The sequence below is a fragment of the Coenobita brevimanus genome, chromosome 89, assembly GCF_032717465.1.
Source record: "Coenobita brevimanus isolate Jiangsu-jjx chromosome 89, ASM3271746v2, whole genome shotgun sequence".
Lineage (NCBI taxonomy): Eukaryota > Metazoa > Arthropoda > Malacostraca > Decapoda > Coenobitidae > Coenobita > Coenobita brevimanus.
Window position 1 is genome coordinate 31816415 of NC_137042.1, and position 144179 is coordinate 31960593.

The following is a 144179-nucleotide window of genomic DNA, read 5'->3' on the forward strand; positions in this document are numbered from 1 at the left end:
CCATTAATTCCGTGAGTAAAACCTACCGCTGCTCTACCTGTACTGCCTGAAAGTTTAATTAAAAGGCAAATCATTAATCCTTTCAATATGACCTGCTGCTCTGCCTGGAATTGCTCATTAGTATGATTTTAGAGCCACTCCTTAATTCCTTGAATAAGACCTATTGCTGCCTTGCCTGGAGAGATATAACCCCTGAAAATGAAGTTTCCAAACCTGAAAACGTCATCTCGGTGAAGGAGTTAATATGACCCAACTTCTTCAGCGAGTGTGTCGACGACTGGGGTAAACACCATACCCTGGGGGAGATATGGCCAGACATGCTGGATCCCTGCATCACCCTGACTTGCACCTCGGCCGGCATTGAAAAATTAACTACGACTTGTCTGCCAGTCACTCCGCCACCAAGACACTTCTGCACGCTTAAGAAAATAAACTGCTGTGATGTTTGGGAGTGTCCGTGAGTAATTTTCAGTGCATTTTATTGCATAACTGAGATGAAAATTTCAGGCTGTTAAAAAAAAAAATATATAGTAACTGAAAATCCTATCGGGTCATTTTCAATACAAGATACTGAATATTACCCAGTCATTGATACATTAGCATAGTAAACAACGAAACAGTTTGAATATCCTGTAACCGCGAGGAGACCAATAAGCACAGTTGCTTAGACTTTCCTTACTGCTTGTAAGGCAGTAATAGTATTATAAACTGCTCATGAACTATGTATATTCTTAGGGGTCGTTTTAACGTCCATCCGGCGACTAATACTACTTCTTACTGAGTTATAATTTTCTTGGACTTTGTGCTAAGGCTGCTAGAATAAAATAACCTTATTTGTATGAATGTCTTCTGAAATTTATCGAACTGTTAACCTCCCTGTCCAGACAGTCTGCTTTAATAGAGGCAAATATTAATTATACAATGAAAAACTATTCAGGAATACGAGTATGTCTTACGGAGCTTAATATTCCCTTACTTTGTGGGTGTGTAGATACTAAACCTGGCATACTACTCTTTCAGTGGTTGTGCTGATGATAAAGGAGAGTCTCGTGACCTGGGAGAAACTTGGCCAGACCCCTTCAACCCCTGCTTGGTGTGGATATGCACGGAGGACGGGCCCAAACAGCTGCCTAACAGACTGTGCCCACCACCGTCGCGGCCTCCTCATCCAGACTGCCGCCTGGATCAGGTTGACTGCTGTCCCATCTGGAACTGCTCGTAAGTGCTAAACATATAAGCTCTGAAAATCTACCACATACACCAGACTCCCTTGAATCTTCCTCTTGGCTGCTGTTGCATCTGTATCTGTTATGGCTTCTTCGTTGGCAGCTGTTCTTCTGAACTGTCTTTCATCTCTTCTCCATTATGGTTGGCGCTTAGTACCCGCCTGGCAGCAAAGTCAATCCTTTTCTGTCAACTCTTAGCGCAAGAGTTAACGGATTCACCCAGTTCTTCGTGTATGCAATAGGTCAACTCTGAAACTGTCCTCCTCTGTCTTTATATTCTTCTACCTATAACCTTCAGTATTTAAAAGAGCAGTATGTCCAAACACTCCTAAATGAACGGATCTTGAATGTCTCTTTTATTTTTCTTGACAATTTTACAGGCTTCTAGTCTTGGGTAATCCTGCTTCACTGCATAAGAAACATCTTTCATTCTATGCTTCTCCTTGGAAAATTTTGGACATGCAGGTTGGGAAAACTGAAGCATTTAATTTTCAGTGAATGTATACCATGGTTGTGATTTTTTTTTTTCCTTACAGTAAAGGCTGTCCGCCAGTAGACCCAGACATTAGGTGTTTTGTCTTCTTCAACCATTGCCTGATGGATAAGGACTGTGAGGCTGGTCGCTGCTGCCCTGGTCCCTGCGGCAATGTGTGCTTCAGGTGAGGCTCTTGTAGCTTATACTTAGTGAAAAATGCCCTAAAGTCCTCTAATATGGTGATTTGTTTTACTCCTGTAGACGCTAAGCTTTTGTTTCTAACTAAGGAAGGACCGTGTAGCGATGGGGTTATCAATTGGTTTCAACTCGCTGACTTTAGTAGCGTATTTCAGTGTTATTACAGTTACTAGCATTCAAGAACGTCATTCAGCTTCACGAAGCTTTTGGGGCAAAGTGGCATTCTTCACTCTTATAAAGTTCGGTCGTTTTCGCACAAACATCACCTCACCAGACGATTATATTAAACTTTTTTTTTTTTTTTTATCATTAACCTCGTGAATAAATGTTTTTTCAAAAGCTGGATTACAGTACCTGGAGGTGGCATTGAATTCTTTTATAATTCTTAATTTATCTTATTTATTCATATCTATTAAAATAAAAAAATTACTTAATCTGCAAAAGTCTGTCGCAGGGCCATATGGCCTCGAGTCCTTGGGGAAATTGTAATGCACATCTGAAATTCGTACTCTCCTGGATATTCAGCTGACAAATTATATAGGTTATTTATGTTCTTACTTTTTCACTGATTTTACGTCCTACTACACTGCCTTTCAGCCATAAGTTAATTCCCGAGTCTGTGAATCCTGGCAATGCATTAAGATGTAAAAAGTAACTTGTTTTTCATCCCAGGGGCTGCATAGACGAAAGCGGTGTGGTGCGGCAAGAGGGGGAGAAGTGGACGAACCCTGATGATCCCTGCCTCGCCTTCACCTGCAATCAACAGAAAATTGAGGAAAACAGGATATTTTGTGACGTCCCTCTCGCCCCCAGCAATCTGTGCACATTGATTCAGGACAAGGGAGAATGCTGCCCCTACTGGAAGTGTCCGTGAGTGCAGAATGGTCGATATTTCCAACAATGTGAATGTGAATGTTCAAGGACAAGTAAAGCTTTACATTTGCCTAGGTATTGTCACAAGTCAGGAGTTAGAGAAGATGGTGAAAGTTTGCACAGCAGCTGTGAGTGCAGAATGGTCGATATTTCCAACAATGTGAATATGTGAATGTTCAAGGACAAGTAAAGCTTCACATTTGCCTAGGTATTGTCACAAGTCAGGAGTTAGAGAGGATGGTGAAAGTTTGCACAGCAGCTGTGAGAATAGTTGGCACATAAACACATGTAAATAAGTCTTAAGTAGTATTAAATTTTATTGTTCACATTTTAATGGATTTGTCGAGAGAGTCTCCCACTTACGAATGCGTTTGATAAGCGATTCCAACATGAACCCCACGGTAAGTGGTAGTGATTCTAACTGCTCTGCGTTCAAACACTGTTGCCAGACCTTATGGTAAGGAGTGCATAACGGACTTTAAAATCAAATCAAATGCATGTGTACGAACTGTGTACATCACTGTTACAACATTTGCGATTATTGCAAAATCTCAATATCGGCAAGCTCTAAACCGTTCTTGATAACCTCCTAGGCTATGCAGTGTCTGGCACATCACTGACCAGTTCTCAGAGCATTTATTTATTCATTTATTTACTTTTTGACAGTGATGGCTGTCCACCAGTGGACCCAGACGTCAGGTGTGTTCGCTTCTTCAACCACTGCCTGAAGGACGAGGACTGTGAATATGGTCGTTGCTGCCCTGGCCCCTGCGGCAATGTGTGCTTCGGGTGAAGAGCTTGTATATTCGCATTAAACTTGCCTGGGGAAAACTTTAATATCAGATGTTAAAAGAAATAAAATATAATATAAGTACTTGTATTCAAGGAATTAAAATACTTTAATCATTTTGTTCATATTCTGTTCACAATTATACCCTAACTCCTACAAAGCAATGATACCTTTGTTTTATTCCTTACAGCCAAACCATGTTAATCGGCTCACTCCAAGCGACTTTATTTTAGTTTAGGAGAGTCTTATAGAGGTCGAAAATTAGATATTGGCTTAAATCAATGTCTACCAGAGATTCTTCCTAAACTGGATACTCATTTGGTGGTGGCAAGAATAAAATTAAAAACCCGCCATCGGATAAGACTCTTATTAAACCAGATATTTTAACCCTTCAGATCGAGGACGCATTTTTTCAGTTACGGCTGCCAACGGATGATTTTATTCATCTTAACTCCCTAACAGCCAATAAGTTTACGAAAGCTATATCCAATCACTGGAGGCGGAATAGTTTCTCCAGGGTTAAATAAATTGTCTGGAGATAGCAATAACGAATGAAACAAGAGCTGTGTAGTGAGAGGAGCTAACCGGCTCACTATACCAGACGAGTAAGCTACGCAAAATAAAACGGTGTTGACAGGAATAAGGATAAACAACGTATTGAACGGATTAAAAACACCTTTGTATGAACCCCTTCAGGACAAGAAATCTCGTACACCGTGACTTAAATCGTATGCATATAACTGGAATTAACTTAAGTCCAACGACGTACTCTGATTTTATTCAGCTTCAAGGAGACTTCGGAAATGAAGTCTGATACAGCCTTCATTTACCACGTAATAAGAGACCTTCCCCAAGTTGAATAAAAACCAGTTAAAGATCGCAAAAAAAAAAAAAAAAATCAATAAAATGTGTCTCCAGACAGAAGCAGAAAAAGGTGTTACTAACGCATGTATTCTCGTCGGCCATGGAGGGTCCACAGCATCTCTTGCATTGACTTGTTCCTTATGATTATAAGAAACTTTAATATTCCTTTGCTAGTTTTAATGCGGTCTGTCGATGTTACCACGACTGATATCTTGAAGGGAATATTTAAGCAGTAATCTAAACAGACTACTAAAACAGTGGTGCAACAAATTCCTAAACCCTCTAAAATATGACCTTATGTCAGAGCTATATCAACAACTTGACCCCTTCAGCCCGATAAAGTTACTTCTTGCTATCTCCAAGCGATTATTCAAGTTCGGAGACATCTCATACTCGAGGAGATACTAGTGGCTATATTTCTAATCCAGATTTAAATTTCTCCTAAAACGAATTAAATCATATGTTAGTAACGAGACTACAGTAAATGTACGAAATATCGGTACCTCATTGGAATGGGGGAACAGAGTAGGACAGTCCTTCACTAAGATGAATAGTGCAGAGTTTTGCTGATGTTTGTGAGCGTCATGCCTTCAGAGTAAATGTAGAAAAGAGTAAAGTGATGGTTATTGAGAGAGTGTGCGGCCCAGTCCCTAGCTCCAACACTAATGTGACCTGTGCAAGAAACTTATCTGACTACAAACATGCTGCTGCGCTGTTTTCAAAATTATCTAATAAAAATAATGAATAATACATTTGACACTTTTGAAAGCACCAGATAACATTATATTTTAATGTCATTCTGTAGTATACTGCAAGTGGGAATTTTCACATTGTAGGACCTTGTGGCTAATGATGAATGAAACTTTTAATCTGAACAAAGTTGTGCAAAAAGAAATACTTTGATAAAGCACTACAGACGCAGTTTCAGTACATAAAGGGACTTAACACTTGGCAATTTATTGATGTTGGAACAATTTCAAAACTGCAGGGAAGGGGAGGAGGAAGATAAACTGCAGCACGAGAGGCTTGAATTAACTTAGATGATTAAATGACCCCCCTCCCACCAGCTTAAATCTAGGTTCTGTTGGAGAGAAAAGTTGATCTTATAGGTTTACCCAGTCGCCAGGGCGTCCCAGAGATCCTCTGCTATGCTGGGGTGCATCAGTATGGTCCTGGCTCAGTGGGATGATCATTCTTACTGGCCTGCAGTGAATATCTCTGGTGTCAATACATGTCTTAGATCTGTATTATGAGTGATGCAAGACTTTGTAGCTCACATCATCCTTAGGAATTTATATCTCACATAATGCCACTCAAGAATGAATGAGGCTGGCCACTCTCATCTTAAATGTCAGGACCAACTTATCTAGCCCCCGAGTCCTACGTTCCTCGTGGGGCAAGAGAAGATTGGATGATGATGATGATGATGACACCCTGACAGTCTCTTGTAAGTAATTCATATAGTTTTAATATAGATTTAATAGAGTCAGTTTGCATGAACAGCATTTAAGATGTTGAGTGATATGATGTGTAAATCGCTAAGGAAGAGGTGCTATGAAATCTCCAAAGCCACTTAGAATATGACCCTTACTTTAGTGTCTGTTCAGTGGGGATAAGAGAGAAACTAGATTTCTTGTGTCTCGGCCACAGCATAACCATTTTGCCTTCTGCTCGGCTTCTGAATGGACTCCATTCTCTTATCACACCTGGCCCAAGAAGGTGCAAAGAAGCAGTCATAGGACTGTCAAATGCTGACCTCCCAAAATAAAGTTTTAATCCAATTTCAACCAAACTTTGGGAAATGATTCAAAGTAAGGTAAAAGTGAAGGCCGTGCATGCAGGAAGGTTGCGCATAATGTGAATTTTCAGGCATGATAAAAAATACTCCATAAATGTCTGACGAGAAAAACATGGCAACAGTGTCGGTCATATGGTGATCATTTTGGACAAAAGGATGAGACACTGACAACTTCAGAGGGGGGTCATCATGACTTGTGAGGCATTGTATACCAGATACAAGAAATGATAGTCCATCCCTTCATCTCTCTCCCATCATCAGATCAAATGCCCAAGTGTTGATGAAGTACCTACATAGGGAAACCATTGAGAGGAGAATGACAAAAAAGGGTTTCTGATAGAGTTAACTTTTTTTTTTTTTTCACTGGAAAAATTGCATTTCACTGCAAACAATATTTCTGTGGGGATGCCAATATTCAAGATTCACTGACAGTACTGAATTCCTCAGCTATAACTGAAGAGGAAACATTTTTCATTAGTTTTCTTGCAAAACAAATTTTTTAATAGAAATATGCTTATGGCACTTTTCCTTTTGCAACTGTTATTGTGTAACTAAATATATACTGTATTCAACAAATAAATGTTTTGAACCAACCTTAAGGAAGATTTTAACAAATGAAATAAATCACTATTTCTGAATCCAATTAAAGAAGACAAATAAAATGCCATTTTACCCAACTTTTAATTTATTACACTTTTAGTATAATATACTAACTAACTGTTAAAAATTGACACTGAACAACAAGTAATCATTTTTAGTCTCCACTCGAAATGCAAACATACAACCTGTTTCAATGATTCAAATGTCAAGGATGACAAACCTTAACTGTATTTTTTCATATCTTGAGCTTAGTGCATTTCTCTCTAATACCTCCCATGATCTGATTCAAAATAAGTCTGGCAATTTTGTGTCTACCACCCTATGAAAATGAAGCATGGTGTTAGGCACAAAACACTTACAGAAAAATACCACCTGTACAGACTAATACCGCAAACTGGGAGTACTAAATTTAACCAGTTCAAATTATCAACTTAAAGAATTATTCACCTGGACTGTACAAATATCAAAATATATATCATCACTTTAAACATATAAAAAATAAAAAGTAAAATATAATGCATATGTATTTTGGCAAACAACTGATCCAATATTCTACATTTTGCAGCCCAAAATGAGGGTTTCATGGAAATTTCTTGCAAGTCATAATAATTACAGTTTTATGAATAATTCTAAATATACAGTAGTGTAACATCCAAAAACAGCTTTAGATGGTTTTAAAGTGACATTTTTTTCTCATTTCAACTAATAACACAGAACTATGCATACAAAACTCTCTTTAAAACATACTTCAACAGGTCAAAAAACACATCTCAAACCCTAAATAAACATGCATTTCACCTGAAATATACCACATATAATTATATACTGTTTAAACATATATACAGTATACATATATATACATACAGTCACCGCTTGTACAATCTGCGATCATAGTATGCGAACCTTGCATAACATGGAAGGTGCCATTCTGTGTCCAAAACATGTCACAACGCGAAAAAAATATGATATAACGTGCTTGGAGGAAGCTGCTCATTTTTCACAGTGCCTGACTACGTGGTGATGATGGACTTAATGCAGCAGGAGGCCCCAATTTATGTTTCAAAGTCATACTACATGGCCAGTGATAGACAGAACGCAACACGGGACACAAAATTATGGTTGGAAATCATACAAAGCAACAGGTGATAGATACTGTAGAGTGTGGATTGCATTAGCCTATGACGTAATGCTATCACGTGTCCGTGTAGGGTGTCGTCACAGTCCACTGAGCATTCCTGCCCCAACTGAACCTACCATCTCCCTGCACTCTGGCTGCACAGGTGCTCTGCGTGATCTTTGCTCTTTTTTCTTTGGCCACCTGACCCACCCCAACCATGAGGGAGAAAGTGGTGAGAGCATGCCGAGTTGTGCCTGTTTGTGAAGTGGTGCAAAAACAAGATTTGGTAGAGGTAGTCATGGATAATACCACACCAGAGGAAGCCATGCAATGAATCAACAAGTTAGACCGGGAATATCATGAGGCAGAGGACCAGATCAGGCAGAGGAACCAACCATTGCACCAATTAGGTTGATGGCTCATGTCAATAACATCTTGGCTGGTGCAGAAGTGCTCAAGGAAGCCATCCTGGCATATGAAGTTGATGAGGTAGGCAAGGCTCTAGACTCTGGACACTTGCATGCAATGCAAGCCTATGAACACCTCCAGGAAGAGAAAATTCGTCAACACCACCAAGCTCTCCTCACCTGCTCTTTTCCTCGTCGAGAGATTCAAGAGCAACAACAACCAGAGGAAGATGCTATGCCTGAGGTTTCTATTGGTTTTGAAGGGTTTGTGCAAGAAGCAGAGGAGTGGAAACAGAGGAATCAGGACATACAGGACTCATCTTCTTCCTCAGAAGAGGACTTTATGGAACCGGCATAGTAGGATGACCGTGCTGGGGACCAGTAGAAGTCCTGCCCTGCCTTGGAACCCCACTCCACCTCCCCCCAGCAGGCCCACAACCTCTTCCATTCAAGGTGAGGAATCCTCCAGTGTTTGTATGTAATGAACTCTTTATTATAGTAGGTAGGTAAATGTCTTGGGAAAAAAAAATGAAAATTGCCCCAAAAGGTGAACGTGGGGCTGGCTTAGATAACAAGAAACCCTTTAACATGTGAACACATGGCCCTATAATACGGAAATCTTATAAGCAGGTCTTGGGTGTCTGTCCTTTCCTCTCCTCCATCCTTCGTTCCTTCCATCCTCTTCTGTCTTTCTTTCCTTCCTTCTTTCCTCGTCCTTCTGCCTACGGGTGACTTTACACTCCCTCTTCTGTCTTTCTTTCCTTCATTCTTTCCTCTTACTTCTGCCTGTGGGTGACAACACTGAGTGACAAGCCAAATGGTTTCCCGTACACCAGGAAACCATTTACTATGCTGAGTGGTAACCATACGACCAAATTTGGGCACCTGGTGGTTTAGTGGGTAATTACAGCACTCCAATCAGATTCAGCCAGTGAAGGTTTATATCCAAGGGGTGGTTTGGGTATATTGCTCACGTAATGCTACTCAGGGATAAGTGAGGCTGGTCACTCTCATCTTAAATGTCAGGATCAACTTGCCTAGGCCCGGGCTCCTACGCTCCTCATGGGGCAATGTAGGATTGGATGATGGATGGATGGATGGATATATATATATATATAATGTATACATATACATACTGTACTGTACATATATATATATATATATATATATATATATATATACACACACACACACACGAGTATGTATGTATCCCTTGAGCATCCTAATTTTGCTTATTGAACCCCCCCTAAATGACCCACTACTTAGTGCATCAATTCCTATTGGCTGCTACCCACCTGACTGGCAGACAGAGAAGGTGGAAGGGTTGCATGTGGTTGAAGGGTTGTCCGTAAGTCCTACATCTCAACAAAGTTCATAACCACCTAAAACAGAACATTCTGCCATGAAAAACCATCATCATCATCATCATCATCATCGAATCCTATGTCGCCCCACAGAGGAGCGTAGGAACCCGGGGCTAGGCAAGTTGGTCCTGACATTTAAGATGAGAGTGACCAGCCTCATTCATCCTCACATAAAAAGAAAGATATTTACATGATCGAGAGAATACAGAGAACAGCAACCAAGATGGTCCCTAGCCTGGCAGATATGTCATACAGGGAATGGCTGGAAAAACTAGACCTGCCTTCCAGAGACGGGTGACATGGCTGCAGTGTTCAGGGCCAGGAAGGGTGTAGAAAAAATTTACAGAGAAGATCTGCTTGTATGGGATGGGAGAGTAATAAGAGAACACGGAGTGAAACTAAAAAACCCAAGATGCTTGGGGGATATCAAGAAATACAGTTTTCCATACAGATGAACAGACCTGTGGAATAGCCTGGACAAAGAGATCGTCCGGTCTAACAACTCATAAGTTCAGAGCAAAATTCAACTTATCGAGAAACAGAGAAGGGACTCCAGAAGCGTAGCTCATTTTCTGTATATCACAACTAAGTAAATACACACACACACACACAAACTGGAAACAGTCAAACCCATATTACCTCCATTAAGGCATGGGAGTCCAAGGCTTTGCTACCACAGACCAGATCATCAACAGGAAGGAGACCAATCTACATCCCTAACATGAGTGAATTATCTCCAACCATTCTGGAGCTGTATAAAGTACAACCATAAATAACATTCTGTTTAAAGCATTACAATCATCATCAATCCACGAACACAAAACTTTTCACATCTCTGAATTTATGATATAGCTGTCTATACATAATATGACTCACTGTTGTCAGAATATGATAATGTAATGCAATCAATGAGGTTCACTTTTATTGATGCATTTCTTAAACAGTTTCAGGTACATATATAAGCTCAGTTTTACTGGATAGCCACCTCAGTTCATATTTAGAATGAAACTGTGTATCAAAGCCCACCATAAATTACTAAACAAAGATGGTATAAACATTTAACGTATAAAAAATAACCTATAATGAACATCATACTCTTAATAAAAACAGCTGCACTGTACATAACTGACATACTGCACAGTATTTATTGTAAAATATATAAATGCTATCTTGTACTTTAATAATGGCAAGAACTGTACCGTACCTTACTTTGAAACTTTGAAAGCAAAATGCTTGAATGCCACTCATTAAATGCTTTGAACTTGCTTACTTGAGTACTGTGTCTATAATAGTGAGTATAAGTATACCTTACATAAAATATTATTTTTCTACAATAATGTTGATTATAAAGATTAGTAAGAGTAAATGAACACTTCAATGGCATGAATACTTTATATGATATAATGGCACTTTTAGATACTACATAATTAAAACTAATTATTGAAACCAGCCTCATCACTTTACACATAAACCTCACTTTAGTATTTTAAAACATTCATAAACACACAATGATCTGTCATAGCTTCTATTTTCATTCACCACTAGGAAGGTAATGCTGGGTGCCTAAAGAGATTATAGTATATTCTGGTGAGACAGGAGAGCAATGTGTATCATATATGTCTTCACAATACAGCAGACCCTCATTGTATGACGAACTAGTATGCGATAAACTGCTTATATGATGACTAAAAATTTAGGACCTTTTTTCAGTATACAATCGCATTTTTGCTTATACAATCATTATGATCCATTATGAAGCCTCACTGGTCAATGTACAATCGCTATTTTCACTACACAATCCCTGAAATGCAGGCATACAGTCATTTGTTTGTTCCAATATGGTTCTGAACTCAGTCACTCTTGGGTGCATTTGTGTCAGTAACAGAACAATAGTGTGGTGTCTGGGTTCAAGCAGCAAGTATAGTATGATGACATGAAATAATAACCTATTTCAGTGGGTTGGAAACTAATTTTTACACATATTTGGTGGTACGCAGCAAGTTAGGAGCACTAAAGTAAAATAACGCCCAGTTTAATTTGCGTTACATGAAAACTTGTTCTTAAACTTTGTTGGGTAGGTGACCCTTGATTGAAAACATATCGCCACTGAACCCATGTTATACTGAATTTGATACATAATACATCATTATGTGATGGATTTTATCAAATGCACCCTCATCATTGGATGAGGGCATGCTGTATATAGCTAACTGTATTCTAAGAAGCACTGTGGCTACATAAAGCTATGACAATAATGATTACAATGTACTTTGGAGTACAGAAATGGAATATATCCATGACAGGAGGGGCAATGAAACTGGACATATTTAAAAAAAGGGCTGAGATGAGACTAGGTAACACACACACTCACATACTATAGTGCTTCATTATACAGTGCTTACTAATGCTTCTAAAGGTTACTGTTGTTCTTCCTTTATTAAACTGATGCCTTAATTACTGATAGTTTTCCCTTACTAAAATGAGGCTTAGTGTAGTACATACCTTCTCTTAATGAACAACACAAAGAAAATTCAAGCATTTTTAACAAAGAAGTACATAAAACATCTTACTACATGTATTACAATCAAAGCTGTAACAAATGAATGAGGTAGAACATATAGCTCATAGCTAACGTAACATAACAATGGCACAAAACTAGAGACCTTTAGTAATTTACTTTGAATTCTCAACATGAACATGAAACATACTGGGTACTTGTTTTTTAGAAATTTATAATAAAAATCAAGATTGCAGCTCGGAGCTTAGGCACATTCTGTTCTGGGTTGGGCAATTTTAATTTTTTCCCCCAACACTCAAGTACAAGTACAAAATGTGAAGACATCATCATCATCATCATCACCATCACCCAGACCACCTTTCCCATCCCAAAGTGGAGTGAGAAGTGTGAATACCATCCACACAAAGGCACATGAAAGGACACTTCATAAATATGATCCTATCATAACTGGTGCAGGTATATGGTATTTCACCACCACTGCTGCAACAATCAATAAGTATAGCTTTTAACAACTTCTATAAAGAGGATACATAATGACTAATGAACATATACGAAGACCAACTCATCACCCAAGTTCATGTTTATGAATGCAGATGACATTTTGAAAAGACAGCCATCATGAATAAATATCTTAATCAAAATACCACCTTACGTATCTTAAAAGTGCAGCTAATTTTTGGCATGGTAAATGCATTTAAGTGCATTCATTATAGAGATTATTTGTCTGGATAAGTTGCATTCTTCATGGAAGAACAACAAATCTTACCTTCAAAGATAAACTTGCGCGTATCAAACAGAAACGACGGTGATTACGATGAAAAACAGTCACTGATGAGGCACTGCCTTTCTTACTTTGTATTCACCTCTGCCACAACCTTCACCCTGTAAATAAAATGCATTTAATTATACATTTACTGAAATTATACAAATCTGGCAACCATCATCCACTCACGATGTAGTACTGCCTACTTCTTCCTTCACCTTTATCATTCTTTTTCCGTGCCTGCTCTCCTCTCTTCCTATTTCTCCCATCTTTCCTGTCACTTTTTATTACTCTTCTTTCCATTCAGGAGGCTTAATATTGACAAGTCTAATGGTTTCTTGAAGGCCAGGAAACCATTTACAACGTTGGGTGGTAACCAACCAATATGTGTTCCCTATGTGTCAACAAGTGGGTTGGTGGAGGGTTAGTGCCAAACCACATTAAACGGTCATCCCATACAGAATTATGGCATCTGGGTATAGTTAGATAGATACAAAGTTGGTGACATCAAGCAGATGAAAACTATGACATCTTATTTCAGAATCCTCCAGAATGCCTCCAAACAGGCTACAATCTATCAATAACTGCAGGACTAAAGCCGTCTTTCTAAACTAGTCCTATAAAGCAGTGTGCACCTTTCTGCTTCTTTTTCTCTAAAGCCAGATACCTTAAACCTGGAGGGGGTGATCAAGAACAAATTCCCTCAATGTCATGCTGTTCTCTGCCATCAGGCTGCCCACCCTGCAACTCATGCCACCCTCATGCATATACTGGTACCTATCCACCTTGTCTTTCCAGCTCATCCTTGGTTTTTCCATCCTCCTCTCCCCATCCACCTCTCTCACATACAATCTCTTGGTCCATCTCTCATTCCCCATTCTCTCTTTATTTTGTCAAACACCAAGAGTATTTTTAAAACTTTCCAGCACATTCATATCAACACCACAACACTCCTCAACTTTCACATTTGTGTCAGTTTCTCCACTGAGCACCACATCCTCCCCAAAGATATACACCAGTAATTTATTTCCACTCTTCTAACTCATGTCCTTCCAGCATAGCCCAACTTCACATCCATACATGAAGATAAGGGATCACATTACTATCACACAATGACTTCTCTGCTTCCATGCTCATCTCCCTCTTCCTTATCATCCCTCTTAATGTACCCACCTTTCTTTCTTTGCTGTGCTCTCTCTCACACTTCATCCTGAAAACTCCTTTCCTGGCTCATCACATTAAATACAGCATACCTCTCTCCCACTATTCGACAGGGATGCGTTCCATAAAAAGTGGTTGAACAATGAACTGGTCAAATAATGAACCCATTTTTCCCATGTGATTGTTAAGAAATACGGAGGTTAGGCTCCTGACCATTTTCGTCATTCAAAAAATATTCAATAAAGATGGAAAAAATACCGATAAATATGATCGACACTGGGATTTGGACTGTTTTCTTACAGACCTACGTTCTCACGGAAAATTATTATAGTACTACGTACATCTCAGATGACTGATATTTGATTTCTGGTCAAAAAAATATTGGAGAACAAACAAAACATACCTACTTAGCAATACTACAGAAAGCCCCCTGAAAGCCTCTTAAAAATGTGTTTATAGCTGATCCCGCCGACTGGACATGACGTCACCACTCCAAACTCAAATCTATACAATTTAAAACTATAAATAACAGTGGAAGCCTAACTGGAAGCGCTCAAACCTAACTGGGGAGCTTTGCCCCCAAGACCCCACAATGATAACTAAGATGAGTATTATGTACAAATGGTGCAAAATCAGTATCGTGCGTTAAGAGCATTCATTAATCAATGGCGCAATCATCACCTGACCATGTGATGGCAAAACACTCACTCACATTGGTGAGCACGTGACTACGATTGACAGGGGTGGGAGTAGGGGTCTTGGGTGGAGCCACAGTGGTGCTCTACTGTAGTATTCCATGTGATCAAACAGAAATGCAGACGGATGAAGCGGCAACTAATCAGCAGGGCAGAGCATGGGAAACTGAGGCAGATCAGCCAATTCGTCTGGCAGTGCATGGTTTGAATTGTCAAACTGGCAGGGGTAACCATGTTGAACAATGAAAAAAGGGTATAGATTTAAAAATGTCAAAACAACGAATTGTTGAATAATGATCTGTCGAAAAACAAGGGCTTGGTGTATTTGAAAGGACTCGCATTGTCTATTCAGCCTCAGCATGCACTCCATGACTTAACCCCTCTCAAAATATTTCTTGATTCTTTGCTGCATTAACATTCAACATTCACCTTTTCATCTTGCTACACTCACCTTTCTAAGGTGTATTGCTGTATTTCCCAACAGAGCACTATTTGTAGCAGCCACACCAGACATCATTACATGACATCACAAAATCAGTGTGAGGACACCCAATGCATGAAATATGGGTATTACACACAGTTCATATATTAAACTGTGAGAAACAGTAAAACAGCAATATTAAAGTGTCATGAAATGGTGACTGGCAAAAAATGATATGCAAGAAGTGCAATGTTAAAGAAAAATTTCCTCAATCTAACTGCTCCTGTACTGGGCATGCAGGTAAGTCTAGCATCATTTCCTAAGGTGCTGTAATGACTTAGAATGAAATTCAAAATTATGTACAATAAATATTCTCTCTCTCTCTCTCTCTCTCTCTCTCTCTCTCTCTCTCTCTCTCTCTCTCTCTCTCTCTCAAATAAACAGTTTTTACTTTCATTTACAGTTACTGTATCTTTACATACTTCCCCCCCTTCCTCAAAAGTGGCTACTGAATATAAGGCGTGACTCACGGGCTGATATCAGATGGTGGTGTGGAGTAAGGTGGATACGGGATTGAGTGTGCATCCAGGAGTTGCTGCAGATCCCTAATGTAGCGATCCTGGTTTGCAGCGTAGGCCCGATATCGCTCCACTTCGTGCTCCACTACCTGTCGAGTCCGTCGCTCCTCTGCCAACCGCTTGTCACTGGCACGCCGTACTTGCATTACCATTGCTACATAACATATAAAATGTTTTCGAGTTAAACAGAGTAATATGTAATGGAATTATCATCATCAAGCTATCTCCCACTATTATCTGAAGTAGGAGGGATTTAGAAGACACAAGAAGCCCAAAAGTAGGAAAACTATCTATCTATCTATTGCCAGATGCCTGAATCCCGTAAGGGGTGGCCACAAACAAATCTCCATGCCACCACCTCGGTATGTTTCTCATAACACTTTCTAACACATCCACACCACAACGCTCCTTCACTTCCTCATTTGTCAGTCTGTCTCTCCATGTAACTCCACATACTCCTCTCAAACACCGGTACCGTAACTCATTTCCACTGCTCTCACTCTCGTCTTGTGTCCCTCCATCAAGGTCCAAGCTTTACCTCCAAATGTTAGAGTTAGTATCATAATACTGTACTGTACTATCATGCAGTGACTTTTTTACTTCCATGCTCACTTCCCTGTTTCTTATCACTAATTTCAAAGAACCAGCAACCTTTCTTCCTTGTTGTGCCCTTTCAAGCACTTCATCATCCAAACTTCAATCCTTACTCATCACACTATTTAAGTACAGTGGAAGACCGATATAACGGAACTCAAAATAATGGAGGCCCGAAAAAGCAGAGGCATTTTTTCCTGGTATTTATTTGCCCTCTTTAAGGGAAAATTTCAGTTAACACTAGTAAAATTCCGCTAAGGAAATTCCGTTTCCAAAACCACCAACTTACAGAAAAAGTCTAGTGAAGCAAGTGCACCTGAGAGCCAATACTGGAAACGCTCATCTCACCAGCAAGCATAATCATTCCTGTACGGTGTTGCAACACGTTCCCGCCACGTCGCCTGGGTTGCGTTGCTTGTGCAACCTAGGCTCCACGTGCTCTTGGATCTATTAACATCTACTCCGTGCGTGTGTGCATCGTCCTGAACTCAGCATGACAGCTGCCTTCAAAGATCTGGCAGAATGTACCTCCAGCTACCGGAAAAGTCTCCCTTGTGTTGAGCCTTGGTTACAGAACTCGATTTAGCGGAAAATTCTAGATAATGGAGGTTGGCTGATTTAATTCATTAAATCAGACTTCTACTGTACTTAAATGCATTCACATTTTCCATTTCCTCATCATCCAACCTCACTGTACACTCAGTGACTTCATTTCACTCAAAGACCATACCCAGGACCGGATTACCAGGTACAGGCAAAATGGGCAACTGCCTACAAAGCCACGGCCCATCACAGGCATTCCAGACTTCCAGAGCAGATTACATATACATTTTGGGCATCCAAGTAATGGCCATAACCCATCATGCCATCAAAAATGGCCATTATAGGTCATGCAAAAATTTCATTAGAAAAATGAGATTATATGTTGCAGGCTAACCGTCTGCATGCCTACCAGGCCACAGCAGGGTTAATCTGGCCCTGACCATAACTATACTCTTCCCTACATTCACCTTTAGATTCTGTTTCTTACACACTTTCCCAAACTTATTCATCAAGCCGTGCATTTCCTCTTCAGCTTCACTTAACAATACAGCATCATCTGCAAACAACAGTACAGGAAATTTCCAAATGCTGCCCTCTCTCATTTGGGTCACTCTGACATCCACTGCCATACCTTATATCTCTTTTATAACCCTATCCATAGATAGACTGAACAACCATGGAGACATGACCTATCACTGTTTCAGTCCAACATTCACAGAGAAAAATTGACTCAGTCCACTATCCACATGCACCGTAGCTTTAGCACCCTCATACATACTCTTCACAGCATTTAACAACTTCCCATTTACTCCATTTATTATTATTATTTTCCACATTCCTTGTCTATCCACTCTGTCATATGCTTTCTCCAAATCCATGTAGGCCACATACAACTTCTTTCCCTTCTCTAGAAACTTTTCCACTAAAGATCTAAGGATGAATATCTGATCTATACAACCTTTTCCATTCCTAAAGCCTCACTGTTCTTTAACTAATTCCTCTGTTATTTCCCAAACTCTGTCAATAAATATCCTACCATATACTTTTCCTATTACATTAAGAAGACAAATGCCCCTATGATTACCACAAACTTCTTTTTCTCCTCCACTGTACAGTAAAATAATCATACCAGACTTCCAATCCTCTGGGACTCTTCCTTCCTCCCTGGCCAATCTGCAAATCTTCCAGATCCATTCTATTAATATCTCTCCCCCATGCTTCATCATTTCACCACACACTCCATCAATTCGTGGGACTTTCTCCATTTTTTCAAAGGAAAACTATGAGTGCCAAATAAAACGGCCATACATCCATTCACCCATTGCTCAAGCTTTCAAAATTCTCAGCTCCACCTCACAGGCCAAATGATCCACATAGATGTGCTTCATAATGCTTGCAGGTCAGATAACATTCTGCTGACTGCCAGAATATGGGCACCAAACCTTGTCTTGTGTATTATGACATATACATACCCAATTCTATCCTTCATCCATCCTCCTGCTTCCTCAAGTTCTACACCTTGATTATTCAAACATTTACTTATTATTTCCATCCACCTTCTTCTTGGTCTTCCACATCTCCTTCTACACTCAACTCATTCATATATCATCTTTTCTTCACCTGATTCACATCTAACGTTCTATGTGACCAACCCACCTGGCACAAACTCTTCTACCACAATCAATATAATTTTGTAAGCACCTTTCATAGATTTCTGAGAAAGAAACCAATGTTTCATTATTATCAACATCTACAGGAATGTTACATACAGTAGGAACTACGGATGAATCTGGCTGTCCGCCCTGTATGAGCATGTGGAGACGATTAGTGCTGCTCAGACACAGTAAAGGTTCTTTACTGTTACTGGCAGGTTTAATACTTTGAAAACATTCAATTTCCAAGTGGTACTGAATACATGCGAGTTTCAGAAACATCTGAGGAAAAGTCAAACATTCAAATTGTGTCCAATCTTGCCAGTATCCATGCTGAAAGGGACATGCTCATAAACTGATGTTGAAAACATCTTTCCCTTCCAGAATCTTGCAGTCCCTATTAACAGCCTTAGAAACAATCTGCTACTTACCTGAACTTACATCAAACCAATTAGAGACATAACCGTCATCATTATTATCAACATCATCATCATCATCCCGACCTCTTTTCTCATCTCTGGATGGGGGGAGGTAGAGCCACAAAGCAAGAAATAACCTGACAGGGGGAAAACTATAAAAAATCTGTCCAAATAAATGAGCTACACTACTAACAAAAACCACCATACATCCATCAGACTCAAGGCTACTCACCATTCTGTATACGAACAACACGCCACAGCCGGAAGACAATAATCAGCCCAACACCTGAGTGGGCATCATGGGTGTGAAGGTAGACAGCATCCAGGCACACTGACACCACCACAACGATAGCATCAAACACATCACCCTACACACACACACAAAAAAAAAAAATCATAATCTGTAATCATCATAATTCAATTTACCTCTCTCATAAAAGTAGTAGATAGGTTCTGGTACAGTACAGGCAAGTCCCGGTTAACAAGCAACCGCTTAATGAGAATTCGCAAACACAAGGTCTTGAAATTTGCACCACCGCCTGTTTAACAAGCAAGTAAAATCCCCCAAAATCCCAACTTACAAGAATCGATATGAGGGTCGTGCCACAGCTGCCCGCCACATTTACCTAGTGCACTAGGTAAACACAGCGGACAGCTGTGGCGCCACTAGCTAAGGAACGAGTCACACACTAGCTCTGCGAGCCTCTTTCCGCCTTATCTTCGTAAACATTCTTCCAGCCAAGCTTGCCCAGTCAAGGTTGGTCTTGCAGCGTGCTTTTTTTTCTGTGCCCAGGATTACTGTATCACCATGTCTTCTAAGCATTCCATTGTGACCCCTAATGCTCCCTAGCCCTGTTTTTCCCGTAAGTTCTCCACTTCATTTAACAAAAATTCGGCTAATGAGCAAAATCCTTGCTCCCAATTAGCTCGTAAGTTCGGGACCCGCCTGTACTAGAAAAAAGAAAACACACAGTTAGAGAAATAACATTACAGTGCACACTAATACTGTATTTGCCATACATTCATTCAGTTATTTATTCAGGTCTTCAAAATTTTCATCTCCAACTCCCAGACAAACCTATCCATCCTGACATGCTTCACCTACTTAAGTTGTTCTCACAGCAACAGAATCTATGGGATACAGACATTCAATACGGTACATTACAGCATGAGGTTCTCTCATGCAGGACATCAGGTACATGAAAACAACACAAGCTTTCTTCTTTTTGTTTTCACGGGCCCTCTCCACCCTTCACCACACTTCAGGCTCATCCCATCCATTTCTTTGTACCCCAAACTCATTCCTTTACCTCAAAACTTTAATTCATTGAGGATGCTTTACAATTAACCTTCACTACATTAAAATCACTATTCTTACAATACTGTTTTTCACTGGGTATATTTTTCTTGCCCAGCACCACAACCCACCATACTTCCAGTCCATCCCACCCATTCCTTGGCTTACCATGCCTATTTCTTTAAAATCTCAGTGAAAGTTTCAGGACATGACACATGGCATACAATCAACAAGTGCGCTTGTTCTGTTTAGGAGAGATTTTTCAAACAACTGCACACCACTTAGACATGACTTTTCATTAACTGTTTAACTACTAAAGATCTGTCATGAGTTTAATTCAGTGCACAAATGCAATAAGGTAGAAACCACTCACAGCATAAAGCATATTCTTGTACTCTCCTGATTATCTGACGATGCATTATCCGACATACAGTACATCACTATCCGAAAAAGCAAAAAATCTGGCAGAATCAAAGAAATACCCATTTTTTATTGCATTAGTTATCAGCATGCATGGGAAACAAACTTCTCAACCCACGCACTGCCCCCCACAAACCCCATGCTACCGACAATACGGTTGCAATGCACTTGCTCCAAAACTAAAGGCCACTGCCTGCTCCACCTCAGCCGTCTGGTGTCAGCGCACATTCCGCTCATCATCATGTTTGTGGCCTTTGTCGCTGTACCTGAGTTTTTACAGGGGCTTAATAATGATGGATAAAATGGGAGATTACTATAATACCGTACTGTACTTAACCAATCAGATTCTAGCAAGAAGAGAAAATATATCATCCACATACATTCTTGTAATATTAATACTTAATAGCTATCAGTGGTAGGTGGGGGCACTCACCATCCACTCACTCAGTGTAATGCTGCTCTCGGGTGACTGCCCTTTCCTCTTCCTCACTTCTTTCCTTCATTGTTTCCTCTTCTGTTTGCGGTGACTCTACACTGGGTGACAAGCCAGATGGTTTCCTGTACACCAGGAACCCATTTATTATGCTGGGTGGTAACCATATAACCAAATTATGGTGCCTGTGGTTTAGTGGGAAATTAAGGTGCTCCAGTCAGACTGAGCCCGGACAGGTTTATATCCAAGGGATGGTTGGAGTTTGTTGCTCATGTAATGCCACTCAGGGATGAGTGAGGCTGGTCAATCTCATCTTAAATGTCAGGACCAACTTGTCTAGCCCCTGGCTCCTATGCTCCTCAAGGAGCAACACTGGATTGGATGGTGAATGAAAATGAATGGTTAACAAGTAAAGGCAGTTTCTAGTTGCAGGGGAAGTCATCATATAAATTACAAATATATAAGTACTGTATCTAAGAGGAAGCACTACAGTACCATTAAAATGCTAATACAATCACTCCAGACATATCAGATTTAAATATTCTTAAATACTATAATAACAAACTCACATTACCTTGTGTGTAAAGAAGTCAAAGTGGTAGGCGTAGATCTTGAGAGCAATCTCAACAAGGAAGAGGGTGAGCAGACTTAATGAGAGTGTGTGAAGAACAAATGGTGCAGAGGAGGGCTGGCCACCTAGCTCCAGGTCCAAAAGAAGTTCTGTGATGACCAGCAGTGTATCAACCACAACCAGCACCACCACCACCACCTGGCACATAATGTATTGCTTTATAAAGCATATACAATACCTCCTACCTAGCTAATTATTAAAGTAAAACCTGTAACTGCAACATACATGCCAAAATGTCTGCAAGAGACTGTGACATACATTTCAGAATAGGAGCAAAATCTAATACTTGTACCATAAGCTTCCTCTTTTGAAAGCAACCTTAGAAGGAGATATCAGGCCACTTACATCATCACCATAAAATAAATATATGGTGACAGAAGGACTCATTCCAGACTGAGAGCCAAGGAAATGCTGTAAGACAGGGTAGGATGTGAAAATTCCCTGAACCACTGCTTACTGATGATACTGTACTGCTGGGTTAAGTGAAGTAAATGGGAGCTGCTTGGCTTGATGAATGACTTTGAAAATATGTGTAGGAAATTAATTCTGAAAGTAAATCCATCAACAAGGAAAAGTCATGGAGCACACAGTGAGGCTGAAAGATCAAGAAACAGAGAACATGAGTTCCATTAAGTCCTCACTGTGTTATGAGCACCAGTATATAGCTTATAGTTTTCTGTATTAACTGAACAACCATGACAATGAAGGATCTACTGAACCATGGAATCGCAGTACTAACAGGTACAAAAGTGAAAGATGCAATGTTTTCTTTCTGTACGGTACTCTGTAATGACATAATTACAGAAGACAGGAAGTGCCAAATGCTTTATTCTCTTTCTAACATTTTAAACCCTGCACAGCAATGAATTTTGATAACATTCACAGCATGACAGGAAAAACACGTACCTGGCATCGTGTGGAGCGTAGGAACTGCTGCAGCTGTTGTCTGACAGAAGTACGTGACCTCAGTGCCAAACCATCCGAAGAGGAGGATTCTAGACTTAGGGTGTCTTGGTCCCTCCCAAACTCCACTCTGTGGCAACCCTCACCTTCCATCACCTCACCCTTACTGCCCTCCATTAAACTGGCTGCAAAGAACACACAGAACAGTAGGTAGGGAAGGATGGTTAAAGGGAAATCTCAAGCACTAATACTTGTAGGTACTTATCTAATGAATAATGGTATCAGTAGCACTGATTTTTAAGCATTTTTAATTGTTATTGTTTTTGCTCAGCCCAGTCATACCTGATCCAGTAGATCCATCAACTACACATAGGCTAAATAATTGCCCCTACTGGCCCATTCCCTTGGTTCCTTGCACCATTTATGTTGTGACAGGCCTTAATATCTATATAGCTTTGAAAAGTAAGTTCTATATTGTATTCTACTTAAATGATAAGGATTAACAATTTTCAAAGCAACAGGCACTCAGACTTTATTCTTATCACCACCAACCAACGAGCTAGTGGCTAATGTACAATACTGTACTCAGAAAGATGACAGAATGCATACAAGTGTACCTGGGTAGTAATGCTAAAGATGAGCAATGTGACACATGGATGTCAGTAAATTAGACAGGAACAGTGTGGTTAAAAAAACAAAAAACAAAAAAAAAAGTGTACAACAAACAGGAGTGTGTAGGATGCATGCAAGATGAAGGTAGGGAGTTGAGGGACATTTGTATACCCAGGTAGCAGAGCTGCTGCAATATATTGGTGCCGCCTCTTGAAGGCAACCCTCTCCAGCAAGCAACATAATGTAGTAGTATGATACCTAACTCTAAGGTAAGCATTCCACTGCAGCAGGTTCGCTTAGGTTAGGTTAGGCTAGGTCCAGAAAAATATACTGCACAACCTGGGGGATGTATTGGAAACTTGTAAAAATTTACCGAATCTTTACCCTTTAATTGTAGTAGCACTCTCCCTCAACTGGTTTTCATCAGTGATATCAACTATGCATCTGGACTTCTCAAAAAAGAGTTGTTTTGCTTTTTGTTCCTCATGGACTCCAAGCGTAAGGGGGCGGATCTATGGGAAGTATGGAAAATATTCAGGCTCCATGATCTGTCATAAGTTTCAAATAAAAGATTGTAGCCCTTGAATTTAACGTGCTGTTAGCTCCACACACACGTGCGACCAATAACAATAAATAAAGCTATCCCAGCAAAGTCTGCATTGTTACCTGCGTTGTATGTTTTTACGCAGCCCTACGCTCTCAGCTGTTGGGGATTTGATGGGATTAACTATTTAAATATTTTTGCTTAGAATTCCAAAACCATATCGCTACGATTTTTTCCACAATATAAATATTTATTAATGAATTAAATTGGACAAAACTTATATAAGACCAAGCAGATAATTTGGTGTAAGGACGTAAACAAACAGACGACAGAGATGGCGGCGGTCTCGGCCAAGCCCATTCTGTTTTTGGAGGAGAACCAGTGTAATACACTTATCAGTTTACATTACTGTTGCATGCAGGTGTTGCTCTCGGAACTCAAAGTTAACTCTGGGTTTTTTAAGTTCCAGTTACCTGTAAGGACCCTTTATTAGACCTGAATGGATAGCTCATAGATAGTCGAGATAAATTTTACTTTCATATAACAGTATAATCGCAGGTTCCCAGCATATTATTCTAATGGTTATCATGGGAAAGTCAGTTCTGGCTACTATGTAACGACGAAAAGAAAATGTTTTTTGGTTTTGCAAAAGCCAGTTTTTAACTCAGCAGCGATAATATTTTTTTTTCTTTTCATAGGTGGAATGTAATATATAAAACTCACTGTGCAGCATGTTTGACTTGCGTGGAACAGACAATTCCAGTGACTTGTATACGGTAATAAAGAGTTTGTGAATGTATGAAACTTTTCAGTGGGCACTGTTGTTAGTTCTCTTACATCATCCCCAGCCGTTCCTACCCACCCAGTTGATTACCGTAGTGTTAGTATTAGGATGTTGATTATGGTGATGATGGTATGATGATACACTGAACAGTTTTCCTTATGTAATAAATGTAATGTTTCAGATTCCAACTTTGAGTGGATTGGAGAGAGTGAGGATGGCTCACTTCTGTGCCGGTGGGAGGAGGAAGTCTTGGTGCGTGGCCCCCTTGAGAGCAATGGAGGTGATACTGGGTCTGAGGGTGCCACCAGCTCACTAGCTTTTGCTACACAGGTTGCCATAGCTTCTTCAGACTTGCACAGTGCCCAGGTTTGTACAGGCATGATGTTGGTTAATGAATTTTCCACCTGTTGTTGAGAAATAATACCACCCTATAAGCTTTTTTCCTCATTGAGCTTATGACTACCTCCTAACTCAATAGGGTTGAGGGAACCATTTCAACTGAGTCACCAGTTGAAGAGAGAGGTAAAACAATAGTGACACTACTCAGTCATGCAAGGCAATGACACATCACAAGTTTTCATGAGACTGCTTCATTAAGAAAATTTGAAAAAAAGGGGTTGTACTGTACAGAATTGAAAATGCACACACACACACACACACACACACAGTGAAGCATTGATGTATGTACTGTATTGGAGTGGTGCTATAAGAGCATAGTTTTGACACTAAGCAAAGGGCTAGTACCTTACTGAGTAAGCTATTCACTGTGGTTATCTGCCTCTCTTCACTCTCACTGCTGATGATACTTTTGTCTCTGGATTAAGCTGATGATACTTCTGTCTCTGGATTAAGTGTAAATTTAGAGTCATTTTTATTTTCATTCAAGTGGAATTTGACTCTCTCTCTCTCTCTCTCTCTCTATTCAACTGATGGCTGGTAGAAATTGATCTTAGACTGCCATACAACCGGTGTGTGATGGTAGGTCAACTGTAGATGCTCTTCCTTAGTTATTGGAGTGATTAAATGTAAAAGTAATTGGTAGAGTACACCGGAACCTCCTCTTAATCAAATTTTGCCAACTCATATCATAATCTTACATAATTTCGTAAATGCCTCCTCTTTTTTCCTCTCACATGACTATGATCTAGCCTTACCTTATTTACATTTTGGAAAATCAGTACAATTCATGAGATGCAGCTCAAAAAAAATCCTTATTTGTGATGTATACACAATCATTGGTTTCATACCATATATTTACTAATCATTTATCTTTTTACATCTTATACAGCACAGTACTGGGTGTTCAGGAATAGCAATAATTCATTGTATGTGTGCCAATCCTAAGGTTTCCTTAAAGGGTCAGAGGTGTTTCTTGATTTTTTTAAATCTTTCAGTGCTTTTAATGCATTTTCCTTTTAGGTTATTTATAGCTTGCTTGATTAATCCATGCATTCATCCATAATCTAATCCTGTGTTGCCCCATGAGGAGCATAGGAGCCCGGGGCTAGGCATTACATGAGCAATAAACCACAACCATCCCTTGGATACCTGCACAGGCTTAATCTGATTGGAGTGCCTTAACTACCCATTAAACCACCAGGTGCCATAATTTAGTAATATGGTTATCACCCACAGTAGTAAATGGTTTCCTGGTGTACAGGAAACAATTTGGCTTGTCACTCAGTGTAGAGTCACCCATAAGCAGAAAGAATAATCCATTAGTAAAACATATAAAAGTTGGGCAGAAGTTGAGTTTTGAAGGGGTAAGAGGGTCCAGTTCTAGAAGGATTTGATTCCAAATTAATATTAGTCATGAGAAGTTAATTTGTCTCATAGTAATTCTGCCAACTTGTGTTTTTTTCCACGATGACCAAAATCACATGAGCCTCAAACGTTCAATATATTGTTTTGGTGGTGGATTTCGGCCAAAAGATTCTGTAATGATAATATTCTAAGAAAATTACTGTGGGTGACATGTTATCTCTTCAGAATATATGAAAGCATCTTTTGGCATGAGTACCTTATTCATGCTACAAGTGTTGCTACAGTATGTGCAATAACTGGCATTACTTCTGTGTTGTCAGTCTTAAAGGTTTGTAAGTATCCAGTTGCCAGTGTGGCAATTTTTTAATGTTCTATTTGCAGAATTTCTCATGGATTTTGGGAACTAGAGATATAGTATTTTAAATATAAAAACTAGGAATGGAGTTGCTTTTGGCTGTGGATTTACTGAAGCAGTTTATACAGGGGTGGTCTGAGGTTTTGGTAGATGGTTATCATTTACAGCTCTTTTCTAACTACAAGCATGCTGTTGCTCTTATCCTCTCTGCCGCAGGTCTTGTACACATTTGATAAGGTTGTGCCTGTTGTGCAAGCCTCAGTCAATGCCTCAAGGACACTTCTAGGTAAAGTCTGTGTGTAAATTATATCTGTTGTCCTTGTTCGTATTATGTCTGTGTTGTTCATTTCTCATCTGCACCATCAGAAGTTGAAGTTATTGACTTTTGAGTTCATGCATAAAGGAAACAATCATTTCAGGCTTGTACAAGAAGCTCACTTTATTCTAATTATCATTATGGTAATGTGATCTTCAAGACTTAGATGGTTGTTTCTGATGATTGCTTGTTTTTTATAGCCATGTATGTAGTGCTAATACAGTATTAGATTTGTGTCATAATACTCTGCTTTTAATTACAGTACAGTATATGTGAAAATGAGGTGGTAATGTGTTGTATAATTTCTGTAATGTTTGTAGATTGATGTATATAGCACTCCGTAATGATTTTCTAAGCTGTTGTTCTGCAGTAGGGCGTGTTTTTGTATATCGGCAGGAGTTTTCCCTTTAGTGTTTTAAAACATATATAAGATACACCACAGTAAAACCTCTTTATGATAAACCCTCATTCCCCATCTAACATACTTTCACATACTGCATTTTTCAGGATAAATATGTTAATCATCATGGGAATACTTTTCACATACCTTGTTGTTATTCACAACTAAGCATTCTAGATCTGCAGTGAATGGTCTGGGTTGATACAATTTACACTGCACAAATTGCAGTACAGTTTTCCTATGGTTTTTGGGTATAGTCGGTACAGAACATAGCATGTAATAAGGGAATTGTACGATAACAAAAGCACAGAACCTATGGAATTTGTTCTAATTAGTACCAGGCACCCGAAGTGCTAGCCCAAATTTTCCCTTTACTACAATTTAAACCCACTAAATACCACCTAGTTTTCATCTTTGAATCCCTTAAAGGCATCAGAAATCACAGACACGGCACCATCATTGTTGGCAGAAACCAGCTCAGGAGCTCAGTAATGATGTTTGAGCAGAATAATGCACTATAACACCAGGAGTGCAGATTTTTATCTCAGTGAAAACAAAAATCACTATAATAAAGGGATTGCTTATCAGTGTTTCCTTAACAAGCTTATAGACTTTAATATTTATTACATACTGCACTGGTACACCCAGTCACAACATAAAACCATTTTAATATTTGGAGCCTTGCATATGAGTTTATATTATCAGACTATAATCTCTCTTTCTGGCTGGAACACAGTTGTCACTTAACATAATCTTCACTTATCACAGTTGTTTATTGGAAACATCTGTTGTGTTTAGTGAGAAATTTTTTATCTGAATAAAGCTCAGTTTGTCCTGCAGATGCAGCCAACAAACTGATCTTTGACATCAGCCTAGCTCTGCTCAGCATTGTCCAAGCAATTCCACTGCTGCTCTGTCACATACCTAGTAATTTTTTCTCACTCCCTATATTTATATTTATTTTTTATTGAAATTTGTTGTGATTTATAGAATATAACAGTGTGTACAATATTTAGTTGTACAATACCATAAGGTTTAAAACAAACCTGGATTTGTACACTAAGGTGGCTATTGTTAATTGGATTTGACAGTTTTCTTATTTAATAGCACACATATCCCCCCCATTTAGTTTTGCTATGTAGGGAGCTTACAGTATTACTGTATTTATTTTTGTTAGTTCTTTAGTCTTGTATACTTCTCTGAATGTACTCTTGTTCAGCTTTGGTGCTGGTTTACATTATTGTAAACTGAACTGTTGGGTAGCTTTGTCCTGGGTCCTGTACTTGATGTGAGGTGTGAATGAAAGAGAAAAGAGGATAAAAACAGTGAAAGTATTAACTCAAGGATGGTATGGTGATTGTGTGATGTTATGTGCAAAGCATAGATGATACAGGATGAATAATAAATGAGGAAGAAGAATGAGTGATTACCTGGTATGTATTTTTGAACTCAAGTTGTGTGTGTGTGTGTGTGTGTGTGTGTGTGTGTGTGTGTGTGTGAAGTTTATACCTGAGATGAGGAAAGTGTTCACAAGAAATGACTGTCAGCCTGACAAAAAATATTCAGAATTCTTACTCTAAGAAGACAGATGGTCCTTCAGCAGAGGTAGGAGACACAGAGGACAAAGAAAAAAATACTGTCAAATTCCTTTAATAGGAAGCTGGTGGTTCGGAATTTTTTACTCCAAGCTAACAAGGGGGGGAAAAATGATGGTTCATTAAGCAACGTTGGGTCTGGTTAGTACTTGGATGGGTGACCGCCTGGGAACACCAGATGCTGTTGGCATCCCTACATGTCAAGTGGGGTTGGTGGAGGATTAGTGCCCCTCCCTGTAAAACAATTAACTCTAAGCCATTGGCCACCCCATCTGGGATACATGGCGTCTGGCAATCAATGAAATGAAATGATTTGTAAAAAAAAAGTAAGTGAATAAAGTAAGTCCAGATAAAATAATAAGTTATGTGCAAGTGAAATATTGTTTGCTGCTGTACTGTACTGTATACAGAAGTGGAGTATAGTACAATACTGTGCCTATGGCCCCTAGGATTAACTTGGATTACTACACCACTGATGCCTTGGATTTACCTGTAACACACCTGCAACACACCTTACAACAGCACTACAGTAAGTTGATAATCCGGAACTCCCAGTGTCCCCTGCATTCTGGATTAAAAGACTTTGACTGTATTGAGATTGTGGAGGTAAGTAAAAGTAGCTGAGATTAATTCAAACAAAGAGAAGTCTTGTGGTGCAGAGGTCCTTGGTACAACCTGTAGACAAAAAGTGCAGGAAACTAGCTTTAGTTACCATTTTTCAAAGAGAGATGAGCCACTGGGGGAAGACCATCATGTCTTGTGAAGCACTGTAATTAAGGACAAGTAGTAATACACCCAGTCCTAAGCTCTGTGGATTTAGAATGATTCACATCACTGCTGTAATGCCAGAATAGTGTAATGAATGGGTGGGTGTCATTTTTTGTGTTGTCTTCAAAAGGAGAGGGCAAATTGTGAAAAAGACAGTGAATGTTAGAGATTGAATGTGCTGTACGGTATGTTTATTGTGTGCTTACTGTCAGGTATGGACAACAGACAGTGCATACATGGTTTGCATGGCTGGAAGAGATTCGTAGTTATTTAGTAGTATTTTTATGTTCTGGCACTGCCTGTGGCTGACATATTAACCCTTTGACTGCTGATGTCACACATGAGTATTGTACTGGATGATTTGATTTAGCTTTTTTTTTTTTTTTTTTTTTTTTTTTTTTTAATAATCCTTTCTGCTCTTCATTCTGTATATGACTGTGTTGTAAGCTAGTAAAGTTACTACTAGTATTGTACTTGATTACCATTACTTTGTATCACTAGTCAAGATCTTCAATCCCAGTCATAATTACATCATGGGAATCCTCTTTCGGGAGATGGTGGTGGACTAGATAGACCAGTTGGCTTGAAATTTTATAGTTGTGAATTTGTTCCCAGCTGTTGCAGGAAAGAGTTTTGGAATTTGAGTTTAATATTATCTCATGCACCTCTCATCCTTGTGGTCCCACCAGATGTCATGAAAACACCTCCATCATTATCATGACACCAAATCTGAACACCAGAGACAGTGAGTGTTAGTGCCCAAATGATAAGTTATGTGTTGGGGCAGCACAGATCAGCCCTCTTTTGATGTGTCAGTGGTGGACTGTTAACCCTCAAAAAATGTGCTTTCTAGCCTGGATCCAGAGTCAGGTGTATTAAAAGAAAAAAGTCTGTTGGCTTGTGTTTAGAGATTAAAATAATCTAGATATACATGCCTCCTATGTTGTTTATGCATTAGTACCTTTAGTTGTGTTTTAAACTTTCTTCTAATATTGGCTTTTCAGTTTACAATACCATGAATTTATGAACATTTTTACTTACATTCAGCTTCTGTTATTATTCCTTGATTAGACAAAAAGTACCTGGAAACTGGAAGTAACATTGGTTTATACTGTAATTGTTGCAGGCTTTGTAACACGTCGAAACTCTGGTGAAGGCAACAAGTATGCAGCATATGTGACAGAAATTGCTCCACAGGGAGGAGTATTCTCCCTCAATCTTGACTGTTCCAGGCAGATACTTGTGAGTTATTCTGTATTAGAAGTTGTTTTGTAGATTGAGTGTTTACTCATCCTCATTAATCTGGTTTGTAGATTGTTTTTGGTCGTCCCATTTTGTATAGAGATTACCGATGTGTTCTGCTGTATAATAGTGTAGTTGGTATGTAAAAATTAGTTGGCTTAGTGGTATTGCCTGTGCTTTTACAGTACAGTAATTCATTGTTTAGCATGCTTTCACTTACCATTTTTCACTATAAATTTGTTAATCAGGACAGAAACACTTTTCACTTGACATATTCACAACAAAGCAAGAGTTAACATTTACTTCCAGTCCTTCATTTATGCAGCAGGTCACGTCTGGAATTGTCTCCCTCTGTTTGTATTTCCTACATCCTATGATCTCCAGTCTTTCAAATGCAGTGTGTCCAGACATCTCGAAATGAACAGATTTTGAATTTGGTTCTCTTTTTTTTTTTTTTTTTTTTTTTAAGGGGTGGTTTGCAGGCCCCTGGCTTTTGGTTCTCTCTTCCTTGCATTAAAAAAAAAAAAAAAAAATCACACTAGTAGAGATGTCAATATACCACTGTTCCTATAACATACTAAAGGATTTAAACACTTAGTACACTCTCATATACCCACTTAAAACGTAATATCCATTTTGATAATTATTTGTATACTCTCATTTACCCACTTAAAATATAAAGTCCATATTGATAACTTTTTGCAGCCTTGAATATGATCTGTTATTTTCTGAGAATATAATCTTTCTTGCTGGAACACAATCTTCACTCAACATGATTTTCACTTAACCCCTAGGCTGCGACAGTCCTTAACATTCCCTGTGTCTGTGGTGTGAGAAAACTGGTTGAAAAAATTGTCTCATCATGTATTTTGACCCACTTATACCTAACCAAATATGATAACATTTTAGTTAGACAAAGTTTACACTCCGCACTGACAATTCACGACCCACTTATCAAACATAAGCATCCAGTAGGTGCAAATAAAGACCAAAAAGTTCGCTATTTCACATGGCTCTTCTGGAATGTTGACGCAGTCAACCAATCAGCATTTCCAGATTGCTATATGCAGCTGAGGGGTTAACACTGTAATTTTCAGGAGTACATGTATTGTGTTAAGTGTGGAATTATTATACCCTGTTACGGTAAAGGTTCAAATGCTGTTATTGTACTGAAATCTGTACCGTGACAAGAATAAGCCTTTTTAAGCAGCAAAGCTGTTTTGCTTTATACATTAGAAGCATTTACCTATGTATTGTATTGATGCATAGTTCATTCACTCATAAATTCCGCAGCTAGTATTCTTCACCTTTAATTACGATACACTTTAATTGTATGCAGCAGAACACAGTATTGTGTAACACAAGTGGGTAGGTGGGGACACTCACCATCCACTCATTGGATGCAGTGCTGCTTTGGGTGTCTGCCCTTTCCTCTCATCCTTCTTTCCTCTTCCATTTTCTTTCCTTCATTCTTTCCACTTCGTTCTGCCTACAGGTGACTTTAGACTCCCTCTTCTGTCTTTTTTTCCTTCATTCTTACCCCTTCCTGCTGCCTCTGGGTGACTCTACACTGAGTGACAAGCCAGATGGTTTCCTCTACACCAGGAAACCATTTACTATGCTGAGTGGTAACCATATAACCAAATTGTGGTGCTTGGTGGTTTAGTAGGCAATTAAGACACTCCAATCGGATTGAGCCTATGTAGGTTTATATCCAAGGGGTGGTTGGGGTTTTTTTGCTCATGTAATGCCACTCAGGGATGAGTGAGGCTGGTCACTCTCATCTTAAATGTCAGGACCAACTTGCCTAATTGTGGGCTCCTCCGCATCTCATGGGGCAACATAGGATTGGATAATGGATGGATGGGTAGATGTAATACTATCATCATCATCATCATCATCATCATTATCCAATCCAGTGTTGCCCCATGAGGAGTGTTTGAGCCTGGGGCTAGGCAAGTTGGTCCTGACATTTAAGATGAGAGTGACCAGCCTCACTCATTCCTGAGTGGCATTACGTGAGCAATAAACTCCAACCACCCCTTGGATATGAACCTACACAGGCTCAATCAGGCTGGAGCTCCTTAATTACCCACTAAACCACCAGGCGCTATAGTTTGGTTATATGGTTACCACCAAGCGTAGTAAATGGTTTCCTGTTGTAGAGGAAACCACTTGGCTTGTCACTCAATGTAGAGTCACCTGTAGACAGAAGGAAGAGGAAAGAATGAAGGAAAGAAAGACAGAAGAGGAAGGAAGAGAGGAAAGGGCAGTCATCCGAGAGTAGCACTACATTGAGTTGATGGTATAATGCAAGTTCTTTCATTCCATGTTAACTCAGTATTTCCTGTAAGTTATTTCATTCAATATTAACTCAGTATTTCCTGTGTACATTATATTTTTAAAATATTGATATGGTATTCTTTTCATATTTCAGCTTGAATTTCTTCACACTGAGGAGAATGGAAAGCCTTTGGGAGACAGTTGGATTGCAAAGCTTCTGGTTTTTGTACACAGAGAATGTAAGAATGCAAAATCATAGTAAAGAAAAATGGTTACATAATCAGTTCATTAGTCTTTTTGAATAAGGTGAAAGTATTTACCAGTAACTAAAGAGGTGCTGTTTACCTGCTGTAAAGGAAGAGGAATGCAAACAGAAAGCTTGGATGAGCAGTGACAAGAATAATTACAACAGGATAAAAGAGAGAGCAGAGGGAGGGAGGGAGATGAAATAATCATCCATCCATCCATCATCCAATCCTACATTGCCCCACGAGGAGCATAGGAGCCCAGGGCTAGGCAGTTGGTCTCGACATTTAAGATGAGAGTGACCAGCCTCACTCATCCCTGAGTTGAAATAATACTGTAAAATATTAAGCAGCTATCTAGTAAAATACATTAGCTTTTGTAATGCACTGTAGTCTTTATATTGTTCTAAGTGAAGTGAGACATTTCATATTTGGTCATTCATGGTAATAGTTTATTACCAGTAATATGCAGTACAGTATCACTCAAGCTTGATCCTGGTTGTTCTTAGTTATCATATCACAGACAGTTAAACTAATCTGCCTCAAATTTTACAGCCATTGCCATCTACTCATTCCCTCTGAGTCTGCGTGAAAGTGGAGCATGGGTTGTGGAGGACCAGCCACTGACAGAGAGTGTAGTAAGAGCATTTGTGTGGGCGCAGTGGGAGCCACGCCATAACCATCTCTACTATCTTCATTATCGACCACCCCCGGATGCTGGACTCACCATAGGCACTGGTAGGGACCATTTGGTGCAGCTGTAATTGTTACAAGGTCTAGTGCATACATAAATTCCCAACTCCACGAAAGGTGTGTATCCATCACGTGAGATTTTTTCGCTTGATTCATAATTTAGTCAGGACCAGTTTTGTTGGGATATAGCAGAGACAAAGGAAGAGAACAAGTTAAATGCTTATAATATTACAGCACTGTATAACCAACTGTCCCTAGACTATAACTAATACATTGTATTAGAAGATAGCAATACCAGTATACGTAGTGCTCATATACATTATATATCATTTTGCATTTACGTACTTGCAGTATGTATATTTAATTATATACATGACAATTATTCAGGTGAAATGGAGGAGGATGCCATGCGGCCACGTCCAATGCTGACAGCACTGCAGTTTCATCCAAGCAAACCTCATGAGACAGTGGTATGTCAGGAAGATGAGGCATGAAATGGAATAGATATAAGAGTACTGCAAAGTTTCAAGTTTGAATGATTTGATATTCATAATTTGGGGAGGGTTAATATATGATATGTACTTCAGTAGTTATTACAGATGGGCTATACCGGGTACCCATTTATATTTGTTAATTCTTGTCTGTCTTATTGTAATACATAAAGCTTTTATTCATTATTATTCATTATTAAGTTATATAGAAGTTTTTATTTCACTGATCACCATTCTCTTGTTGTCTCAGACTCATCTGGATGTGCTGGGCATGCCTAGAGATCTCTTCTATAGGTTATGTTGAAGATGTGTCTGTGTTGTGGGAGTAAGGTGCATGCAATGAGCAAGTGTTGTGATGAGGAGCTGTATTATAATCCGAGCTCCTGTTTGTCCTAACCTAGTGTAAGAGAAAAAAGTTTAAAGAGATACCGATGACAAAGAACAAGAACAGACGAAAGCAAAAAAAACTGCTAGATGTTAAGCAGCACCCTCCCCATTGGTTTTACTTGCACAGACTTTGTGTGTACTAAGGGTGTGAACCACATGAAGATGGCAATGGGCCACCATACCTCTTGCAAATAAGGGTAGGATAGTTTGACTAGGTAAACTCCTTTCTCTAAGTGACTTTAGAATGTATATGAGATTCATGTCTGGAGTGAAGAGAGTGATGATTAATTTTAGTGGTGAAGCCATCATTTTGTTGTGTCAATATTCCATAATTTTCATTTAAGACTGTCCCTGCACATTTTTCATTTTGCGGGTTTTTTGTTAGATGCTGTACTTCATCTGGCTTGTCATTTTCCTAGACTTGATCGGGCTTCTCAGTTTTCTCTTATTTTCCAGCATTTTCTTTTTATTTTCTGTGTTTCTCACTCTTGCTTTCCTCTCAGATCACTCTTTAGTTTACATTGTCACTTCACTGAACACTACCACACTTCTCCTGTCATGTTGTACCCCTTCAGCCCTGTAACTTTTGCCCTTACCAATTTCTCCTCACCATGGTCCATTGCATTATGTGTTCCACTCTAAGCCATCCCCCATTGTATCATTCCATTTCATGCCTTACAATTTGTACCCCTCAAGACCCCCATATTATTCTTTACCTTTTCATTTGTTTACCATCTCATTCCACCCATTGGAAAATACTTCCCATCCTGATGTGACCTTATTTTATGACCCTAATACTATGTTCTCTGCTTGTGCCATAGCTGAATGTTCCACTGGAACTGTCAGGACTGGAACACTCTGGGCTAGAGCTTGGAGGTGACTACCGAGACCAGGGACTGCTTCATTGCTCTGGGGATCCATGGCTTGACCTACGGGTTATAACGTCTCCTACAGGCGCTGTTTGTATCTGCCATCACTATATTTACAAGGTATGTTTGCAAGATTTTTGAACATAGGTTATCATGAAGCTCTTTACATATGCTGCTTGGCCTGTATGAGGCAGTTCTTGATAAGAGTACTAGTAGGTTGAGTATCAGAAGAGGTAAATTCATCCACCCTGATGGCCACAATATAGGACACAATGCTGCTTGCAGAGTACTTTGCTTGAAGAGCAAAACCTCTTTTTATTCATCTCAACCATATATCAGTAAAAATATGTATAACATTCCTTGAATTTGTTTGGAGTTGCTCATACCAAGACACAATGCTCACAGACATTTTCAAAACTCTGCACCAGTCTACCAAGTTCTTGTCCGGTATTTGCAAGTATTACCGCATCATCAGCATACAACAAATTTTAGATGATGATGATGATGGTGATGTTCATACCAGCTAAATTTGAGTTGTCTTATCATTAAAGGCAATGTCTTCAATCTATTTGTAATAATTTCATTATTGATTTGTCTTGATTCACCCAGATTGACATGACTTGGCTTGAATCATCTTGACCTCTACCTCCTACATGCAAAATTTCAAAATGATAGGTCAGCTCTGAGGATATGTTTTTTTGTAAATTGGTGCAAAAGTAGGGATGCTATGTGGTCTCTACACCGAGTAACAAGCCAAATGGTTTCCTGTACCCAGGAAATCCTTTACTACACTGGGTGGTAACCATATAACCGGGGGTTTTGGCCGAGTTAAGTGTCCCCTAGATTCCCCTATCTAAAATCACTTCATCATCATCATCATCTGGACCTCCTTTCCCACCCAAGGGCAGGGTGAGGAGTAGCAATGTCCAGATAGCCCTAACTTGCCCTGTCCAATGGGCCATGCTTCCATTCACTCATCATTCAAGCCCCCAGAATCCTGGCTCTATCTGATACACCAAAAACATTCACCACATTCTGTAGCATCACATAAACGTATCTGATAGAGTCAATCCAGACACTGTCTTGTTAAAAAGGGATGCCAGATCTCTGATCATGCACTTCTTCTCACAACATTCATCCAGCTAGTTCGATCGCTTGTTTGTCCCTTAGCCTAACCGACTTCCATACCTCTCTTCCTCATGCACTTCTCCACCACATCTTTCCACCTTTTCCATGGCCTACTTTGCCTCCTTCCTCCTTCAGATTTGCTCAGATACACCTTTTTCACCACTCTGTTGTTATCCATTCTCTCCACATGGCCATACCATCTCGATACACTTTCCACAATTCTGATGTCCACAGACTTCCTCACTCCACATCTCTCATGGATCATTACCTTTGATATAATTTTGTGTTTTGAGACTGTGACCTAAGGATAGACTTCTTATTTTTGGGAGGACAATACTGTATAGTGATCTATCAGTGTTTTATTCTGCTATACATCTCTCAGCCTATTTCATCATTTCAGTGATTAGTATTGTGCCTTTGGAATATTACTTATGCAAACCACATCTTAACCAGACACTTTCTTTATACTTTCTCACAGTCACGACTGGCAGAAACTCCAGCTGACCCTGAGAGTTGTGCAGTGTACTTGGCCTACTCTGTGACACTGTTACATCATGGGTGTGTCCTGCATGCAGTGGTTCCAGGTGTTCCATGGGGCCACGCACATGCTGCTCTCCCTACCTATGCTCTCTTTTCAGGTGACATACACACTTGTTTTAACCTCTCCACATACAATACACTACTATTCTGTGCTTTCAAATGTTGCATACATTATATCCTTATAGTCATTGTAAGATATTGTATTAGTGCAAATAATATACCATATGGTACATTACCAAAGCTACAACCTGTCATTTTAATTGCTCAGGTATCTATTTGAATTATCTGTAAACATTTATTTAGTTATTATTTTTTCTTAATTTGCCTGTTTAGGTCACTCTGCATCATCTTTTTGTATTCTCTTGATATATAAAACAGGTACTGCTCAAAGTTTTAAGTAAAGGACATGTAGTAAAAGTGTTTTTATCCTCTCGCCAGATCACTACCTTCTAGTGGTGGTTCCTGGTGTGTGCCTACACCTGCTGGATGTAGGTTTACATCACACCCCTAACAACCATATTGTCACCACACCACCACCACAGCTTTTGCCGAATGCTCAACTTTTCCAGGTCAGAACACAAGATTTTTTTTTCACCTTTTGCTCCACTGTTCCTTTGTTCAGGTGGGTAGCTGGTTTATGGACATGAAATTATAACAGTAAGTTTTACGTGATCCATGAGTTACCATACTCACGGTGCATGAGTCTGAAAGTTTCATTATTGTGCCCTGTTAACCTACTGGTCAACAGTTTGTCCGATTTCGTGTATAATATGGTACGCATATCATATTCTACACCTATCATATACATGTATGTATCATATACAGTACATACAGACACACAAGTACAGTATCATGTTATGCACGAAATCTGATGCACTGTTGACTGGTAGGTTGCCAGGTCATGAAAATGAAACCTTCAGACTCATGTGCCGTGACTATACTGTAGTTGTATGAGATGTGCCTTTGTTCTTGTTGTTCTGCTCTTGCTTTGGGAAAACTTTGATTGAAACCATTACTATGCTCATACCTTCTAACCTACAGTGCCTATCTGCATAAGATGTACCAATCGCCCACTGTTATTACAACCCATCTTACCCACTCCATCCTTTTCTCTCCTCCACCTCGTGACATTGAAATTTTAAAAGAAATCTGTGATTTAAATTTTCCCACCACCAATGCTTCCTCATCAATAATATCCATCTTCATAGGGCATGTTCTTTCTCCCATCCCCGCCACTCACCACCAGTGCCCATGTTCATAGGATATGCAGTACTTTTTTTTTTTTTTTCCGCCACCATCTTACCTCATCCAACCCATGTGTTTCCACCCAACTCACATATTTTTAAGCCATTATATGCTTGATTGGCACCTTACTGACCTACTTAAGAGTACCAGTTTTAACAGGGTATACATGCCCCAGCATACCCCACCACTCATCACTATCCACCCTTCTGAATCCTACCTCCCTCGTGAGGACCGAGTCCAGCTGGCCAAACTGAGGTGTGGCCATCAACCAGCCCTCTTGAGTTATCAGAAGAGGCAGGATGACTCAGTCGCTGATGCCTGTCCAAGATGCAACACAGCACCCCGTACTATTAAGCACATTATGGAAAACTGCAGTGCACACAATCACCTGCACCAACAACACAACATATACTCCAGAGCTGTGTGGGAAAGCCCGGTCTCTGCCATGGCCTTCCTTAGGGACTAGGGGCTGTTCAGTCAGACTGCTTAGGGAACTACCACTGCTACTATTACTCATCACTATCCTAACCCATCCTGCCCACTCGTCTCTATACACTCCACCCATTTCACCTAGGTTTGGCTCCTCCGTTTTTGGATTGTATCTTACCAGTGCATCAACATCAACCTTCTCCATAGGGTATGCTATGCCCACCATGCCCCATCACCTACAGCCATCCCAGTGCATTCCACCCATGCCTTTCCACCCATCTCACCTGTTTATACTTTGATGTTGTGAATATCATGAAACTTGCTGTCCTATCTCTCTCATTGTCACTGGCCACCGTTCACCATCCCAGATCATCCCATATCTTTTCTGACCCCCACCTAGTGCTGAAAGATCTTGTTCCATAAACTGTTTTCGTAACCCTCCACCCACACCCTTGTAACAAGTACAGTAGATGTGTTTACTACACCCCACACACTTGAAATAAGGTTGGGATGATGATGATGATGATGATGAAGTAAGTGTGCTGATGTATGACTTCATATTACTCTTCATGCTAACAGACAAGTGGGACAAAGGTAGCATCAGGCCGTATGGTGAGCTTTGTGGATGGTGTGAATCAGATGATTGTGGAGGTACGGGTGACAAAGGAATCCCTCTTCAATCTCTTCAAGACCAGCCCTGCTCTGGCCACCCGTCTGGCTGTGTTGCACCTGGCTGCTGTCCATGACCGTGACCATGACCTAACACGCAAAGTAAGGCCCTCCAGTTGTATTGCTTGTCTAATTCATCATGTACATTTTTATGGCTTGTTTTTCTTCCTTTCTACTTGCCCCTTATATTTTGCTGCAATTTAGTAAATCAGTCCTACTTCTTTCTTCCTTACTTTACTGGCTTTAAGGCAATGCAACATCTGCCTGCATACATCCCTAAATATTCATTGTTGCTTCCAGAACAGTTCCTGCATGTTATCTCTTGTGTGATTTTCCGTAATAAATGCTGTCCTACTTTATAAAGTGCATTTATTACCTTGAGTGTGGTTATATGGTACAGTTAAATTTATCCAGTCATAATCCTTGTGGTCAAGCATTGCATGTAGAAATTGCCCCCTTGCCAAAAAATATAGAAGCCTTGGAAATGTCTTATGCCTACTCAGGGCCATGTAAAGGTAGGTAGGCTCATATGGCTGTATGGAATGTGAGAGATATGAATGATATATGTGATTTTATTATATTGATGGAAAATTCTTTTAGTTTTAATACAGTATTCAGGTAGGATAAATACTGTATTTTGAAATTATCTCTATTTCAGAGTGAGAAAGCATGTAAAAATTTATTGCATGATACCTTTCCATTTACTTAGTTTGTTGATGTTACCGGTACTTTTGTGTGCCGCATGGAACCCCAGAAGACAAAGGATGATGCTGAAGACTCTGACAGCCTTACTTCTCCTATATCCCTGCTTGAGTTCTTGGTGGGATGTTTGTGGATTCCTTTGTGTTATCCTTTATTTTTGTATTAGTCTGTTTTGCTGTAAGTTACAGTCTCTTATCCTGTATTTTCATGTCATTCTGTTTTCCTGTAAGTTATAACTCTTTCTGTTTTGGTACGTTTATGCTTATGTGATTTTATAATTACAGTATTATGTACAGGCATGGACAAAAGAAACAGAGACACTGCCTTAGCTCAGGCACACAAGAACTGGGTCATTTCTGGTAAATGAGTTACAGTGAGGAGAGTGGGAGAAATTGTATCAGGTGGGGGTTTGTGAGGTAAGGTGCAGCCACTTTCCTGCCCACTGCATTATAGTTCATCAGCCAGAATTGTGTGTCCAGAGTAAGGAAGTGTCTGTATTTCTTTTGTCTGCACCTGTACCTTTGTGGCACCAAGTTATTGGCTTTTATGTTACTCAGATATAGTTCGTTTTCACTTTATAATAATGACAGCTAATAATTCCCTTTAATCTTATTTTCCAGTAGATTCTTACACTCTTTTGCTTATTTTTATTGCATTTATATCTCTTTCTTCCATTTCTTTTTCTACCAGTCTAATTGCTAATTTGTGTAAATGTATTAAAAGTCCTGTGTTTCATAACACAGTACAGTACATAATTACTTCTTGATGATCTGTTCATTTTGTGTTGTTGTAGACACCATTTTTTTTTTTTTCCTCCTGTATAATACACAGCATGATGGCCCCACATTCGATCTCCCTGCAAGCATCAGACAACTGTCCCATAAAGAAGAAAGTACTCAAGCATTGGCAGTGGTAGTAGTAGCTAATAGTATTGGTATTGTTGATGTCACTGTTATTGTTATCATCATCATCATCATCATCATCCAATCCTATGTTGCCCCATGAGGAGCATAGGAGCCCAGGGCTGGGCAAGTTGGTCCTGACATTTAAGATAAGAGTGGCCTGCCTCACTCATCCCTGAGTGGCATTATGTGAGCAATACCTCCAACCATCTCTTGGATATAAACCTTCGCCAGCTCAATCCGAGTGGAGTGCTGCAGTTACCCACTAAACCACCAGGCGCCATAATTTGGTTATATGGTTACCACCCAGTGTAGTAAATGGTTTCCGGGTGTACAGGAAACCATTCGGCTTGTCACTCAGTGTCGAGTCACCCATTGGCAGAAGGAAGAGGAAAGAATGAAGGAAAGACAGACAAAAGAGGGAGTGTAAAGTAACCCATAGGGACAAGGAAAGAATGAAGTAAAGAAACACAAAAGAGGAATGCCTTTTGATTATTGTGGTGAAGGTATAATACAGTACAGCATTGCAGTGGTAGTGAAAACAGTTTTAAAGCCATTGGTGCGATTCAGACTAATGTCTGATATATCGGAAAAAGTTCTGGTTAGTAGGGGGAAGGCCAGATGTCGCTTTTATTGGAATTTCGCCTTTTTCGGAATGGCTTTGGCCCCAATTAGTTCGTTATAATGAGGTCTTACTGTATATGTATTCTTCCTTGTGTTTTCTACTAGTTAATAGTCCAGGGAAGTTTGAATATGGTAAGCTGTTGAAATTATTTCTCTGAACAATCTGATTATCATGGTCAGTTGTAAATGTTGTGATGGAAGATTGCACAGATCAGTCTCTAAAATCCATTCAGTAGTTTACTGTCTGAGCTGAGAATATGGTTTTGTGTCTTTAATTAGCTGATGTGGAGTGTGTGTGAGGACCCATTCAGCTTGGATGCTCCAGCCCTTCTTCAGGAGTACCTGGTGGGAGAAACTTATGCAGCTGTCCACAAGCACATTGATTCTGATGCTGCCCACCTCCTCTCTCTTCTTCCCATCACCACCGCACCCTTCACAACTGACACTGAATACGTTGTGAGTATTTCCTTAACAATGCAAAGTTTGTCCTAGAGTGCGTGTGTGTCTTTATCTGTATCATGAAATGACAGGTACAGTACTTTTTACATGTATAAGATGGTGCATGCTTATTTCCACGTTAATGTTGGTGTTGTTCTGCTTGGAGAACAATATGAAATAAAATCATGCCATGTCCATCTCCATAGGATGATTTACTTCTGCCCTTCCCAGCCATCCACCACCATCCCCACACACTCCACCCTTCCTATTTTCTACCCCATCATTGAACTTTTAATCAGAGAAATTTTTCCTGTCTCCAAAGCACCCCCCACATATCCATTTATATGCATCCAACTTTGGGTGCAGACCTAACAACCTGTTCCCTGAAGCCAAGTAGTCCTCTTACATACCACACACTTCCACATGTCATCACTTCAGCGAGGACTAATGCCCGTTGTCCATATTGAATACATGCTAGGGTTGTCTCATCCTACACACTAACATCCCAGTCCATCCTACCCACTTCCTCCTATCCGCTTCATCATTCTTTTTTTCATCCTTATATTTAACCTGCACTTCACCACCCTACTTACAATAAACATCTTTACAGGATAGCCAGTACTTTTCCCTGCATGCCCTACTACTCACCAACATCTCAGTCCATGTGGCCTACTTCTGTCCACTCTCCCTACCCATTGATACTTTGATGTGGTAACTGTCTTCAGAATGACTGTTTCTAATACCAAGTGACCACAATGCTCAGTTGCCTGTATTCACCATGTGTACCCGGTACTTCCACCATCATGCCTCATCACCTTCCATCATTCCATCCCCAAGTGTGTTGACAGAGAATAATGGAAGTGAAAATGTAATGTAAAAGAAGGTACTGAGGTGGTTCGGATAGACATAACCAATGGAGAGTTAGTGGTTGACGTAGAAAATGTATGGCTGAAAGCAAGCTGATGGGAGAAAAAAAGAGGAAGAACCCCCCCCCCAAAAAAAAAGTGGAAAGTAGCTTGGAAAAACAAGGCTTGATTGGCAGGAGAGAATACTAATTTGAGAAGGCATATCTGGATTGGCAGGAGATTACTATCTCCTGTATTTTTACCAGTTTGTTAGTCTCACAGTGATGTGTAGTTTGATCATTATTTTTAATATGAAACAAAGTCACTCTTGTTTCGTACTGTTCTTTATTTCTTGAAGATGGCTAGAAGATACCTTCACTCACATGCTCACTCTCTAGCACCCATTCTCTGAGATAGGCTGATGCTCAGCACTTCTCAATTTACATCTTCACCCTTCTGATGACATCAGACAACCTGCCTAGGGTATTCACCTCTCAGCAAATATCTCACCGACTCATATCCTGTACGCAGTGGAAAAACAGGATGAAACAGTGAACTCACACTTGTACAGCCTTTTACATATTGTACAGGTATATTCCTAATGTTAATATGTCACTTAATCAAACTCATTACTGTATTTGACAAAGAAAACTACATCTAATTCAGTAATGATCTGATGCTGACTAAATGTTTAGTGGCAGTCACTGTTGATGAACATGGGAATAGGCTGTTGGGCAATAGACAGATAAATAATGTGCTGTCCTTTGTCATTTGTCATATTTTTGTAATTTAGTTTACTTTATAATAGTACAGTAGTCAGTAAAACAGTATGTGAGTCAGATGATAATGATGAATGGAATGCAGCAAATATAATTAACTTCATCATTTTGTTATTTTCGCTGAAGCATGAGGGATTATGATTTTCATATTGTGTATTGTAGAACTATCTATCTGTCTGTCTATAGCCAAATGCTTTAATCCTTTAAGAGGTTGCCACAAAGAGATCACCTCCATGTTACCGAGTCCTCTGCCATCAGGTTGTCCTCCCTCCAGTTCACACACCCTTCTCTTGTACGTCTCTCCACTCCATCCCTTCATTTCATCCTTGATCTCCCCCTCCCCCTCCTGTCTCCACCTCACTCATGTACACTCTTTTAGTCAGTATTTCACTCTCCCACAAGCGTTAATATAATTCTGCATATGAATTTTGGCGATGAAATATCTATCTGTCTATCTGTTGTGAGACACCGTAATCCCGTAAGGGGTGGCCACAAACAATTCGCCACCATGTCACCCGGTTCCCCGCCATTTCACTGCCCTGCTCCCAGATCACACCTCCCTCTCATATACCTCTCCACTCCATTCCTCCATCTCATCCTTGGCCTTCCCCTCCACCTCACTCACATACACTCTCCTCATTATTATCTTGCTCTCCATCCTCTCCACATGGCCAAACTACCTCAGTGTATTTCTCCTAACTTTTTCTATTATCCTTCATCCACACAACAACGCTCCTTCACGAGGCTTACATGGCAGAGTGTTAGTTCCAGCTTTAACATATGGATGTGGGACTATGTAGCATAATGAAAATGAAAAGTCAAGAGTGAGAGCAGTGGAGATGGGACTGCTGAAGAATGTATGAGGAGTACAGAGGGTGGAAAGGATACGAAATAATGTGATTCATGAAAGATGCATGGTGAGGAAGTCTGTGGACACCAGAATCAGAGAGAGTATACTGAGATGGTATAGTCATGTGGAGGGAATGGATAACACTAGAGTGGTGAAAAAGGTATATCTGAGGGAATTTGAATGAGGGGGGAGGCACGGTAGGCCAAGGAGAAGGTGGAGGGATATGTTGGTTGAGTGTGTGAGGAAGGGAGGTACGGAAGTCTTCGGTGAGGCTAGGGGACTGATAGGAGATCGAGCTGGCTGGATGAATATTATGAGAAGACGTGCATGATCAGGGATTTGGCATCACTTTTTAACGTGACAGCGTCCGGATTGGCTCCATCGGATATGTTCATGTGAAGCTACGGAGTGTGGTGAATGTTTTTGGAGTATTAGATAGAGCCAGGATTCCAGGGGCTTGAATGCTGAGCGAATGGAAGCGTGGCCCATTGGATTGGGCAAACTTAGGCTATCTGGACGTTGCTACTCTTCACCCTGCCCTATGGTGGGAAAGGAGGTCCGGATGATGATGAAGATTGTTGGTTTTGATGACAGTGGACTGTTACTCTTCAGACAATGTCTGCTATAAGTGGGTTGTATTTGGGTTTGCAGAGTGGTATCATTTTCTTTCTTTCTGTCTATTCAAGTTTCAGTATTAGCACTGTACAATAGTTCTGTATAGTTATTGTAACCCTCACAGGAATCTGCAAGGGACGAAAATGTGGTGATCTCATACTGCCTGCTTGAAAATGCGTGTATTATGCTCCTTTCACCACGGGAGAGAGTAGTACGTTCCTTGTCTGACACCTGGACTCGTCTGTGGGAGCATACCACCTCCCGACACCATCATCGCTTCCCACTGGCTCAGGTGGTGGACAAGCTTATGGTTTCCCTCGATACCTATAAAGTAAGATATGGCTAAAAGTTTGATGTTTATAAAGCTGTGAGTTAGATAACACCTTTGTCTCACATCATACATTTTTTTCCTCTCTCTTCTCATTCAGTGGATACACCCACCAAGGAGAATGATGCCTCTTATACAACCACCTCCAGGCATATAGAGGTGGTCAGGAAGAACACATCTCAATCAGAGGAAGATGAGGGAAGGGGTGTGAACACATTCATTAAATCATATACCAGTATCTACTGTATTTATATGTCATCCAGCCCTTTAGGACACTCTGACTACACAAAAATCTGTTTATTTGTTGCCTTTCATGCATTTCATCATATGTGGGCTGTGTAATATTTGAAATATGGCCAATTTAATATGATTGGCACAGAATATAGTTTAATACAGTAATCACTAATTACTCATTTTCTTGCACAAAATGCAATTTATTATTTACTGATAACTCACTCTCTGGCACAAAATATGGTTTAATATTTAGTGATAACTCACTTTCCCCTCAGCCTGAAGCTCTGTCTCAAGGCAGTACCCCAGTGTCGCCTGCCAGCCCTCTAGTGGGTGGTCTCACTATCACGTCACTGGGCCTTACTCTTGCCCACCTCATGTTTGACCCACTTCCCTTCAACGAGGCTGAGAACACCACCTCCTCCAAACTTGAGCATCTCCTCTCTGTTGTTAGTACCATGTTCTTTTGTACTTATCATACAAGCCTTATCGTATGTGTATGTTTCCATTATATAATTTTTTCTTTCCAAGGACATTCAAATGTATTTTCCAGTGAATTCATGGTAAATATTTCATTGAAAAGTGCATCTTCATTAACAGTACGTTTTTTGTTAGTAAATAAGTATGGTTGTAACAATGTAGGTTCAAGATCTGTTAAATTAGTACACCAATTGTACCTTACTTTTTTGTATTAACATTTCTGACCTATCTCATACTAGTGTATAAAATTGTAGTGATATTTCAGAACCTGCGAGAACTGAGCATGTATTGCCTGAAGCACTTCCCACATGAGTCTCCTATGAGAGTCCATGCTGTAGCCAGCAAGTATGTCTGCACTCAGCTCCAGGTACAGTATATAATCTGTTACCACGAAACTTCAAGTGTAGTGGTTAAGTTTTCATTTGTGCTGCATCCTTTGTTCATCTTAATCATTATATGTGTGCTGCAGTGTCATAATTCCTAAGTTGAAGTTATGAAGTGTTACTGGAAACTTCTGTGTTAAGAAAAACAGAATATCATAGAGAATTATGCTCCAATAAAAAAAAGATTTTCTTCATGCAGAAGGGAAAAAAATATCACTCTGCTCTTAGCTTTTGGAAACACCTTAGGAACTGACATCACATGGTGTACGACACAACACACGCATTAGAGATAGTGGCTGGAGATATTACCCCATACCCAGAGAACTTGTGAATGCATTACTACTGTTCAGGTATTCATCCATCCATCCATCCATCATCCAATCCCGTGCCACCTCATAAGGAACATAGGAGCCTGGGGCTAGGCAAGTTGGTCCTGACATTTAAGATGAGAGTGACAAGCCTTACTCATCCCCAAGTGGCATTACATGAGCAGTAAACCCCAACCATCCCTTGGATATAAACCTGCACAGGCTTAACCCGATTGGAGCGCCTTAGTTACCCATTAAACCACCAGGTGCCATAATTTGGTTATATGGTTACCAACCAGTGTGGTAGGTAAATGGTTCCTGGTGTACAGGAAACCATTTGGCTTATAACTCAGTGTAGAGTCACCCATAGGCAGATGGAAGAGGAAAGAGAGACAGAAGAGGAAGTGTCAGGTCACCCGTAGGCAGAAGGATGGGGATACAATAAAGGAAGGAAAGACAGAAGAGGACAGAACGAAGAGAGGAAAGGGCAGACACCTAAAGCAGCTCTACATCGAGTGAATGGATGGTGAGCACCCCCAACTACCACTATTTGTCTTCATTTATAAAATCTCACAAGTCATTGTGGCCTTGCTCCAAAGTTATCAGTTACTCATCCTTTTATTTATTTCAAGCCAGTTCACACATGGGACGCCCACTTTTACCAAGGTAGCCAAAATGTATAAAATGCACTTCTGGCCAGCTAAGAAATCATAATTAACAATATGGAATAGCCTGTCCTTTGGTCCCTATTCTCCTGATGGGCAGTATATGATTGGAAGGTAGATTGAAAAGATGTATAACTCCAAGGGAAAGCTAAAAGAGCTACACGTGGAAACAGGTCTGTCATGCACCTTATGGTCATCCGGTTTCCTTGTCTGGGTTCCAAAATTGTGTATAATTAATGATGAATATGGCAAAATATAGCACAAAATATCCCGGACACATATTCACAGAACTGAATAGTTGAGCTATAAATATGGATGCCTCAGGAGCACTTACTCTACAAAAAGAACTAGAGCAGAAGAGTAGATACTGATATCAGAAAAAACACCAAAAAGTGGAGTTCTCAACATTCCTGCAATGGAAATGTGGGACGTGCATCATATTATGTTCACTCTGAATGAGTGGACAAGATGTCAGTGACCGTGGAAAGGATGCCATGCCTTGTTAGGCATTTCAGTTTGGCAGCAGGAAGCAGTATACCCTGTTCTTAGTTCACTGAGTTTGGGATGGTTCGTAGAAGGATACCTTCAGAGTGGGAGCATGGAGTGAGTGAAATACAGATAATTATTGAGTAGAGGCTTTGCCTGTGGGTTGGAACCAAGAAATTTTAATGCTTGAATGATGAGTAACTAGATATGCGGCACATTCCACTGGATGCTCTTTTGATACCTTTGCATTTATGCTTTCTACTGCTTTTGCTGGTTCCTGTCCTTTGTGTCGATTAAGTTGATGGTAGTTGCTTTTACACGAGTCATCATCATCTACAGTATATCCCTTTGATCTCTTCTACAATGTACAATATATCAGAAGAGTAAACGAAGTCCTTTGCACTCTCTCCCCTTTCCCTTCCATGCCATATGAGATACAGTCCTGTCATCAGCAAAACTATATCAGCAGTCCCTTGCCAGCATTTTTTTTCTTAGCTTCCACATTTCTCATTCCCTTCTGAATGTCAAAGAGCATTGCTTCTTTTCATGTTCTTTAGTTATGGACTTCAAATTGCTACCACATAAAAGTCCATCATGCAAGTACTGTAGTAGGGAAGTGCTGACATACTTTTGATTTTGATATGATGAGGCTACTTCCAGCGCAGATACTTGGTAGCTGTATTACCAGATGTGGAGGAAGTTTTCCATTCCACCATCAACTGATTCTTCTCATCATCGTTTAGAATATCTTACAACACACAGACAACATGTAGCTAGGTGGAGGATGTACAGAAATCATAGATTGATTTAATAAAAATAAATCATTAGGAAATTAATTAGTGTTAAATACAGTGCACATCTTAATGAATGTGAAAGTGGTAGAGGGGGAGAGGGAGACTGAGGATGAGGTGAAGGGATTGGGCAGAGAAGTAAATGAGTGAGGGTCATATGAATTGGAGAGAGGGGAGCCTGATGGCATAGGACAGTATGACATAGAGGTAGTTTGTTTGTGGCCCTCCCCTTCCAGGATTAAGGCATATGGCTGTAAACGATAGAAATTTCATAATGATTTCATAGTGGTTTATTATATTTTCAGGTTTCCCGCCGCTTGTGTTCTATCTTGTGCTCCTCTCAGACACTCATCCCTACAGAAAAAAGTGAAAAGGGATTTACTTTCATGTGAGTAAAGTAGTAAAATAGAAATAGATTATTAAGCATTTTTAATTTATTATTATTGGGCCATTGTCATATTGTTGCTGCCATACTTCTTATCTCTTTTTCTATTTTCATAATACTTCTTGCTCGTTGTAGGCTGTTGTTTTCATTTACACTTAAAGCTTTATCTGCTTTCCCTCCTCTTGAGTAACCTGTCCTTTTTCTTCAAACTATGATGGTTGCCGTACCCAAGTGAGCATTACTGTTCTTAAAACCACCAAAAAACATAGAAGGATTAAGTATATAACCAACATCCCAAACAGATATCAGCAGTTAGTTAAATCAGATGGGGAGCAGGAGGTCCAATGTTTATAGATGAGAAGAAAATTTTGTTAAGAGTTTTGTAACATTGAGAGTTTTCATCATATCTTCTGGTGATAGACCATTGTCAGCATATAATACTGTATGTAGAGACAGTATTCTTTCTTTACCCAAGATGCCTGCATACTTTTCAGTTTTCTTCAGCTGTTCATCATTCTTCATATCTTCTGTTCCACATTCTTATTGTCCCAAACATCACTGTCACTTACTGTAAGTAGCCTAATCATATTCTCAACCCCCAGAGAACAACTGGAGGAAGGTGTTGCACACCGACTGTTCACCCTCCTGGAACGGTACCACTCAGCAACAGAGGCAGTGGCATACCCTCTGCCACAGGGTTACAACTCCTTCCTGGCATACTTGGCCCACCGCTGCCTCCCACACCATATCTTCATGCAATACCTCAAACGAGGGGTCCTGCAGCTGAATGTGGATGTGCTGAGAGAGATTGTTTATGGTATGAGTACTGGAGTTTAGGTAGGGCTGTATGGCTTGGGTATAATACTACGTTTGTGGCTTGGTTGTTTGGTTTTGGCTGGAGTACTGAGCTCTGGCATAAGCTGTATGAATTATTATTACAGTATTATGTTGGTTGAGTATGACAGTGATAATGGAGGTTGATAGATAACTAGCATATTTTATCCAACTATACTGAATCTCAGAATGAATAACTATTTTTTTTTTATTTTTTTTTTTTTTAGTGCTCGACTCTGGGCATAGGCTTCTCAGCCTGCTCCCATGGCCCAGTAGTCCTCCTACATATCGTACACCTCTACATGTCACCACTTCGGTCTAACACCCACCGTCCATATTGAATACATGCTAGGGCTGTCTCATACAGGACTGGTGTATTGGTATTAGGGGGGGTATTTTTGCAACATGTCGGCGGGTCTTCTGGTAGATCGGTAAAGTCTGCCGTAATGAAATTCAAATCCTTAAACTGTTCCCTGCCCCAGCGGGGATTTGAACCTGGGTCCGGTAGGACCGCAAGCCACCTCTCTACCAATTGAGCCACCGCCTCCCCCAGTCTATTCATATTAGAAGACATACACAGTCTGACTATACAGTGAACAAAAGGGGATCTTTTTTTTTCAGGCCAGTTTTACAGGCCTGCCTGCAAAATGGCCATACTAGCTGGCCTTGTACCTCCAAGTAGCAGGTGATGACATCATGAATTTTTTCCATAAGGTGAATAATACATTAGCAACTTAGGAGAAAGGTCATTATGCCTTGTGAGGCATTATAATTGGGCTGAGCAGCATAGGGAGCAACCATTAGGTGACCAAGGTTGACGCATGCAAACATGATGGTGCCTTTATAAACGAGATGAATGAAACGAGAAGTATTTCACCCACTCCTCAGCTCTATCAGTATGAGATGATTGGACCCATCACAACTACTGATGACTGCATGTTATGGTAAGCAGCTCAAAGCCACTTCCTGGAGTGCCTCTGAGAGGGGGGAGCATAGAGTGAAAATTTGTATTTGTACTGGAGTTAGATGAAGGTAAATTGCAGATTTAAGTTGATGGTGGTATCACTCTGACTTTTAAGACCTGTAATATTAGTCAGGTAAATACAGTACTTTACAGTATAATGTACTGTATGTGTATGAATTAAATATTATATAAATATTTTTTGTTTTTTCAAAGGTAAATTTGTTTTTCATATCTCTCTCTCTCTGAAGACTTGGATGATACCCCTGAAAATGTTGAGAGGAAGCTGGAAGTGATCTCATCAGTGCCACTGGTAAGAGGGGTACGGACACTACAGTTTTGGCACCACCCCATGTCACTCATCCTCCGCTCTCGCCTGCATGCCGCCTCCATCCTGGCTGGTGAGGGGCCTGGTCAGCCTCGCACTCCCACACAGTCAGCAAGAGTGAATGCTAACCACCTCAACAACAAAGGTGGGTAGTGCTGATGTTTGATGTCTTTACTGTATAAGATGGCATCAATACATCTAGATGGATAATCTGTATGGATATACATGCCTTTCAACTCCCTCCACATTCTCCAGTGGAAAAATGGGAGCAAGGAAATTACTTGCAAATTTCTGTCTTTCAGTTCCTGAATATGTTGTTGTTTATTCATATCTGGTTTATAGTAGAATTATGTAGTGAATGTGGAAGCAGACCTTAGTGATGCAGATACATATAAGATGCTTGAATGTTTCCTGATATTGACAAACTTTATTGGTAACACTTTACCATATGGGCATGGCGATTCCACCAATATTATAACAGTCTCACGATCTCAGGGTAAGTAATTTTGGTACATAAGCAACACAGATAGGCACTGTTCCATTGTGGGTGATTGGAAAAAGACAAAAAATACATTTAGGGATATTTAAGGAAGTGGCCAGGTCGCTGGGGGCAACGTTTACCGATGATCTCTCTGACTGGCCGTGTTTTTTACCAACCATCGCTGCAACTGGATGTGCTAGTGTATCCTGTGTCAAAGCAGTGGGAAACTTGATTTAACCAAACAAAATATAATCCAACCTAACCTCACTTGCGTTTGACAGCCAGCATTCAGATTAAAAAATGCCCAATAAGAATGTTAAATATGGCTGGTTACTGGCAGTGGTTGGCAGAATATTTACGCATTCAGAATCCTCATTCATAGCTTTCAGAGGTAAGTCTATAAAAATCCCCAGTAGCTGTGGTAATCCAGGAATAATAAGTAACCTGTGAAAGACTCATTTCAATAGAAAACATGGAAAGGCTGCACTGGTTTGGTATACAGGCCTGTGGATTATAGTAATTATGTCAGTACATGAAGCATTATTGATGCAGATTTGCATAAAAAGAGAACTTTCTGTATTAAGAGTTAGAGGAATGTTAAAGTAGAAAGAGTATCTCTTTACTGTCGTCAGCAGCATCAGTTTCTCACTTATAACATGATTTCAGCTTTCCTTCATTTCCATTATTTTCTCAGACAAACAGCCTAGTTAGGCACAGGTAATGAAGTACAGTATTATTGTATATACAGTACACACACAGGTAGACTGACTAATAGATAGATAGATTGATAGCTTATATTTGATTGTCATATATATATACTTCATTCTGTCCCCAGGAGCTTCAGCCTTTCCTACAGCTGACCGCCTGTCTCCCTATGACACCTTCCTCGACCTCCTCACCGCCAAAGGTCGGTCTGAGTGCTAAATTGTTGAAGGGTTTATCCTGGTGTAATACATTCCATAGCGTATCTTGATGGGAGTAAGGGGGAAACCCACTTGATTTGTATAACGAAGTGGATGTGATGACCCCACCAGACTGGAACATTTGTTTGTGGGGAGTGGCAGTAGTGAGAATGAAATAAAAATATTACCATACTGAAGGAGGACATTTTAGGGATATTTGTAGCATTTTTATGTTAAATTATATAACAGCTACAGTATAGTACTATAGTTTAATATCTGCTTTTTCAAAATAACTAATATTCAGCATTAACTCATTAATTTTTACATACTAATTCATTTTTGTGCTTGATGCTCTCTACAGCAAACCTGACAGACCTTGACTTGGGGCTGTTGTATGAAGGAACAATGGCCTCCTGCGAGTACATCAAGCCTAACACGTGCACTGATGCCCTTGGAGCCTGAATCTATGTTTGTAACTTGAAGCTGAGTAGAGTTGAGGCTAAATGTTCCCTTTTGTTATAAGGAAATATGTTTATGCTAATTCAGGGGGAGTATTTTTGAAATTGATGGAAAACAGAAGTATGATATGTTTCTCTTACACTGAATTAGAGTGGTTTGATAATACTGTGTACTGTTTATCTACATGCTGTGAAAATTTTATACAGTAGCTGAGAGAATGGATAACGATAGAGTGGTGCAAAAGGTATACCTGAGCGAATTTGAAGGAGGGAGGAGGCGAGGTAGGCCAAGGAGAAAGTGGATGAGTGTGTGAGGAAGAGAGGTTCGCTAGTTGGTGAGGCTAGGGAACTGACAAGAGATCGAGCTTGCTGGATGAATGTTGTGAGGAGAAGTGCATGATCAGGGATTTGGCTCCCTTTTTTAACATTGTAGCGTCTGGATTGACTCAGTCGGATACGTTTATGTGACGCTACAGAATGTAGTAAATGTTTATGGCGTATCCGATAAAGCCAGGATTCTGGGGGCTTGAATGATGAGTGAATGGAAGCGTGGCCCATTGGATTGGGCAAATTTGGGCTGTCTGGACAGTGCTACTCCTCACCCTGTCCTAGGGTTGGAAAGAAGGTCTGGATGATGATGATGATGATATATTGTATGCTGGTTTATATGAAGAAAAGACTTTTTGAGCTAAGTAAAATGAAAATGAAAACCATAGTAGTAGTATTTGATCATATATTGTATTCTGGTTTATATGAAAACAAGTCATTCTGAAAGTTTAAGGTTGTGTAACTGGTTGTGATTCTTGTATAGGTAACATTTTCATTTTTTAGCCTTTGCTCTATAGTTATTGACTAATCATGAGATGGCATGTATTTTAAAAATAATTTACATTTGCCTTCTTAAGGTAGTTACATCTACAAAAACTACAATTCATTTATACTTTCTCACCATAAATGACCAAAGGTTGAGGATATACTGTAAATGCTGACTACTGCCACTTGACAGAGTTTCTGCTGAACGTCAGCATGAAGTATCATACAGTACTGTAAAAGACGTACCTCTTGATAGTCATAGCCGATAAAAGAAGGTGGCTAGTGGAGATGATTCCATGTGAATATTATAGGAGCATGGCATACATACATTTTCCATAATCTGCTACTGAACTTAATAGAATCTTGTCTTGTCAACAGGTTCAGTTGAGCTATCACTGTGGTACCAATAAGTTAGATAATATAGCTGTGTTACAATGGTGCCAAAACGAATGAGAATTCTAAACTGCATAAGATGTGCTGAATTATGTGTTAGATTTTTAAGCACCCTCATTGAATTGTGTTAGATTTTTAAGTACCCTCCTTGAATTCCTGTATACTAAAACTATTTTTAAGTTTAACTAAAGTCTGGTTACTTGAAATAAATGAACAGTTTGAAACATGACAGTAATCTGAATATCACTGTATGTACAGTATGATAAAGCCTCATTTTTTTTTTAATGTTCCTCTATCGGAAACCTTAAGCCAAAGACTTTTCTTAGTCATATATAAATGTTTTTAGTTTCATTAATAGTCATGCATATTTTTCTGCATTATACAGTGTACTATAAGTAATGGTATTTTCACTAGATGTACAATATTCTTTATGCAGTATTATTGTGTCTAGCATTGCTTTGCTGTACTTTGTGGTGTCTCAGACCCTTGCGGTTGCGTAGGACTACAGTATATGGTATCCCTCAGTATTGAAAAGCTGTCTTATATCAGACTTTTTATTTTCATACTGCCTTTCCCAATCAGATATAGAGAGGGTAGTTGTATTAGAGACAGACTTCATAACAGTTGAACAGTGAATCTCATTGGTGAAAATTCATGACACTACACTGTATGAAGGTCAGTAGGTCAGATATTGATAACAGAAAAGTAGATATATAGATTAGGTATGCCTACCTCCCTAGCTGGGGGGGGGAGGGGGGAAAGTATGTATGAGTGGGAGAGAGAGAGTGAGTTTGGAAAACAGAAAGCGTGAGAGTGAGATTCTAAGATAAAGAAAGTGTAAATTTGGAGGGGGAGGGTGAAGGTGATGGAGTGACATTTGACAAAATAGACAAGAGAAAGTGGGGGTGTGCACTGGGAAGTAAGTGAATATAACTGTGTGTGAGAGTGTGGCTAAGTAAGTGTGAGAGAAATTTGGAGACTACGAGCGTGAGTGAGTGAGTGAGCACGTGGGAATAAATGAGTAAATTTGAGAATGAATGTCAGCAAGAGGATGCATGCATGGGAAATTGTGAAAGAGTAAATAAGTGTGACAGAATGAAGTACTGAGAGAGTGAGTGAAAGTCAGATGAAGTGTGAGTGACTGACTGTGGAAGTGAGTAAGAGTGAGTGCTGGTATGAAAGTAGGGATTTAATTTGAAGGAATAGGAATGCACGAGTAGGTGAGTATGAGAAATTTTGTGAGTGACAGCATGAGAGTGGGGGATGGCAGGTTCAAGGGGGCATATGTATTTTTGACTTGACATTTGGGTTTTCCTATTATATTTGCATGCCAGCTGTCATTGTAATATGCCCATGTGTTAAAAGCCGATGACAGACAGACAAACATTACAAAAATTCATGTATGTGATATGGAAGTGTATCTGAAATTTAAATCTCCAATCTCATTTCATTTATAGGACTGATAAAAAGCCTGTGAATCAGCTATAGAAAATGAAATATACAACTCGGAGATAGGTTCATATTACAAGTTATTATATCATGCATATGCCAGAGTGTACTATACATGACACTGGTTTGCTGTAATTTACATATTATAGTTACTATCATGCCCATAGACTTTACAGGTCAAAGTCCTTGAAGCGTCAAGCTTGAGTATTTGTGTATACAGGCACCTTAGATAATTTGCTTAATGGTAACTTATTATTGGCCATTTATTGTATACATATAATAGTATCCAATGTAAAACTAAGGATACATGTATGTGTGTTTCATAATGCAGCAGACCGTAGACCTTGTGTTGCTTACTTTATTTCATTAAATACATGTCGCTTGATATTTTGTTTATTGTACTGAAGCTCTTAATGTGACCATAGTACTGGGTGTGTATTTAGCCCTTAAAGTATGCAATTCTCTCAGCAGGTCTGTCCCTCCAGCTGCAAAACAGGGTCAATTTTTCAACTTTCACCAAGGTAAAAATTTTTCTTCCACATTTCAAGAGACTGAATTTACACACCTGAAAATGTATGTTTCAGCCAGATTGACCAAATAGTTATTGCACAATCGCTCATCAAAGATGCAAAAAAGTTACCGATCCCCCAGGGACGAAAATAGAAAATGTACAGAAAATGCATTATTTACGGTAAATAATTATATACGGATTGCTTAGTTAGGAATGCTAAAGCAGTGTGTGATGTGAGAAGAATAACAACAAAGAAGAAAGGTATGGCATGCTGGGATGAGGAGGTAAAGAAAGTGATGGAGGAAAAGAGGAAGAATTTGCTAAAGTTGTTACAGAATAGGGGTTCAGTTGAAATAAGAACTGAATATGCTGGAGCAAGAAGCACGTAAAGAGACTAGTGAAGAGGAAAAAGAAGGAGGTAAATGAGGATCTAGGAAGAAAAATGAATGCGAACTACTCTGAAAATAGAGAGTTATTCTGGAAAGAGGTGTGGAAATGTAGAAGTGAAAGTGGAAAGAAATGTGATGGTGTGAAGGATGTAGGTGGTAGATTATTAACCCATGGAGATGAAGTAAGGACCAGATGGAGAGAATATTTTGAAAGCCTGATAAATGGGAATAGAGACAGCAGAGCGGCTGTAAGCATGATTGGTTTTGGTAGTGTGCACTCTTACTGCATTCCTGAAGGAATGCAGTAAGAGTGCTGTGATGTTGCTGAAAAATAGGAAAGCAGCTGGGGTTGATGAGGTGTATGCAGAGATGCTTAAGTGCAGAGGAAAGAGTGGAATGAAGTGCTTGCTGGAGATATGTAAGAAGGAATAGATAAGTGAAACTGTGCCTGCAGAGTGGAAGAAGGCTGTGATTGTACCCCTGTACAAAAATAAAGGTAAGCGAAGTGAGTGCAAGAATTATCGTGGCATAAGTTTACTGTGTGGTAGGCAAGGTATATGGAAGAATTATTATAGAGAAAGTAAGAGAGATACCAGAAGTCCTAGAGAGTGATGAACAGGGTGGCTTTAGGAGTGGCAGAGGATGTGTGGCCCAAATATTTGCAGTGAGACAGATAGCAGAGAAGGCTTCTGAGAAGGACCATAAGGTGTTCATGGCATTCATGGATCTGGAAAAAGCATACAACAAAGTGGACAGAGAAGGATTGTGGAAACTTTTGCACATGTACAGTGTAGATGGTAAGCTGCTAGGTGCCATCAAGAATTTTTATGATGGTAGTGAAGTATGTGAAAGGGTTAATGGGCACCTAAGTGAATGGTTCACGATCGGTGTGGTCGTGCGACAAGGTTGTGTGATGTCCCCATGGTTGTTCAACATATACAGTATATGGATGGGGTGATGAGAGAAGTAAAAATACGAGTAATGGAGAGAAGGATGGCGTTAGCAATGAATGGTGATGGATGGAATATCTCAAATTTGTTGTATGCTGATGATGCAGTACTGCTTGCAAGTACCAGACAAGAACTTGGTAGGCTAGTGCAGAGTTTTGCTGATGTCTGTAAGCGTCATGCCTTGAGAGTAAATGTTGAAAAAAGTAAAGTGATGGTTATTGAGAGAGAAGGTGACTCCCAGTGTGATGTAACAGTGAATGGAGAGAGACTGGAACTGGTGAGTGTTCAGTTACCTGTGTACAATGATAGAAAAGAGAGGAAAATGTGCAAGAGAAGTTGAAAGTAGAGTGACACAAGGAAGAAAAGTAGCTGGTGCAATGAAGGCCTTGATAAGAAACAGAGGGATGAGTGCTGCAGCTGCACAAGGCTTACATGAAGGAGTGTTAGTGCCAACTTTAACATATGGATGTAAGACTATGGTGTGGCATGAAAACGAAAAGTCAAGAGTAAGAGCAGTAGAGATGGGACTGCTGAGGGAATGTATGTGGAGTACAGAGGATGGATAGAATGGGAAATAATGTGATTCGTGAAAGATTCGGAGTGAGGAAGTAGGTGGACACCAGAATCAAAGACAGTGTACTGAGATGGTATGGTCATGTGGAGAGAATGGATAACAGAGTGGTGAAAAAGGTATATCTGAGTGAATTCGAAGAAGGAAGGAGGTGAGGTAGGCCAAGGAGAAGGTGGAGAGATATCATGGATGAATGTGTGAGGAAGAGAGGCTTGGAAGTTGGAGATATGGTGGATGAATGTGTGAGGAAGAGAGGTTTGGAAGTCGGTGAGGCTAGGGAACTGACAGGAGATCGAGCTGGCTTGATGAATGTTGTGAGAAGTGCATGATCAGGGATTTTGGCACCCCTTTTTAACATGGCAGCGTCTGGACTGACTCTCGGATACGATTATGTGAAGCTACAGAACGTGGTGAATGTCTTTTGGCGTATCCAATAGAACCAGGATTCCGGGGGCTTGAATGATGAGTGAATGGAAGCGTGGCCCATTGGATTGGGCTAATGTAGGCTATCTGGATGTTGCTACTCCTCACCCTCCCCTAGGGTGGGAAAGAAGGTCCGGATGATGATGACTTTACTATATACAATACTCAAGCACCTCCTACTCTGTAATGAATATTTTGTGAGGTCCATAAGCAACAGAGTGTCGCTTACGGTGACCCCTGAGGGTGACTGCACAGGGAAGGACAGAAGGCTGCCTCAGATGACAACCCCGGCCTCCAGGTGTCCATCCCCGCAACTCCACCACCATCTCCTGGTTACTTACACCAGTCACTGACACCCATCCTACAGGAAATATAATCAAGAATAAGAAATCTATGCCAAAGAAAGAGAACTGTGGTAAAAACAGTATTCAGAATGCAGGCAGACCCCGAGATAGGCTATATCCCTAGATGTGATACCCCGACATTGCGACGAGTGTAGAAGTAACACCCTACCCCGCTGAATGATGGCCAAAGCCCACTATAACGATGGGTTTTGTCTTTTTTAAAACTGATTTTGATGGTATTTAAGACAAATTTTGTGTTTAGGTTGATTTATAAACTTAGATTAATGTGTTTTAGTCACAGGTGAGGTGAACATTGTCATTCTGGGGTACAGAGTGCTAAGTATGATTTTTTTCCAGACTTATTTCTGATGATTTTTAGATTTTATTTTTGGGTATCAGTGAGTTATAACTGCTTTTAGGCTTAGTTAAGCTTGTTTTAAAGCTATTTGGGGGTTTGGGTTAGCTAGAAACTAGTTTTTAGACACATTTGGGTGGGTTTCAGACTTGGTTGAGGGGAAAACCCAAGGCTCAAAAATGCATCCCTATACTTTACATGTTAAACCTACCCCAAGATATGATACCCTGCCTTGCGATGGGTTTTTACTTAACCAACTGCATCGTTAAACCAGGGCTTGCCTGTACAAGGAACTTCTAGATAATGAGACTCTTAATTCCAGTGATACTAGCAGCAGATTATTTTGAATAATTTTTTGGTATTTTTTTCTTGAAAAGTTAAACTGATACAGTGGGCCCAAGATGATCACTCTCACTAGCTACAACAGAAATACACCAATGAAGATTTTTGTGGTTACATTAAATATTAGTGTCAGTTAATCACAATACTTTTAAATGTACAAAGATTATCTAGAGAATATGAATCATTACCCATCTATCCATATCTCTACCTAGTGCTAAACTAGTCATCTTTTCATCCAGAACAGCCATGACAAACACTTGTAAGTCTTCCTATTTCATTATCTTTACCCTTCCCTAATGACAATTCAGACTCCTTCCTAAATGTCTTGCATCCTATGACTCTCTCCTAAGCTGAATAAAACTGCCTGGTTGCAGTATGATTAAGATAAAATAAGGGTAATGTTTCTAAGATGGTCCATGTTGTTTCAAAAAAGGATCCATCTACTATTATTGGCTTCTCTCAAGAAAAATAAAATCATCTGGCAATAACAATAAAACAAAGACATCAACATACAGTACTAAATGGGTTAATCTCTTCAATATGATGGCCACTTAGTTCTTGCTACTACCAGACAATTTATTCAGAGCAGCTCTATAACACTGAAGGGATTAGTGAAAGTCATGTCTAACCCTCTAGTTTCAAAAGTCTATCCTAAGCTGAATAAAACTGTGTGGAGGCTGCTAGAAGTTACTATAAAAATGTCACTGGATTCAAGACATTCAGTAACTCTTTAGTTTACCATATTCTCCCACTCCATTCTTCATTCTACCTACCTGCAGAGGACAACACCACATCAGCACAGCTTGTATTATTTCTGGCACTGTATATTCTGAAGTCTGCAGGTTTAAGAACTGGCCAACTCTGCATTCTTTCCTCATTCCCTGCAGGAACACCGAGCAGCTCCGACCCTAAATATGTGCGATAAAATGCAGCAGCATCAACTGTCCTGACTACGCTCACTGGAACATGCGGGGATCTGAACACTGTAAATCTGAAAATTAAACTTTACATGAATCAAGAGAAAGATGGTTATTGTCCCAATATTCCACTGAAAAATGCAATTTTTCAAAACTAGTACAACTACTATTATAACAACAAACATCAATGCCAACACTAAGCCTACTACAGTATTACCTCCTGTGTGATGTAAGGTCATGATGTTGGGCTGCTGTAGTCCAGATCATTATAGGATAAGTGACACGCCTACTTTTTTGGTGACATTACATGACTCAAAAAACTTACAACAGCCTCCTGGAGATCTAAACTGCTGAACACAAGGCACCAGTCTTTTATGTCAACAGGTGCTTCACATCACTAGATCACCAGGCAAATTACCTTTATGATCTGGAAATGCCACTGACCTGACAGAGAATGGGCTGTAAAGGAGGTCAAGACGTGCTAGACCACCAACGAAGAGAGTATGTCCAGACTGGAGACAGAAGGTGTACGGAAGAATACAGTGGCGGGGTAGCACTTTCATCAGTTCCTCATGGGTCAGAAGATTGATGATCTGTTGCAAGTATATGCCAGTACCAGTGATAGTTCATTCATTCATCATCTAATCCATTGTTGCCCAATGAGAAGCATAGGAGACCAGTATTTTTTACTTCAGTATTTTTTACTTCAATCATTCACAAGTTTATACTCTAATGCTATCTTATCTCTTGACAGAATATGGTACTCTATACATGTATGGCAGTTTTATGGTAATCAGCACATATCAACTGCTTGTAGTATTCTACAAATTTTAATTCTGAGAGAAATTTAAATTCTGATACACAGCAACATCACTGAGCTAAATTATCACCCATAACATCACATACAGTAAAATAATCACTATAAAACTGATTCACATTATGGCACAGCACTAAATGCATAATAAAAACAACCACGGATGCATTTACTGATATTTGTAATGCTAATGTACAGTGTGCAGATCAATACAAAATACAATAATAGTTACAATCTGTTTATCATGGCCAGTTTAACAAAAGCTTTGGAATATATGAATGAAGAGCTGCAGAAATGAGGAGTGTGGTATCACCTGATCCGGCTGAACAGTGCCTGGGGTGTCATAACACCACTTGCTCAGTGCATAATCTGGACTTGATGGGTTAATGCCAACAATCTGCTGGGGAGCATTTGGTTTGCCCTTCATACTCAGTGAGAAGGGATCTGAAGCTTCATTAGGCTCTTTCTTCACAGAAAATGTTCTTCCAATCTGACCTAAAGAGACAAGAAATGTAGCTAAATAATATTACTTAAAAAGTGTTAGTATGTACTCTACAGTGATCCCTGGGGGTGTTAGAAAATACAACAGTAGAGAAAGGGAGAGAAAAAAAATCTTAAAGTCTTTAGAGAAAGCATTGCACAAATTTCTGCATATTTCAGATTCTTTGATGGCATACAGTACTTAAAAATAAAATGATTGGAGATATCCATCCATCCATCCATCATCCAATCCTACGTTGCACCATGAGAAGCGTAGAAGCCAGGGGCTAGGCAAGTTGGTCCCGACATTCAAGATGAGTGACCAGCCTCATTCATCCCTGAGTAGCATTACATGAGCAATAAACGCCAACCACCCCTTGGATAAAAACCTGCACCGGCTCAATCTGACTGGAGCGCCTTAATTACTCACTAAACCACCAGGTGCCATAATTTGGTTATATGATTACCACCAAGTGTAGTAAAGGTTTCCTGGTGTACAAGAAATCATTTGGCTTGTCACTCAGTGCCAAGTCACCCATAGGCAGAAGGAAGGGGAAAGAATGAAGGAAAGACAGACAGAAGTGGGAGTGTAAAGTCACCCACAGGCAGAAGGAAGAGGAGAGAAAGAAGGAATGAAAGACAGAAAAGGAAGGAGGGAAGAGAGGAAAGGGCAGACACCCAAAGCAGCACTACATTGAGTGAGTGGATTAATTGTTTAAAGAACTGCATTCATTCAGCATTTTTTCTTATTCATTTGCTTCTTTTTGTGATTTTTCTAATAATTTTCTATCTTGCTAGAGGTAAAGTCTGAAAGGGAAAAAATGGGGGGACCCTGCAGATGGACCTGAAACTTAAGGTACATTCCTTTTATGAGCAAGAAGTCCAACTCTTTGTGATTCATGAGTTTCGTGAACACTGTCCAGAACCAAACCACTAAAAAACTCAGGAAACCATGACTTTACAAGGGAAAAGTTACATTTGTACAGGGATAAAATGAGCTCCAGACACAGAAATACAAGTTTTGATATGCAATAGTGTGAAACTATAAGCTACACATATTTTTTATTCATCCATCCTTCCATCTTCCAAACCCATACCTCCCCAACACGAGTGTAGAGGCCTAGGAGTAGGACACCTAATCTAGAAAGGTGAATGGACAAGTAATTCACTCCTGAGCAGTATGATGTCAGAAATAAATTACACTGTAGGTACCGTAAATCAAGAATTTTATTCTGAAGCATCTCACCTGACAGTGTTGCAACCACAGGATTTTTTGTGAACACTTGCTGATCAGCCTTAGACTTTTCTCTCTGCTCTTCAATCAGCCTTTTGACACGAAGATACTGTCTGTAGCCTGATGGACGGAGAACTGGAAACTAAACAGAATGAACAGAAATGCATTTTTTAACAGTATGGAGAACTGTCAAAACACTTTATCCTAAGGTTCACTCTTATGAACTTATCCCACATAATTCCTTGGTGTGCCAGCAAAGCCCAGCTTAACCATTTTCAGGCCTATCCAGTGTTTCATCCAGTTACTCTCATACATTCCTTTCAAATGTCTACCCCATCTCAACCTAACTGTGTACATCATCTCATTAGTACTAGAAATGCCCATGCACCCTCTTAAATCTATACTTACTGCTCTCTCCTTCAGTGTGGCAAATATATATTTATGTAGCTAACCATCCTCATTTCACTGGGCTCACACATACAGAGTGGTTTGTACACTGCATTATTCAATTGTATATGTATTGAGAACAGCTCAGTCTGCTGGTGTGAGGACCAGACATTTGGGCTGATTTATAAAGTTTCCAATCAACCATGCAATAAATGGATGTATAAGAGTAGATACATTAATAAACCATGAGAGGCAATGGGAAGCAGACAATGATGTAGGGTTGACACTGGTATTGCTGCCTAAGCCATCCTCATAACACACAAGAATAGGGATGTACAGTACTGTATATGGACCACATTGTATTTGTGCACTCACTGTCATCAAGAAAGAATTCATAAATTTTGACTAGGACAACAGATATACACAGAAATAATACTGAAAATATATACCATATTAAACATATTTATGTATATACACTCCTCTCTGTATGTGTATTACATATCTATCTATCTATCTATATATATATAGGTGGTAGATGGGAGTGCTCACCATTGACTCATTAGATGTAGAACTGCTTTGGGAGTCTGCCCTTTCCTCTCATATATATATATATATATATATATATATATATATATATATTTACCTTGAGCATGTTGAGTGTGGTACCAGGCCAAGGGGAAACAGTAGCACTAGGGATGAGAGAGGAAGCTCGAGTCTTACACAAATCTGACATCAGTAATGCATTGAACAAGCTTGACTTGCCAGTGTTGGTGCATCCAAGTAGGTAAATGTCACCTAGGGAAGAAAAGAGGTGGCAGCCCTTACTGATATAAACATAATTCAATCTTATTTCCACTAATATACTGATGAATAGCATCCAGAAATGGGAACAGCATATCACTAAAAGTAGAACTATCTACAATGCCCAAATTAATGGGCAATACATCAATATACTGTACTGAACATTCTAGCCTTCAAAATTCTCTGCATCATCTCATATTCATGGACTTCGCAGATTAACACTTTTATTCATGCCATCTCCAAATAAATCTATTCTGCCCAGACGACTAATGAAATTGGAGGGGTTAAATGTAGCCTTCATTATTCTCTTTGATGGCAAGCAGTATTAAAGGTTTTTCAATGGCGCAGTCTGGAGGTAGTGAGAATAAATACAAATGAAATGTAGTGAAGACATTAAGTTTCTCCTGCACTGCTTCTTAAATAAATCCATTCCATCAACTGTCAAGTCTAAAACGTTGGCTTCAGTGACTCTCTATGAACTATATAAACTGCTCCGTTGCATGCTAGAATAATATGGGAAGTTTCTTACTTGGAACAAAAGAGTTGACAATGATAATAACAAATGTTTAGTACCCTAGTTTTCTCGTGAATATACAAAAACTACCTAACAGTTGTCAAAATAAAGTGCAAAACTAGTAAGTAGTGACCAGATTATATATATCCTACAGAAAAAAAAGAAAAAAAAAAAAAGGTGCAACCTTCATCATATGCATCAAAATGCACATATCAGTATCAGTTTCTGTTATTCAACAATTCTTTTACGTCAACTCCTACACCTCACTTCATCAAACAATCACTTGTCGTATCAAGCAATTATCTTCACCTTTTTTCCATCCTCCCACACTCAATGTCTTAAACACACACACACACACACACACACACACACACACACACACACACTGCATGCAAGCAAGCACATTTTTCTTATTCACAACCTTACTTATATAAATTTTTTATGCATGACCATTCCTACAGGCTATACTCTATCTTCTGATCAGTAGCCTTCTTACATCTCACCTCAGAGGAAGGTGGCCACAAATATACTGCCTCCATGTCATCTTGCTCTCCGTCACCAGGCTGTTTCTCCTCCAACACATACCATCTTCATTCATGTACAGGCAACCCTCCATATGCACAATGAAAATATTAACCTAAGCCTCCATTCATACAGAATCCACATAGGTTATTTGCCCCTTAAACTTACCACAATAACTCTAATGTATAAACCAAATCTCCTGCCTGATTGCTATTTGCCTGATGAAAGCCCTATATGATCCCTAATTAAACAACAGAATCAAATGAACCATACCAAATATTCCATTCAAAACATCCTCCATCGAAATATAGGTACAGTATACAAAATAATTACCTTTAACAGCCCATGAATGCTGAATTTTTGTAATCAGACTTTCAATTCCAAAGCCAGTGTAAGCAGAAATAAGTGCAACATGTTTAATATTTGCTCTTCCTAGTGAGGTTTTCTTTATAACTGCCATGAGAGAATCTCTGACTCTCTGAAGATGATTTTTGCCATCAGGAGGAAGAAGATCAACTTTATTCCCCACGATTACCACTGGTCTCTGAGTTCCTGAAAATGAAATGGATGCAAATTTTTAATGTCTTCTCATTTCTCCTTTACCATGACTCATTTATTGTATTTTTAAGAAACAGGCAATTCATACTGATAATTTAAGGATATTTATACATAGCGGACTGGTTTTGTGTTCTGTGAATATCTGTGAGCAAAACAATAACCTCTTATTACAATGGATTCTCACTTACAATGTTGCATTTATCATGCTTTTAAGAAATGGGCAATTAATACTGATAATTTAAGGACAATTGCCCTGTCTCACTGTAGGCTACGATATGAGTAAATTGTGTGTGTGTGTGTGTGTGTGTGTGTGTGTGTGTGTGTGTGTGTGTGTGTGTGACTAAAGTGGAAGTGTGTCGTCCCATCTCAGCTACCCCTCTTTTCTGGGGAGGAAGCAGCCTAGGTATATAGACAGATAGAATTCATGGACATTTATACATAGCAGATTGGTACTGTGTTCTGTGAATGTCTGTGAGCAAGAAAATAAGCTCTTCATACAATGGAATGCTTTTCCACAATATTCTACAGGGACAAAAATCTTTCACCGAGAAGATACAGGGACTTAAAGCCTACTCTCACAGGAAAAGACATGTTTTGAACTTCCTTAGTTTACACAGTGCATTTTCATTACAGACAAAGCTCAGGATAACTCAACTTCAGAGTTAAAAGACTTCAAGCACTGGGGATCTCATCCTTAATACAGTATTACGATATGTGAGTATCTGAAAGTGAATTAAAGTAGGGGCTGCTTCCAGAATATACCTACTACACTTTCCTTCAAGTGCCATTATTTTTGAAAATCTGGCAAATTTGGCAGTTGCCAGTTTATCACAGAGTAAAAAAAAATCTCATCAGATCACCAATCACCTGCTGCTTAGTGTCCATAAATCATTACTGGTACGTTCACTGGCTACATGTCATCATACTGACCCCCCTTTTTTTTTTCCTAATTGCCATTCATGAATATCACCGAGTAATACTTTGAATACTGCAACCTAACCAGATAATCCAGAGCAGATTCAAACAATTACCTATATCCACCTGGGTAGGAAGATTGTGAATCTGGTGCACCCCTAAATATGATAGTTAAAACATGAAGTAATTGATTATTATTATTTTTATACATCTCTCTTAAAGCACTTTTCAGTTTCTGTGGAAGTTTCTAAGAATTTACACATAATATTATGTAAAGAATTACTACAGCATATGGGTACTACGGGCACAGAGGAACACAAATACAGCCCACATATTCCATGGGTGCTGTGAAAGGACACTGAAAAAGGGCAAGAGTTAGGGATGGGGCTAACCCTTCACTTACTGGTAGATATAGGCAAGCAGGAACCCTAGCATATGCACAGTCTAAAACTGTCCAATAGCAGCCAAGAATAAAACAAGGACATCACCCAGATTCAAGAGGTTAAGCAGTCAAAAAATAATAATCATTCATCATCCAATCCTACGTAGCCCCATGATGAGCGTAGGAGCCCGGGGCTAGGCAAGTTGGTCCTGACATTTAACATGAGAGTAACCAGCCTCACTCATCCCTGAGTGGCATTATGTGAGCAATAAACCCCAACCAACCCTTGGACATAAACCTTCACCGGCTCAATCTGACTGGAGCTCCGTAATTACCCACTAAACCACTAGACGCCAAAATTTGGTTATATGGTTACCACTCAGCATAGTAAATGGTTTCCTGGTGTACAGGAAACCATTTGGCTTGTCACTGAGTGTAGAGTCACCTACAGGCAGAAGGAAGTGGAAAGAATGAAGGAAAGAAAGACAGAAGAGGGAGTACATCGAGTGAGTGGATGGTGGGCACCCCCACCTACCACACACAAAAAAAAAAAAAATTTATTAAAAAAAAAAAAAAAAAATTAAAACAATGTTTTTAAAAGGGACATACAATGCATAGCTGTTTAATGCAGATTTCTTTTTAATCTTATTACAGTATTTAACTGATTATGTTACATGGGTACTCACCTAGTATGTCAATTAGGTTTGGCCATATTGAGCATGGCATATCCATGAGGTCAATAACAACAAGTGCCAATGCTTTCTGATCCTTAATAGGTTCAAGGAGTTTGGGGTACATTTCAGGTGAAACTCGGACATGAAGAGCAGTGTTGCAGTGCTTGAGAAAATAACATCGCTGGCAGAGAACCCCCCGCAGTTCACTTGCACGACAATCAATAAACTGTTCTTTGGAAACAAAGCCTGCAAGAAATCATATATAATAACAGTCATTATGCATATAAAAGTGGTCAAAGCAACCCCTGTCTAGAAATTACACTTTGTAACACTGAACATAGCATAATATTAGATTTTAAAAAAGGAAGATATTTTCTACATGAGCAACATGGCTACATGCTGTTTAATGTATTGGAGAAGATTTGCAGTACTGACACCTGTTATGTTAATACAATACTGTAAAACAATAATAAAACTAAGCAATTTGCTGAAGACATAAAAGGCAATTATAACCAACTTGATCTTTGGCATTCTGTAATAATGGCTTTATTACTTTACTGTAATGTACACCTGAAGAGCGGCTTAAATGTTTTATTATTCACTGCTGTAGAGAAACAATAATAAATCTTAATGACAACCTTATACTGTACCATGATTGACACAAACTGAACTGTCATATTAACCAACCTCATTTTCTATGCAACTAATGTACTATCAATGTACACAAGTCAAGAGTGAGAGCAGTGGAAATGAGTTATTTGAGAGGAACATGTGGAGTTACATGGAGAGACAAACTGACAAATGAGAAAGTGAAGGAGAGTTCCTCAGCTCATTCATAAAAATGTCCCTCAATTCCCTCCCTATTCCCAAAAGGCAAATGGTGGATTGCAGAAGAGAGATAACTTCAGCCTGCAATCAACTGGGTTCATGTCCAGATGAATCTGGGGCTACAAATGCAACACCAATATAGTGGGATATGTGTAAAGCAAAAACATTTTATATGAACATTGTAATGTACTATAACTATACTGCTATATCCTTGACAGACTGCAAGTACTAACTGTACCACTATATCCTTGACAGACTGAGAGTATGTAATTACTGATATGCTAATGGCAATAAAACAATTACCGGGTAAGTGTTACTAATAACACACAGCCTACAAGTAATAAATACTGAATAAGTAGTGTAAATAACTGAATCAAACATTATGAGTGTAAGTCAGTCCATCTAATTACAAGCTGTCACTGTTCAGAACTTCTATGGAGTTAAGACCACATAAATATTAACTGACCAGGAAGTGCAGGCTCCTGGCAGTGAAGGTGAGCACCACAGCCTCCACATGGCACCTTGCTCACAGGAATGTTTGGGTCTGCTGTGCCATACCCCTTCAAAATTGTTTCCATCTCATCTTCCTCTTTGTCAGCATTCCTGAAGTCATAATATTCCTGAGTTGTGGAGTCTAGGTTACTCTCAAGAGAAATCTCCTCTTGAAGTATTCCTTTTTCATATGCTTTCAATCTAAGCTTGATTTCCTCTTTAATTTGATCCTCAGAATTAGCTGAATGCAGCTTCATTTCATCCTCTGTGGATTTAGGGAGGGCATGCTTTATCTCACTATCTTCAGTTTGAGAATATGGATAGTTTGTCACAGTACCATGATCTTCCAATGCACCATTAGCATTTTTTTGTACACTATTTTCTTTCTCAGATGATAACACAAATTTTTCAATAATGAGTGGAACTGATTTCTCATATATTTTTTCCCTTTCCACTCGCTGTATTTTCTCTGCAAGTTTTCGTCTGTGATTATAACTCAAGTTCACCGTATGATCATTGACATAAGTGCTAAAAATAATCCGGAAATCACTGACACCACGATATATATCATGAAATGGTTCTTCATTCTTTGACTGTTCATCAGGACATGACTGTGTCACAATTACAGTTTTTTCCAATTTATTCTTGTGATACTGTCTTAACTGCTGTGGAATCTGCTTCCTCTGTACTTTTAATAACTTGTACCAAAGGAAAGCATTTGTTCTTGAAGTCATATAACTTTTATGGGTAAACATTGTCCTCATGATACTGTTTCTGCCACAATTTATATCTTACTTGCGATGTGGAGAGGATGGAGGGTGAAAGACTGACGAGGAGAGTGTATGTGAGTGAGGTGGAGGGTGGAAGAGGGAGGGGGAGGCCGAGGATGAGATGGAGGGATGGGGTGGAGAGGTATATGAGGGAGGGGGGTGTGAGTTGGGAGCAGGGCAGTGAAATGGCGGGGGACAGGGCGACTTGGAGGCGATTTGTTTGTGGCCACCCCAAACGGGATTGAGGCGTCTGGCAATAGATAGATAGATAGACTTGCGATGTTCTTTAATCACTCCAACCTCACAGCAAACTTGGCTCTTCTCCTTCTTCTTTTTGGTGTTGATGAATGATGAGCTGATTCGGGGGACGAGAGGGTTTACTGTAGTTCAACGGGGTTACAAGACCGTGTCACACTTTCTACAGAATTATTTGTTCTCAGCATATCATTTGTTTTATTGATCCTAAAAGTATACACAGTTGTGTGAAGTAAAGTTAGTGATAACTGGATTCTAACTTACATTTTTTTCCCCCCCATAGCAAATAATACATTGTCTATACATGTTAGCATTCTCTTGCATGTAATTTATATACTTTTAATATCGACAAAGTTTGCATCAGTAACACACAAGAGGATGCTGTGTTGTAACAGTACAAAATAGACTTTCGGAAGAGAGGTTAAGAAATTTGAAAGCACAAAATCTCCCGCCCCACTTCCGGCCGAATCTCCCCAGTTTGACATTACCTCACGGCGGCTTTATGTGAATGTAAGGGCACTTGGTTGTGAAGAGATAAAAGATGAAAATACGGGTATCCTGAGGGAGCGAAGAATAAAATAATCTCAAACTGAATTATATAGTTTGTTATTCAGCAAAGTATATGTTTGCAGTTTTAGTTTCCTATAATTATTCACAAAAAGTAATTAATTTATTATCTTCAGCACTGATGTGTACAAAACGTATGGAGAACTTTATTCTTTTCAGGGTGGTGGGGTTATTACAGTTTGAGGAACAGCTCTGATGTAAACAATCGGTTGGACGGTGAGGGCTTGTTTATAGTTTTATACAGGCTTTTCTTCCCCCTCCCCTCCCTCTTCTTATTAGCTACTATCCATTAACAGTAGTGCGCAGGTGTTACAGTATGTAATGCTAGCGCAGTTACGCATTGCCTGGTAGATATGTATAATGGTGAATTGACATCATCATCATCATCCGGACCTCCTTTCCCACTCAAGGGCAGGGTGAGGAGTAGCAATGTCCAGACAGCCCAAAATTGCCCAATCCAATGGGCCACGCTTCCATTCACTCATCATTCAAGCCCCCGGAATCCTGGCTGTCAGGGTCACCAGATTAAATATCATTTAGGTTATACTTCTTTAATTCTTTTATGTAATAGGATGGTAAGTCATTTTGACATCAGTAGTTTAAGCACAGCAGTTTCCATTGTGAAAACCACACAATAGATTCATCAGTGTTTTGCATGGTGGGGGTTCTCTTAGGAAAAAAGCAGCAGTAGTAGGGGCAGTCAGAATGAAGCGTAAGGGTGTGTCCTGACAGAGTGGGCAGGTGGGGGCATGCAAGAGTGGGGGTGGTCTGGAGTGTTTGAAGGTTTGCACAGGGGTTGAGTAGGCAGGTGTTGCCATGGCAACATAATCTCATCATCTTCAGCATCTGCAGGTGGAACAATCCCAACACTAAAAAAAAAAAAAAAAAAAAAAAAAAAGAGAGAGAGTATTCTTATGAAAGTCACAATTGCTGGAAGACAGTACGATGAATTATAAACTGCTTTGTAAGAGAGGTACATTAATCCAGACAGAGTTTAAACCCCCAGAAAAGTGTTTACATATTGACAATCAGGAACCAGATTTGTTGAGTGTGCTTGTGGAATTACAACAAAAATTCAGGATAATCTGTAAAACCATAGAGAACTACAGATTACAGGCCACTAAATCTGCATGCCTTCTACAGTAAAACATGATTGTTGAAGAAGTATGTGCAATAGCAAGTCCCATAGATGATGTGAAAACAAAAAAAATCATGGTTATATGATGTTTTCTAACTCAACAGAAAAATGTTACACAAGAATGGAAAAAAATATGTATCAGAGACCTATTTCTCCCATCTTTCCTTTCACTTCTTATTGCTTTTCTTTCCTTTACGGGTGGCTTTACATTGAGTGATAAGCCAGATGGTTTCCTGTAAGCCAAGAAACCATTTACAATGCTGGGTGGCAACCTTATAATTAAACCATACGTGCTCCCTACGTGTCAACAAGTGGGTTGGTGGAGGGTTAGTGCCCCTCCCCATAAATCAAATAACTCAAAGTCAAGGGGTGTAGTCAAGTGGCCACCCCTTACGGGGTTATAGTGTCCGGCAATAGATAGATAGATAGATAGATATACATTTTCAGATGAAGGGTCAGTACCCTGGCAAAATCACATAGCTACTGTAGCTAACATTTTAATTAAGTACGGTACCAATAGTTAGTGCAGTGCAGTAGTCCTGTTACTTTATTGGTGTATTTTTCAGCAACTTAACTTTACCATCTCTTACAGCAACTATACTATACTATAAATTTTGCTTTGCAGTGTAATAGAAATTCATTCATATAAAGACTACCACCAGATGGGTATGTTTGCTAGTACGTATATAAAAATAAACTGATTAGACGCCTTTTTTTTTTTTTCCTCCAATCCTCTTCCACTGCTTTGCAATAAATTCTCTGTCACTGTGTATCAAATGGGATGCATCCCATATGAATGGTATTTATGAGACCTCAGTATAGTATTAAGCTGCTCTATATTCATCCTGCCCACATGGTTCAAGCAAGAAAAGTTAATTGACAATTCCTGTTTGAGGGCTGAAGGCTTGCATTAGTGCCCGCTCGGAACCACAGGCAATATGGCCACCTATATGAGTTACAATGATTGAAAATTTCCACCTCAATCCACTTTCGCTTGCAACTGCCTGCCTGCTCTCAATCCAGTTTTAATGAGATGTCAAATCCTGCATGAACCTGTATTTATCAAATGTGTCTAATGATGTGTAATGAGTTGCTGATTGAGGTGTCTTATGCTGCACTATTGATTTACAGATGTCTGCTCCTATAAATCAAAAAGAATATTTGAAGAAGTACCTGGGCGGTAGTGATGCTGACAAGAAAAAGAAGAGGAGAAAAAAGGAAAAACCTTCCTCCCAGAGCAAAGGGTACGTATTTTAGTCAAGGATCTACAGGGTGATTTACTACCCTTAGGTCCCGGAATGCTATCAATATATTCGTTATTTATGAACAGATTTATGTGAAACTCTGTTCTTAAAAGTTAGTCTGTGCCAGTCATACTGCATTTGAGGAATCCCCTGACATATGAATTTAAACGGTATATTGAATGCTGGAAATGAAATGCTATGCTTTCACCTGGGCAGGTCAGAGTAGTCTTAAGTTGATCACTGTTAAAGTGATCCATTGGTCATGCCATACTCAAAAAAACTGCATATATATAGTTCTTGTGATTTAATTCAAGATTTTTTCTGTACAGTATGTGGAGTCATCTTATGGAAAAAATATTTGATAGTTTTTGCTCGCTTAGTTAGCTAGGCTAAAAGAAAACATTATTTAGGAGAATAAAGTCATCCCAGGGGATAAGTTACACCAAAAATTCATTCATTTTGAGCACAGAGTTCAATAGTATTTCGCTACTGAAGAAGACCGCTTCCAAAACTGGATTCAGCTGGGGAAAAATTGTAATAAAATGAAATACCCCGTAAGTACCGGTACTACATTTTACCTACGTCAGTGCAATACTGGCGAAGATATTTAAGTTTTTGTGGGGCGTCAGAGTAGTGAACCACCCTGTATTAGCAATATAAATATATATACAATAAAATTAATGTATGGTACATTACTGTTCTATTTTTGACAAGTGATAAACCATACCATACAGTATATTGTGCCTACTGTAAATGCTGCCTTCCCTCTCTTGTAATTTTTACATCCCATTCACCATACCGTTTCTCCTGGATTGTGAGCTCTTTCCATCTGGTATTATTCCTTTTGTTTGTGATACTAACCTTTCTTGTTTCCTTATTTGTAAGGAGGTCTGAAATTCTTTCTTTCTTGGAGGAAAAGTGTCTGAATCATAGCTCCTTTCAGATGATGGTGAACTCTCGGAGACATGATGTTTGGAAGTTTGAAGATTTGCAGTATATATCTGAACTTGGTATTTTTCTTGCAGGTAAAGAATCAGTATGACTCTAATACAGAGCACATGATTCATTTCTCTACCTTCCTAGTTGCAGAGATTTTGAATAAAGTAATACCCAATCTTTCTTGAGGTGAAGAAGAGCCATGGTGCTGTCTTTGTATGGGTGGACTGCCAGTTATGTCTAGATCTCTTTAGAGGAGACATTTTTACTTGACCTGGCCCTGTATGTTGAGCAGTGTTAGTACTTTCAATCTGATTCTTCATCTGATTCTTCGGTACAACATTTCCCTGGGGTGAGAACCTGGTGTCATATCTTTCCTTCTGCTTTGATGCCCCCGAGTCCTTCCTTGGTGGTTGAGCTGTGTCTCATTCTTCTTGATGGAGAGCTTGAATCATCTCACTTTTCTTGGAGGACTTCCTGAATCATGTCTCATTGTTCTTGGAGGAGATCCTGAATCATGTCGTACTCTTGGTGGAGATCAGGGGCTGTTTTAATTTCCTTGGAGGAGAACCCGAGTCATGTCTTACCTTCCTTAGGGGAGTACCAGAATCATTTCTCACCATCCTTGGAGGAGAACTTGAATTATTTCTTTTCTTCTTTGGAGGAGAATCAGACTCATGTCTCATCTTCCTTGGAGGAGAACCTGAGTCATGTCCTATATTTCTGAGTGTAGATCCTTATCATGCCTAATTTTTGTGGGTGGAGGTTCAGAGTCATGTCATATCTTTTTTTGTAGAGATTAATCACCTTTTCTGGTTTTTCTCTGTGGGGAATCAGAACCATTCCTCATTTTTCTGGATGGTGATTGAGAACCTTGCACCAACATATTCAAATCCCATCTTTCCTTTCAACTCTCCAGTCTCAATCCTAGCCCCCCCCAGGCATTGCATTCAAGGCTACACAACATATCCATCTAATCATTGTCATTTCTGTATGTTTGAGTCTATGAATATTCCCTTCCTTTACTGCCTAGGTCTCACTACCATGATACATTACACTCCTAACACATGCTGCACATAAAGATCCCTTAGCATTGAGGGAGTGCCCTCTCAGTGTTAGGAGAGGCAACTGCTCCCTGAGCTTCCTCCAACCACTCCTTACCCTAGCCACAGAACAAATCCCAGTCCCACTTCTAGCACATGACATGTCCCCCAAATAACAAAACTCCTCCACACAGTCAAGAGACTCTCCATCAAGATCAATCCTTTCACACCTGACAATCTCTGCGTGCTCTGCCCGACACACCGCACACACGAAATCAGCATTATTTCACAGCCTATGTGTAATGCCAATACATCTCTTATGCACCCACTTTTCACAAACTCTTCACAAGATGGAGTTACTTCCCGCACCCTTGTAACAAACTGCATATGGCCATACTCCCTCTGCTTTGACAGTACCACCATAGGTCCCAGATATCATCACGTCTGTTTATTCTGTATTTACTCTCAGAGCCTTGTACCCCATTCTGTCTCATGTTTATCCAGTTGTGAATCTGGTAGATTGCTGGTTGAAATTGCCCTTCTGTAATCGACCATCCTCATAGAGATAGGGAAGGAGCTGAGGGATGTTTGTTTAACAGGGCATCGGAACCATCCAATTTACAAGTGTCACAATTTTATAATTATTCAGGGACTATACAGTACACTAGTATGATACCATACAGTAAGCTGTACAGCACAGTCAGTACAGAATGTATCTGACATCCATCCATCCATCCATCATCCAATCCTATGTTACCTCACGAGGAGCATAGCAGCCCGGGGCTAGGCAAGTTGGTCCTGACATTTAAGATTAGAATGACCAGCCTCACTCATCCATGAGTGGCATTAGCCTATGTGAGCAATAATCCCAACCACCCCTTGGATATAAACCTTCACCAGCTCAATCCGATTGGAGTGCCGCAATTACCCACTAAACCACCAGGTCCCATAGTTTGATTACATGGTTACCACCCAGCATAGTAAATGGTTTCCTGGTGACCAGGAAATTGTCACTAAGTGTAGAGTCACCCATAGGCAGAAGGAACGGGAAAGAATGAAGGAAAGAAAGACAAAAGAGGGAGTGTAAAGTCACCCATGGGCAGAAGGATGAGGAAAGAATGAAGTATCTGACCTTAAGCTTTAAAAAAATAAATAGTAAACCTATTGAGCTAGGACACCAATCCACCTCAAAGTAGATCCCTTCTGACTTGACACACATAGCCCAGCATTCTTTCCACTGCCTGAAAGATTTTGAAAGTCAGTTTTTGGTATCTCCTGCAGGTGCTTTATCACATTCGTCATGATCTCTTCTCTCGTCTTAGATCGGGAACCTGTCAGTGGAGTTTTGAGCTTTGGGATTAACCAAAAGTCGCTCGGAGCCATGTGTGGTGAGTAGGGAGCCTACCAGATCTGCGGAATGTTGTACTTGGCCGAAAATCCTGACTCATTTGAGAAGAATGGGCAGAAGCATTGTCTTGGTGTAGCTTCCAACTTGCCACTTTCCAAAGGTCTGGTCTCTTCCTCCAAACCACGTCATGAAGACAACAGATAATGTCAAGGTAGTAAAAGTTTGTTGGCAGTACAGTATGACCTTCTGGTGTGTATTTGTGATGCACAACACCATAGTAGTCGAATGAAAATTGTCAGAGTGTGAGTGCATTCACCTTGTGTCATACCTGTTGTGCTTTTTTTGGCCGAGGCGACCCTGTTTCCTTCCACTGGGATGACTGTGCTTTGGTGTCTGGGTTGTATCCATACACCCAAGTCTCAGCTCCACGGATAACAGTCTTCAGAAAGTCTGGATCACGATTTTCATATTCATCCTGTCTTGAGCAACGTTCATCCGAGAGAAGAGATCATGATGAACGCAACAAAGCACCTACAGGAGATACCAAAAACCGACTTTGAAAAGTGTTTCAGGCAGTGGAAAGAACGCTGGGCTATGTGTATCAAGTCAGAAGGGGCCCACTTTGAGGGAGATTGTAGTCCCAGCTCAACAGGTTAGCTATTTATTTTTTAAAAGTCTGAAGGGGCTATCACATGGGGACTCGTGGATGCCCAAATTTGCTGCAGTGTGAGGGTCATTGACGTCCATGGGTGGGAGGCAGCCAGACCCATTTGTGGACGTCCATGACTCCATAGTCTCCTTCTTCTTTATAGAGTTTATCCGTAGGTGTGGTCAAGTAATGTGTGTTGTCTGCTATCTTATAGTATGATTAATTCAGTACGACTTATTATTTTTTTATTTGTTTTAGAAAAATATCCATTGCAAAAGTCACTAACTGCTTCATGTCCATTGTTGTTGATGATAAACGTATTTTCTGTTAGGGAGTTGGAACAAGTGACCTTACAGTCACGTGGGGTAAACTCAATATAGAAGAAGAAGGTGGCCGTGGACATCCACTATGTGATAGGGAATGGCAACTGATGTCCAAGCTCAGTTTGGATGTCCATTTTGTGCTGCACACAACATTCATGGGTCCCTTAGTGATACCCGCTTAAGCTCAGATACTTTCTGAACAGACCACGGATATATATGTTAATTTCATGTCGTGTGAAAAGTTACCAGTATAGATAAATCATTATTTTAAGAGAAATATCATGGTAAATAACAGCAAGAGGTGTTTCCTTCATTTGTTAATAAACTTAATGTTAGCACAATACAGTACAGTGGTTTTTCCTTTCTTTCAGGATGCGCATCGTTGAAGACTCCCTGGACATAAAAAATGTTCCATTTGGCTATACAGATGATGATGAAAATCCAACAGTAGCAGAAATTACTTATGAGGATGAAAAAATGAAGATAATGGAAGAATTTGCAGAAAACAAGAAATGGAAAAAAATTCAAGAGAAGGATGGCAGAGATGGTGATGGATCCGATTGGTTGAGAAAGCACCCACAGAGATCAGACTCCACTTCTTCCCCACAGATACTGGTGCAAGGTTCTCAGTCACCATCCAGAAAAATGAGGCATGGTTCTAATTCCCCACAGAGAAAAACCAGAAAAGGTGTTGAATCTCCACGAAGAAAGATCAGACATGACTCAGTTTCTCCACCGAGAAAAATTTGGCATGATTCAGGATCACCACCCAGAAATATGAGACATGGCTCAGGTTCTCCTCCAAGGAAGATGAGACATGATTCAGGTTCTCCCTCGAGGAAGATAAGACATGACTCTGGTTCTCCTCCAAGGAAGACAAGAAATAATGCAGGATCTCCTCCAAGGAAGGTGAGACATGATTCAGGTACTCCCCCAAGGAAGATAAGGCATGACTCGGGTTCTCCTCCAAGGAAATTGAAACAGGGCCCTGGATCTCCACCAAGGAGAATAAGACATGATTCAGGATCTCCTCCAAGAGCAATAAGACATGATTCAGGAAGTCCTCAAAGAAAAGTGAGATGTGATTCAAGCTCTCCATCAAGAAGAATGAGACACAGCTCAAGATCACCACCACCACCAAGGAAAGACTCGGGGGCATCACAGCAGAAGGAACAATATGGCACAAAGACCTCACCCCAAGGAAATGTTGTACCGAAGAATCAGATTGAAAGTACTAACAGTGGTCAGTATACAGGGCCAGGTCAAGTAAAAATGTCTCCTCTAAAGAGATCTAGACATGACTCTGGCAGTCCACCCATACAAAGACAGCACCATGGCTCTTCTTCACCTCAAGAAAGACCGAGATATAATTCAAAGTCTCCACAACTAGAAAGGAAAAGAAATGAATCAGGTGCTTTGTCTCAGAGTCATAGTGATTCTTTACCTGCAAGAAAAAGACCAAGTTCAGATACTGCAAATCTTCAAACTTCAAAACGTCATGACTCTGATAGTTCACCATCCTCACCTCGAAGGAGACATGATTCAGACACTTCTCCTTCGAGAAAGAAAGAAGATTTTCAGACCTCCTTACAAAAGAGGAAGCAAGAAATGTCAGTATCACAAACAAAAAGAATAATACCAGATGGAAAGAACACATCACCCAGAAGGAGAAATGATTCTGATTTTGAAGATTCTGATTCCTCTCCTCCAAGGAAAAACAAGGCAAACACTGATTCGTCGCCTGTGAGACGGAAAAGACATGGATCAGACCCATCACCACCAAGAAGGAAGAGATTTGTGTCTGACCCTTCACCTCCCAGAAAAAAGAAACCAGATTCAGCTGTATCTCCTCAGAGAAGGAAGAGACATGACTTGGATGCATCACCTGTAAGGAATAAAGGCCGTAATGTGGATGCCTCCCCTCCAAGAAAACTATTGGATTCACAGAAGGGACAAAGACAAGAAAGAAAGATGACTACTCAGGAATACCTTTCTGCAAGAAAACATGGTAAACTGAAAAAAGATACTCCAGAAGAACTTGCAAGGAAGCAGCGAGAAGCAGTATTACAGCGTAATGCTGAAGAGAAACACCAACAATGGAAGCATGGTGTGAAACAAGTACAAGATTATAAGCAGAAGTTGGCTGATGATGCTCATGAAATGGGTAAAGCCTTTTCAAGAACTGCTGATGATGTTGATCTGAACAAGCAGCTTAAAATTGTTGCTCGTAAAGAAGATCCAATGTTAGAATACATGATGAAGAAAGAAGCAAAAGTTAGTAGTCAGGCTGTCAGACCTGTTTTTAAAGGTCCATTTCCTCCAAATAGGCTAGATATAAGACCAGGTTATAGGTGGGATGGGGTTGACAGATCGAGTGGGTTTGAGAAACGATGGTTTGAACACCAAAATAATAAGAGGGCCTATGCTGAAGATGCTTATAAGTGGAGTGTGTCTGACATGTAGGGCTGTTATGTTTAAGTGGAGGTATAGTATTGCTCAGTCAAAATTTGTGGATGATCTATGAGTTTGTAAGAATGTTTGTAGACTAGTATATCAGACTACACACACATCCAAAGCCACTCCAACACTACAGTTACACTTACAAGCACTTCTCACCCTACATACAATCTCTACCAGACAGCCTAAGCCACTTGGTAGAGATATATTGGCTGTATCGTCCCGACTTCAGTCAGGATAGGCTGGTCCTGCAGTGGATACTCAAATGGATGATGATGATGACGATGATGATTATATATATATATATATATATACAGTATATATATACTGTATATTGACTCAATCTGATACGTTTGTGTGAAGCTATATATGTGTGTGTGTGTGTATATATATATATATATATATATATATATATATATATATATATATATATTTAGGGATGAGCCTATACACATAGGTGTACTGTATATTTTCTTTGTATAGTTGAATTCAGAAGACATTTGCAGGTATAATTTACACAAGACATACCAGACAACTTTAAGGTTACAGTGAAATTAGTCTGTTTGGATATTTAATGCAGTATTATAAATACTGCTTATTTATTATATACTGTATACAGTACTTAACCCTTTTAGTACAATTATGTATCTGCATTATTCTGGACACATTATTGGCAGACAGTATTATCCAGACCAAGAGACCCCAGTCATAAGTGTGCTAGAAACTTTCCTGTCATCATTAACTCATTCACTACTCGGGGCCACCCATGACGTGAATAGTATTGCCTGGTAATAGCCAGGGGGAAAAAATAAATGTCATTGCACTGATGGGGTTAACTGATAATGGGACAAATTTCTTTTTAACATTGTTTTGATGAAATTACATGAATTGTATATTGTACCATATACAGTATATAACAGGTATTATCACTAGTTGAAATATGAAGAGTATTGCTTGCATAGTACCTACCCTTTTCCTTAGTGAGGAAAAGGATTGTGATCATGATGATGAGTGTCATATGTAACTGGAAGATCATATTGGCATAAGAATGTGGCAGCCGTAATTTCAAACTCATATTAAAGTCAGCCCCATAGCTCATAAAATATATGGGGGTGGGGATTTTTTAAAATCCATGTCTTTCTCCTTCTAATCATGTCACAGGATGGGTCAAGCCATGTCCTAAAGCCATGTCCTAGACCTCCCCCCACCCCATGAGTTCATGACATACATGGTTAAGAGTGGTCGTTACATGAGTGCTCTGTACGGTTTGTTAAGGGAAAGTTGTTGAAGCATTTTGTGGTATGGTGTTGCCGATTACACACAAAATGGCTGATGAATCAGTTTTCATAGACAACATGTTAGGAATAGTTGAATCATATTGCAGAAATAGGATGTTGTTTCAGTTTGAGAGTTTGGTGTAGATTCCATGTGCTGTGTATTTTGTTTTTAAGTATATACACTAATTATATATAGTATGTATTGATCTTAAGTGTTTAAAGTAGCCTCAAGCCAACTTAGTGTGTGTAACACAGGTACCTGTGTGATTTTATCAGAATTATTGGTTTGTATGTTGCAGCAGTGATTGGCTGGTTGTGGGGTTTGGCTGGTGCAATGAGTGGCTAGTAGTTTGTCTCTTGTGAAATACACCCATAGTCTAGTGGTAGGTGGTTGTTACTAGACCCTATAGAAAGAATGACTGGACAGCCAGCATGCTGGTTCAGCTAATGGATGTTAGCGGGGCATCACACAAGTACCTATAAGGATCAGTGATCAATGCTAGATAAAACCAGGGCACTTAACTGCTTTTCATATTTTATGGCATGTTTTCAAACATCTGTTATGCCATGTTTTCACAAATGGTGCTTTCTTATTAAGTAAAGCTGTATAAAAATGAGATTTTCCTCAGTGTATCAGCTAGGCTAATTTTGAAGCATATAAAGCTCGGCATGCATTGCCAGACAACACTAGATCGATTAACACCAGCAGTGTTTACTTTACATATTTTCCATGCAGGTTTTAAGTTTCATGGAGTTTTGGTTGAATTTAAGGATTTTTGTTCTTGATATCCATAATTGTGGTTTCCATTGGGTTATTATCTAGGCTTACCTCCCTGTGTGGATGTGGGCCAAATACATGTAAAAATAAATAAAACTTGTCTTGCATAGCTGGCGACACACATACATAGATCAGCTTGCCCTCTTCACCATAATACTCCATAATTTGCTTCTTGGTGGATCAGAAGGGAGTCGGAAAAGTCGCACAGAAACTCCATGAGTGTTACTGCACCCAAATGCACCACAATCAAACCATTAATCAGGGCAAAAATGCACCACTAAAAGAATACAGCACCACCCATTTTGCGACTATAGTACCAACAGTTTGGTTTGTCATCATTGTAATCCAGCAATTTTCTCAGTGTTTACATGTACTTTGAAGTAAAAGCCATATGTAGAGATGAAGACTAAAACAGAAATCTTCAGGAGCTCAAATTGACAGAATGTACTACCATTATAGCGACATTTTATTGATGAACCAATCATGTATCACAGCAGGTGACGAGATGTATTTTTAGACAAATCTGCAGTCAGCCAGCACCTGGGCTGTGAGGTGTTTGAGCCAGAATGGCACCATGTCGGCCGACTAATCAGCGAGCAGCTGAAAATATTGACTGTCCAGTCACTTTCTGTGGGGTCCCTGGTGGTGACCATCATCCATTCACTTGATGTAGTGCTGCCTATTTCTTCCTTTCCCTTTCACATTCTGTCTGTGTTTGACCTATCTTCCTTCAGTTCTCTTTCCTTCCTGCCACTTTGAATTACATTTCTTTTCATTTCCAGTGGTCTTACAGTAAGTGACAAGCCTAATTGACTGTCAGATACGTTTATGTGAAGCTACAAAACATGGTGAATGTTTTGGCATATCCAATAGAGTCAGGATTCTGAGGGCTTGAATGATGAGTGAATGGAAGCGTGGCCTATTGGATTGGGCAACTTTGGGCTGTCTGGACATTGCTGCTCGTCACCCAGCCCTAGGGTGGGAAAAGAGGTCTGGATGATGATGATGATGATGATGATGATGATGATGATGATGACAAGCCTAATGGTTTCCTGTAACCCAGGAAACCATTTACAAAGCTGAGTGGAAACTAAATAACCATACTGAATAATGGGTTGGTGTAGAGCCTGCTATGGTGCCCCTGTTAATTGGGTGGAGACAATGCAGCGTCCATCCAGGACCAAACCCCCACACTATTCCCCACGTCTCGACAAAGCAAAGCGCAGTCAGCCACAAAGGAGCTTTGTTCACTGCATGGAACAGCACCACAGGGGGAGTTGTTTGCCTGTAGTTGATGGGTCTGCTCAGTCAGACAAACTTGAGTTGGTCAACATTAGCAGCAGCCATTGCCTATTTGAATGTAAAAATTTACCATGCTCTATGCAGTATGATGGTATAATCAGAGCTTAAAAACTCATATGGAGTATTTTCTAACTTCTGCTAAATGAATTGGAGTGGCACAAAAGTGAAACAGGTTGGAAGAATTTTTGGCACTGTGGATGGGTGGATTTGTAGTGCAGAACAGTATTGTTGGATGTCAGGTATTTATTTTATGTCAAAAAATAAAGAACAAGTGGCAGAGAACCTGCGATGTTTGTCACATCCAAGGAAATATGAACAAAGGAGAAAAAGCAGATTAATTTACTGCAAGATGCCTGGACATACTGCATGTACTGTACAGGACTAGAGGTCATAGGTAATGTGTAAGACAGAACGAGGAAAACAGCACTACAGTAAAGTTGACAAGTGTCTACATGAAGGACTGGGAGTACTAGTTAACTCTTGCAATAGAGAACTGGATCAAAAGATGTGTGTGTAGCTCAATGGATGTATGCTTGCCACAATGAGGAATGGATGCAATTGAGTTCGTATGAGCAGTAACTAGACTACAGTAGCAATACAATAGGGGAATAAGTAAAAATATAGAGGGGCAGAGACAGGCTGAAGGGAGTAAAAGGGGGGATGGTGGCCCAACACTGCATACCAACTATGAAGTTTATTACAACTAAAGCATCTAGTACCACAGATTGTTTATCTTATTTATATATCTGTTAAGAAAATAAAGTATAAATAACCCAGACACTAATCTGTCCCTCGCGTATTGGTTGTTTGAGCTTTGTACCGGAAAATTTTCCTTGTGAATTGACATATGTGAAAGCGCAGGTCATGTGCTTACTGTACGGTAGTAATAAAATGAGCAAATATGTTGTATAGTGGAGTGATGGTCGCCAGGCTTCAGATTAGAAGTCTACCAAATAGCTGTATCAGGTAATTAAATACTGTACTGTACTTCATTAAACCTGTTAGAATTATACAGTACTACAGTTTGTGGTTTACGGAAAAGTTACAAAAAGAAAAATAATCCTTCATTTTTTGTACATAGAAGACAAGGTACAAAATATGCTTCTTTATGAATTATTGATTGTAATACAGTATCTTTATACATATACTGTACACTGTTTCAAATTTATTTATAAACTCACTGGTAGTCTCCTTATTTTCACACTATAAATAATATACTCTTATATTTACGTGCTCTTGTGGTGCATGACAACTACAGCTGATGCACATTATTAATATACTGTATTACTTAAGTGTGATCTGTATTCTTTCACCACAACACTGTTAAAATTCAAGTAGAGAGAGAGGCGGCTCAGTCGGTAGAGAGGTGGCCTGCGGTCCTACCGGACCTAGGTTCAAATCCCCACTGGGACAGGGAACAGTTTAAGGATTTGAATTTCATATAAAGCAGACTTTACCGATCTACCAGAAGACCCGCCGACATATCACAAAAATACCCCTGCTAATACCAATACACCAATCCTGTATGAGACAGCTCTAGCTTGTATTCAATATGAATGGTGGGTGTTAGTGCCGAAGTGGTGATATGTAGAGGTGTATGATATGTAGGAGGACTATTGGGCCTTGGGAGCAGGCTGTGAAGCCTATGCCCAGAGTTAAGCACATTAAAAAAAAAAAAAAAAAGTGTCCTGATGCTGCCTGTTAGGAAACAAGTTTGAGTACAATAATCCCTTCACCTTAACTCTCACCAGTGAGAAGAAATTAAACCATGTTATACATTCCTTCTTGACCCATATTAAATTACCCACAACCAACAAATGTTTGCCATCACCTCTGTTAAATGCCAGATTATAGTACTGTACTGTAATGTGATTCATGAAAGGCTGTTTGGCTGGAAAATGGCAATGAGCAGTGCAGAAATGTCATGTTTTTGAAGTAAACTACAGTTTCTCCAGTAAATACTTCTGGGGTAATAAAGGCCTGAATGTTGCCACTGTACCCCTTGTGAGGAGGAGGGGCCTAATGCTAGGCCTCTATAATCTAGAACTTGCTCACAACCTGGGTGCCCAGGTGGTATTGATGTATATCACTGAAAACCCTCAAACTGCAGCTTGGGACTTTATATCCTTACACATACAGCACTACACAGCTCTTTTTCAGTCAGTTATGATCACTGTTCCAAAGTCAGCAAGAACGTAGAACTACTGCTGTTTTACTATTCAGGGGTGTAATGTTTTTAATGTAATAATGAACAGTAGCAGTTATACTCATAAAGAGTGACAATTCATAGTACTCGTAAGTAAGAAAATGTGGGTACCCACAGTCCACTTGTGTTCTGAAAAACAAGCCTAATGGTCAACCAGTATGTTTGGGTGATTAACCATAGAACGTACTTGGTGTTAGGGGAGAAGGATACTGTCATCGTATTCCCTGTATACTGAGTAGGTTAAAAAGGAGAAAGTAGCTTGAACTGAGAATCCACTACCTCTCAAAGCATTGAGTAATGGCCCAGATGGCTTTGGATTTTGATCTTGTGCCTTCCCAAGGCCTAGTAAATATTGACAAGCATGTATAAATAGAATCTGAGAAGTGAGAATGAAGAATGTAAAAGTTATTATTTTTATGGAAAGTAATATATGATGACAGTATGAGGCGAAGATGAGGGGGAATTACGTGGATTGATGAGAAAAATAGGTGGTAGTGACCATCATCCACTCACTTGATGTAGTGCTGCCTACATCTTCCTTTGCCTTTATCATTGTTTTTCAGTGCCTGTCCTCCTCTCTTCCTATATCTCCCATCTTTCCTGTCATTTTTTTATTGCTTTTCCTTCTTTTACAGGTGGCTTTACATTGAGTGACAAGCCAAATGGTTTCCTGTAAGCCAAGAAACCATTTACAATGCTGGGTGGTAACCATATAACCAAATCATACGTGCTCCCTACGTGTCAGCAAGTGGGTTGGTGGAGGGTTAGTGCCCCTCCCCGTAAAACAAATAACTCAGTCAAATGGCCACCCCTTACGGGATTACGGCGGCTGGCAATAGATAGATAGATGAGAAAAGTGTACCATGTGCCAGGTCAGATATGAACACTTGTGGGTGGATTAAAGAGGGTACTGCATATTGATGAATGGTAACCAACAAAGGGAAATGGAATGGAGAGGTATATAAGAGGGGGGTGGTGTGAGCAGGGAGGGCAGTGAAATGGTGGGAGACAGCGACATGGAGGCGATTTTTTTGTGACCACCCCTTACGAGCGTCTGACAATAGATAGAATGGATGATTTAATATGTATCAGCCGGAGCTGCATGTGTGTCATCTTTGAGTTAAAGATGATGAAAGTCTGTCTATAGCCAGATGCCTTTATCCCTCTATGGGTGGCCGGAAATGAATCACCTCCATGTTGCCCTGTCCTTTGGAATTTATCTGCCCTCGCTTCAACTCACACCTCACTCTCTAGTAAATCTCCTCATGTTGCCCTGTAGGGCAGGTTAAATTATGTTGAGATATGGTACGAATATTTAGGTTTAAATGAAACAGCACAGATAAGGTAAAATTTTGTTCTTAAAATGGCGTCCTAAGATGGAGTCTGTCTGCTTTGGCGCCTTTTGGGAATGTGAATGAGAACCGCTCTTAAATACTTTTCGTCACATTTAAAAAGAAACAAAAAACACCAAAAATGAAACCCTTACTCACAAAATACTCGGAATCCTATGAAGGACTTTATTAAATGAAAAACAAAAAAAATGTCAGATAAGGTGGTGATATCTTAACATAATTTATCCTAACCTAAAGGTTAAAGTGGGGAGATACTTATTTAGGTATTACTGCAGTTTCCGACAGTCATATGGCGTGCTGTTAGCTTACGATTAGTATGGATAGTTGTTCAAGAAATTAGGGTGGTTAGGAAGTTAGCTTTGGCTAGGCAATTTACTTGGTTTGAGTGAGGCTAGAAAATACGTGTGAAATCCTGATTATCCGAAACTGCAAATTTACCCTTATTTATTGTGAACGATAGTTTGGGGGCAAATCTAGTGTTGTCTCTACGATAATTCTCTCGTCACAATCTGCAGATTGCGCAAGGTAAACAAAACTTTCTGACAGACGAAGTTGGTGCTGCATAGGCGTACAGAAATTCTTTATCTCAGGTACGTGACCTGTCTGTGTACTTAGCGATAAACGTGGCAGTTGTAAAAGGGCAGTTTTAAGCAGTAAATGCTCAAGCTTTTTGATATTTTCATGCTAGTTTTCTTGCCCTAGTTATAGGCCACAAATATTTCCAGCACAGATGCATATTAATGCAATATCATCTTTTTTTCTTCTCCAGTTTTTCCGTCCTTTCCATCAGGCATTCCAGCAGATGTGTTTGAATTTGGAAGTCTGAAATTGAACATGAGCTTCTCAAAAAAAAAAAGAAAAGAAAAAAGAAAAAAAAAAAAGTGTGCTTGTGTGTGTTAGTGGTTGGGCCTGCAATACTGTAAGGTAATTAGAAGCAGTATGGTAGCTCTTATACTGCACGTTTTGTAGATAGCGTACTGTGTAACATCACTATTGTTTAAGATACCATCCTCATCAGTTGCTCGTCACTAACTCTTGATTTCAGAATGAGCAGTCCGGAAGAGTGTATTAACCATGGAGCTGAAGTTGCACGTCAAGCTACACACTTTGACACAATTGGGAGTCACCAAGCAGCAATATACATGTATCGGCAAGCTGCTGAATACCTAGACCGTGCTACGAAATTGGGATTGTGCTCTCCAGCAATCGCTGACAGAATTCAGCAGTACAGAAACCGAGCTGCAGTCCTGGAAAACAATGGTGAGGATCTGAACTTGAATTCATGCTGAGATTATAGCATGTCAGTTTCTAAACATTCCAGTTAGGTGGTTGCCTTGTGCATCAAACTGCGCTAATGTATGACGTATATGAATGGTACTGTATACGGTATTCATCTAAGAAAATATTTTATATAGTCATGACTGTGACTGTGGCTAAACTATCCAAGTATAGATCTTCTTTCAGTATACAGTACACCCTCAGTATGATAAACTAATGGTACCAGACGCTTGATATTAAAGCCGATAGTTTGTTAAAGCCGAACTCCATGCTGTTTGGTAATTTCCCATGCATCATGGCCTTTACCAAACAACAATTGTTAAATATAGAGCATCATTCGGCCGTATAGTCATACACAATAACATAGTGCTAGGTATAAATGGCTCCTTTTCTCAATAAATGCCCTATTTATGGCTCCTCTTACAATGTTGGTCGCCCAGAGACTGATGTGGCGTTCTGCAGGATGTGGAGGAGCAAGTGTGTGTGTGTGTTTGTGTGTGTGTGTGTGTGTAGAGATGCCATGCTGGTCGATGTTTCCCACGCATCCATTTGTATACCAAACAAGATTTGTTAAATGAACCTAATGTTTGGCTAGTTCAAGGTGGTCATCAAAACTTATGGTAAGTAGATTAAAAGAGGGTTCGGTATATTGAGGGCTTACTGTACCAGTGTATGTATATACAATGCAGTTAAGGGACATGAATCACTTCCTGTTCTAACCTCAATACACTACATTTTCTAGCTTCTGGCTAACTGAGTCATTGGTATGTTTCTGCACTGATAAGCCATCACCCACATAGTTCAAGACAAGATGTTGGTGAAAGTGGGATGTGTATAATAAAGTTTTTTTAAACTCCTCTTGCATTGTTATAGCTGTGAGAGGATGGCATGGAGTTTGCAGCCCACATAACTTATGAGTGTAAAACTTTTGTACGGTATGGCATGAAAATAAAGATTCATGAGTTATATCAATGGAGATGGGATATTTAAGGAATACGTATGGGATGTGTAGAGTGGATAGGATAAGACTTAACGCAAGTATAATGTGATCCATGAAAGGTGTAATGTAAGGAAATCTGTAGTGTGTGATTAGATGTTATGGTCATGTAGACAGAACAGATGTAAATAAGGTGATGTAGAGGGCATATGGGAGTGAAATGGAAGGTGAGATGAGTGATGTTAGGTTAAAAGGAAGGTAATAGATGTAAATGAATGTGTAAGAAAGATATGAAAGCTGATGAGGCTTGGGGACTGACAAGAGATCCAGCTGTTTGGATGAACTTGTATGGAGGAGTGCATGACAAGGATTCTCTCTCTCTCTCTCTCTCTCTCTCTCTCTCTCTCTAATAATGCTTGATACCCAGCAGATTGGCTTTGTCTGAGAGCTAGGTATTATGAAGTGCATGTGGAAGGGTTTTTCCATTGTATGGTGAGTGTGTGGCCCATATCATTACATAATATGTAATGATGATCCATCATCATTACATATTATGTAATGATGATGGATCACCTCTATTACTGTTATAGCAGTAGGTGAGGAGAACTCACTTCTAAGCCAGAGTGCCAGTAGATCCTATAATAAAGTTGACAGTCAGTCCCAGTGCAAGAGCAAATAGAAAAGGATAGCTATATGACATATGATTACCCTTTGCCATGAAATCATAATTAACAGTACAGAGTACCATTCAGTCTTTACTCCCAGTTTAGGCACAATCTTTCGTTTTTCTTTGAATTACAGAATACCAAGCCCAGTCTCAAGATGTGAAGCAAGAAGGAGGTCACAGCGAACTGAGCCGAGCCAACTTCCTACTTCTGGAAGCTTTAGAGGAGGATGAAACTGGCAATGCAGAAGAGGCCATTGAACTATACTCGAGTGCAGTTCAGTTGTGTCTTGAAGCAGTAAGTCAGTTGAGTTTCAGCTAAACCAAGCATACACAGTGAAGTAGTTGCTAATGCTTTGGAGAAATGATAGCAAAATCAGGTGAAATCAAGTTGTCTGTGGTATATTATCATTCAGAAAAGCTTCTGCAGTCATTGGTACATTGTTTTTAGGTGTCATTTTCACTATTGTAATAAAAACTAGCAATTTCATCATGATGTATTCCTCTTACCGTACTTTTTACACTGGGTGTGGAAGGTAAGCCAGTTTGCAACCTCCATCAAAAATTGTGGCATTATTTGAAACATTTCAGGCCAGCATCAGGTAACCAAATCTTCCACAGTGTGACATAGTAATGCAAAACCTCCTTAAGATTTTGTTGAAAGTGAGAGCTTTCACAAACCTGGTACAGGTACATCCTTTCATCAGTCTAGTATTGTCTCTTACTGTTTTCAAAAGTTGTTAGGTACCATCTTTATAAAATTGTAGCACTGACTTATGAATATATATACTTTGCATTCTTAAATAATAGTTACTTTTGATTCAACAGTGTAAAAATGAGAACAACTCCAAGTTTGCTGACAAGTTGCGTAACCTAGCAGAGCAAGCATTGTCTCGGGCTGAACTTTTGAAGGCACAGGAATCTCCAGTGAAGGAGGAGGGTATGTATTACAGGTATTGCTGGGTACTGAGAGGGAGAGAGAGAGAGAGAGTACATTATCAGTAATGTCAGATGAGAATACAGTATATATTGGTCAAGGATTTTGCAAAAGTATACAGTATCACATAGAGCCAGGGGGCTTGAATGATGAGTGAATGGAAGCGTGGCCCATTGGATTGGGCAAACTTGGGCTGTCTGGACGTTGCTACTCCTTACCCTGCCCTAGGGTGGGAAAGGAGGTCTGGATGATGATGAATGATGGTGCTGATACAATATTAGATAAGTTATGTTGTGTTGTTGAATCTGAACAGAATCTTTGGATATCCATGAGATAGTCATACCCAAAATCAAGCCAGAACTTTGGCCTAAGCTATGCTTAATTTGAGATCCTTCACTAGACTTATAATTTTTGGTCACAGATATATTGCTTCTTTTCATACACACATTTACGACCTTGCAGTTGCTTCTCTTGCTTGCTCTCTCTGGAGGAATAGTAACTGTGACAATGTAAACAGTATGAATGGATAAATTTCATTTGGCACTATTTATGATAGTGACAAAGTGGAAGAGGTAGCCTTCAGACTGGTAGTTTAGAGTTCATGTACCTGATGTCAGCACAGTATTGTACTTGCTCGAATAACTGAGTGAGATATTTGCCTTATTATTGTTATTGGTTAAAGATTGATTTTGTTTTATCTGTAATAGATGACTTCAGTTTAGAATACCTGGACAGCAAATAGAACATTAGTATGTTTTTTGTAATTCAAAACTTTTTGGCTTCAGTTGTAGAAAGCCCTGGAGCACCACCGGGACACCACTTAAAGATGTCACCATCCCGAGTCGTCCCACCTTTGGGTTTTGGCAATCTTGTCGATGCTCAGCCTCATCCAAAAGGTCAGTGTTATGAAGGAAGAAACAGACACCCATTACTTGTGAGTCATAACAGATATTTATCTTCAGAAGTGTGAGAGGTAGATTTTCTAGTGAAATATAATTTCAAGTCATAGTACTAGCCTCAAGGTGGCTAAAAGGCCTTTTTGTCTCCAGTCTTTTTCTCCTCACTGTCCTCTTCAACTCTTGTGTTCACACTCATATTTCTAGGTTTCCACTGATTTTATTCTCTCTTTACCACCGTCAAGATATACAGTATATGTTGATTTTTAAATGACTTTGAACATGGAAATGGACTGTGCCTCTGTAAGTACATAATTAACCAGCTCAACAGACATACGTGCGCAGATGGACAGTCCTGTTGCAAACCTTCTGTTGATGTTGATTTCATACTTGTAAGTCCAGAATGAAACTTCAGTTGTATTAAATCTCCCTAATTGGCAAATACTGTAATTGTAGATCCTTCTTTGAATGATCCACCGTGCACTGGCATTGATGAAATACACCCGTACCCCATTATCCGACACATTGATAACCAGTGCTTTGATAGACTAAGCACAAGAAATAGGAGAACATTAATACAATCTGAACAGTTTGAATGTCCATCGCCTCGCTAGTCCGACACTCCGCCTCTCCTTACATTTGAATGGATGCTCTCCGAGTCCTCCTGTCCGCCCTCTATTCCCCCCCACATCCCTCCTCCATCCCCCACCACACTCAGCACTGCCAGGCATGTCCCCCTGCCCTGCCCACCCCTGGTTGTCTCTCTCCATGCCCCCCCCCCTCCCCCACCCCTGCTTGGCAAACTGCTATCTGCCTGCCTGGTTGTGTGTGTGTATGTGTGTGTGTGTGTGTGTGTGAGATTGGTGAGTGAGTGAGAGTGGTGAGTGAGTGAGTGAGTGAGAGTGGTTAGTAAGTGAGTGGTGAGTGAGTGAGAGTAGTGAGTGGGTGAGAGTGGTGAGTGAGTGAGTGAGAGTGGTGAGTGAGTGATTGAGTGAGAATGGTGAGTGAGTGAGAGTCATGAATGAGTGAGAGAGTGAGTGAGTGAAACTAGGGGGGGAGGGTTGTAGGGCTGTTTGGCTTTATCTCTTCCTCTGTCCCCCCACCCTCCCCCACCCCTACATGTCTCCTTCCTCCACCCCTGTTTGTCTCCCTCCCCATCACTGCACCCTTCCCCACCCCTGCTTGCCTCCCTCCCCATCCACCCACCCTCCCCCCACCCTCCCACCACCCTCTCACTACCCTCCCACCACCCCATGCTTGGTGCACTGCCAGCTGCCTTCCTGGCTGTCACTGTCAGTTGTCCCCTGAAGTATCTGAACACCGCATATCCCACCAACCCACCCTCCTGCATGTGATGCTTGATGTGCCATTTTTTAGCTGTAGTATTGTTTATGAGGATAGCAACATTATCTGTGATGTTTCTGTGTCAGTCTTTGTTGAGTAAGGTTTATGAGAGTTTGGTTTTGGGTCTGGAACACATCTCTGGCTTTTCTTCAGTATGGGGAAAAATGCTTCGATATCCGACACACTCGCTGACCGAACACTCTTACTGGTACACAGCCCTGTTAGATATGGGAGTACAGATGTAGTCCCATCAGCAACCTCATTTTTCCAAGTGACTAGTGTAACCAGTGTATTCACATCTTCAGAATCCTCACCAAGTGTATTGCTGCAGTACCAAATACAGCAGCATTATCTCCAACCACAACCATATCTTCTTTTTAACCCCTAAAGGTCAGTCCCTGTTCTGGAATGTGTGTCATGAGGATTTAGCATTGCGCGCTATTAACCCTAGCACGTTTCTGGGCTGGGTAGATTATGTGTGTGCTAGAATCAGCTGCTCTTGCGCTGACCCACATCTTCACACCACAATATTTTCACATCATTCTGATACTGTTCTCTTGAGTTTGTTCCATTGTTGAGGCCTTTTTTATCCCAGTTGGAGTTCTGGCTTGTTTATAGTAATAACAGTACTATTAGTATCATATTCATATGTTTTTCATATAATGTTGTAATGCTGGATTATTTGTGGTAGGTGGGGGCACTCACCATCCACTCATTCGATGTAGTGCAGCTCTCAGGTGTCTGCCCTTTCCTCTCCTCCATCCTTCTTTCCTTGCATCCTCTTCTGTCTTTCTTCCCTTCATTCTTTCCTCATCCTTCTGCCTACGGGTGACTTTACACTCCCTCTTCTGTCTTTCTTTCCTTCATTCTTTCCTCCTTGTCCTGCATGTGGGTGACTTTACACTGAGTGACAAGCCAAATGATTTTCTGTATACCAGAAAACCATTTGCTATGCTGGGCGGTAACCATATAGCCAAATTTTGGTGCCTGGTGGTTTAGTGGGTAATTACTGTGCTCCAGTCGGATTGAGCCGGTGAAGGTTTATATCCAAGGGGTGGTTGGGGTTTATTGCTCATGTAATGCCACTCAGGGATGAGTGAGGCTGGTCACTCTCATCTTAAATGTCAGGACCAACTTGCCTATCCCCGGGCTGCTACGCTCCTCATGGGGCTACGTAGGATTGGATGATGAATGAATGGTGGATTATATTGCAGTGTGTTAGGAAATCTTTTTGAACTGGAATTTCTGTAGGTTTTGTCAAAAAATAGTGATAATTATTGTCATCCATTAATTCATCTTTTTTAAAAACATGTATGAATTATACAGTAAAACCTCACTACAGCAGACTAATTGGGGCATAAGCCATTAAAAAAAAAAGCAAAATTCCAATAAAAGCGACATCCAGACTTCCCTCTGCCAACTCGGACTTTTTCCAATGTATCATACATTAGTCCGGATCGCACCAACAGTTTCTAAACTGTTTTCACTACCTTTGCAGTACTGGACTGTATTATACATTCACCACAATAGTCAAATGGTATATATAATAATACTGTACTGTACACTGATAAACATGTCTTTCATTTACCTTATTGTGGTGAACATAGCTGAAGTGGTCAGGCAGTCCAAACTGTTGCTGGCTTTATTGGACTTTTTCCGATGTGTAAGAATGTAGTCCGGTAGCTCCTCGATTCCGATAAAAGCGAATTCCAGTCCATTGAAGTCTGTTATATCGAGGCTTTATTGTATTCACTTTCCTTGTTTTTCTGGTGGAGGCTCCTGGAACTGAATGTAACTGTATGGCAATAGCCTTGAATAAAATGCCTAAGTTTACACTGGCATCTAAAGGGTGAATACTGTATAGAATTCTTACAACATTTTTGAAATTATGGGAAATAACTTTTCTTTCAGGTACACCAAATGTGTCAGCAGGCAAGAAAGCAGGGTTACAGTTATCTGGCAAATCTGAGTATACTAAGGAGGAGTTAGATGTGTTAAAGAGAACTTCTAATATCAATGGACGAGATTATGTTCCATTCTTAGCCATTGACCTGAAGGAGAAGTTTGCTTTCCCAATGCCATTCACTGATAAAGATGGTGTGCTACCTTTAGCACCTAAGCAGAAGAAAAATTTTGCCAGATGGGCTCGACCTGAAGAGATATCTAGCGACCCTAAGATGATTGAGGTGGTGGATTATTTTAGCATCAAGCAGACATGTGTTTCAGACTGTTCATTTGTGGCATCTGTTGCAATCAGTGCCCTGTATGAGAAGAGATTCAAAAAGAGGTTAATTACTGACATAATTTATCCCAAAAATAGAAATGGTGATCCTGTATATAACCCATGTGGCAAATACATGATCAAGCTGCACATCAACGGCATCCCAAGAAAGGTCATAATTGATGATAAGTTGCCTCTCGGTCAGTATGGGGAGCTGCTGTGTTCATATTCCACAAATAAACATGAGTTTTGGATCTCACTTGTTGAAAAGTCATATATGAAAGTGATGGGTGGCTATGACTTCCCTGGATCTAACAGCAACATTGACCTATATGCACTGACTGGATGGATCCCAGAACGGGTCTCCATCAAAGATAAGGAATTCAACAAAGAGGCAACATTCCGCAAAATTCTTGAACGCTTCCACCGTGGAGATGTGCTGGTGACAGTGGCTACAGGGGAGATGAGCGATGCCGATGCTGACCGTGCTGGCCTTGTACCTACCCATGCTTATGCCATGCTTGATATTAAGGAGGTCAAGGTGAGGATAACACTGTTTTATACTCCACTTGTACTTTTATCATTTTGATATAAACAAATGGTATTAGTTACATTGGACAGCCGTATGTAAACTGAGGCACAGTTAGTTTTGTCATCATATCCATTTCCCTTCACCATAATACTGGCTAGAGAGGCAGTCATGTAAACTTATTAACAGTAAGTTGCCAAAAAACTTTACCATTAGCATTTGTTACATGTAAGTACACTGATAAGCCTGAATAGGTAAAATTGTTCTAATTACAGTTACTGTACTGGTAAATCTCATTTTTGCAGGTAGTAGGTTATTGGTAGGCAACACTAATATGGACTGCATGAACATGTAAATAATTTAACTACAGTAGTTCCAGGCTCTCTGAAATCAAATACACTTTTTCCCCCAAAATAACCACACACCCTGCCTAACCAACTTTCCATTGATATAAAGGCCATGGATGGTGCATGCTGTAAACAGATTTATGACATTTAAGAGATTATTTTACTGATTAGAGCTGAAAAATTTACCTGTACCTGAGGACAGTGGCTGAAAGCATTCGAGGTACTACTGTAGCCACTCATTATAACTGATCCTGGTATAGTGGATACCAGCTTTAGATGCCCTGAAGGCCACCAAACAATCTGTCGGCTATACTGAACAATATCCGTTAAATGAGGCACATTGCGCAGCCCTTCTGGATGCCTCTGAGCCCACTGGACAGTTTTTCAGCTATAACATACAATGTCTGTTAAAGGGGGTGCATCGTGTGGCCCTTACAGACTTCTCCATGCTTGTGGCGTGACTCAGAATACAGTTACCAAGGTTGGTGGAAGTTTTTTCCTCCCACTTGGGCTTGGCTGTAGATCTTTGGGTGGGAATAGGTGACAAGTTAGGGCTGTTTGGGAGCACTTCTGGTAGGTCTGGATGGGACTGGAGTCTGTAAACGCACTATATCACCTATGATTGCCCTCAGTCTTGCTGCGGCTTTCATTGTGTTCAGACAACTGCTTGTGCATCTCTTGTCTCTCAACTTTGCCAAGTGTTTTCCCATCGTGATTGTGAAAAATTGCTTCTAGTAAGGAATCTCCCGTCACCTCCTCATGTGAAAAAGCAAAGAGGAAGATTATTACCAATGCGGAGAAGATGAAGGTTATCAGATCATGGATGGGTGCCACAAGCTAATCCACAATTATGGAATGTGCAAATACTGAGAGTTAACTGTATGGTATTTATGTCAGCATCATGAATGGATCTTTATTTAGCTTGAATTACAAACACTCCATTATATGCATGGCTGGCATCCAAAATATCACAGCCTTTATAATTGATACTATAAATATGAGGATACTGGTAGATCAGCTGTTCAGATTGCAGTGGTAAAGTTGTGGGCAATCTTTCTGCATTTCATTCCAAACTTTATAGAAAAAAACGTCATCACAAGTGGATGCTTATATTGAGGACTTACTCTGCATCATATATTTCAGGGGAAACATTTGCTGATGCTGAAGAACCCTTGGTCACACCTGCGTTGGAAGGGCAACTACTCTGAGATGGACCAAGTACACTGGACCCCAGAGATGTGCCGTCTTCTCAACTACGACCCAAAGAGTGCCCAGACCTTTGACAATGGTGTATTTTGGATTGACTATGACAGCCTCTGCCACTTCTTTGATGTTATTTACATGAACTGGAACCCACGCTTGTTTTCCCACACATACTGCACTCATGAGTAAGTAGCTAGTTTATTTTTCTTGTTAAGGTATGTATAATCTAAAAATTTTTCATATTGGTTGGTGACTGGGAGAAAAGAGGCAGTGGCATTACAAAAACTGGATGTTGAAAATAATTCTCCATCTACACATCTGGCTTAATTACTGCTATTTTTTACAATCTTGATGGTGGTAGGTGGTGGTGATTGTCATCCTCTCACCTGATGTAGTGCTGTCTACTTCTTGATTCACCTTTATCATTCTTTTACTGTGTCTGCCCTCTTGTCTTCCTATTTCTCCCATCCTTACTGTCACCTTTTATTCCTTTGTTTCCACTTCAGGTGACTCTACACTGAGTGACAAGCTTAATGTATCCTGTATCCCAGGAAACCGTTTACAGTGCTGGGTGATAACCATATAACCAGATAATGATGTGGGGCATACTATGATACCATGGTAACTGGGTGGAGAGATGCAAATGCAGTGTCTCTTGAGGAACCAAACCTCCACACTTCCCTGCGTCTTGCTGTGGTGAGGTGTTGTCCACCACAAAACATCAGTTCACTGCACAAGATGGCCCTGCAGGAGTGTTGTTTGCCTGTGGTTCATGGACCTGCTTGGCCAGACAGACCAGGGTTACTCAACACCAACAAAAAATCACATTCTTGGGCTCCTTTTCAATCTTTGCATACATCCAAATCATTCATTCATTTGTCATCCAATCCTACATTGCCCCATGAGGAACATAGGAGCCCGGGACTAGGCAAGTTGGTTCTGACATTTAAGATGAGAGTGACCAGCCTCACTCATCCCTGAGTGGCATTATGTGAGCAATAAACCCCAACCACTCCGTGGATATAAACCTTCACCAGCTCAGTCTGATTGTAAACCACTAGGTGCCATAATTTGGTTATATGGTTACCACCCAGCACAGTAAATGGTTTCCTGGTGTACAGGAAACCATTTGGCCTGTCACTCAGTGTAGAGTCACCCACAGTCAGAAAGAAGAGGAAAGAATGAAGGAAAGAAAGACAGAAGAGGGAGTGTAAAGTTACCCATAGACAGATGGACAGGGAAAGAATGAAGGAAAGAAAGACAGAAAAAGATGGAAGGAAAGAAGGATGGAGGAGAGGAAAGGGCAGACACCCAAGAGCAGCACTACATCAAGTAAGTGGATAGTTAGCGCCCCCACCTACCACATAACTGGTCATGTATACCATCACTCATGCTGTTCTCATTGATCAGCTTTTCCAAATATCCTCCATCTTCCTACTCTCTTCCATTTGCAAGCATTGTACCAAGAAGTAATAATATACTTTTGCATTGCACAAATTTAAGGCTATTTTTGGGCATGAATCAAAGGAGAATTTAGTTGCTCTCTGCTCCCCACTTTCTTGTCATGGAAGCCAGTGGGGATCAGAATCACCATATCCCTCTGCCAGTGCAAGAAAAAGGTGTCCTGTATATTTCGTCTTTCTATGTCTGCCTCTGCATGTGGTATGTAAGGAGTACTTGGATGATGTCCATTTTCCCATATCCCCACAGATAGCTAATATTATGTTTAAGCATTCACTGATGCATCTTCTGTCTGGCCATCACACTGTCAGAATAAATATTTACACACAGAACTTGGAATGCCGGTGCTGGTCCAGTACGGGATTTGTACAATGTTGGAGAGAATCCTCAGTATTCTCTGGAAGTGCAGTGTCCAGGAGGCTCAGCTGTGTGGCTACTTCTCACTAGACATATCACTGAAATTAGTGACTTCCGCAACAATAAGGAGTACATCACACTTCTTGTTTACAAAACAGGAGGCAAAAGAGTGTTTTATCCTTGTGAGTATTTGGCATGAGAATATGTATGTTTATAGTGTGAAGATAATTCTGAACAAAATATGTCTGGAAACAGTGCAAATGCTAACTAGAGACAGGGCAGGCTTTAAGCCAATTGGACTGATTGTTCCCAATTGGGCCTCACATCTAAGGGGGCCCCATGCTAGGGAGCTAGGGTAGGCCTAATCTACTCTAATCTTGTCAAGTACACATAACAACACATTGCAACATACACCTAACACCACACTGCAGGTTTTGCAGATAACTGTGCAAAGGTGATCTACACATTTTGTTTATTTACTTTTATATTGAATTGTAGCTTAAATCTATTTGGTCCATTAACTCACATGCACTTCTTAACCACACATTTTGACTGTATTTCATTCTGCCACAGAGATGTAGTCTATAATAGACTTCATTGATATCTCTGTGATTCTACAGACCTTGACTGTGAACCTGGGGGGCCCCACTAAAATGTTCCCAATTGGGCCCTGCAGCTCCTAAGGCAGGCCCTGACCAGAGACTACCATATTTGTGATTGTTTTGTTTTGGTCTTAAATGAAATAGATGTTAGCTTCTGAATAGTTTATTCAGATTACAGATGTCAAATACTTTGGCAACTGTGACATCTACTCCATCCATCCATCCATCATCCAATCCAATGTTGCCCCAAGAGGAACGTAGGAGCCCTGGGCTAGTAAGTTGGTCCAGACATTTAAAATGAGAGTGACCAGCCTCACTCATCCATGAGTAGCATTACATGAGCAGTCAACCCCCAACCATCCCTTGGATGTAAACCTACGCAGGCTCAGTCCGATTGGAGTGCCTTAATTACTCACTAAACCACCAGGCACCATAATTTGGTTATATGGTTACCACCCAGCATAGTAAATGGTTTCTTGGTGTACAGGAAACTGTTTGGCTTGTCACACAGTGTAGAGTCACCCATAGGCAGAAGGAAGAGGAAGAAATGAAAGAAGGAAAGGCAGAAGAGGGAGTGTAAAGTCACCCATAGGCAGAAGGAGAGGAAAGAATGAAGGAAAGAAAGACAAGAGGATGGAAGGAAGAGAGGAAAGAGCAGACACCTGAGAGCAGCACTACATTGAGTGAGTGGATGGTGAGCACTTCCCCCTACCTACTCACAAACAGTTATTTAAAAATACAGATCTGTTGATTGTTTTGCCAGCAGTATCTACAAACGTGTATGTTTAATATTAGGTAAATTCAATACAGTTAGACTAGATCAGGCAGAAAGTGTAAGTCTGTAAGTGCTCGCAGTGTTTTATTCAGTTCATTACCTTTATCATCATCATCATCATTGTCGTTGACATTTTGTTTTTCATATCATTTATAAAGGCTTCAAAATGCTTGTATGCATTTTCCTTGGTCACCTAATGGCTGCTTTCCACACTGTTTGATCTCTGGCAGCATCCCTATTCAGTCCCTTATCCCTGAGGTCACATTCTGTGACTTTGTCCCAGGTCTTTTTTGATCACCCACCCACAGCCCTAACTGTGATGTTTACATTCCTCACCTTCTACACCCAGTTGTCATTTTTCATCCTCCAAACATGCTTGAACCATCTCAGTCTACCTCTCCTCCTCACAACACTCATACATTTAAGTCCCATCCTTCCTCTCAGCTGTTCACTTGCATCCCTTTTCCAATTAAACTCTTCATTCAGCAACTGGTTATAATGTTCATTATTAGGATTGTAATGTTATTTCCTACTTTTGGAAATAAGAATGTATTTTGTTATAACAGCATTTCACATGGAATTGGTAGGATCTAGCAGTAGGAAAAGTGAGGCTTAGGAAAACCAGAAGAAAATGTGGGAAAAGGAGAAAGAGAACAGTAAAGAGTGAAGGAAATATTTTTGAACAGTAGAAAAGAAGGTACTGGTATATATTTTAACCTTGTAACATTCCTCTTGTGAATCAACCCAGTTGATCCACCACCGTACATCGATGGTGTGCGCATCAACAGTCCACACTACCTGTGCAAGATGGTGCTGAAGGAGGCTGGCACTCACAAATTCACCCTTGTGGTGTCACAGTATGAGAAGCACCTCACCATTCACTACTCCCTGAGGGTCTTTGCCACTTGCCCATTCTCACTTCATAAGATCAAGAACCTCTGCAAACACAAAGTTGAAGTAAGGATAAATTGTTGTACAAAATTTAACCTTTAAGTCAGACTAAGGTTGCTTTTGTTATGTACATGTGTAAAGCAAACAGTACCGTACAATAAAGTTGCAGTTTATCTAGTAAGTCTGTTTTGAGATTGCACCACGTAGTTGAGAAAGCTGAAAACTGAATTCCGTTTTGATACCCAGTCAGAGCTCCCCCTTTGACTCCACAGTATCCAGCTTTACTTATTTCTCCCTCGCATATTATTTGCTGTATTTTTCTCCCTCCTGTATCTTTCTCGATTAAGCAAGCTGCTGCCTAAACTCACTTGAAATACGCGGTACCAACCAACCTTTGCTAGGAATGAGAGACAGCTACAGTTTTATGTAGTTTTACAGTTGTCAACATTTTACACCACAACCACACTTCTGCGGATTACCAGGTATGCCATCTTAACTTTATAATGCCACCTGGCTTGTATCACCACCCCCATATTAAGTGATCCAGAATGACAGAAAACTTCCATCTTCTAATATCACCATTTTAACTCTGGATTCTGTTTTTTAAATTGTGATACAAACCTTGTTAAATCACTATTTCTCATTTTTAAGTTTGTCAGTTCAAAACTAAATCTTAAGTCTATCAATAAAGTGAATCTCTACAGTAATGGGAATATTACTATTAAGCACTAAAAAGTGAAGTAGCTAGCTCATGGAATGGAAACTTGAGATTATACATACTGTATATACATACATACACACATACATCATCTAAACCTGTGTTGCCCCATAAGGAGCGTAGGAGGCCGGGACCAGGCAAGTTGGTCCTGACATTTAAGATGAGAGTGACCAGCCTCACTCATCTCTGAGTGGCATTATATGAGCAGTAAACCCCAACCACCCCTTGGATATAAACCTGCACTGTCTCAATCTGACTGGAGTGCTTTAATTACCCACCAAACCACCAGGCGCCATAATTTTGTTATATGGTTACCACTGAGTGTAGTAAATGGTTTCGTGGTGTACAAGAAACCATTTGGCTTGTCACTCAGTTTAGAGTCACTCATAGGCAGAAGTAAGAGGAGAGAATGAAGGAAAGAAGAGGAAAGATTGATTTCTCCAGATATATGAGGCAGAGGAAGAAAATTACGGCACTGTACTGGAAAAACAGACATTCTATACGAGTGTTTTATTGTCACAATATTCTCTTAAGGATATTCATGTTGTTGACATGACCTTCATTTCAGTAAACATCTTCATCGATCTTCTTGTTTTAACGCATCTGTAGTAGTACGGTCAAGCTACCTGTATTGGATATAGTCATCATGTGTTTTTCTACCGTGTGAAATAATGGATGACCACAACCAGATAAAAAAAAAAGAGTCATAGCACAGTATGAAAAGGTTTTACACATTTTTCACAAACAGTGATTATTGTACCTTGTTCACAGTTTTTTAAGGTTCTTGGTGGTGCCGTATTGCATGGACAGTCTGCATAGTTCATTTTACTGTAAACTGCAACTTTGCTATTTAGGTAAAGACCCTTGCAATACAGCATATGAACAATTACAGTGCTTAATTATGTTGTCACATATATGCTACCATAGAAAACTGCTGTATATACCAGTAGGTCTGGTGTTTGAATCTTACGGTCTTTAAGTTCTTGATTTCTTATATGAATAGCATGGCTTCTTTCTGTGCATATGTGACAGCAGGTGATGAACCATTTTACAGATTACAGGGAAATGGAGTGGTGAAACTGCAGGTGGCTGCCCCAACCATCCTGCCACATACAAGAATAACCCCATCTACCAGTTCAGAACTGACTCTGATTTACAGTGTCTCAGAATTGAACTTAAAGCTCCAAAAGATGTACAGGTATGATACTCTACATAACAGAGAATAGAACTGATTATAGTCCAACAGTGAATAGTAAGAAGTATTTTTTTTTTTTTTAGTGGTGTTGCATCATTCTGCAAGTTTTTCAGGCCTTGTTGCTCTTTTGGCATTATTAGGATCCCTGATAAATATGGCATGGACCAAATTTCTAGATGTTTGGAAAAAAAAAAAAAATGCAGTTTAAAATCCTGTTTTCTGTTTTATTTTACAAACACACATACTGTATACTATATAAGTTCATGGAAAGGTACACTTATATGTGAGTAAGATGATGGCTGGATGCAGTAAATGAATGTGTGAAATATGAGATATGGCAGCAGCTGAAGTAACAGGAAAATGAACTTGGGACTGAGCTTGCAATGAGACTACAAATGAGTGTTATTACTATTCTCACATTAGCTAATAGTTGTTATATTGGTATGATAAGAAACATGAAAAGTCAAAAGTATGTGCAGTGGAAATTACACCATTGAGAAATATTTGTTTGTGGTAGGTGGGGGCGCTCACCATCCACTCACTCGATTTAGTGCTGCTCTTGGATGTCTACCCTTTCCTTTCCATCCTTCTTTCCTTCCATTCTCTTCTGTCTTTCTTTCATTCTTTCCTTGTCCTTCTGCCTATGAGTGACTACACTTCCTCTTCTGTCTTTCTTTCCTTCATTCTTTCCACATCCTTCAGCCTGTGGGTGACTCTACAGTGAGTGACAAGCCAAATGGTTTCCTGTGCACCAGGAAACCATTTACTTTGCTGGGTGGTAACCATATAACCAAATTTTGGTGCCTGGTGGTTTAGTGGGTAATTATTGCGCTCCAATCGGATTGAGCCATTGAAGGTTTATATCCAAGGGGTGGTTGGGGTTGATTGCTCATGTAATGCCACTCAGGGATGAGTGAGGCTGGTCACTCTCATCTTAAATGTCGGGACCAGCTGTCTAGCCCCGGGCTCCTACGCTCCTCATAGGGCAATGTAGGATTGGATAATGGTTGGATGGATAGAAATATTTGTGGCATTCATAGATCAGGTGTGGTATGAAATATTGTACAGTGCAGAAAAGATATGGAGCAAGGAATTTAGTCAATCAGAAGATATATGAGAGATTACCAAGATGGAAAGGCAAAACAAGACAGATCGATATGACTAGGATGACAGAAAAGGTTATGTAAGTGAGCTGAAAGTTAGAGCAAGAAGATAGCATGCTATAGTAAATGATCATGTGAGAAAGCAAGGTACAAGGTTGACTGATAGTAGACCTGACTGGATAAGATTGCAAGGTTATGTACATAACATGAAGTATATTGCCTTTTCAATTGGATAGTTACTGGACTGACTGCCATATAAGTAGTTGTGGTGAGACTTATGGATGTAACTTTTAAGATAGAACTGGAAATTTAGAAGGATTGAATGGTTATTGTGGGGATGTATGACCCACCTTACTGGGCACTAAAGATCTGCTTTAACTTAGTCTAGATTTTTTTCCTTTTGCAGCTTATTTCATGTAGCTTATTGGCAGAAAAAGACAATGCTCTGTCTCTACATGCTTTTCATGTCACTTCTTGACTAGCATCATTTTCAAGTGTCATTCTCTTATAACAAATTGGCATTGAAGATGGAGAGATAGCAGTCTTAAACCAAGTTAAAGTGAAAAGAGTATAATGGTGACTATTATATTCACATCTTGATAACTGCCTCCCCTTCCTTACTTCCACTTTCTTTTCTTTCTGTGAAGTACATTGTTGTCAGTCCTATTTTTAGAAGTTAGGATAGAATGATTTATATGTATCATCCTGTTATTTTGCAGATAGGGTTTGAAATTGTGTGTGTTGAAGCCAAGAACACTCAAGCAAGCAGTTACTTCTCCAAGAAACAATCAGGAGCATACAGGTACAGTACAATTTTTTTTTATCCCCCCAAACTTCTAGTACTTGTAGAATCAGTCACAGAATAGCAAGGATTACCGATTCTGAGCATTTGCTTTAGGGAAGATCCTTTCTCTTCTACAGTAAGTTAAGGTCAAGATGTATGCATTAAGGTTCATCTTTAATACGTTAAGGCTCATCTTTAATATATGACCTCAAAATTCTCTCGCTCTACATAAATCTGTAAGAATGAATTAATTTTCTGTTTACTAATGTGGTACAGTAGGTGAGGGCACTCGTTATTCACTCCATTGTAGCACTTCCTGTAGGTAACTAAGCTGACTGATAAGTCAAATGATATTATTCTTGTAGGTGACTTTAAGCTGAATGATAAGTCAAATGGTTTCCTGTAATTGAGGAAGCCATTTACTAAATTGGCCGGCAATCATATAACCAGTTGGATGCATGATTGTCTTGTGGGCTAAGGCATTCCAGGTAGAGGTGGCCCGTGAAGGTTTATATCCAGGGAGTGTTTGGGATTTATTGCTCACATAATACTATGCAGGGATGAGCAGCAAGTCACCCTTATCTTCAATGTCAGGAGTGAGTAGTTTAGCCCGAAGCCTTTGCATTTCTGATGGAACAGTAAAGGATTGAATGGTACAGCTGTTACAAGATGAATGGCAAAAGCCTGATACCATACAAAAGGAGAAGTTCCTCAGGATATAGCTTGTGAGATATAGGGAATTATTAAAAAAAATTTCTGTTAAATGTTATACAGCACACTTTTTCATTCCTAGTAGGTTCTTGAGCATTTTAAGGAAAAAGTGAGAAACCCCCCAGATATTTTAAGCCTTCATAATGTAACTTAGGAGTGAAAAAGGACTGATAGCTAATTGATGGGACAGTTAAGAGATCTTTCATGGGACAACAAATGGCCTGGCCTTGAGTGCTAAGTGTGAATGAATAACAAACACAACAGTATGTTTGACTGGCATCTTTCATGGGACAACAAATGGCCTGGCCTTGAGTGCTAAGTGTGAATGAATAACAAACACAACAGTATCTTTGACTGGCACAAGGGTATTGGTGATGAGGGAAACTCACTACACATGGGCACCCCCAGTATGCTTGTAGGGATATTACAACCCAGGGAAAATTACACGTAGTTTGTCATTTTATAAAAGTAAGTACGGTAATTAAAACTGAGAGAGCATTGCATTATATGAACACTGACACGGTCATAGATGGTGTAAGAGGATCCTGAGAGCTCAGAGGGGTAGGGAAGCATGGCCGGACATTTCTGTCTGGGTGTAGGCCACACCATGTGTTTGCCAGGGAGTGAGTGTAGGGTGTGGCCCATGGCCTGTGGAATTAATACAATTCCGACACAGTAAATTTTAGTCCTAAGCTGCTTGCATTAAGAATGAACAAAAATGAGAGATGGAAAAAGGGGGGGGGGGCATGGGGGGAGCATTGGTCCTCTTGTATACCCACATTTTTTTTTTGCATATGCCTTGAAACCTTAATGGAGGTTTCAATAAATTTTGAATACTTGTGAAGTAACAGTACCTCTCTTATTCAGCTTAATCCATCACTCCATCAGTGCTTATTGCAGTGGAAGTGCATAAGGTTTAAACCATCCTCCTGAGTGCAGACATGACCTTTGGAGTAAATGTAAAGTCCCATCCATCCATTGCTAGATGCCATGTATCCCAAACGGGGTGGCCAAGGGCTTAGAGTTAATTGTTTTACAGGGAGGGGCACTAATCCTCCACCAACCCCACTTGACATGTAGGGATGCCAACAGCATCTGGTGTTCCCAGGCAGTCACCCATCCAATTACTAACCAGACCCAATGTTGCTTAACTTCGCTGATCGGACGGGAAGCGGTGTACTCAACGTGGTATGGCCGTTATTTAAAGTAAAAGTATGGGGGAAAATATCTTAACAATATACTGTACACGAATGCTGATAGAAGGGAAACGATGCATTGGTGTTTACCCAGATCAGATATGATCTCAGAGCTCATTTTAAAATAATCCATTTTAGCTCATGACATCTTCAGTCCAAGGATATCGTTTCATGATATTGTTGCCAAATAATTTTATTGGGATCAGAAACAGTCTCTGTTTTTACTCCCCTCACTCCACAGGTCAGGATTTGTAGTGATGGAGATGGTTGACTTGGTTTCTGGGGTGTACAATGTCATCCCCAGTACCTTCTACCCCAACACTGAGGCTCCTTACTTCATTAACTTCTACTCATCGTCACCTGTCAAGGTCAACCGGCTCAAGTAGTGCTCCAGGGCAGTCCATTCTGCAAGAGATCCGTAACTGTATTAGCATCACCAAACTTAAAACAACACTGTTATTGAAACACCCAGTTTGTGCAATTTTTTAAGGTTTTAAATATCATACACCGCAATTTTGACATAGTATACAGATGGCTTAATTTATTATTATCTGGATATCTAAGAACTTTGGCTGGCCAGCCGACATGTTCAAACATTTGGTATCATGGCCGCTGAGCTTGAGCTGTGAATGGGAAATAGGCCGTAACCCACAACCAGAGCTAAAATATCCGTCTGCCCTTATACTGAATGGTCAGAGTCGTGTACTCGTCCAATCACTCCCGACGAACCTCCAGCACTCGAGTAATACAACTGTAACCCACAAGCGTTGTAGAAACGTCTATACGCATCGCCACGGAATATCCAAAGTCGCATAGCCACCAGGCTAAGTCTTTCTTAACTGCCACTGAGAGTGTAACACAAACTGCAAGCCACGAGTACATGTTCGGTGACAGCAGCCGTTCACCTCTCTACCGAACGTCCAAAGTCACCCAGTCACTGGGAGTTGTGTTTCCACATGGCCACTGTGCGTCTAACAGACCACAAGCCACGAGTAAATGTATGGTAAAAGCGTCTATCCATCTCGTGATAGAAGGGTGAAAATCCTGCCCACAGCCTCGCATCTCTCCCCCTCCCGTCCCTCTTCCATACCCTCCTGGCTCCCCTCTCACTCCCTCTGTCCTTAACCTCCTCCATGGTGATAACATTGATTCATGAGTTCTGAAATTTTTTTGCGATTTATTTGAATACTATTGGTCACATCAAAATTCTGCAAAATCCACATGAAAGCTCATGAAATTCTGCATCTAGACATATGCATAACTCTTGGAAGGTGCTTGCAAAATACAGTATTGCACTAGGATGGTGGGAAGTTATAATATCATGAAGGTAAGTTTTACTCCTGCACACTTTATTCCTAATGCATTTCTGTACATTTACTTACCAGTTTTGTGTGTTTTTATTAGCTTGTCTTATAGTATAAACACCAGTGAAGATGATGGTATACCATTTATACCAATATAACCAGTGTAATGCTAGACACTAAGAAAACAATGCATAAACAATAAAAAGCCACAAATATTCCACCTGTAATGCACAGTACCCCTCCTAATTTTGGCAGTGTTCTGTCTTTCACCTGTATTTAGACATCAAAACACACTTGGGAATATCCAGTGTAATGCTAGACACTAAGAAAGCAATGCCTAAACAACAGAAGTCCACAAAAAAATCAGTGAAGACGATGGTTGGAGTATTTTTAACCCTCAGGAACTCAAAAAGTTTTTGAGACAGTAAGAGTAATAGCTGAGTCCATTCACAAGGAAAAAAATTTCTTTCAGTTTCGATATATCCCCTGGAAATGGGTATATTGGTATAAATTGTATACCACCATCTTTGCAGGTGTTCCTGCTATGAGGTAAACTAATAAAAACACAAAAACTGATGAGTAAAAGTACAAAAAAGCACTGAAACTAAGCTTGTTGGAGTGTAAAAAATACCTTCAAATAACTTCCCAACATCCTAGTGCAATATTTTGCCTGCACCATGCAATAGCTAAGCATATGTCTAAATGCAGAATTTCATGAGCTTTCTTGTGGTCATTTCGGAATTCAATACGGCCAATGATATTCAAATTAATCACAAAACACTAAACAACTTGCACATGAATGGTAGGCAACATAAGGGTGGAGGTAGACTGAGAGAGAGGGAGGGAGGAAAGCCAGCCAGTTGTGAGCATGGGGAGGGATAGTGGAGGGACTGGCGGCTGGGGGGAAGTGAGGGATGCCATGGAACTTTCGCTGTTCGGTGAGGAGGCTGGCAGGTGCTTCTGTTCTGATGGTGGGTTTGGCCCTGTTTTACTTCCCCAAGGATGGTATGTTCCCATTGATTCGGCCAGCCGGGGAACTTTCACCATTCGTTAAGGACCCATACAGCCATTGTCACTCACCTTGTGGTTTATGTTGGTTTTCCTTGCACGTGGCTGGTATGTTTCCGTTGATCGGGGTAACGGTGCTTTCTACCATATGTTAGGGATCCATACAGTCATTTTCTCTCACCTTGTTGGTTAGGGTCTATCACCCGCACTTGGACACAGAAGCCGGTGACCATAGAACAAATTTTTATTACTTTGTTGGCAGCCAGTAGGCCGCTGAAGTCGGAGCTTTTATGTATGGTTTCAGACAAATGCTGTAAATCTGGTTACAGTTATAATACTGTATAGCCAAGACCAAGTGAATGGATATGGAGCATGATTGGATATGGACTGTACAGATAATTGAGGGATTACTGTGTATATATATATATATATATATATATATATATATATATATATATATACTGTATATATATATATATATATACTGTATATATATATATATATATATATATATATATATATATATATATATATATATATATATATATATATATATATATATATATATATATATATATATATATATACAGTATGTTCATATATAAATCTGTTTTATTGTACTATGATTTATATATTAAAAGATATTGTTACATTCACTATGATATGATTTATTTTGCTCTTAGAGCTTTATGTAGAGAATCCTATCATTAGCTGTTTTTAGACAGTTTTTCTGGATTTTGTTAAGACAGTGAAGTTGCCATCTATGCATATTTGAACCATGTGAATTATTAATTACAGTAAGGCTTTGTGGTAGGTGGGGACACTCACCATCCATTCACTCAGTGTAGGCCTAGTGCTGCTCTTGGGTGTCTGCCCTTTCCTCTCCATCCTTCTTTCCTTCCATCCTCTTCTGTCTTTCTTTCCTTCATTCTTTCCATCTCCTTCTGTTTGCGAGTGACTTTACGCTTCCTCTTCTGTCTTTCTTTCCTTCATTCTTTCCTCTTCCTTCTGCCCGTGGGTGACTCTTCACTGAGTGACAAGTCAAATAGTTTCCTGTATGCCAGGAAACCATTTACTGTGCTGGGTGGTAACCATATAACCAAATTTTGGCACCTGGTGGTTTAGTGGGTAAGTATTGCACTTCAGTCGGATTGAGCCGATGAAGGTTTATATCCAAGGGGTGGTTGGGGTTGATTGCTCATGTAATGCTACTCAGGGATGAGTGAGGCTGATCACCTTCATCTTAAATGCCGGGACCAACTGCCTAGCCCTGGGCTCCTGCACTCCTCATTGGGCAATGTAGGATTGGACGATGGATGGATGGATGAAGTAAGGCTTTGTAGTAAGTTAAATATTATGGCATTCTCTTTCAGTATATAATCAGCTTTACTCAGCCTGTAAAGCTGATTATATAGACCGAACTGTGATATTTGGGAATACATTTCAAACTAATAAGGAAGACTACCTGTATGGTGCATGGAATGGTGCCTCAGGGAACAAAAGAAAACAGTGTCCTGAGTGTGTTATGTCATATGCAGTAGAACCTTGCTAGTCTAAAATACATGGGGAGAAAGCTCTCTGGGCCAGCCATTTGTCAAAACCATCAAGGAAAGCATGAGTGTCCAAGTCCTGTAGCCTTCCCAATGTTTGAGATGCAAAAGGTAGTAAAACCAGGGAGGAGTTATCAGTGCACGGGTTGATGGTATGTGACTTGGTTCGGAGGCCTAGGATTTGCTTTTCTTAGATGTCATCAGTGCTTCCACCATCCTCTGTCCTTTAATATGTGTTTATGTCTTCATAAACTATCCAGGGTGGGAGTGTGGCGTTACTTTTTTTTTTTCCAGAGCAGTTAACTGGAGAATGATAAGATACAAATTGCACAGAAGTATGTATTGATAACATGAACTTCCGTAGGACAGAATAAGTGAAACATTCTGGAATTGTGTTAAATATTTGGGTTTGCATTTTGTTTTCCTCTGCCTGATTCACCGGATAGTAAAGTTTTTCATTCCTTGAATTACTTCAGTTGCTTTTCAGTGTCTTTTGATTATTATTCCACCTTCGATTCAGGGTGGAAGAAGTATACATAAGTTTTTACAATGACAAACATGGTGATTTAACATGTTTTCGAAAGTCATCATGAAGTGAAAATAAATGAGCCTGTGGTTATGAGGGGTGGCATTCTGATATTGTGAATCAGCTGCCAGTTGGGGCAGGGTACAAGGTGGGTGGCACTGTATAATGTGCGAGAGCTGTGGAGTGGGTATTGGTGTCAGTGATGATGTGAAGGAGGGTGGCAATATATACCCGGTATGTGGTGTGAGAGTTATGATGAGGGTGATTGTGTCGGTGTGGTGGCAGATAATAACACATCAGATGCTTAGGTAGGTTAGCATTTTGAGTAATTATAGGCAGTCACTTTGTTACAAGAGAAAGGTAGTTGAGGGGATGGGGGAAGAAAGGTGGTTTTGTTTTAAGGGGTCAAAATGGAATCCCATTTTAACTTTTACACTTTGAATACAGGTAGTAGGTGTTGGCAACCATCATTGCTCACTTGATATAATGCTGCCTAGTCTTTCCTTCTCCTTTCAGTTTCTGTCTGCCATCCTCTTTTCTTACTTCTCTTTTCCCTTCCTGTCACTTTCTATTACTCTTCTTTCCACTTCCGGTGGCTCTACACTGATTAACAAGGCTTATGGTGTCTTGTAACCCAGGAAACCATTAACAACACTGGATGGTAACCATATAACCAAATAATGGGATGATGTGGAGAATAGTATGGTTCCCGTGTTAACTGGGTGTAAAGACTTAAATGCAATATCCACCCAGGAACCAAACCTCCACACTTTTCCCAGTGCCTCGCCATCAAGGCACTGTCAACCTCAAGGGAAAATCAGTTCACTGCATGGGGACAGCCCTGCAGGGGTGGTTGTTTGTCTGTGAGTGATGAGTCTGCCTGGCCAAACAGACTGGGGTTGATTAACAACAAAAACAACAGTTATGAATACTTATTTCTCATTTTTATCAGGCTACCACCAGATTATTTAATTAAACTTTGGAAGGATCTTATGTAGTAAAGGGGTTAATGAAGACCATAATTAACTCTCTGGTTTGAAAAGTTCCCCTTGAGCTGAGTAAAATTGTCAAGAAATAACAAAAATAATGACTGTATAAAATATAGCCATCAGACTGAGTGGTTAATGTAACGTAGATAGTACACTGTTTTCATCTGCAAAGTCACTGTCTCAGAACAGAATTGCCGAGTAGATGATGACTTCACTGTGCACTGTGTTTTACACTGCCATGACAGCTTGTATAGTATATGAATAAGTTACATAAGTTCTTTAGATGAATGCAATGTAACCAATACTTATAAATTGAACAGGCACCCTTATTGTGTCTTCTTAATTATCCATGAATTATAAGCCAGTTTGCATAGTTTTTATGCTGTAAAGTTGAAATGCTGTATGATACATTTGGGACATCATATAGATTTTAATATAACATGTACTTACCATACATATGCTTGTTATAAACTTCCTGTTTTGGCAAACAAGGCCATCCATTTATTCAACCCCATTCATTAGCCAATGTAATACTGTGAAAAACCTTTTTTCAGTCCTACGCTAAGCCAGTGCTTAGTACTTAGACAGTACTAAAATCTATGAATAATTTATTTAGACTTTGGTTCTTTGTTGAAAGTCCTAGTGTCATGTATAATTATATAAAACACATCCTTGTTAATCTGATGCAGTGTGAGCCTGGATGATGTATATGTGTCATGGTTACTTTCCTCCCTCATAGGAACTCACCCAGAAGGGTTAGGCATGACAGTTCTCCCACTTTCTCAGCAACTATTCTCATGCATTATAATGTTTTCAACACTTCTTCCATATAGCTAGAAGTTCTTACCTTGCGTTATTACAATTTATTGTATGTTTATTTATTTTTTTTTAACATATCTGTTAACATCTGCTTCACAGCATCTGTCAACCTCAGTAATAAACACATAAACAAAATTTTAAATTTTGTTTATGTGTTTATTACTGTGAATGCTTTGTAATTAAAACTCTTTCATGCTTACTGGTACATCAATGTACTGTGTAAGCTCTTATTACTCTTCTGGTTTTCTAATTCATGTACCATCTGCAGTCATCAGTCTTCCTCACACCCTTTGTGGTTTCGACATACGAATTCCCCTATTATTCCTACAAGCATTTTCAGTTTCCTTTCCCATTATACATATGTACAGTAAGAGTTGTCTTCCACTCTTCCAGTAACACCTGTGTCCCACACCATGTGATGTACCTTTGGTACAATTTCTATAATTTTTCACCTCCATATATTAGTGTTTTGGGATCACATTATCTTTTCTTGCAGCTTTACCCAATTTGAACCTGTTTACTGCAACTCAGAGTGCTTCCTGTGCTCATGACCTTAAACAAAAAGACATGTATAATGATATGCATGCATGAGACACTAGTGGCTTTGCCTGACTTATCAGGCATTGTTTAGCAGATATCACTATAAGAGTAGTCTTTCCTTATTTAGAAACAGTTTAATCTCTTCAGGCATTTTATGCTTAATGTTAAATCTTCATGTTCCATCATTGATGAGGTTGGCAAAATTTACTGTCTTTCAGCTGTGTATTTTGGTCTTCTTAGTGAAAACACTGTTTAAACTAAGCATGTTTAGGACCTCATAAAGTCGGTCATGGAATTTCCATCCTTATGGAATAGACTGGAATAGCCTGTTCATCCATTATGAGGATAGTCACGTGCAGTTCTGGCCAACGAATTTGCTGCAGGGGAATATAGTGTATAGACAGCTTACATTTATCACAAAACTATTTTGTTTTCCAGTAAGAAGAGGACAGAAAATGTTTATAATTCTCATTACCATACCAAATTAAGAAAAAGAAGTGGAGATAATGTTATCCCCTGCCAATTGTGTTTGCAATGCAGCAAGAGTAATTAACTTATTAAAGTGACAGGTCAGCCTTGGAGGACTACAAATTTACTTCATTTTTTCATAGAGTGTGGCTTTATATATATATATATATATATATATATATATATATATATATATATATATATATATGGTAGGTGGTGGCGACCATCATCCACTCACTTGATGTAGTGCTGCCCATTTCTTCCTTACCCCGTATCATTCTTTTTCTGTGCCTGCCCTCCTCTCTTCCTATTTCTCCCATCTTTCCTGTCACTTTATTACTTTTCTTTACAGGTGGCATTACATTGAGTGACAAGCCAAATGGTTTCTTGTAAGCCAAGAAACCATTTACAATGCTGGGTGGTAACCATATAACCAAACCATACGTGCTCCCTACGTGTCAACAAGTGGGTTAGTGGAGGGTTGGTGCCCCTCCCCTTAAAACAGATTACTCAAGGTCAGGTGGCCACCCCTTACGGGATTATGGCGTCTGGCAATATATATATATATATATATATTCTTTTCCTCTCCATCCTTCTTTCCTTCCATTCTCTTCTGTCTTTCTTTCCTTCATTCTTTCCTTGTCCTGCCTACGGGTGACTTTACACTCCCTCTTCTGTCTTTCTTTCCTCCATTCTTTCCTCTTCCTTCAGCCTGTGGGTGACTCTACAATGAGTGGCAAGCCAAATAGTTTCCTATACACCAGGAAATCATTTACTACGCTGGGTGGTAAACATGTAACCAAATATTGTCGCCTTGTAGTTTAGTGGGTAATTACGGGGCTCCAATCAGATCAAGCTGGTGAAGGTTTATATCCAAGGGATGGTTGGGGTTTATTGCTCACGTAATGCCACTCAAGGATGAGTGAGGCAGGTCACTCATCTTAAATGTCAAGACCAACTTGCCTAGCCCTAGGCTCCTATGCTTCTCATGGGGCAACGTAGGATTGGATAATGATGATGAATGATGAAAGATCATAGGTAAGGCCTGATATATATTAAAACTTTATACTTAGTAAATAATTTAATAAGGAAACATTTCTGAATGTCTGTCTTGTTGATAACTTCCTCCATTCATCCATCATCCAATTCTTTTTGTGCCTCATCAGTAGTGGCCTAGGATTGCTCAGTCCCCAACATTTAAAGGCAAGGTTAACCAGCATAACACCTGCTCTTCCTTCGCGAGCGCGGGTGTAGTAATGGAAAGGGCGCAGGGTTGTAGAGGAAACTGTAATTTTCTTTTTTATTAACTCAAAGGGAAACCCACTAGCAGTTTCATTCATGAAGGACTCGCCTTGTCATTTTTGTTGTATCTGTTAGGTAGTGGGCTGTTTGAAGTAAACTGAGTAACCGGCCTTTCATATTTAATTGCCACAAAACTCGGTGCCTCCTAAATTTACTTGCAAGCAGTCAAGTTAAAAATATATTTTCTTGCATCGTACAACTAGCTTTCTCATGGTAGAGCTCACGGTCGTGTTTATCTGATCATTCCAGCTCGAAATATCTCATCACCAAAATAAAATTGTGTTGATATGAGTAAATTAAAAAGCCTTAGTAGTGACAGCGAGAAGTGAATTTGTCGGTACAATATCAGTACAGTGTATACATGTGTTCCCCCTCAAACTGACACACCCATCGCGGGAATGTTGGCAGCCTTGACGCCTATTGATCTTGCGCGGGCTCTACGAATCACCGACTGCGACATGTGCTTCTTAATAAATTATGAATTATCGTACAAGCCAGTATATTGGCTATTATCAACATCAAGTAATATAAAACGAGAACATCTTGTCAAGGTAAAGTTTTTGGAGTCTAATTCGATGCTAGGAGGGCTACCAACAACGACTGTTTTTCCATATAATATCGTACACCCGCCATATAAACCATTACAACACGCCGGCGCTAGTGTTTGTTGACAGCGAGAAAGGTGTGGTTGCGGAAGTCTGCTCTGACACCGATTTTAACACAAGAGACCAATAAAGTGGACATACCACCGAAAAACTCCAACTCGTCAGCTCCCTGGAACCACTCGCACCTCTCATGCGCTCACAATGACAGGTAAGAGTGAACACAAGTTTAATGACCTCACACTTTCCATTCCGAGTGGCGGGAATGTCAAAGTGATATTTAAATATCAGGCTGTTATTCTCGTGTTATGATGCAATGGCATTAGCGAAGGTACTAGCGACTAGGGAAACAGCTTGAAATAGACAAACGACACTTCCCATACCAGGCTAAGCTTCTTTATTAGATATTGATCTGAAAACCGGCCAAGCTCAACAGCTCAGTATTTTACTGTTAAGTTTGTGCGTAAATATACTATACGTAGTAAAATAAGCGCGTTCGTGGGCTGCGTGTCAGTGTCGTTGCGACACATCACTAGTAGAGCCGAAAAAGTATCTCCATGCTTGATTTAAGAAGGACAGTTCGTAGGGGATCTTAAACTTTCCCATCTAACTTAGACATGTGGGTAATCTTCACACTGTTACACTTCTAACCTACCCTTTGTTCACCTTCCTAACCCTACTGCCAATTTTAGCACCTTACCATTCCCATCCTCCCAACCTATTACATCAAACTATTTCAGCAGCGTGTCGAGGGTGGGAGTGTGAGGTGTCTGATGGCTAATTGATCACCTTTGCATAAACAAGGAGTCACGATTCTTTGTTGGCGTGTTCGTCTCATGATCCTGTGCCTTGAACCGATGTCTGAAACCCAGGACTTGATGGGATGATGCTTGTTGTAAGTCACACATATGCTTGCAAGTTGGCTCATACCGATGATGTATATACTCGAATATACACAAACATTGCGAGTCACTTCAGCTTCCTCATGCTTCGCCCGCACTATAAATAGATACCCTCTTGTCCATTAATACTTCGCCAGCATGAGGAAAGTAATGTAGCTACCACTCTCCTTTCCTTGGACCTCCTATGAAAAGTTTCCAACAGCCTGGACAAAAGCCTATTGATTATAACCTCCTATGAAAAGTTTCCAACAGCCTGGACAAAAGCCTATTGATTATAACCTCCTATGAAAAGTTTCCAACAGCCTGGACAAAAGCCTATTGATTATATATATATATATATATATATATATATATATATATATATATATATATATATATATATATATATATATATATATATATATATATATATATATATGTAACAAATTATACGGTATGCTCAATAAACTTTTCGTTTAAGCGTTGTATAATGCACGTGGGTAACCCCATATTTACGCTTATCTCAATAAAGTGTTCCAGGTAAAATGTTATCAAGCTTATATAACCGGTAACACAACACAGCGACATTTCTCCGTGTCGGACGAGCTTATCACCGTACTCTGGTGGTCTCATAGCTGCTTACGTGTCAACATCGTTGTGATCTCCTCCCCCTCTGAAAATACTGGCTATGTCCCTGATCTTCACTACCATCTCAGCTCTACTCCAAGTCTACCACCTGCTTGGCGTCGTTTTATCTCTGTCCTTACTTTACAGCCTTCCTAACCTTACCACGTTTCTAATCTCTTGCTGGCTTCGTGGCTCATGGTGAGGCAAGGCAAAGGTAAATACAATCCGTAAACATTGACGTTGTGGGTTGGATTGTATAAGTGTAGATCAGTGTTTTCCTCGACAGTGGCATATTCCGTGGGTCTTAAACCGGAGATAATAATAAGCAAAGGTGTATAGTACAATGTGTCATGATTGCACCTTTACTGTTTCTGTTATAGCCATAACGTAATTAGACAGGTTGGCGGAGACAGATAGATAGATGGATAGATAGATGCAGATAGATACGTAAATACATACCTGTATTGCATTTAGCACGTAGCACTTACTGTAATATTATGAGATTTAAAGTTACCAGTTATGCTGAATAGTAATTCATAATCTTTGGCTTATAGATATGCATTTCCTTTGCTTGCGGGGAGTATACTTGAAATATATTCTAGTGACAGCAGTGGAACGTATAGTGTGCAGTAGTAAGGTATCTTTTTTTTTTTTTTTTTTTTGTCACTCCTTAACTTACACGGGCAAAGCAGCAACAATGTCATCAACAATATGCTCCAACCACACTTCGAAGTCAGACGTTGAACTCACAGCTCATGCAATTAGTCAAGCTAAGAGAAAATGAAACCCCTACTTTTCATGAAAAGGATATAGAGAAGAGGAGAGGGTAGAGAAGAGGGGAATGGGTGGTAGCCTACTGTATAACGCACTAATATATGGTGCTCTCAAAAGCTCCGACACCCGCCTTTGTGATAATTCATTCCCGCCTTTCCCCGTGTTACACCAACCCCACCCCACCCCTAGCCCGCGTCCTCCAAACTCATTGTTCCTTAACCCTTCTTCACAATGCTGTGAAAGAATATCGCTACCACCTCCTTGTGTTGTACTGATACCTTCCACGACGGGAGCAAATAAACAGAAATATCGGGTATCGATATAAATAAGTCCCAGTCACAGTTGCATCTCTTCATGGATAGGTCAGGTCAAATGGCTTATTGTGGAAGAATATTATATATATGCATGTATGTATGTACATGCGTCTACCAGGGACGTATCTAGAGATTTGGGGGCCCGGGGGGCTAGGTTCTTTGCGGGGGCCCCCTCCTGGAGGGGGGCTCCACAAAGATCCTAACCCCTCTAATTCTCAAAACTTTTCTAATATCTCAGCCGGGATTGTCGGGATGATAAATATATATATATATTTTTTTAAATATTAATAAAAAAGCTTATAAATTTTAAAGGCTTTGGGGGGCCCCCCTCAATTGGGGGCCCGGGGGGCAGTTTCAAACAGCCCCCCGGCCCCCTCAGGTACGCCACTGGCGTCTACCTGACCCAGCAGAAAGGACCTGCTGTAACCGTGAAGCAGTGTAACTGACCCAACCTACATCGCCCGTCATGTTGCATAGGCCTATTTTCTCTTTCATGCACGAGCAGAGAAGTGGCACGGAAATGCAACATAAATAACGCAAAATTAAGTTACACACCGTGCCCGTGTGAACAGATAGGAATATTTAACCGAGTTTATTGGCTGTAAATGATTCGTCACTGGTTGCATTTATCTCAGGCTCCTATGACTCACTCATCTGAATAAAATCGTCAGTCGTAAGCTGGAATAGAACACTAGAGTTGTCCCGACGTTGAGATGGTTAATGATTACAGTGTTAGCATTTAGGCTCCCGTGACTCCCTCACTTGAGTATAATGATTAGGGGTTAGCGAGAACAGAATACCGGTACCAGAGTTGTCCGACCACGAGCGGTTCACGCAAACCAGGCCAAACACAACTTGTCACAAAAGTTCAAGTGTCAGTTAATTACCCTTCAAAATCACAAGAAACTAACTTAATCGACTAAGCAGATACTATGGGAGGATTTTCTCTTCCCGCAGTGGCGAAAGTAAGTGCATTTTACAGATGCTGTTGTGTGATAAAAGTGAGATGATGAAAAAAAAAAAAAAAGCTAAAAAGAGCAACTCAATACCATATGTTGTTCTGTATTTTTCCTCAGTATTCAGTTAATTACAAAATATTCATATTTAATGTTTCATTGCTACGTACATAGTTGATTTACCAACTCACCCAATTTACAGCACCAAATGTATGGAAAAAGGTGTGATATTTTGGAACGCATTCCTGACATATAACAAGGGATGCCTGTATTTGATAGCTCACCTTCCTGTAGAATTATAAGAGACAGATCCCTGTATGTACAAAGGTTACAAAAAGCGTTAGCGTACTGCAGTACAAACACGAACTACCATCTCTCTCTCTCTCTCTCTCTCTCTCTCTCCAAAGGCATTAACCGAAGGGCCTTGAATCTCCTGCATCTGGTACGTTTGTACTTTTTTTTTTTTTAACCAACGGATAAATTCAACCAAGCCATCACACATGCAGTACGGTACTCTGCTACAAACGCACGTCCTTTTTTTCTCCCTCTCTCTCTCTCTCCATTTTGAATTTGTGCCATCGGTTGAAGCTGTAGATGAACTTGGCCTCGGATTTGCCTAGAAATTTACAAGTACGATCACTTACGTGTCGTAACTGAAAATTATTTTCGCTAGGAAGAAAAAAAAAAAAAAGGCAGAATCTTTCCGCAGCTCTTGTTCGTCCTACAAAAGCAAATCTTAATCACGACCTTCATAAGTTATTTTGCCAACATTGAGGACAAAGAAATGAAAATGCAGTCATTCCATTCTCTTGTTCTTCTTGCAAAAATAGGTAAATAAATATATAAATAAATAGAAATTATGGTTACGGGAAGGAATTAATCGCAAGTCTGTGAATTCGGGTCTTGTATTGAGGTTGCAGTTGCTTGTGCATGTGCGTGGCGGTGTTGCAGGTGGTGGAGGATGGTGCAGGTGTGAGGTCTCGGGTGGACATGTAACACCAGCTGCCCGACCCCCACACATACAGTACGAGCAGTGCATTGTAGTGTAGTGTATAGCGCGTTTGTTCTAGCCTAACGAAGATCCCTTAACCTTAACAGCTCAGTTGATCACCAGTTGTAGTAAGACCTGAGGAATGATTTGAATATTGCTCGTGTTTTTTAACCTGATTAGAAAAGAAAAAAAAAAGATTCCCTTCACGTTAGCTGATGGGCAAGTGTAGTAAAATTGGAGGGTTGATTTGACTTGTAACCAGGGAGACTCATTTATACAGATATCCAGCTTTGTCCACTGTTGTATTCCACTTCATTAAAAACTATGCAGATTAGTGCCTTTGATAACACTGAAAACTTAAACTTATTATGCATTATGTTAATAACAGATTAGACCAGAGCAATGATTAATGAATCACACTGGCCTTGATCACTCGTATCTAAATTACGTTTGTTCTTAATAACTTATTTTCTTGCATAGCCATCTCCAGTTCAAGACACTTGTATCCGCTAATCGTTAGAACAACTTGGAATTCATTAGTAATCAGTAGATAATGTTCCGAATATATGTAGGTTGTCATTTGGGCCTCCTCACCAGTAGAAATACTTGAACGCACCACTGAATTCACGGGTTCATATAGCAAGCGAATTAAAAATGTTATGTGTTGCCAGTGACTGAGTGAAAGTAAGTTAGATGGGACTCCCGACAAAAGGCAGAAACTAAGAAAGAAGATTGGGGTAGAGCAATGTCCAACTGTTTGACACGGGTTACGTATTTGTTCCGGTTGTGAGGGACGGCTCTCACACACATACACGAGTTTTCACTTGCACACACACACACACACACACACACACACACACACACACACACACACACACACACACACACACACACACACACACACACACACACACACACACACACACACACACACACACACACACACACACCACTCTCGTAGTGTACAGCGAGTAGTATACAGCACAGGAAATGTAGGAAGTATTGGCGTTTGCATTCGAGTTCTGTGAATGCTCACGTTTTGCTTCCACTGCAGTGTTCGCAATACACTTGTTAGTTGAGAGTTGATATATACCATCTTCACTCCGAATCGACGCTTTCGATGTTGTGCACGTGATAGTAATTCCAGGAAGTGATCGAAGATTAGTTAGAATGATATAGTTATCGTTATAGCGCGCATTTATCACAACATTAGAGATTATTATAATTTACATTGTGTGATTTTTATATTTTTCCATTAATGCTGGTAACTTGAGAATAACACTCACGTTCCGGAACTCTAGAATGAAAAAAAAAAAAAATGCCGATATCAAAGCTAGTTTTGTCAGAATTAATCCTGTATTCCCAATTATGCTTAAAGTTACTTCATAATTATTTATCGGAAATATTCAGACAGTTTTTTCGTGACAATTATGAATTCTAGATCAGTTTACTGTCTGTATAATTCAGCCCTGCATCCAAGACCTTATAAATGGTAATTGTCAAGCGACCGTGGATGTAGCTAAATACAATATAATCCTGGTATTTGTTTAATTATACGTGAAGTAAGGCTAAAATCCTGTACTATGCCACTTGTTTGGCCGTTTCGCAGATCTTTGTAAACCTGAGTATTTTATTCAAGCTAACATCCAATTTTTGCTCAGCGATGAGAAATCTTTGCCGTCAAAGGGGAAAAACCTTGTCAAGGAACGCTTTCGCTATTATGGGTGGATGTAGGAATTTCACATAGGCTAGCGCAAGACTATTATTTTTATTCTGCTGAGAGAAGCCGCAGCAGTCAAAGGGTTAAGGTATCATATGAATGTGGTAGTATAATGTATTAATATATTATGCAGCCTTAACTGTAACAGCAATCAGTAATAGATTAGGGGATGCTTTCTCTTTCCTTATTTCTGGACTCTGCTGTACCCCATAATTACCTGTTTAGATGGGAAAGAGGATGACAATAATGTGCGTATGCAATTAAACTTATCAAAGAAATTGCTTTTGCCATATATCAAGTTAATTGAGGGTGCCAGGACATCAATGTTTGCATGAAACAAGAAAATTATATCAGTATTTTTTATTACATGTATGCAGCCTGGGCGATTTAATATTCTCTCTTTGTAAACACATATTGGATTTAAATTTTCATGGTATAATTAATTACCTAGAGTTTCTTGCCGATCGCCTGCCTATCATCATATTAAAAATTGTACTGCACTGTATTGTGTCGTACGAATAATTTCCCAAAGGGTAATAGGACATCGTAACCACTCTGCATATTCTGTTGGCCATTATTTTGTATTGAGTCTAGAGCAACGGTCCCATTCGCTCCAGTGTTAATGCGTAGTTGTTGACGGGTGGTGTAGACATGGTAGTGCGGTATATGTGACCTATTGTTGGGAATGTCACTGCGGTATTGTGGAACGTAAAGTCAGCCCGTCACCATCACCATCACCGTCCCTACCCTACCCAACACTTTGCCCTTCTTCATTTGTCCAAAGTCCACTTCAGTGGGGTGGCGGTAGTGTAAGCGCGAGCACACGCAGCCTTCACCCAAGAGGTCCCTGGTTCGATTCCCGGCCTGGTTGTGAGACCTGATCATATCAAGGACTGCATCAATGACATGGCTCGTATATTGGACGATTGTGTCGTGGTCTGCGTAAAACTGGAACTTTATAATTATATATAGGCTATATCGGTATATAAACAATTGTCTGCCTTCATGTCACTCGTGCATCATACTGCTACAAGAATCAATCTTCAAATAACGTTTCTGGGATTGACCAGTTGGTTTCACATCCGATCGAGTTTGGGGTTGCAGCAACAACAACAACAAAACAACATACTCCGTGTAGTAGATGGACACTAAGCCAAATCTTTTTCCTCTTCCACTCCACGTCAGTACATTGCCGGTAGACGTAACAGCTCTCGAAGAAGATCCCTTTTGCTTATTGTCTAGCAGTAGAAACTTGACTGACTCCAGAGTTACAACTTCCTTACTGATACGTTTATAATTTTTCTTTGAAATTATGAATAAATGTTTCAATTTTAAGTTCATATTATATTGTGTTAAATAATATGCAACTTGTGTGTCGTCTTCAAACTGGACATTAGTTGTAATTAGGCTACGCACAGGCTGATGTAAATGTCCAGACTTGTGCAGGCTTTGCCAGCCTGTATGTTGTCGGAAAATAACAAAATCATATACGAAGACAACAGGAAGGCAGGTAATTGGCATTGTTGCGTGTAGGGTGTGGTAAGATACAGTCCCGGGCCTGTGCAGCGTGTCAGGGCAGGAGTAGTGTGATGTACACCGCTGCTGATGGTAGTGGTAGTGGTGGGCAGTCAGCTGAGGGTGTACAGCAGTGGGCCATGTCCGCCAACCCCACTTACACCCTCCCAGGTCAGCGGGTGGGCGGCCTTCTCACGGATGGAAGTCCTGTCCTGTCTCGAACTGCTGCACATTCAGTCACATCGGTGTCCTGTGTGTCACTGGGACCGACAGGCGACCAGAAACCCATTACAAGTGCTTCCTGGGCTAATGCACCACCAACTACCAGCCTGCTTGGGCCCTTCAGAACAAATATCGGCTCCAGCACCACCCTAACCGCGGCTGGGGTCCGCTATGGCACCAATTCCCGTGCAGTAGCTGGCTACTGCCCCGCCTCAGCCCCCGCCTCGCCCCGCCCCGCCCGCCGACCCCGACCCCAGCCTAACCACGAAAGAACCCACGTGGAGACCCAGACCAGTTTTCAGAGCCATATTTCTTCACCCCCAAGTGGGCCCCCCTCCCCTCCCACCAGGCTCTCCCCCATTCCAGTGCAACACCCTACCCCCCCTGTCACCTACCCCTCACCCCAACCCCAGACTGCTCACTCCATTGTCAGTCATGCCTCACCCCAGCCCCTGTTCCCTCATGTCCCTGTCACCCCTCCCTCACGCGCACCCAGATCCTGTGGGGGACGCAAGATTTCCCGCAAGAACTCTGTGTTTAACCATGATGTACTAAAACATGCTTTTTGTCTTTCCTGCCCTCCCTTGGAACTGGGGTTCTCCTCCTCCATGGCTGCCAAATACCACCACCACCACCCGCCTGCAGATGACAAGGAGGTGAGTACTGCATGGCCATTATCTCTTCTGTATTAACACCTTCAGTCCGGTGATGTGTTTCGCTGATTTATTTTTGCTGCTCCCAGATGATTTGACTCAGCTTATTTTTTTCCTCACTTGAGAAGTTATATATAGCTTTCATTTACACCTGCGGTACAAGAGAGATGCATAAAATCGTCTGAAGGTAGCGAAAATAGAATATAAGTCACCGGATTTGAAGGGGGTTAAGCACGCTATCGTGCATCTGAGTTCGGAAGTTTGTGGTACAGAGGCCTAATTTAACAACCGTAGGAAATGTGGAGGGAATGCTTAAGTAATATTATAGTATGATCACTATAAAGAGGTTGTTTGGGGAATTTAGCTTGATACACGGTGGCTTGTTATAGCTGTACTACTCAATGTGCCACCCACTGTACCACGGACTTGTGACTTCAGCAGTGCATTCGTCCTTCCTCATTGGAATTTTAAAGCTGATTTGTGTTTCAGATGATTGCAACCAAGATTTCCACACTACTGGGTTCGATTCCAATGAGAAATGATGAATACAACATATTACACATGCCGTTCTGTTTGGCAACACATATGCACATGGGTTCATTAATCTCTTCTGCTCTGTGTAATCGTTTTGGAACAGAAGGTGTGTATTGGCCTTCCTATGAATTTGTCTGGAGAATGCCGTATGTATATGTGATACTTGATGTCGTACTTTAACATTTGTTTTTTATGCCATTGTTCTAAACCATTTATACATTGTAAGGAGACAAACATAACACACAATAATACTGGCGTGTAGTATGAATGATAAAAGAAGTGCTAGAAATACTCCTTGAGCGACGAGAATACAGTAAGCGGCTTGATCCTCGCTCCGTAATCTCATTTGAGGCGTATGTTCATCAACTTAGGAAGCATCTTAGAACCTCTTCCTTACCAGTTTGTCTGTACATATGACGCGTTATCCCCTTCCGCCCCAGGACGTATTATTTGTCTTTATATATATATATATATCTATATATATATATATATATATATATATATATATATATATATATATATATATATATATATATATATATATATATATATATATATATATATATATATATATATATATATGTGTGTGTGTGTGTGTGTGTGTGTGTGTGTGTGTGTGTGTGTGTGTGTGTGTGTGTGTGTGTGTATTCTTGCTGCCACTAAATAATTTTCAAATTAGGAGAGCTGCCAAGATTGTGAAGGGATAAATGAAGGCTGACTTAAACCCCAGTTCAGAAAGTTTCTCGTAGGCTGAATTAAATAGTCTCAAAGTAATAGGCTAACAGTGAAATAAGGAATACGTATATGGGTTGAAGGTGTTGTTTGTAGGCCTATGTTTATTTTCTTATCTCTGTTGATCTCAGAAAGGCAGATAAAATAAAACAAGAACATTAAGAGACTGAGAATGATGAATGAACATTTATGGGGCTCATACCACTGTGTATGCTGTTAACAGTTCCCCAACTTTCGTACTTTATCATAGGCCTACGTTGCTTCTTGATCCTATTTTACCCAATCATAAGTGGCAGTAAGGGTTGGGATGATGATGATGATGATGATGATGATGATGATGATGATGATGATGATGATGATGAGGTTGTGTTTCCCATGTAGACTAATCAACAGACAGTTGAGTAAAATGGATGAGGAGGAGCATAGGGGGATCCTAATCCTTCAGTCCGATTACGTACTTTATATTCTTGCTACTTCCAGACAATTTTATTCGCTTAGGATAGCCCCTCAAACAGGAGGGGTTAAGTGTAGCCTTTATTAACCCCATCACTACAGTGTGGCACGCCTAATCTTAGTCAAGACGCCTGGCTGTAGTATATAAGAAATACGTCACTGGATTCAAGGGGGTTGAGCGTTTATGTATAGCTAACGTTTCAGCTCTGGTTGGTCCGGAACGTCAGAGAAATACAAAACTTCTTTTTTCCATTGCTTTTCCCATTTCTGTAGCTCGTAACGTTATATGCAGAACTTACTTCAACATGAGGACGTCACTTTTTAATTTAATTCTTGCTGTTTCCTTACGCTTTTATTCACCTTGGACACAGTAGATAGCCTACATCCCAGACGAGGACCAATAGACATGCACAGGAAGCCACAGGTCAGACTGCAATGACATCCAAACAAGGGCTGGACACGAGACATGACACTCGGCGGGAATATCAACGTTTTGCTGGGGTTGACTGGTTGACTGGCTGTGATGTTGCTACTGACCCGGAGAACTGTCACCACACTCGCATCCCCCCCCCCTCTCTCTCTCTCTCTCTCTCTCTCTCCTGTGTGTGTGTGTGTGTGGAGGGGTAAGGGGGTAGATGTGTAACATTTTTTGGAGTATATGCACGCGAAATCTTCAATTTGGAAGTATGAAAGATGAGCAGTAGGTGATAATATTCTCGCTTATGACCACTTTTTCTCTAACCTAGTGGTACAGCATTTTTAGTAAAACATGTACCGGTAGTCTCTGGAGATGGGATTCTTGAGAAATGTGTGTGGAATGCGCGGAGTGGATGGGGTAAACAGTAGTTTGATTCGTGAAAGCTGTGGAGTAAGGAAGTTCGTGAACAGCTGAGTTGAAGAGAGCGTGCTTAGATGGTATGGTCATATGGAGATGTTATGGTCATGTGGAGATGGTATGGTTGGTCATTATTATTATTATTTTTTTATGTGTCCGACTCTGGATATAGGCTTCACAGCCTGCTACCAAGGCCCAGTAGTCCTCCCTACTTACCATAATCCTCTCCATGTCACCACTTCGGCGCTGACACCCACCGTCCACATTGAATACATGCTAGGGCTGTCTCATACAGGACTGGTGTATTGGTATTAGCTGGGGTATTTTTATGACATGTCGGCATTCAGTAAAGTCTGATTTACTGAAATTCAAATCCTTAAACTGTTTCCTGCCCCAGAAGGGATTTGAACCTATGTCCAGTAGGACTGCAGGTCACATGAAGAGAATGGATATCAGTAGGGTGGTGAAAAGGGTATATATCAGTGAGCTGTAAGGTTGGAGGAGGCATGGTGGGCTAAGAAGATGGATAAATATGGTAAATTAGTGTGTGAGAAAGAGTTATGGAAGCTGGCGAGGCGAAGGAATTGACAAGGGATCGAGCAGGATGAGTTTTTATGGAGGAGTGTATGACAAAGCTATGGCACCCCTTTTTAACTTGACAGTCGTTGGATTGACTCTGATCTGTAATTGTGAAGGTACGGGACGTATGGACAGGTGTGTCTGTCAGGTGGAGCCAGGACTCCGGAGGCTTGAACAGTGAATGGATGGGTATGTAGCCCATTTCATTGGGGATGCTGTTGATTAGTTCTCCCATTATCGTATTGTTTCCTTTTCCTGGCATTGTGTACTCTACCTCACCCAACTGCAGGTGGGAGACAGAGGTGATATGATGTTAATGATGATCTTTCACCGATTGGAATTTCGCTTAAAAAAGTTTTCTTTTCTTTTCCATCATATTTCACATATTGCTTACAATATAAATGTTTTGCTTGTATGAAAAATCTAGACAAGGTAAGGTGATCGGAAGGATAATGTTGTTTGTGGGATATCTGTAAGCTGGTTTTATATATATATATATATATATATATATATATATATATATATATATATATATATATATATATATATAATTATATATTACATCTGGAAATTAAAGCGATGTAGCTCATATCTAGCGCCACAACAAAACTGGAGTAGATGCCGATATCCGAAGAAGAGTTAGCCGAGGTTGATGACGGCGCTTTGGCGGGAACAGGAGAGTGGCGTAAAAAGATGATGAGGGCTGAGAGAAGAAGGGAAGGGAAGAGGGAGGTAGACTTAAGGGAGAGAGGAGAGTCGAGCAGCCACCGACTATACAAGCCACTTGCCGATATTGTGAGGCTCAGTGCGCTCTGAGCCAGTGCAGGGTTGGGATGTATTTGGTTGAGCTCTTCCTATTCCTTCGCTGAATTTATCCTCCATTTCTTGATTATTACGCATCATCCATCGGTCTGCTTTGATTTGCCCAAGAACTGTGTGATTGCTTGAAACTACAAAGTAACGGTGACGCTGTGGTTACGTTATTAATTGCCGGGGTAGACGCGGAAACGGATGTGATCGATTATTAGAACCGATGCTGGCTGGTTATTGTATCTGAATCATGTGCGACTGAGAGGGAGAGAGAGCATCATCTTCATCGATTTCTCGCAGCTGCTCTGCCCCACATAATACTGACTCATTTTACCTGCGAATACCGTAGCTAGTTAACTGTGCACCGCTAGCACACTAAATATACATACAGTATATTCCTCGCGAATTGACCTATGTGAGAGAAAACTATTAACGGTACGATTTAAAACTTGATGCATCCGTGAGTTCCTGTCAGTTACTACTATCATCACCACCGCCGCCATGAAGGAAGTTACATTCCCAAAGCTACCTTCAGCAACTGACCAGCTTCAGGTAAGTTAGTTACATAGATAGCCAAGTTTTTATCATAATATTCGCATCCGTGATTTAATAATAACTGATCCATGTACCTGAATAAGCGTGTACATAATATATAACAGTAATAGTAATAATAATAATAATAATAATAATAATAATAATAATGATGATGATGATGATGATGATGTAAAAACGTTATACCGGAGTGACGTCCTGAAAAATCCTTGGTGTGACTTGGTTTATAATACTGGCAGTTCAGCCGTCCAGAAACGTGGATATAACGTGATATATACTTTATGTACATTTTTTATTCATTTAATCTCTTATGTCGCTAAATACAATAACATACCATTAGGTTGTTAGTCGCACAAGACCTGTTAGTCTCACAAGTTTCCTCTTAGTTTATCTCGTATAGGCGTAAAGTAGTTATGGTTGTACTGAACAAGGTTAAGATCAACAAACGTAGGATAAATTCCCTGTTGCAACATAGACCTGCTTTTGCAGGAAGAACAAGGGACATTAGAAGATTCAACACTTATTTGCCTGCACATGATGCAAAACCAAAGCTCGGTTACGACAGGGAACTGATGGTAAGTTTGTTAGTGAATCTCACCTCAGTTTCAGGTCTGAGCAAATCGATGGTCAAAAATAAATGTCACACCATTAAACCCGTTAAGCAGTTGTATGAACCGACAAGATTCATTAAAAAAAGGGGGGGGGGGGAGAGAGGTCTCCGAAAGTGAAGGTGGTTCAAGTAGAAATGTCATTCTTGTGCAGTACACGTCATTATTCAGTAGATCAGATAGGCTACGCCCCTCACCCTGACACGGCCCCGCCTTACCATGAGTGTGATTGATGTGCAGAACGGCTGTATCAACCTAAGGACTTTACTCTCCCAGATTTTACCACGTACCTTAATAGATTCCAGATGAAGAACGAAGTGTGTGTGTGTGTGTGTGTGTGTGTGTGTGTGTGTGTGTGTGTGTGTGTGTGTGTGTGTGTGTAAAGAGTTTTAAATAAGTATCCGTAATGGGACCTCTTTGTTTTAGGAACCACCATTTACCATACCACAACTAACCCCTTGTAGTTCGTTGAGAAAAACACCAGGTAGCACACATCCTTTGCAAGGTGTCTTCCAGAATAGAAACACGTCATCATTAACCGTTTTCTTATGACACAATGCGCCTTTGTTATCTGTAAGTGGTGTCATTTTGTTCACAGCACTCAGATGTATGACAGCATGGTGGGATGTGCTTTTATGTTCGTAGTCTTTTTGTGACTGCGTTAATAATTTTGTGTACTAAGAGACGCAAAAGCTGTGATCGTAACAGATGAATAATAGACAACAGAAGTTTTGGATGGGATAGTCTGACCTTGCATTATATTCGTTAAGTTGTATATGAGTGTGGAGAAGGTAGACAGTGAACCAGATGGCGGAATGATGTCTGTAACTTTACAGGGCTAGGATGGCACACGCTAACAACCAAAATTTTTAGAAATAGCTTTATACGAGTATGTTTTCCCTAGCTTGATTTTACAGTGGTTGGTAGCTGTGTGAGTGAAGATTTAATTAAGCAACGAGATGTATTAGCTTTGGTAAGGCTCGTCCTCTTGGCGGTTAAGGAAGCTTCCTACCACCTCTTCCTTGCCGATTTATTTTTGTTAATATCGGTTTGTACCATATTTTTTTTTCGTGTGTCGCGATATTATAATTATATACTTAAGTAACAAAGAAGAGGACGTACGGTGAGTTGTCATAAGCAAAATAAATCGCCTTGGAAGAGGTGTTTGGGAGCTTCCTTAGCTGACAAGAATCCGGGCCCTAGATTACAACCCTCAGGCTCAAGAACGTTCAAGAATACGAAGCCACGATGCGTAGTGAGGGCAGGAAGGGGACGGGAAGGAACCTCTAGAGATAAGTTGACATATTAGGTATTCCGGCAGGCCATCTCTCCCACGCCTTAAAGACGCGTTGTAGGCCTCGGTGGGTGAAGGTGGAGGGAAAGGCACCTTGAGGATCAGTTGCTCGCTTCTTCACAGGCACGTGGCTAATTGGTGCATGAGAGAGAGAGAGAGAGAGAGAGAGAGAGATGGTGCATGCAACGTACCGGATATGGTAACATGGTAAAGCTGGGTATGAGAGAGAGAGAGAGTTGCTCATTTACTCTCTCTCTAACCTGTCAAAGATCTCTAACTCCTTCTAGCTCCAGTGATGCCCCTGTGTTGTCAGATTGGAGGGTTGATCTGACTACTAACCAAGGAGACTCATTCCTGCCTCATGACTAAGGCTCACTGAATTTCGGGCAACGAGTATTCGACTTCCCAGTTCCCTCAGACTAGAAGAGACTGGCTAGTAGTTAAGATCTTGTTACTATTATTGTACTGGATTCTGTTGATTGCCTAAATAATCCCTTCATCCCAAGGACGTAGTTTTTTATTACTTATTCTAACTCAATACGATTTTATTAAGCTTAGGAGAGACTTTTCGAACTGAATAGGTTAGATGTAGCCGTACCTACTCACATTACTACGAGAGGTCTCCCAGACTTAGGTAAAGCCAACCGTTAGCAGAAAGAAATAGCTAATGTAAATGGTGTACTCGGCATTTAGGGGTTATTTGATATACTCTACTCTGTGGTTTTAACGCCAAGTTTGAATGATGATACTTAATAGTGCACGTATCGCAAAAGCCTCACAGTACTGTAAATTTGACTCTTGAAATTGTCACCGCATTCTTTTATATTCTTAAGTATCCCATACAGTAACGTTTACTCTGTGGCTTTGTGAGTGACGATACTTTGGTTGTGCAATATATCGATATCGCATTTTGACTTTTGCAATTGCTACCACATACGAGTACATTTACTTGGTTCAGTATCCGATTCATTTGTGTATACTGTGAGGTTTTCAGGCAGAGTTTGAGTGACGATACTTGGGGTGCGCATATCGCAAAAACCTACACTGGATTTGTTTACGGTGTCTACCCACGGGATTTTGTAGAACCAGTTTGTGAGGAAGTAGTAAGGGAGTTGTGGTCTAGGGCGGGGGAGTAGGGAGGAGCAAGGAGAGAGGGATGGAGAGAATGCCTGATCTGAGAAGAGGGGAAGAGTGAAGGTTATGGGAGTAAATGGGAGGAAGGGAAGATCAGAGAAGACAGAGGAAAGACTGAAGGAGAAATACGATACATAAGATAAAAATGCGGAAGGAGAGTTAGGGAATGGTGTGTGTGTGTGTGTGTGTGTGTGTGTGTGTGTGTGTGTGTGACGGAAGGAGAAGTTAGATAAGATGAAGATGATGGGGTAGGAAGAAGGAAGACAATGATATAGTCTGTACGAGGAGAGAGAGAGAGAGAGAGAGAGAGAGAGAGAGAGAGAGAGAGAGAGGGGGAAAGGAAAGGACGGAAATAGGGAAGAAAGACAGAATGAGAATTATATAGGAAGGAGATGAAGAGGGCACAGGGAAGAAGAGGGCTGAGAAAGGTGGATGTGGGGAGAGAGAGAGAGGGAAGAGGAAAGAGACAGAGACTAGAATGAAGGGAAGGAAGGAGGTATGTAAGACTTAATGTGAAGGGATAGGAAAGATGAAGGAAACAGACAAGGTTATGGTGGAGAGGATGGACGTATGGAGTGATGGATGTGTACAGAGCAGGTAGACTGGAGGAACTACAAGATGAAGATAAAGGGGAGAAAGGCTGAAGAGAGAGAGAGAGAGAGAGAGAGAAAGAGAGAGAGAGAGAGTAACGCATTTTAATGCAGTAGAATTGTGGGAGTGTTGTTGCTTATGGATGACGGGACAATAGGAACTGTTTGGGGTGTGGTTGGACGGGGCAATTTTGTGACGTGACAATGGTTCCGGGGTGTTGAGAGAGAGAGAGAGAAGGGGGGGGGGAGAGGCTGTGGAGCGGGTTTTTAAATCGCTTTGAATAGCTCTGAAAGATAAGGTCTTCATATATCAAAAAATCTAGGAATGTTTTGGTCACCATCACATGTATGTTAATAATATTCATGGAAAGAAGCATAGTTAGTGTAGTGCCAGTATATATTGATTGGCTTTAACATATCTGCTATCAGTCGACATTTTTGCCTATAAAAGGCTTGATAATTAGCGTGGGGTCGGATGCTGTATGAAGCGAGAGAGAGAGAGAGAGAGAGAGAGAGAGAGAGAGAGAGAGAGAGAGATGAAGGGCGGGAAGAAGATTATAGCGAAGGGAGGGGAGGGGATTGAGAAAGGGGAGAGAGGGTGCAACGAGATTGTGGTGGAGACCGAGAGGGGTGATTGAAGGATAACTGTGAAGGCTCTGATGGAGATTGGAACAATCGAGAGAGAGAGAGAGAGAGAGAGAGAGAGAGAGAGAGAGAGAGAGAGAGAGAGAAAAGGCAAGATGGAGTAGCATAAAGTAATGAAATTGGGTGGGGATATCAGAGAATAGTCACGATTGAGTAGAGCAATGGATAAGTATGGGGGTGTTTTTTGGGAATAGAAAAGATGCAGTAGAAATGTATAGCGTAAAGAAGGGGAGAAAGATATTTTGTTACAGAAAGGCAGGAAGAATAGCCTAAGATACTGAGAAAGAAACAGGGGTGGGAAGAGGGGCGTGAGAGAGGCGTGATGGTAAAGGTCAGAGTGGAGAAGAAAAGAGGAAGGAAGGATAGGGGTGGGGGAATAGTCTGTGATGTTTTGGTATTGTAAAAAAGAAAAAAGAAAGACGGGTAACCTGTTCAGAAGTTTAGCTTGAGATAGGGTTAAATTACCGATGATGTTGGATATTGTTGACCCCCCAAGTTACATACTGTATGTAATCTGTCTTTAATATTGTTACAGGAAGAAATTTCATGTTGCAGTAAAGAGAGGGTCATCATCATCATCATCATCATCATCATCATCATCATCATCATCATCGTCTTTCCCAACCACTACCTTCCACCAAAGATACATGATAAGGTAGAAGACCACATGGACAAGCAAAAACGTTAAGACGAGGTGCCAGAGAGCCTTCTAGGCCCACGAGAATACGTCCCACGCTCTGCCTTCCCTTTTGTACTACCACTTATGACACTTAGCTTTTATTAAACCACTTTACTACGATGACGTCTATTCTTCTATTCTTTACTTCCGCTAGACTCGTCAGTTTAGCTTAGAGGATTTAGAGGTTAATGAATTCTTCCTCCTTTTCATCACGTTGTTGTCCCTTCAATCTTTAGTCTTTGTATTTCTTCATTTTTCATCCTTTAGTCTTCTCTTTAAACCTCAGTCTTTTACTTTCTTCTTCTTACCTTTGACTTCCCTTTCCTCCTTAAACCAGTGTCTCATTTTGGTTTCCTGTTTTCTTTTCTTATTTTTTATCCTTCATCTATACATCTGTGTTAGGTGTTCTCTCATTCATCAGTCATCTATTGCCGGTCGTCTACTCCTTTTAGTTTCCATCATACTTTCAGCCTATTATATATTTCTTCTTCCCCTCTAACCTTTGATTTTTTTTCCTCACCAAACGACTTCTCTCTCTCTTTCCTCCTCTCCCATCCAATTATTGCACCGTTTTTTCTCTCACTTTCGTCAGTTATCTTGTAACTTAATGCCTCTCCTCACCTTACCCACGCTTCTTCCATTCTTAAACTCACATACCTTTATTCTTTCTTCCATCTCGCATAGCATTTCATTGTTGATAATGGTAATGATGATGATGATTTTTGTCAACTACAATGATGATTGTTGACGTTGATGATAATGATGACTGTCGATTGTAATGTTGATTGCTGACAAGGATGATGAGTGGTAATGACGATAGGTATGTTCGTTGATGCAGATTGTCGATTGTGATGACTGATAATAATGATGACTCGATAATGACAGTACCATATGATGATGATAATGATGAAGGTGAGAAAGAGCTAGGTGGATGGAGACGATGGCTGATGCGATAGGGAAGATGGCAGGTGTTGTGGGCGTAAGATAAGTGAATGGATGGTTGGAGGTTCGAGGAAGGTCGTGATAGATAGATTATAGGTTCAACCTAAATAATCCACCCTATGATTGGAAAAGAGAGAGAGAGAGAGAGACAGACAGACAGAGACAGACAGACAGAGATTATTTGTGTTTCTGAGTTTTGTGGGTGATCTTAAAAGTGTGTATGTGTGTGTGTGTGTGTGTGTGTGTGTGTGTGTGTGTGTGTGTGTGTGTGAGAGAGAGAGAGAGAGAGAGAGTGGAGATAAAAGTGAAGTTTACCATCTGGCACTATACTACATTCTGGTCTCTCCTTCTCCTTCCTTCCTTCCTTCCTTCCTCCTTCTTTCTTTTTTGTCTTTCTTCCTGTCTTCATTTTCTTTTTATTTTAACCTTCCTACTTCCTTCACATCTTTCCTTCTTTTCTCCATCTTTCTTTCTGTCCTTCCTTCTTTCCTAACTCATACATTCATTCACATTCGCTCTCAGTCACTCATGCACTTCCGTATTCACTCAGTCCTTCCTTCGTTCCTTCTTTTCATTTTCTCTTCTTCAGCACTTTCCCATTTCTCTCATACCATACTTCCATAACTCATCATTTCTCCCATTATCTTACACCCATTACTCATGCAGTACCCTTTTTTCCGTTCCCATTAAGCACAAAAACACCACCATTAGGCCCAACAATCTCGCCCTTCACTACCATACCTTATTTTTGCAACCATAACTCATCCTGCAAGTATCACTTTTGTTCAATGCGTCTAATATCTCTCTCTCTCTCTCTCTCTCTCTCTCTTTCTCTCTCGGCCGCCTGCGATTTAATTTTTTTTTTTTTTTTTTTTTTTTTATGTGTTCGACTCTGGGCATAGGCTTCACAGCCTGCTATCAAGGCCCAACAGTCCTCCTACATACCATACACCTCTTCATGTCACCACTTCGGCGCTAACACCCACCGTCCATATTGAATACATGCCAGGGCTGTCTCATACAGGACTGGTGTGTTGGTATTAGCGGGGGTATTTTTACGACATGTCGGCGGGTCTTCTGGTAGATCAGTAAAGCCTGATTTAATGAAATTCAAATCCTTAAACTGTTCCCTGCCCCAGCGGGGATTTGAACCTGGGTCCATTAGAACGGCAGGCCACGTCTCTACCGATTGAGCCACGCGTTGCTCCGTTTTTTTATCTAAATTGCATGGGTATGTGTGTGTGTGTGTGTGTGTGTGTGAGAGAGAGAGAGAGAGAGAGAGAGAGAGAGAGAGAGAGAGAGAGAGAGAGAGCGAAGCAAGACGTACCGCAACATGACAAATGTTCTTGATAAAACACCTACCAACATCAAGCTCTCTCTCTCTCTCTCTCTCTCTCTCTCTCTCTCTCTCCTTCCTTGCCATCCACCTCCATGTATTCTCTCTCACCTTCTTTGTCTTCCTAACTTCCTTCTTAATCTCCCTCGCGCCTTTCTTCCTTTCCTCCTGTCTTTTCTCCCTCCCTCTTCCCTTCCTTCTTTTCTCATTTGTTTCTCTTCCATATTCCCATACTCCATTGGCATCAGCCTTGAAAGTAATGGTGATGATGCCGATGGGGATGGTGGTTGTGATGGTGGGTGGTGTTGATAAGGGAATACAGCAGTTGTAATGATAGCGGAGATGGAGGTGGTGGGGGTGATAGGGAATGCAGTGTTGGTGATGAAAATGGTGAAGGTGGTGACGTCAGTCGTTACAGAAGCGAAGGCTGATGATATGTGTAGGCAAGATGTGTTTGTGATATAACGCTGGAGAAGTCAGTAGTAGTTGTGGTTTACAGTAACTGATAACCAGACTAGCAACATTGGTGATGACTTAAGTACCGGCAGCAGTAGTGGTGATTATAAAGGCCTTATTGTGAGACTTGAGATAGCCAATATATATGTGTATAGAAGGCAGGAAGGCAGTAATGTTGATAATTAAGATAACCAAAATACTCAAAGCAAGAACAATATTTTTCGGATGCCTCTTTTTCTGTTTTTTTTTCCAGCGTTTTTTTTTTCTATGTGAGTTGATTTGCAGTTGAAACAAAAGATAAAGCAACAAAAAAAAAAATAATAATAATAAAAATCCGTGCAGTAAATATTGACTGACAACTGTAGTGGTAATGATGAAAGCAGTAGTGGTAGTGGTGATGGATGTGGCTGGTGATGTGGTTAGCGGTGGCGGTGTTGGATTACTCCACCAACATCCACTTGTGGCACTGCCGAACACATCTCTCCACCACTTCCTTTCTCCTTCCTCCCAAGCAGATTAACCCAAGCAAAATATACAGGAGTGGCGAAATTATTCATACTTTTAACGTGGAAAAGTATAGGATTGGCGAAATTATCCATACTTTTAACACTGATAAATGTGAACTCACCTCTTCGTTCTCTTTCCATAGGCCGCTCTATACACGTTGACCTTAAATATGTGTCACTGTTAGGGTAGCAAAACGGGAAATGTTGTTAAATCCATGAATACAATCACGTATTTCTTTTTTGGTATCTTCAGACGATTTTATTCAGCTTTTGAAAGACTTCCAAAGTGCAGGGGTTAAAGAAAGCTATATCTTATCTCTACTGTTCGAAAAAGTATCTCTTAAGCTGAACAAAATCGCCCTAAAGCATCAAGAAGATATTGATATTTGACCATCGCATCTCTAGGCTAAGTAAATTCGCCTGGCAGTTGCAAGAATATAATAGTTACGATTCCCAGCGTGAATAGAGCATTGAGAAATTTAGCGCATATGCGATCGGTAATTGCTCAGTCACGGCATGCAGATTAAAAAGAGGATTGTTAGCCTTATCTGCTAGGTGCTCAGATCGCTTGTAGTAGCCTCAGAATGATTAAATAACGTGACTTCTGTTGGCAATTATTGAAAAGTACTGGAAGGTAATAGGGCAGTCCGTGTGTGTTTTTGTTCCAGCGATGCCAGAGTGCCACAGCGACCCACAGTGCCCGCAAGTGAGAAGGGGCAGTGGGAAAGGTCAGTGCTTACCCTCGTCATTAAATTTCATGCTTGTCTTCAGTGGCATTGACATTGCACTTCACTCTGTTATCCGAACGACTGGTACATAAAGGGAGAAGGGTCAGTGAGATGGGTCCGTGTATTGCTAGTCATGCTGAGATTATTCTACCTCACGTCTGCCTTTTAAAACGTAAATCCAATAGTAAATAACCTCCTTCCCTTTTATTAAAGAACTGGTACAGGAAGAGAGTAGTCGCAGTGCTTAGGCCTACCCTTATCACGCATCGCTCATTCTGACGTGTATCCTTTTCTGTATTATGGATCTCGTAACTAAGATCATTGTAAAAAACAGAAGACACAGATAACAAATAACATTAACAGTATCATAGAAAAACAAACTTTATTGCCGTAATGTAAAGCTGAAGCTTCCATGAAGGAAAAACTCATTATCATCACTACTGAGTATACTGTATATGTTTTGAATCTCTTACTGCCTTCGGAGCCGTTAGAATATACTAACAAGCTATTACCTCTGTGTTTACTCCTCATAAACAGAAGAGACTGAAGGTGTTGTTGCTGAGAAAACTAACAAGGTGTAAAAATTGCAATATTACGTGCACTAGCTTGGCAAAATCCACCGCAGGCAAAACAGTTAAACTAATATTAGTATAATATGCAGTACACAGCGCTTGACGTAAAAACAAACATAATGAAGTTAAGGAAAGGAGACATACACGCAGCATCTTTCATTTACAAGTATGCTAAAATCACGTAGGAATTAAGCACTCTAGTACTATTAACGTAGGCTTTGCAAGACAGAAAATTAGCTGTTAAAAGAGAGATAATCGCACAAACATTTAACGTAAGGAAAACCGACGAAAGCAGATGTGCAACTTCTGTCAGTAACAACATAAAGAATAATCAGATGCAAACATCTAGTACCATGTGCATGATAAGAGAGAGGCACATTCGCAGGACTAAAGCAAGGAAGATAAAGTACTGATGTATACTTCCATAGCACATACTGTATACTCACTTGTTATCAGAAGGAAAATACGGGTAAAATGCTAAAGGTATAGTCTACATTATAGATTACAAATACAGCCTGTACTCAGCGGCCACGAGAAGGAAGATATGGGACGGAAATGAAATGTGTAAACAAAAACCAGTGCAAATATAGCCATTAACATCTAGTCGCCTGCTGATTTTCGACCCGGCGAGTGATAGCCCAGGGATGTATTTTTCATTTTATGCTTGCTATCTACTGACGATTTTATTTAGATTTTAGGATAGACTTTTCAACCTGGAAGGGATTAGATATTTCCTTCAGTAACTCCCTCACCATTAGAGATCGTCCTGAACCGAATAAAATCGTATGGTAGCAACAAGAATAAACTCAAATGGACGTCACCAGGATTCAAGGGATTAATCAATGACAGTGAGAGAATTTAATACCATTAACCCTTTGCCTGCGAAGGGTTTCTGTGCTGAATAAAATCGTCAGGCATTAACCAGCATAAAGGAACTCATTGTGAAAGGTCTATATGAGAGACTGTTTTAACCTTTTGACCACACATAGCTTCCAGATGAATTTAAAAAATGTTGTTAGTGACAGTGATATTTCCAAGTCTTAATGTCGTGATGGAAGGTTAAAAACAGCAGAATTAAAGTAAGAGATGGTGATCAACAAGAGCGTAACCTGCGCAGCGTAGAAATGAACTAATATTACACATTAATCTACTACACATAAACAAGAAAGAGTATATGATCAGCGTATGTTAGCTGAACATATTGAAAGATAATAATAGCTACATTAAAAACAGAGAAACGGGCAACAAGAGCACACCGCTACGATGAAGAGAAATAATGCACAATAAACCAACACTCTAAACAACGTAAGCCAAGCCAAACATGAGCATGGGCCACGTGTGCCATAGTCGCGCCATAATACCTATCATCAGGCTTAAAAACTGGTTCTCACTTGCCTTGAATCAGTACTTACTTGGGCGTATCCTAGGTTACTGTTTTGGCGGCGGTGTGTGTCTGGTATATATATAGGGAAGTTATATACTCGTAGACACTAGGGTGTTTGGGTGTAGGGAAGGTATACAGGGTGTTCTGTGGGTAAACTGTATAGGCTGTTCGGTTATTCATTGAGACTGAGAAAGTTATAGGCGAGAGAGAGAGAGAGACCACATGAAGGCGAGGAATGTGGCAGGCAGGGAGGTATGTTTTGAAGTGATGCCGTGATAGTACCTAGGCTCACCAGGAATTAACGTCATGATACCTTGGAAGCCTAGGAATTAACAGCTTACCAGCACAGATCTTTCGTCCACGTAGTTTTGACCTCACCAGCTTGAGTACGTCATTGTTTATTTATTTATATATTGCTGCAACCAGATGATCTTATAGGGAGAATCATAGTATTTACGGGGTTAGCGAGTGCTGTATCGCTGTATCTAACTTCCACTGTTTGAAAAGTCTCTCCTAATCAGAATAAAATCGTCAAAAAGTAGAAACCACACACACACACACACACACACACACACACACACACACACACACACACACACACACACACACACACACACACACACACACACACACACACACACACACACACACACACACACACACACACACACACACACACACACACACACACACACACACACACACAACTGACTTTCTTATTTAGTCTTGCCATCAACAGACGGTTTTATTCGTTTAGGGATACCTAGTAGTGAAGGGGCAAATTGAGATATACGGTGACGGGTAGATGAGGATGAAATAGAGGAAAGGGTAAGGAATGGGGTAGATGAGGGTGAGGGAGAGGAAGGGAGAGGAGGGGACGCTGAAAATGAGGAAAGGGTGAGGGGAAGGTAAAGGGAAGGGTGGGACATGAGTGACGGAAAGGTAAGGGGTGTGGAGAGTGAGTGAAAGGTATGGAGAGGAGTGAGTGACGAAAAGGTAAGGGGAGGGGAAGGTTAAGGGAGGATCAGTGAGGAGACGGTAGGGGGAGAGGTGAGAGATGAGTAAGGAGACGGTAACGGGAAGGTGAGGGATGAGTGAGGGGGAGGTAAAGGGAGGGATGAGTGAGGGGGAAGGCTGGGGGAGGATGAGAGGAAGGAACACAAGGCTTGGCTGTATCTGGGCTTCAAGTGAGCCCAGGCACGCGCTACTTGAGTTTACGTCTGCCAGGAGAGAGAGAGAGAGAGAGAGAGAGAGAGAGAGAGAGGGAGAGGGGGGGTGCTAAGAGCAAGTGTGGGACAGAAGAGAATGGGACGGAGGGAAGAAAGAAGAAGGACTGTGCGTAAGTACGTAAGAGTAGATGATGTGAGAGAAGGAAGAGAGGGGATGGGGAGGGGCTATGATGAGGGGTTTGGGAGCAAGAGAGAACGGAAGGGGAGGAGGTGGGGGAGAGGAGGAGTATGGGAAGAGAAGAGTGCGGGAGGGGATGCAGAGAAGGAGAGAAGTAATGGGGGTTGAACAGGAAGGAAGAGAAAGAGGAGAGGGAAGGAATAAAGAGATGAAAAGACGGGTGGAAACGAAATGTGGGTGGGGGAGGGAAGGGTAAAGAAAAAAAAAAGCAGGAGGAAGTACATGGAAGTGAGAAGTAACAGAAAGAAGATAAACAAAAGAACGAACAGGGGTAGAAGGAAGAGGAAGCTGAGAACAATGGGGAAGGAAGGTAAACAAGAGGAAAGAAAGGGAAGGATAAATATTTGATTCCATGTCCGAAGTGATCAATGGGTATTTGTTTTTCTTTTACGATTTCCTTCGGTGTTTTGTTGTTCCTTCTTCATGTAATTTTACCGTTTATTACGATGCCATTCTTTTTATTTTATTCTTGCTATCAACAAATGATTTTACTCAGTTTATGACAGGCTTTTCGAGCTGTGGGGGTTAGGTATAGCATTCATTTACCCCTTCACCACTATATAGATCTATCCTAAGATGGGGACAGTCGTTTGGAGGTTGTAAGAATATAGCGAAAATTAATCCTTCGAGCTGAAAGTGATGTAATGAGCAGCCTGAGATTATGCGAGCAACGATATCATAAGTTTGTTGCTGTTTGATATTCGTCTTTGCAAAAATCATGGGTGTTATCAATGCGAGGAATTAAATGAAACGGGGAGGGTGGGGGGGATAAAGGATTGTAAGAGAAATGGGGAAGGGGAGAATTAAGAGAAGGAATCGCTGAGATGATGGTACAAGACGGGCCGAAATTGTTGCCTTATCCCAGTGTATATAAGTATTTACCAGCCGCGACAACGATGCTGGTATTGCTTTCAGTTTGTCTGTCTGTCTGCGTGTCTGCTTGTGTATGTGTCTGTGTGTCTGTTAGCACGATAACTTCGCAAGCGCTCAAGATATCATCACAAAACTTTACAGGTGTGTTGTAGGGATGAAAATCTCGGATGATTTCGAAATCGGCTCGCGACTGGTGTGATTCCCTTCTGGAGGGGCCTCTAGCTAAATTTGTGGATAAATTTCTCCTATTTGAATACTTTGTGGATTAGGAGAACATGAACACACACACACACACACACACACACACACACACACACACACACACACACACACACACACACACACACACACACACAGTGAGAGAGAGAGAGAGAGAGAGAGAGAGAGAGAGAGAGAGAGAGAAGAGTGGGACATAATATTTGGCGTAGTTTTTGTGGGTAATGATGATAATTATAGTGTGTGGGTGTTTTAAGGCCCAGACCAGGAAGTGCGGGAGACAGAATTAGGGGACGTGCAAAACCGGCACGTGGTGTGTGTGTGTGCGTGTGTGTGTGTGTGTGTGTGTGTGTGTGTGTGTGTGTGTGTGTGTGTGTGTGTGTGTGTGTGTGTGTGTGTGTGTGTGTGTGTGTGTGTGTGTGTGTGTGTGTGTGTGTGTGTGTGTGTGTGTGAGAGAGAGAGAGAGAGAGAGAGAGAGAGAGAGAGAGAGAGAGAGATGCTTTGGTCAAGGTCTTTGGGTTAAAACTTGTGTCATGGTTGTGGAAAACATCAGAAGACAAACTGAATAACACAGACAGATGCATTGGTAACAAGAGTGGCAGAAGCAGATAGGCGGATGGACGGAAGTGGAAAGGTAAGGGGGAGGGTCATGACTGAGAGAGAGGGTTGAGACAAGAGGAAGAGTTGGAGGGAGGAAGGGAGGGAGAAAACAAGGTGCAGACCAATTTGGAGGAAAGAGAAGGAATAAACACGTAGGCATCACACTCCTTTGTCTCACTCCTTCTCCCAGCACAGTTATTGAATGCTCACTCAGTCTTCCATCCTC

General features: G+C 40.3%; 6 protein-coding genes and 1 pseudogene across 6 annotated transcripts in view; 4 read left to right on the forward strand and 3 right to left on the reverse strand.

The window, feature by feature from the left end:
• Nucleotides 1-13078: 13078 nt before the first annotated feature.
• Nucleotides 13079-22917, reverse strand: LOC145411434 (voltage-gated hydrogen channel 1-like). Its single transcript, XM_080281474.1, has 5 exons — nt 22744-22917; nt 21781-21975; nt 19289-19424; nt 15801-16002; nt 13079-13112 (listed from the first exon to the last, which is right to left on the reverse strand). The coding sequence occupies exons 1-5, from the start codon at nt 22915-22917 to the stop codon at nt 13079-13081; spliced, it is 741 nt and encodes a 246-aa protein (XP_080137600.1).
• Nucleotides 22918-24225: 1308 nt separating this feature from the next.
• pigeon (gamma-secretase activating protein pigeon) lies at nt 24226-56917 on the forward strand. Its single transcript, XM_080281431.1, has 20 exons — nt 24226-24279; nt 24862-25046; nt 27016-27085; nt 31005-31120; nt 33558-33642; nt 34204-34386; nt 34729-34811; nt 36041-36208; nt 37695-37854; nt 38195-38325; nt 40010-40201; nt 42607-42783; nt 45979-46185; nt 46692-46862; nt 47159-47260; nt 49832-49914; nt 50514-50728; nt 51958-52179; nt 53351-53422; nt 53779-56917. Exons 1-20 carry the CDS (start codon nt 24231-24233, stop codon nt 53877-53879), a joined length of 2772 nt encoding a protein of 923 aa, XP_080137557.1. The 5' UTR covers nt 24226-24230; the 3' UTR covers nt 53880-56917.
• Nucleotides 56918-59523: 2606 nt separating this feature from the next.
• LOC145411439 (nitric oxide-associated protein 1) lies at nt 59524-70702 on the reverse strand. Its single transcript, XM_080281478.1, has 9 exons — nt 69908-70702; nt 68626-68859; nt 66418-66636; nt 64891-65042; nt 63873-64002; nt 62460-62641; nt 61777-61925; nt 61189-61406; nt 59524-59735 (listed from the first exon to the last, which is right to left on the reverse strand). Exons 1-9 carry the CDS (start codon nt 70695-70697, stop codon nt 59551-59553), a joined length of 2259 nt encoding a protein of 752 aa, XP_080137604.1. The 5' UTR covers nt 70698-70702; the 3' UTR covers nt 59524-59550.
• Nucleotides 70703-71717: 1015 nt separating this feature from the next.
• Nucleotides 71718-80669, forward strand: LOC145411440 (uncharacterized). The gene is made up of 3 exons (XM_080281479.1): nt 71718-71741; nt 73795-73907; nt 78578-80669. The coding sequence occupies exons 2-3, from the start codon at nt 73795-73797 to the stop codon at nt 80667-80669; spliced, it is 2205 nt and encodes a 734-aa protein (XP_080137605.1). The 5' UTR covers nt 71718-71741.
• Nucleotides 80670-88577: 7908 nt separating this feature from the next.
• LOC145411451 (calpain-7-like) lies at nt 88578-108854 on the forward strand. Its single transcript, XM_080281493.1, has 11 exons — nt 88578-88838; nt 90595-90755; nt 91286-91397; nt 92180-92290; nt 95546-96396; nt 97875-98119; nt 99726-99934; nt 101878-102086; nt 103793-103936; nt 105756-105838; nt 107969-108854. Exons 1-11 carry the CDS (start codon nt 88625-88627, stop codon nt 108111-108113), a joined length of 2484 nt encoding a protein of 827 aa, XP_080137619.1. The 5' UTR covers nt 88578-88624; the 3' UTR covers nt 108114-108854.
• Nucleotides 107615-107733, reverse strand: LOC145411501 (5S ribosomal RNA; annotated as a pseudogene).
• A 20610-nt stretch (nt 108855-129464) lies between the features above and the next one.
• Septin4 (septin 4) overlaps nt 129465-144179 on the forward strand; it is a 75147-nt gene continuing 60432 nt past the window's right edge. Inside the window, exon 1 of the mRNA XM_080281491.1 lies at nt 129465-129983. Within this exon, the coding sequence (XP_080137617.1) occupies nt 129933-129983 (51 nt within the window). The 5' untranslated portion in view covers nt 129465-129932. The remainder of the gene's footprint in view (nt 129984-144179) is intronic.

Excerpts from the sequence above, each read along its gene's own strand:
- LOC145411434 (XM_080281474.1), bottom strand. The coding sequence starts at position 22,917 with ATGGAGGGCAGTAAGGGTGAGGTGATGGAAGGTGAGGGTTGCCACAGA. Across the intron at positions 16,003-19,288 it reads TGTTGTTCGTATACAGAATG|CAATGGTAATGCAAGTACGG; the intron begins GTGAGTAGCCTT and ends TATGTTATGTAG. Across the intron at positions 13,113-15,800 it reads CCACCATCTGATATCAGCCC|GGTGAAGGTTGTGGCAGAGG; the intron begins GTGAGTCACGCC and ends TTTTATTTACAG.
- pigeon (XM_080281431.1), top strand. The coding sequence starts at position 24,231 with ATGGCGGCGGTCTCGGCCAAGCCCATTCTGTTTTTGGAGGAGAACCAG. Across the intron at positions 24,280-24,861 it reads GTTTTTGGAGGAGAACCAGT|ATTCCAACTTTGAGTGGATT; the intron begins GTAATACACTTA and ends GTAATGTTTCAG. Across the intron at positions 34,812-36,040 it reads GCAAACCTCATGAGACAGTG|CTGAATGTTCCACTGGAACT; the intron begins GTATGTCAGGAA and ends CTTGTGCCATAG.
- LOC145411439 (XM_080281478.1), bottom strand. The coding sequence starts at position 70,697 with ATGAGGACAATGTTTACCCATAAAAGTTATATGACTTCAAGAACAAAT. Across the intron at positions 68,860-69,907 it reads CCAGGAGCCTGCACTTCCTG|GCTTTGTTTCCAAAGAACAG; the intron begins GTCAGTTAATAT and ends GATTTCTTGCAG. Across the intron at positions 59,736-61,188 it reads TGTGGTGTTGTCCTCTGCAG|GATGGGTGTCAGTGACTGGT; the intron begins GTAGGTAGAATG and ends TATTTCCTGTAG.
- LOC145411440 (XM_080281479.1), top strand. The coding sequence starts at position 73,795 with ATGTCTGCTCCTATAAATCAAAAAGAATATTTGAAGAAGTACCTGGGC. Across the intron at positions 73,908-78,577 it reads CCTTCCTCCCAGAGCAAAGG|GATGCGCATCGTTGAAGACT; the intron begins GTACGTATTTTA and ends CCTTTCTTTCAG.
- LOC145411451 (XM_080281493.1), top strand. The coding sequence starts at position 88,625 with ATGAGCAGTCCGGAAGAGTGTATTAACCATGGAGCTGAAGTTGCACGT. Across the intron at positions 99,935-101,877 it reads CAAAAGAGTGTTTTATCCTT|TTGATCCACCACCGTACATC; the intron begins GTGAGTATTTGG and ends GAATCAACCCAG. Across the intron at positions 103,937-105,755 it reads AAGCTCCAAAAGATGTACAG|ATAGGGTTTGAAATTGTGTG; the intron begins GTATGATACTCT and ends GTTATTTTGCAG.